This window comes from Pongo abelii, chromosome X (genome assembly GCF_028885655.2).
Source record: "Pongo abelii isolate AG06213 chromosome X, NHGRI_mPonAbe1-v2.0_pri, whole genome shotgun sequence".
NCBI lineage: Eukaryota > Metazoa > Chordata > Mammalia > Primates > Hominidae > Pongo > Pongo abelii.
Window position 1 is genome coordinate 47801980 of NC_072008.2, and position 134319 is coordinate 47936298.

The 134319-nt window shown below is 43.9% G+C and overlaps 2 protein-coding genes and 2 pseudogenes across 11 annotated transcripts; 2 read left to right on the forward strand and 2 right to left on the reverse strand.

The window, feature by feature from the left end:
* Positions 1–16809: 16809 nt before the first annotated feature.
* Positions 16810–19223, reverse strand: LOC134760883 (nucleophosmin-like; annotated as a pseudogene).
* A 4802-nt stretch (positions 19224–24025) lies between these two features.
* ZNF41 (zinc finger protein 41) lies at positions 24026–66718 on the reverse strand. Of its 10 annotated transcripts, NM_001133553.1 has the most exon segments (6): positions 25839–28618; positions 35068–35163; positions 35419–35545; positions 47932–48282; positions 58170–58198; positions 65822–66074. In NM_001133553.1, coding segments are annotated over 4 exon segments (2340 nt in total). In that variant the 5' UTR covers positions 48004–48282; positions 58170–58198; positions 65822–66074; the 3' UTR covers positions 25839–26573.
* Positions 58470–58642, forward strand: LOC112131168 (small nucleolar RNA SNORA51; annotated as a pseudogene).
* LOC129052813 (uncharacterized) lies at positions 66020–90113 on the forward strand. Its single transcript, XM_054544173.1, has 3 exons — positions 66020–66308; positions 66464–66835; positions 86422–90113. The coding sequence occupies exons 1-3, from the start codon at positions 66020–66022 to the stop codon at positions 86619–86621; spliced, it is 861 nt and encodes a 286-aa protein (XP_054400148.1). The 3' UTR covers positions 86622–90113.
* Positions 90114–134319: the final 44206 nt, after the last annotated feature.

Below are 134319 nucleotides of genomic sequence, written 5' to 3' on the forward strand. Positions count from 1 at the left end.
TCTCCCTAATACATGGCATCACAGTTCCAGCCCAGAATCCTTCAGAAGTCCGTGCTGATGTTGGACGATGAATATAGGGTGTCTGCCCCATGGGTGTTTTTTAGCTCACAACATGAAACCCTTATAATAACTTAATGTGCAATATTACTAACAGCCATTTAGTTTCTAGACAGGCAGTGTAGTGTAATGGCTAAGAATATGAATGCTGGAGCCAGATATGCATTCAAGTCCTGCACCTTAATGGTTTCTTAGATATGGGACAAAAAGCACACATAAAGAACACTTAAACTTTGCTAAAAAAAAAAAAAACATAAATAACCCAACTAAAAAATGGGCAAAGGCTGGGCGGAGTGGTTTATGCCTGTAATCCCAGCACTTTGGGAGGCCAAGGTGGGTGGATCACTTGAGGTCAGGAGTTCGAGACCAGACTGGCCAACATGGTGAAACCCCGTCTCTATTAAAAATACAAAAATTAGACAGGCGTGATGGCGTGGACCTATAATCCCAGCTACTCGGGAGGCTGAGGCAGGAGAATCTATTGAACCCAGGAGACAGAGGTTGCAGTGAGCTGAGATCATGCCACTGCACTCCAGCCTGGCTGACAGAGCGAGACTCCATCTCAAATAAATAAATAAAAAATGGACAAAGGACTCGAATAGACATTTCTCCACGGATGATAAACAAATGCCCAATAAGCATATGAAAAACTGCTCAATGTAATTAGCTATCAGGGAAATGGAAATCGAAACCACAATAACACTACACACCATAGGATGGTTAGAATCTGAAAGACAGATAACAACAAGTGTTGGAGAGGATGTGGACAAATTGGAACTTCTACATTGCTGGTAGGATGTAAAATAGTGCAGCTGTTTTGTAAAATAGCTTGACAATTTCTGAAAATGTTAAAAATAAATGTACCATGTGATCCAGCAATTCCATTCTTAGGTATCTATGTGGGAGAAACGCCAACATATGTCCACACAAAAACCTGAACACAGATGTTCACAGCAGTGCTATTCCTACTTGCCAAAAAGTGGAAACAACCCAAATGTCCATCAACTGATGAAATGATACACAAAATGTGGTATGTTCATAAAATGAAATATTAATCAGTAATAAAAAGAAACGAGGTGCTGATACATTCTGCCAATGTGGGTGAATTTTGAAAACATGCTAAATGAAGAAGTCAGTTGGGAAAGACCACATAGTGTATAATTCCATTTATATGAAATGTCCAGAGTAGGCAAAACTGGGGAAACAAAAAATAGATTAGTGGTTGTCTAGAACTCGGGTAGGGGTAGGTGGTAGAAATGTAGTGACTACTCACAGGTACTGGGTTTCTCTTGGGGGTGATGAAAATATTCTAAAATTCTATTGTGATGGTTGCACAACTCTGAATGTACTAAAGCTAATTTAATTGTGATGTTAAATGGATGAATTGTATTGTACGTGTGTGAATTACATCTCAATAAAGTTTAAAAAATAGGAAATTATAAAAATAAAGATTTGAACTAGGTCAGTATTTTTTAAAGTTGAGTCTTTGTAATATTATCTTAAAAAAAATTTATTTGTTTACTTTTATTTTTAATTTTTGGCATGAAGTCTTGCTCTGTCGCTCAGGCTGGAGTGCAGTGGCGCGATCTCGGCCCACTGCAACCTCCTCCTCCTGGGTTCAAGTGATTCTGTCTCAGCCTCCCTAGTACCTGGGATTACAGGCACGCACCACCACTCCTTGCTAATTTTTGTATTTTTTTAGTAGAGACGGGGTTTCGCCATGTTGGCTAGGCTGGTCTCCAACTCCTGACCTCAGTTGATCCAACTGCCTTGGCCTCCCAAAGTGCTGGGATTACAGGTGTGAGCCACCACACCCCACCTCATTAAGAAAAAAATTTAGGGCGTGGTGGCTCATGCCTGTAATCCCAGCACTTTGGGAGGCCAAGGTGGGCGGATCACGAGGTCAAGAGATCGAGACCATCCTGGCTAACATGGTGCAACCCCGTCTCTACTAAAAGTACATAATTAGCCGGGTGAAACTCCATCTCAAAAAAATTAAAAAAATACAATAATTAGCCAGGCATGGTGGTGGCATATGCCTGTAATCCCAGGTACTCAAGAGGCTGAGGCAGGAGAATTGCTTGAACCTGGGAGGCGGAGGTTGCAGTGAGCCGAGATCGCACCACTGTACTCCAGCCTGGTGACAGAGCAAGACTCCGTCTCAAAAAAAAAAAAAAAAAAAAAGAAAAGAAAAAATTTAATTAGTGCCTGCATAAAACTTTAGGGAAAAACATTTCTGTTTCTGCCTTGTCTTAGCTATGTGTCCCTGGGGAAATCGTATTTAACCTCTCTATGCCTCAGTTTCTGCATCTGTAAAATGGGGATAAAAATAATGCCTAAATCTGAGGGACAATGAAGTCATAAATGTACAGTGCTTAGAATAATGCTAGGCACATATCCAGCTCTCTGTAAGTATTAGTTATATTGTAGTAGCAATGGCAAATATAATTTAATTTATAACTTAGTGATACATTTTAGTAATGGCAACTTACGATATTTGTAGCAATAATTTTATTCACACTGACAACTTTAACTCAATGATTTTGACAATCTCTCCCAAAGATGTCACAAATATAATATGTTCATTTGTAATGTTTGCTTTTTTTAAATTTTTTTAATTATTTTTATTTATTTATTTTAATTTTATTATTATTATACTTTAAGTTTTAGGGTACATGTGCACAATGTGCAGGTTTGTTACATATGTATACATGTGCCATGCTGGTGTGCTGCACCCATTAACTCTTCATTTAGCATTAGATGTATCTCCTAATGCTATCCCTCCCCCCCTCCCACCCCACAACAGTCCCCGGAGTGTGATGTTCCCCTTTCTGTGTCCATGTGTTCTCATTGTTCAATTCCCACCTATGAGTGAGAACGTGCAGTGTTTGGTTTTTTGTCCTTGTGATAGTTTGCTGAGAATGATGGTTTCCAGTTTTATCCATGTCCCTACAAAGGACATGAACTCATCATTTTTTTTTGAGACAGAGTCTGGCTCTGTCGTCCAGGCTGGAGTGCAGTAGCGCGATCTTGGCTCACTGCAACCTTCACCTCCTGAGTAGCTGGGATCACAGGCATACACCACCATGCCCGGCTAATTATTGTATTTTTTTTTTTTATTTTTTGAGATGGAGTTTTGCTCTTGTTGCCTAGGCTGGAGTGCAATGGCGCAATCTCGGCTCACCGCAACTCAGCCTCCTGGGTTCAAGTGATTCTCCTGCCTCAGCCTCCCGAATAGCTGGGATTACAGGCATGCACCACCATGCCTGGCTAATTTTGTATTTTTAGTAGAGACGGGGTTTCTCCATGTTGGTCAGGCTGGTCTCGAACTCCTGACCTCAGGTGACCCGCCCACCTCAGCCTCCCAAAGTGTTGGGATTACAGGCGTGAGCCACCACGCCTGGCCTAATTTTTGTATTTTTAGTAGAGATGGGGTTTTGCCATGTTGTCCAGGTTGGTGTCGGACTCCTGGCCTCAAGTGATCTGCCCGCCTTGGCCTCCCAAAATTCTGGGATTACAGGCGTGAGCCACCGGGCCCGGCCTGTAATGTTTTCATTCTTATTATGATGCTTGTACACTAATTTTTAGTATGAACATCTCCCCACTGACAAGTGGTGACATTTCAAAGACTTCTGAGCACAGTTATTCTCCCGATGATAATGTGCCTGTTTTCACATTCTAAAGTATTGGGGGTTAGGACTTCAATGCATCTTTTGGGGAGACACAATTCAACCCGTAACAGTTCCTCACTATGCAGTCCTCACTTGATAAATCTCCAGGTTTAAAAATCTCTACTGGGCTGGGCACAGTCTAATCCCACCACTTTGGGAGGCTAAGGTGGGAGGATTGCTTGAGGTGAGGAGTTGGAAACCAGCCTGGGCAATAGGGAGATCCCCATCTCTACAAAAAGTAAATAAATAAAGATCTGTACTATTGCCAACTATTGCCAAGATGATAACTTGCAAATCCCTAAGCCCTTGGTAAACAATTCTCTTAAAGAGCCCCCTCTCCTCAGTGTGACATATGTCCTCTTTTACAAATACCCAACTGGCAAATACTAACTGTATTAGTTTTCTTTATCTTTTCTTCTTCTTTTCTTTTCTTCCTTTCTTTATCTCTTTCTTTCTTTCTCTCTTTCCTTCTTTCTTTCTTTCTCTTTCTTTCTTTCCCTTTCTTTCTTTCCTTCCTTCTTTTCTTTTTTTTTTTTTTGAGACAGAGTCTCATTCTGTCACCCAGGCTGGAGTGCGGTGGCACAATCTCAGCTCACTGCCACCTCTGCCTCCCAAGTTCAAGCGATTCTCATGTCTCAGCCTCCCGAGTAGCTGGGATTACAGGTGCACGCCACCACTCCTGGCTAATTTTTGTATTTTTAGTGGATACGGGGTTTTGCCATGTTGACCAGGCTGGTCTCAAACTCCTGGCCTCAAGTGATCTGCCCTCCTTGGCCTCCCAAAGTGCTAGGATTACAGGCATAAGCCACCTTGCCTGACCAACTGTATTAGTTTTCTATTGATGTATAACAAATTACCACAAATTTAGCAGCTTAAAACAATACCCATTTATTATCTCACAGTTCTGTAGGTCAGAAGTCCTGGCAGGTTGTATCGGGTTCTCTCCCTCATGGTCTCACAAGGCCAAGGTCAAAGTATTTGCTATGCTGGACTCTTATCTGGAGGTTCTCAGAAAGGACCCACTTTTAACCTTGTTCAGGTTATTGGCAGACTTCAGCTCCTTGCAGTATGTAGGACTGATGTCCCCATTTCCTCGCTGGCTGTTTTCTGCTCCTACAGGCTGACTGAATTTCTCACCATGTGGGCGTCTTCATCTTCAAAGCCAGCTAGGACATGTCAAATGTTTCTCATGTTTCCAGTCTCTCTGATTTCCTCTTCTGCCACCAGCAGGAGAAAATTCTGCTTTTATGATGGGCTAATGTGCTTAGATTAGGCTCATCTGAATAATCTCCCTATTTTAAGGTCAACTGATCAACAACCTTAGTTATATCTGCAAGATCCCTTTTTTATATAATGTAATATAACCACAAGTGAGATCTCATCATATTCACAGATTCTACCTACAATCAAGGAGTTTATACAGGGGTGAAGGATATGGGGGCACATTCTTAGAATTCTGCCTACTGTGGCCACTTCTGAGCCTTTCCTTTTCATGAATATCCCACCGACATATCCCCATTGATGACCCCCTGACTGGCAAATCTCCCCTTTCAGAGATATCTACCCATTGGCAAATCTTTCATTCATGAACCTGTTGCGGAAAAAAAATCACCCCATTCAAAAACATCTATCAAAATATCCCATTCATGATCCCTCCTAACAAATCTCCCCATTTAGAAATAAACACATTGACATATTGCTCATAGATGACTTCCACTGAAAACTGTTGTTAATAAACGCCCATTGGCATATTTCTTATTTGTAATTTCTTTTTCTTTCTCTCTCTCTCTCTCTACCCCCCCTCTCCCTCCCTCCCCCCCCTCCCCTTCTTCCCTTCCTTTGAGATGCAGTCTCAGTCTGTCACACAGGCTGGAGTGCAGAGGCGTAATCACAGCTCACTGCAGCCTTGACCTCCCGAACTCAAGTGATCCTCCCGCCTCAGCCTCCCAAGTAGAAAACAGGACACAATTGAGAATAACCTATCAATCAATAAACTGACCCAGAGCTGACACAAATGTTAAAATTAGCAGACAAGGATATTAAAAGTTATTGTAACTATTGCATATGCTCACAAAGTTAGTAGAGACATGGGAAATGTTTGTAAAAGACCCAAATCAACTTTATAAGACTTCTACTTCTGGGAAAATGAGGTAGATGCATTTTTCCCCATTCCTCCCACTAACTACAACTAAAAATCCTGGATTGATGTTTCTAAAACAAACATAAGAAGATTCTGGGCTGAGCGCAGTGGCTCATGCCTGTAATCCCTGCACTTTGGGAGGCTGAGGCAGGTGGATCACCTGGGGTCAGGAGTTCGAGACCAGCCTGGCCAACATGGCAAAACCCCGTCTCTACTAAATATACAAAAATTAGCCAGGCGTGGTGGCAGGTGCCTGTAATCCCAGATACTTAGCAGGTTGAGACAGGGAGAATCGCTTGAACCCAGGTGGTGGAGGTTGCAGTGAGCCAAGATCATACCACTGCACTCCAGCTTGGGCAATGGAGCGAGACTCCATCTCAAAAAGAATAAAGTAAAATAAAAATAAAAGTGTGGCATTTCCCCCTACCTGGCTCCTGCTCTGCCTCTGTGTTGCACCTGCTCCCCCTTCACCTTCCGGCATGATTGTAAGTTTCCTGAGGCCTCCCCAGAAGCTGAGCAGATGCCAGCACCATGCTTCCTGTACAGCTTGCAGAACTGTGAGCCAATTAAACTTCTTTTCTTTTTTTTTTAGACAGGGTCTTGCTCTGTCACCCAGGCTGGAGTGCTGTGGTATGGGCACAGCTTACTCCAGCCTCAATCTCTTGGGCTCAAGGAATCCTCCTGCCTCAGCCTCTCAAGTAGCTGGGATTACAGGCATGCACCAGCACGACCTGGCTAATGTTTGTGTTTTTTTGTAGAGACAGGGTTTTGTCATGTTGCCCAGGCTTGTCTCGAACTCCTGAGCTCAAGCAATCTGCCAGCCTTGGCCTCCCAAAGTGCTGGGATTACAGGCATGAGCCACCATGCCCAGCTTAAACTTCTTTTCTTTATAAATTACCCAGTCTCAGGTGTTTCCTTATAGCGATGCAAGAATGGCCTAACACACAGACTCTTGGGGGTGGTCTCTTCCTCTTCTTTTTTTTTTTTTGAGACGGAGTTTCGCTCTTGTTGCCCAGGCTGGAGTGCAATGGCACAATCTCGGCTCACTGCAACCTCCACTCCCTAGGTTCAAGCGATTCTCCTGCGTCAGCCTCCTGAGTAGCTGGGACTACAGGTATGTGCCACCACATCCAGCTAATTCTGTATTATTATTATTATTATTATTATTATTATTTTTGAGATGGAGTCTTGCTCTCTTGCCCAGGCTGGAGTGCAGTGGCATGACCTCAGCTCACTGCAACCTCTGCTTCCTGGGTTCAAGCAATTCTCTGCCTCAGCCTCCCGAGTAGCTGGGATTACAGGCACCTGCCACCATGCCCAGCTAATTTTTGTGGTTTTAGTACAGACGGGGTTTCACCATCTTGGCCAGGCTGGTCTTAAACTCCTGACCTCATGATCCACCCACCTCGGCCTCCCAAAGTGCTGGGATTACAGGCATGAGCCACCGCACCTGGTGCTAATTTTGTATTTTTAGTGGAGACTGGGTTTCACCATGTTTGTCAGGCTGGTCTCGAACTCCTGACCTCAAGTGATCCACCCACCTTGGTCTCCCAAAGTGTTGGGATTACAGGCGTGAGACACTGCACCTGGCCTTCCTCTTCTATCTTTTAAAAAAAAATATATATGTGTATGTATATATGCATGTATATGTATATGTATATATGCATGCATATGTATATATGTATATAGACATGCATATATGTATATATGTATATAGACATGCATATATGTATATATGTATATAGACATGCATATGTATATACATATATAGACATGCATATGTATATACGTATATAGACATGCATATGTATATACGTATATAGACATGCATATGTATATACGTATATAGACATGCATATGTATATACGTATATAGACATACATATATGTATATACGTATATAGACATACATATATGTATATACGTATATAGACATGCATATGTATATATGTATATATACATGCATATAGGTATATATACATGCATATAGATATATACATGCATATATGTATATATGTATGTAGACATGCATATATGTACATAGACATGCATATGTATATATGTACATAGACATGCATATGTATATATGTATATAGACATGCATATGTATATATGTGTATATATACGTATATGTGTATACGTATATATATACACATATATACGTATATACATATATGTGTATATACGTATATATGTATATATGTATGTACGTATATACGTATATATACCTATATGTATATACGTAGATACGTATATATACGTATAGATGTACATATACATCTATACGTATATAGGTATATATGTATATATGTATGTATACACATATATATATGTTTAATTAACTGAATGCTTGCCACAATCTTCCTCTTATAAGGACATCAGTCCTATTGGATTAGGGCCCCACCCTTTTAACCTAATTTAACCCTAATTATCTCCTTAAAGACCCTATCTATTTCAGTCACATTGAGGGTTAGGGCTTCAACATATGAATTTGGGAGGGCACAATTCAGTCTGTATCAACAACCCTCGGCTGGGTGTGATGGCTCACGCCTGTAATCGCAGAACTTTGGGAGGCCAAGGCAGGTGGATTGCTTGATGTCAGGAGCTGAAGACTAGCATGGCCAACAGGGTGAAACCCCATCTCTACTAAAAATACAAAAATTAGCCAATCGTGGTGGCACATGCCTGTACCCCCAGCTACTTGGGAGGCTGAGAAGGGAGAATCGCTTGAACCCGGGAGGCAGAGTTTGCAGTAAGCCAGTATCATGCTGTTGCACTCCAGCCTGGGTGACAGAGCCAAACTCCGTCTCAAAAACAAAACAAAACAAAACAAAACAACACAAAACAAAACAACAACAAAAAAAACAAAGGAAAAACACAAACAAAAAAACTGGGGGCAATAAAGGTATGAAGGGCTAACATACACGCCTTCACAATTGTGTGCTCACCATCAAAATGAGGAGGGCTAAGGGAGGGTCTCCACCAGATGGATTCATTCACTTTATAGAAGGATCTGGGGAAGAGGAAGTCAGAGTGGATGCTGGTACAACATACAGTTTCCTCCCACACCACCTCATCTTTCTGTTTTTCCCTACCTGACGCAGTAGTCTCAGGACCAGAACTGCAACTGTAGCTTCCAGAAGCAGGGATGAGCCCTAAGCAAGAAACTTTAACTATACTTTTACATGTTTATGTCAGAATTCCTAAGGGCTTGATATAGTTTGAATATTTGTCCCTGCCCAAATCTGTTTTTTGTTTTGTTTTGTTTTGTTTTGTTTTTCAGTAGAGACGGGGTTTCGCTATGTTGGCCAGGCTGGTCTGGAACTCTTGGGCTTCAGTGATCCACCCGCCTCGGCCTCCCAAAGTGCTGGGATTACAGGCATGAGCCACCACACCAGGCCTCAAATCTCATGTTGAAATGTAATTGCCGGTATTGGAGGTGGGGCCTGGTGGGGGGTGTTTGGACCATGGAGGTGGATTCCTTGTGGCTTGGTGCTGTCCTCACCATAGTGAGTGAGTTCCCCTGAGACTTGGTTGGTAAGTGTGTGGCACCTCCCCCTGCCATGCTGTCTCTTGCTCTCCTGCTCCCACCAGATGAGACACCTGCTCCTGCTTTGCCTTCCGCCATGATTGGAAGCTTCCTGAGGCCTCCCCAGAAGCTGAGCAGACATCAACACCATGCTTCCTGTAAAGCCTGTAGAACTAGACCGGGCGCGGTGGCACACATCTGTAATTCCAGTACTTTGGGAAGCCAAGGTTGGGCAGATTCCCTGAGCTCAGGAGTTCGCAACCAGCCTGGACAACATGGTGAGATCCCATCTGTATTAAAAATACAAAAGAATAGCCAGGTGTGGTGGTGTGCGTCTGGGTCCCAGGTATTTGAGAAGCTGAGGTGGGAGGATCGCTTGAACCCAGGGATTGGAGGTTGCAGTGAGCCGAGATTTCACCACTGCCCTCCAGCCTGGGTGACAGAGTGAGACCTTGTGTCAAAACAAAACAAAAGCCCGCAGAATTGTGAGCCAATTAAACCTCCCTTCTTTATAAATTACCCAGTCTCATGTATTTCTTTATAGCAATGCAAGAGCAGCCTAACACAGGGCCTAACATGATAGACTACGCCTTCACCTCATCTGGCAAATTAGGGTCGACAGTGAATGCATGCAGCTGTGTTACCTAGTGATTGAGGTAGCCCACTGGTTCCACATCTATGTAACTATACCCTGCATGGATGGGGGTAGACCAAGGCGGAAGCATTTGCTAGACTGGTATTGCTATTGATAATCTAGACTAGCACAGAGGCTGAACCTAATGTCCCTTCCAAAGGTGGAAAAGTTGGGTCAAATTCAACCATAAATGGAGAGAAAGAGGAATGATACCTGAGAGTAAAAGAATGAAGAAATGTGTTGTGCAATAAGGAAAAGTCATTACACTGATGCCCTGAAAGAGGCCGAGAACAAGAGGTGACTTTATTTATTGGCTCAATTATATCAGATATCTGAAAGAATGAAGTGGCCAGGCATGGTGGCTCAAGCCTGTACTCCCAGCACTTTGGGAGGCTGAGGCGGGAGGATCACTTGAGGTCAGGAGTTCAAGACCAGCCTGGGAAACCTGGCAAAACCCCATCACTTACAAAAATTACGAAAATTAGCCAAGCATGGTGGTGCATGCCTGTAGTCCCAGTTACTCAGGAGGCTGAGGTGGGAGGATTGCTTGAGCCCAGGAGGTCGAGGCTGCAGTGAGCTGAGATTGAGTCCACTGCACTCCAGCCTGGGCAACAGAGCAAAACTCCATCTCAAAAAAGAAAAAAAAAAAGGCCTGGTGCGGTGGCTTACGCCTGTAATCCCAGCACTTTGGGAGGCCGAGGTGGGCGGATCACGAGGTCAGGAGATCAAGATCATCCTGGTTAACACAGTGAAACCCCGTCTCTACTAAAAATACAAAAAATTAGCTGGGCGTGGTGGTGGACACCTGCAGTCCCAGCTACTTGGGAGGCTGAGGCAGGAGAATGGCGTGAACCCAGGAGGCGGAGCTTGCAGTGAGCCGAGATTGAGCCACTGCACTCCAGCCTGGGCGACAGAGCAAGACTCCGTCTCAAAAAAAAAAAAAAGAAAAGAAAAGAAAGAAAAAAGAATGAAACCATAATGAAACCGTATGTTGCGAAAACTAACCTCAACATTTAGAACCTAACAAGGTCGATGCCTGTAAACCTCAGTGGCATTGCTCTGGGAGATGAACTGGACCAATTGTTAACAGAACTCCAGTAATGTGCCAGTATCTTTTGACTCTTACTCTGCAGGTTACATTTACTACCATAGCATGATATAATGTAACACTGGCATTGTTGCTAAGATTATAATATCTATATTGATGGTCAAACATATTGGTAAATTGAGTTAAAGCCTTTTCAAGATATAATACTAATAGAAAATGACTGCCTTGTGGAAAAACTGGTTTTGGCTAACCATCAGCTAATTTCTATGCTAAATAGTTTTTTTTTTTTTTTTTTTTTTTTTTTTTTCCAAAGAGAGTCTTGCTCTGTCGCACAGCCTGGAGTGCAACGGCATGATCTCGGCTCACTGTAACCTCCACCTTCCAGGTTCAAGCGATTCTCAAACCTCAGGCTCCCAAGTAGCTGGGATTACAGGCGCATGCCACCATGTCCGGCTAATTTTGTGTTTTAGTAGAATTTCACCATGTTGGCCAGGCTGGTCTCAAACTCCTGATCTCGGGTAATCTGCCCGCCTCGGCCTCCCAAAGTGCTGAGATTACAGGCGTGAGCCACCACACGCAGCCTGCTAAATAGTTTTGTGCAAGTTTACGTAAGATACAAATGGAGATCAAAGAGGAAGAATAATCAAATTAGTTCAAAAAGCCGGGCTTGGTGGCTCACACCTGTAATCCCAGCACTTTGGAAGGCTGAGGTGGGCAGATTGCTTGAATCCAAGAGTTTGAGGCCAGCCTGGGCAACATGGCACAACCCTGTCTCTACTAAAAATACAAAGAATTAGCTGGGTGTGGTAGCATGCACCTGTAGTCCCAGCTACTCTGGAGGCTGAAATGGGAGGATTACTTGAGCCCAGGAGACGGAGGTTGCAGTGAGCCATGGCTGCACCACTGCACTCCAGCCTGGGTGACAGAGACTCTGTCTCAAAAAAAAAAAAAAAAGAAATTAAAAAAAAACAAAAACAAAAAATAAAATTAGTACAAAAATATGAAGATGTATATAATGGCTTGATAGGATGAATTAGTTTTTTACTATTATTATATGTCATATAAATGCTATACTAAAAGTAGATGCCCAGACAAATACGATCATTTTGCTGTGAATGAGTCTTGGCCAAAGGCCAGGGGTCACCTGTGTATTAAGGAATTTAACTTTATCCGAAGAGAGGTCTGGCCTTTGCCATCAGATTCCAGTTGGTAATCTCTAAGCCCTTGGACTGTTGTGTTTGATAGGAGTCTGTCTGTTTGTTTGCTTGGGGGTCTTGGGCCAGATTGAAGCAATGTGATTTAGGGTAGGGGATTTAGCCCAGCCAGATAATAGCTATGTGATTTAGGGTAGGGGCTTGATCTTCTGAGGGCTGGAAACTGAAATCAACCATGTGGACAGTCAATTTTTCCTACATGATTGAGCCATGGACACCAAGGCTTGGGTGAGTTTCCCTGATTGGTAACACTCCATGCTATTGTCACACAACAATGCTGGGACGGTATTGCTGTTCTGATTCCGTGGAAGAGGACAGCTGGAGGCTCTGCATTTATTACCTTCTTGGACTCTGCCCTGTGTGTTTCACCACTTGGCTGATTTTAATCTGTATCTTTTCACTGTAATAAAATGAAACCATGGGTATAACGGCTTTCAGTGAGTTCTGTGAGTCCTTCTAGTGAATCATTTTTTTTTTGTTTTAGAGAGAGAGTCTCCCCTCTGTCGCTCAGGCGGGAGTGCAGTGGCACAATCTCAGCTCATCGCACCTCCGCCTCCTGGGCTCAAGCAATTCTTGTGCCCCAGCCTCCCGAGTAGCTGGGATTACAGGCGCCTGCCACCACGCCAGCTAATTTTTGTATTTTTAGTAGAGATGGAGTTTCACCATGTTGGCCAGGCTGGTCTCGAACTCCTGACCTCAGGTGATTCACCTGCCTCGGCCTCCCAAAGTGCTGGGATTACAGGCATGAGCCACCGGCCTAGCCTCTATTGAACTGTTGAATCTGAGGGTCTTGTAGACCTTTGAGTTTGCAACTGGTGTCAGAAGTGGATACAGTCTGGTATGGTGATTATTCCCTCTAACTTTTGCACAAGATAAACATACAAACATCCATTTATTGTCCATAGACTAGCAATTAACAATAAGAAATTGAACTTAAAAATGAATACCACACAATAAAGTGGAAATAGAACAATACCAAGTAAAACAGCATAAAAATATGAAATATTTAGGGGATAATTTGTCAAAATATGTGAAAGATCTGTACACTGAAAAATACAAAATATTACTGAGAGAAATTAAAGAAATGGAGAGGGGGCTGGGCACAGTGGCTCTCACCTGTAAGCCCAGTGCTTTGGAAGGCTGAGGTGGGAGGACTGCTTGAGGCCAGGATTTTGAGACCAGCCTGGGCAATATAGCGAGATGTCTGTCTCCACAAAAAATAATTTTTAAAAAATTAGCCAGGTGTAGTGGCACACGCCTGTAGTCCCAGCTACTCTCAAGGCTGAGGCAGGAGAATTGCTTGAGCCCAGGAGTTGGAGGCTGCAGTGAGCTATGATCATGCCACTGTACTCCAGCCTGAATGACAGAGTGAAACTGTCTCAAAAACAAACAAACAAACAAACAAACCAAAAAACCAAAAACCAGAAAGAGAAAAGAAAGACATGGAGAGGTATCCTGATTTATGAGTCAGAAAACTCAATATTGGCCAGGTGCAGTAGCTCACGCCTGTAATCCCAGCACTTTGGGAGGCCGAGGTGGGTGGATCACCTGAGGTCAGGAGTTCGAAACCAGCCTGGCCAACGTAGTGAAACCCCATCTCTACTAAAAATTAAAAAAAAAATTAGCTGGATATGGTCATGCGCGCCTGTAATCCCAGCTACTCGGGAGGCCGAGGCATGAGAATTGCTCCATCCCGGGAGGCAGAGGTTGCAGTGAGCCGAGATCGCACCATTGCACTCCAGGCTGGGCAACAAGAGTGAAACTCTCTCAAAAAAATAAAACAAGCAAACAAAAAAACAAAATAAAAAAAAGAAAACTCAATATTGTTAAGATTTCAATTCTGGTCAGGTGCGGTGGCCTGTAATCCTAGCATTTTGGAAGGCCGAGGTGGGTGAATCACTTGAACCCAGGAGTTTGAGACCAACCTGGGCAACATGGCGAAACCCCATCTCTACAAAAAATACAAAAGTTAGCTGGGCATGGTGGTTCACGCCTATAATCCCAGCTACTCAGGAGGCTGCGGTGGGAAGATCCTCTGAGCACGGGGAGGTTGAGGCTGCAGTGAGCTGAGATCAAGTCACTGCACTCCAGCCTGGGCGACAGAGCGAGACCCTGTCTCAAAAACAAAAAAAGATTTCAAATCTCTCCAATTGATCTATGGATTCAAACCAATCCCAATAAAAATCACAACAGCCTTTTTTTTTTTTTTTTTTTTTTTGCAGAATTGGATAAACTTATTTTACAATTCATATGGAAATGTAAAGGACCTACAACAGCCAACACAGCTGCCAACACAGCTCTGACTATTAAATTTACCTACTTGTGCAACCGTCACTACATTCAAGTTCTAAAACGTTTATATAGTCCCAATAAGATCCCTTGTGTTATTATTATTATTATTTTTTTTGAGACAGGGTCTTGGTCTCTCACCCAGGCTGGAGTGCAGTGGCACAATCATGATTCACTGCAGCCTCAACCTCCTGGGCTCCAGCAATCCTCCCACCTCAGCCTCCCGAGTAGCCGGGACAGCAGCCGTGTATGTATCACTATGCCCAGCTAATTAAAAAAAATTTTTTTTTTATAGAGACAGGGTCTTGCTTTGTTCCCAGTCTGGTCTTGAAGACCTGGGCTCCAGTAATCCTCCCACCTCAGCCTCCCAAAACGCTGAGATTTTAGGCGTTAACTACTGTGCCTGGCACCTTGTGCTAATTTACAGTTAATATCCATTAATTGTAATTCCTACCTTCAGACAACCAGTAATCTATAGCTCTCTATAGATTTTTTTTTCTTAGACAGTCTTGCTCTGTCACCCAGGCTGGAGTGCAGTGGCACGATCTCGGCTCACTGCAATCTCCACCTCCCGGGTTGAAGCAATTCTCCTGCCTCAGCCTCCTGAGTAGCTGGGATTACAGGCACACACCACCATGCCAGGCTAATTTTTGTATTTTTAGTTGCTTAGTATGTTTTTGAGGATCATCCCTGTTGTATTTCTCAACATTTTATTCCTTTTTCCTGGTAAATGTACCACATTTTGTTTATCCATTTGCCAGTTGACAGGCTTTTGGATTGTCTCCTTTTAGCTAGTTTGAATAATGCTGTTCCGAAGATTCAAGTGCAAGTGTTTGTGTGAACATTTGTCACATTTCCTTTGGATAGATACCTCGGAGTAGCACTGCTGGGTTGTATACATGGTAAATTTTTGATCAACTTTCTTTGCTTTTTGAGACAGAGTCTCGCTCTGTCACCCAGGCTGGAGTGCAGTGGCATGATCTTGGCTCACTGCAACCTCTGCCTCCTGGGCTCAAGCAATTCTCATGCCTCAGCCTCCCAAGTAGCTGGGATTACAGGCACCTGCCACCACGCTCAGCTAATTTTTGTATTTTTTAGTAGAGATGGGGTTTCAGCATGTTGGTCAGGCTGGTGTTGAACTCCTGACCTCAGGTGATCCACCCGCCTTGGCCTCCCAAAGTGCTGGGATTACAGGTGTGAGCCACTGGGCCCGGTCAAATTTTCGATCAATTTTCTAAGAAGCTGCCAAACTTTTCCAAAGTGGCTATTACATTTTACATTCACAGCAGAAATGTATGAAGGTTTCTTATTCTCCACATCCTTGCCAACATTTCTTATAACTGACTTTTTAATTAAAGCTACTTTAGTGTATGTCAAGTGGTACCTCATTGTGGTTTTAATTGGCATTTCCCTAATGACTTATGATGGTATGCATCTTTTCATGTGTTACAGGTTGTTTTTGTTGTTTTGAAACGAGGCCTTGCTCTGTCACCCGGGCTGGAGTGCGGTGGCTCCATCACAGCTCACTGCAGCGTCGATCTGGGCTCAGGGGATCCTTTTGCCTCAGCCTTCCAAGTAGCTGGGACTACAGGCTTGTGCCATCGAGCTCAGCTAATTTTTAAATTAGTTTGTGTAGAGCCAGGGTCTTGCTTTGTTGCCCAGACTGGTCTCGAACTCCTGGGCTTGAGCAATCCTCCTGTGTCAGCCTCCCAAAGTATCATGTGTTTATTTGCATATTTTCTTTGGTGAAATGTCTTTTCAATATTTTTGTCCATTTAAAAACATTTTGGAATTTTCTTAATTTTTTTTTGTTTTAACAATAAAAGTAATACAAACCATTGTGACAAAAAGGGGGATTTAAATAGTATAGAAATTGGCCAAGCGCAGTGGCTCACGTCTGTAATTCCGGCACTTTGGGAGGCTGAGGCAGATGGATCATCTGAGGTCAGGAGTTCGAGACCAGCCTGGCCAACATGGTGAAACCCCGTCTCTACTAAAAATACCAAAATTAGCTGGGCCTTGTCATGCATGCCTGTAATCCCAGCTACTTGGGAGGCTGAAGCAGGAGAATCGCTTGAACCCAGGAGGCGGAGGTTGCAGTAAGCCGAGATAACACCACTGCACTCCAACCTGGGTGACAGAGCGAGACTCCGTCTCAAAATAAATAAATAAATAAATAAATAAAAATAAAACAGTATAAAAATATATAAAGAGAAGCACTTCCTTCCTCAGTGCACTTGCATACTCTTCCCATTAACAGTCTGCCATGACCTTCCAGACCTTTCACTGTGCATTTATAGAAACAAACATCAAAAACTGTGTTTGCTGTGTGTTTTTACATAAATGAGGTCTTGCTGTGCATACTATTTTGTAATTTGGTTTTTCCTCCTGGCAATGTTTCTTCATTAGTGTTACCGTGCGCCCCTGCCGTATGGATGTTCCCCAGTTTTTCAACCAATACCCAAATTATGCATTCAGGATGTTTCCGGTTCTTTTCTACTACACACTAAACACTTTATTTTCGTATTCTTCTGGTATAAGGTATGCCACGCCATTCTCATCTTCTAGTGACCAAGGAGGAGTCTCGGCTCAGAGAGGACTAGGACAGACCAGGGTCGCTCAGCAGGACCCTAGCAGGCAGGAACCTGACCCAGCCAGAGACATGCCTGCTTGGAACTGAGCGGGTGGCGAGGCAGGCAGGGGCCCGCAGGAGCATCTGCCTGGGACTGAGTGGGCGTGAGGGGTGCGGGGGCAACCTGGCACTTCCCTACCCTATGCAATCCCTTTGGCTTTAGCATGGGGACACCGACACCTACACCCAAGCTTTTTTGCCCATTTTTAAACTGGGTTGTTTGTCTTCTTTTTGAATTCTTTTAATTAGAGATGAGGTCTCCCTAATGTTGCCCAGGCTGGTCTCGATCTCCTGGGCTCAAGTGATTCTCCTGCCTTGGCCTCCCAAAGTGCTGGGATTACAGCGTGAGCCACGGTGCCCAGGCTGAGTTGTGTTCTTTATAGATTCTGGATACAAGTCCTTTATCAGATACATGATTTGCCAGTGTTTTCTCCCAGTCTCCATTTTTTTTTTTTTTTTTTTTGAGACAAGGTCTCACTCTGTCATCCAGGCTGGAGTACACTGGTGTGATCATAGCTCAATGCAGCCTTGAACTCCTGGGCTCGAGCGATCCTCCCGTCTTGGCTTCCCAGAGTGCTGGGATTACAGGTGTGAGCCACCGCACCTGGCCACATTTTTGCTTTAATGTCTTCTATAGAACTAGGTCCTTTCAATGTTGTAGGAGGTTTTTTCCTGTTTTTGAAAGGATTCTTGACTTCTGATCTTGGTGTTGATGATAGTGAGTCATTTTCATCTCGTTTGATTTTTGTGTATTTTTGGCTGGAGTGCCTCGTATAGATTTCTCCACTGGGGCTTTTTCTTCAGTTTCCTCATTATGTTCACCATCTTCATCATCTCCCTCATCATATTCATCTTCATCAGTAGCAAGTTTTGGTTTTTTTATGTGGAAACTTGCTGCTGCTTCCAGGGGCAGATTGCTTTCCAGATAGACTTAGGGATTTGGCATCCTCTTCTTCATCTGACTCCTCCACAGCTGCCAAGTGCTACTAATATGCATAGGCCCTAAACCACACTTCAATTGTAAGACAATAGCCAGTGTTATTTCCAAGCCCCCAAGAGAAGCTTTTGGCTGTACAAACATTTGCAAAGTTGCCAGTGTTACTTTTTTGTTTTTTTTTTAGAGACAGTCTTGCTCTGCCGCTCAGACTGGAGTGCAGTGGCGCGACCTTGGCTCACTGCAGTGGCGTGACCTTGGCTGTCTATAACCTCTGACTCCCAGGTTCAAGCGATTCTCCCGCCTCAGCCTCCCGAGTAGCTGGGATTACAGTCACCCGCCACTACGCCTGGCTAATTTTTGTATTATTAGTAGAGATGGGTTTCACCATGTTGGCCAGGCTGGTCTCGAACTCCTCACCTCAGGTGATCCATCCGCCTCGGCCTTCCAAAGTGCTGGGATTACAGGCGTGAGCCATTGCGCCTGGCCAACCGGTGTTACTTTTAACTGGACTGCTTTCATATCCATTGCCTCTGCTTCAGCAACGTGCGATTCACCCTTTGCACCCGCCCCTAAACTGTCCTTTCTGAAAGATAACTGGTGCTCATTTTCATCATTATCCACTTTAAAGTGATCAATCTTTGTCTGCCTTTAGTTTGCAACCAAAAAGATACTTCTGGGAGCTCAGGGGGCTCATATCCATGTCCACTGAATCTTCCATGGGGTGGTGGCATGCACTTAGATGGGAGGAAAGGTGGATGGAGCTAAATGACTACTGTTCCAGAGAACAGCTACACAGAATCACATCGGTGCAAGCTACTTTGATTCAATTTTGAAGGCTGGCCGGGTGCACACACCTGTAATCCCAAGCACTTTGGGAGGCTGAGGCAGGTGGATTGCTTGAGCTCAGGAATTCAGACCAGCCTGGACAACATGGTGAAACCCTGTCTCTACAAAACATACAAAAATCAGCTGAGTGTGGTTGCATGTGCCTGTGGTCCCAGCTACTTGGGAGGCTGAGGTGGATTACTTGAACCCAGGAGGTTGAGGCTGCAGTAAGCCTAGTGATCATCCCACTGCACTCCAGCCTGAGTGACAGGAGGAGATCCTGTCTCAAAAAAAAAAAAAAAAAAATTCAAACAGCCTTGAATCACTGGAGTAAACCCCACTTGGTCACGATGTATAATTCTTGATAGGTTGCTAAATTTAATTTGCTATATAGTTTTCTCGTGATGTGTTTGTTTGGCTTACATCTCAGAGGTCTCTTAGGTTTCAATACTGGCTTCATAGGGTTGGAGAGTGTTCATGCCTCCTCTATCTTCTGAAAGATTTTGTAGAGTGTTGGTATTATTTCTCCTGTAAATGTTTAATAAAATTAATCAGTTAAACTATCTGGCTTTGGGCTTTTCTTGTGTGAACAGATTTTAACTTACTTATTACAACTCTTTTCATATTTTCTTTCTTTCTGTCTTTTTTTTAATTTTCAGAGATGGAGTCTCGCTCTGTTGCTAGGCTGGTGTGCAGTGGCGAGATCTCGGCTCACTGCAACCTCCGCCTCCCGGGTTCAAGCAATTCTCCTGCCTCAACCCCCGAGTAGTGGGGATTACAGGCGCCCGCCGCCATGCCCAGCTAATTTTTGTATTTTTAGTAGAGACGGGGTTTCACCATGTTGGCCAGGATGGTTTCAATCTCCTGTCCTCGTGATCTGCCCACTTCAGCCTCCCGAAGTACTGGGATTACAGGCATGAGCCACCGTGCCTGGCTCTATTCATATTTTCTATGACTTCTTGAGTCAGTTTGGATAATTGGTGCACTTTTACAAATTTGTCCATTTTGTCCAAGTTGTCTAATTTATTAGCATAAAGTTTTCATAGAAGTATCTTGTCATCCTTTTCCTTTCTGTGGGGTCAGTGGTCTTGCCTCCTAATTTTGGTGATATGTCTTCTCTCTTCTTGGTCCATCTAAATATTTGTCAATTGTGTTGATCTTTTCAAAGAATCAACTTTTGGTTTCACAAATTTTCTTTATTGTTTTTTAAATTTATCCATTGCAATGATTTCCATCCAAATCTTTATCATTTTCTTACCTCTGCTTGCTTTAAGTGTAGATTGCTACATTTCTACATTTTTAAGGTGGGAGCTTAGATTATTGGTTTGAAATCTTTCTCCATTTTTCTTTTCTTTCTATTTGAGATGGAGTTTCGCTCTGTCACCCAGGCTGGAGTGCAGTGGCATAATCTCAGCTCACTGCAACTTCCGCCTCCCGGGCTCTAGCGATCCTCCCGCTTCAGCATCCCAAGTAGCTGGGACTACAGGCACGTGCCACCACACCTGGCTAATTTTTGTAGAGACGGGGTTTTGCCATTCTTGCCAGGCTTATCTCGAACTCCTGAGCAATCTGCCCGCCTTGACCTCCCAAAGTGCTGGGATTACAGGCATGAGCTACCGTGCCACCCTCTCCTTTTCTAATACAGGCATTTAAAGCTATACATTTCCCTTTAAGCACTGCTTTAGTCGCATCCCATAAATTGTGGTATGTTGTGTTTTCATTTTCATGCAGTACTTTCTAATTTCCCATTCATGGCTTATTTAGAAGTGTGTTAATTTCTGGCCAGGCCCGGTGGTTGCCTGTAATCCCAGCTACTTGGGAGGCCAAGGCAGGTGGATCACCTGAGATCAGGAGTTTGAGACCAGCCTGGGCAACATGGTGAAACCTCGTCTCTAATAAAAATACAAAAATAAGCTAGGTGTGGTGGCAGGTGCCTGTAATCCCAGTCACTCAGGAGGCTGGGCAGGAGAATTGCTTGAGCCCAGGTGGCAGAGGTTGCAGTGAGCCGGGATCATGCCACTGCACTCCAGCCTCACCAACAGAGCAACACTCTGTCTCAAAAACAAAACACAAAACAAAACAAAACAAAACAAAAAAGAAATGTGTTAATTTCTAAATATTTGTGGGTTTCTCCAATTTCCTTCTCTTGTGGATTTCTAGTTGTTATAGTCAGAAAACATATTTCGTAGAATTTAAGCCCTTTAAAATGTTTTGAAACATGTTTTATGGTCTAGCATAGATCTATCCTGGAGTGTGTTCCATATGTATTTGAAAATAATGTGTATTCTGCTGTTGTTGAGTGCAGTGCTCTATTGATGTCAATTAGGTCACATCAGGTTTATAGTGTTGTTCAAGTCTTCCATATCCTTGATGATTTTATTTCTAGTTGTTCTATTAATTCCTGAGAATGGGTTATTGAATTCTCCAACTGCTATGTCTGAATTGTCTATTTTTCCCTTTGTTTCTGTCAGTTTTTTGCTCCGTGTGTTTCGAGGCTCCTTTGTTAGATATATATATATATAGTTTTATAAATATATATTATTAAATATATATTTTTAATAAAATATACATTGATATACAATTTTATAAATGTATATAAAATTAAAAAAATATTTTTCTGATGAATTGACCATAGTATCATTATAAAATGACCCTTTCGTGTTTAGTAACATTTTCCAACTAAATTTCTATTTTGCCAGAAATCAGTATAGCCACTCCAGCTCATTTATGTTACTCTTTGCATGTTAGATATTTTTCCATCATTTTACTTTTAGTGTATTTGTAACTTTGAATCTAAAGTGTGGCTTTTATAGGTAGCATATGGTCGGATCCTGTCTTCATCCTAATCTGACAGTCTCTGCCTTTTGATTGGGGAATTTAGTCCATTTATTTCTAATATAATTATTGATATGGATAGATTTACATCTGCCATTTTGAGATTTGTTTTCCTCAGCTCTCATATCTTTTTTGTTCTTTCTCTCTCTCTCTTTTTTTTTGGTTAACTAGATATTTTATTTTTTTTTATTTTTTATTTTTGAGACAGTGTCTTGCTCTGTAGCCCAGGCTAGAGTGCAGTGACACTATCATGGCTTACTGCAGTCTCCAATTCCTGGGCTCAAGTGATCCTTTTGCTTCAGCCTCCTGATTAGCTGGGACCACAGGCATGTACCACCACACGTGGCTATTTAATATATAAAGACACCAAGTCTTTAACTATTAAATGCAACATGTGGACATCCTCAGAGACAGTTTCTAGTAGACTGGTATTTTTTTTTTTCCCGTGTATGGACCAGAATTCTCCGTGTGTGCAGTTTGTTTGTTTTGCATGTCTCATAATTGTTAAAAAGTTGACACTGTAGATAATATATATTTTAGTAATTCTGGATTATGACCCCACCCTCCACAGTTATTATTGTTGCTGTTGTTTTTTGTTTGTTTAGGGACTCGTGGGGACTAATTCTGTAGAGTTTTTCATCCCTCAGTGTGCAGTTACTGATGTTTCTGCTTAGTTTTTTTTTTTTTTGAGATGGAGTTTCACTCTTGTTGCCCAGGCTAGAGTGCAGTGGTGTGATTTCAGCTCACTGCAACCTCCACCTCCCAAGTTCAGGCGATTCTCCTGCCTCAGCCTCCCAAGTAGCTAGAATTACAGGCATGCGCCACCACACCTGGCTAATTTTGTATTTTTAGTAGAGATGGGGTTTTACCATGTTGGCCAGGCTGGTCTTGAACTCCTGACCTCAGGTGATCCACCTGCCTCAGCCTCCCAAAGTGCTGGGATTACAGGTGTGAGCTGCCACACCTGGCTGTTTAGTTTTTAAATAATTCTTTCCGTTTTTATACCTGGTTTCCTTGGGGTCACCTGTGGGTCTGCATAGCTTATTTTTATCCAATGATTGCTTAGAAGTTGTGATTATACACCTCAAACCAGTATGGCTTCCGCTAAGGGGATAAATGTGTGAGTTTGAGTACACATATTAAGTTCGGTCTGCTTGTAAATCTGTGCTGTCATTCATTTAGGCTTGTATAGGGTCTCACATTTATCCAGGTACCTGATATTTTGTGGTCATGTACACAGCCTTCCACATCCTCATGCATATGTGTGGGCTTATCAGTTCCCACTACTGCTGTCTTATTTTCCATATCCCTTTAATTTTTTGTCTGGTCTGCTGTTCACTCAAACAATGTTGCAGCCTCAGGCAGCTGTGAGGTTGGCCTTCCCCAATTACTTGCTACCAACATTGCTGTTGTTTTTGACAATACCCCTAGGCATGGAGCTTTTCTCTGGAGCTCAGAGTCAGGTCAGCTCCCTCCATTTACAGTGAGGCTTCCATTCCTCATGGCTACCATGCCCACAGAGCTGTGGATGGGAGCAGCTCCAAGTCTAAATGCCATAGATCCCACTATTCTTATCAAGGTTTGGTAGTTTTTGACCATTTAAAAAAAGATTTTGGGGGAGGGGTTTTGATGAGCTCCTCACCCTACCATTCCAGAAGCTCCACCTCTGGACAAGTGATTGTTTTTTCTTTTTTAAGAGACTGGGTCTCACTCTGTCACCCAGGCTGGAGTGCAGTGGTGTGGATCATAGCTCCCTGCAGCCTCTAGCTCCTGGGCTCAAGCAATCCTCCCACCCCAGCCTTCTGAGTAACTGGGACTATAGGCATGCACCACTACACCTGGCTAATGTAAAAAAAAAATTTTTTAGAGACAGGATCTTGCCATGTTGCCCAAGCTGGTCTTGAACTCCTGGCCTCAAGTGATCCCCCCACATCAGCCTTGCAAAACACTGGGATTACAGGGCATGAGCCACCATGTCTGGCCTGGACAAGTGACTTTTGACAAAAGTCAAAATATTGAGAAAGGGTAGTATTTTTAAACAAATGGTGTGGAAACATTTGAATATCCATAAGCAAAAACAAAACAAAACAAAACAAAACAAAAACATAAAAGAACTTGGATCCACATTTCACACCATATAACTCAAAATACATGCTAGATCTAGATGTAAAACTTAAACCTTTAGAAGAAAACACAGGAAAAAATCATTGTAATCTTTGGTTAGGCAAGGATTTCTTAGATACAGCACTCAAAGCACAATCCAGAAGTGAATAAATGGAAAGAACGGACTTCATCAAAATAAGCAGTTCTGTTCTTCAAAAGACACTCTTAAGACAATGAAAAGACAATCCAGAGACTGGGAGAAAACCTTTGCAAGGATAATGGACTGATAGTGAAGTTACACCCAGAATATATTTTTAAAAACTCTCAGTGCTCAACAATAAAAAAAAACAAATAACCCAACTGATAATGGGCAAAAGATTTAAACAGACACTTCATCAAAGATTCTCAATAAAAGATGATCAATATTATTAATCATTAGGGCAATGTAAATTAATATCACAATATCACTTCACATGTACTAGGATAGCTATAATAAAAAAGACTGATAATAATAAGAGTTGGTAAGGATGTGGAGAAACCAGAACCCTCATACACTGATAGAATGTAAAATGGTGCAGTCATGTGAGGAACAGGCCTAGGTCTCAGGTCTCAGCCATCACTCATCTATCCTGGGGAGATACTACAATGGTTTGAAGGACAAGAAAATAAAACCGAAAACTAAAACTGACATATCACTATATGCCCACCACTAATGGCTATAGTAAAAAAGATGGAAAATGCCAAATGTTGGCAAGCATGTGGAGCACTAGAACTCGCATACTGGGTTGGTGGGAGTGTACACTGGTACAACCACTTGAAAACTGGTTTTATAACATATAGCTGAACATATGGATACACTTAGGTACATACCTAACAGGAATACATACAGATGTTCACCAATACACAGCAGCACAATTCCTAATAGCCCAAGCTGCAAACAACCCAAATGTCTACAAACAGTAGAATGGATAAATTATATTGCAGCATATTCACAGAATGGGATACAACATGACAATGAGAATGAATTATCTACAACTATATGCAACATATGGATGACCCTCACATACATAATGTGAATGACAGAAGACAGATGCTAAAGAGTATATGGCTCAATTATATGATATATAATTGACTCAATTTATATAAAATACAAAACAGGCAAAATGAATCTATGCTGTGAGAAGCCAGGATAGTGTATACCCTTGGGGGCTTGCCTGGAAGGGAAAGTGGGGAAGGCTTCTGGGGTGCTGGTCATGTTCTGTTTCTTGATCTGAGTATGTTCAGTTTTTGAGAATGCACTGAGCTGTATGTTTATGATATATGCATTTTCTGTATACATTATAGTTTAATAAAAAGATTTTAAAATAAAATAAAAATACGATTACATGCTAGAAAGAAAGTTCCTTTTTATGAGTATTGTAAAAAATGTTTAAGGGAAAATGAGAACGTGTTTATATATCAGTGTTAAAAAAGAGCAGTGCTCTTTCTTGAGAAGTCTTCCAGTTATTCAACTATGATAAACTGTAATTATGTCTTAGAATAACTAATTGCAACGCAACATGACTTTATCACATAGCAGTCTACACAAAACTACCCTTAAAGTGCATGTAGGAAATGAATATACCTTAACCAAATAGGAAGAAAAACAAAATATTAGGAAGTGAAACTCAATTTTTCAACCATTCTTTTTCAGGAAATCCCAAGGAAAGCAGGGGTGTTGGTGGGTTAGCCTGAAAATCTAGAGTGCCATGGATCAGTTCCATTGTCGTAGGGTCAGTTACTGAGGGGATCAGGAATCTATGGCCTGCAGCTTATGCAAATGGCAGCTTTGGGGACATAGGTTAGAAGGCATGCATACTTCTTATAGGGTATGACTCACCTGCTCTCCCAGCAGGGAATTAATAATGAGACCACTACTACCTTTATATGTTTGTATCATTCAATGACTATATTTCTGTAACATAGGCTAGAGCTAGGCCTAATTTCTCAATTCATAAAGTTATACCTTTAAATTTAAAAATTCTGTTGCACTTAAAATAGATATACCATGAGGACTTCCTAAGGGAAGAGGAAAGAAAAAACAGTTTTTCATGGGAATCTTTTCTGTGTCTTAAGTGCCAATGATCACAAAAACAGATATCTGCATTCCCAAGTAGGTTTTCTGCCTTGATGTCAGTGCCCTGCCAGTGTTTGGACAATGAAAACTCTTCTCCTCAACCCAGAAATTTGAAAAAGTTTTTCCCAGTAGTGAGTACTTTTATGTCCCAGGATACGCTGAACTAATCAGTACTGAATTTAAAAAGTTCTTTATCCAAAAAGTGAAGCATAAGAGATGACAATCATCTCCTCAGGTCTTAATTCTACTATTTCCAGGAGCTCAAGAGGTCTGTATGAATCATGTCACCAAACATGACTTTCACTCAAATGCTTTCTCTAAAGGCTCTTCCTATGCATAGAATTGCATATACACTGTGGTGATGCAGGAACTTGTCTTTCCAGTGGACTGAAGGATACTTGGCTCTGTTTGCCTTCAGTTCACTCAAGCCTCAGTCTCTCATACCCATTTCCCCCTGCACAACGATTGCAGCAACAGGCCTTCCTCCTCCCTACTATTAGATACCTGATGCATACCCAGTTGTGATTTCCAGGTGAAGACTTTCTCAGTCACTGGCTTTATAGCGTTTTTCTCCACTATGCGTTTTCTGGTGTTTAATGAGATTCGATCTGTCAGTAAAGGCCTTCTGACATTCTGTACAAGCATAAGGTTTCTTTCCTGTATGAATTATCTGATGCATACTTAGTGTGGCTTTCTGGATGAAAGCTTTCCCACATTTACTACATTCATAGTGTCTTTCTCCAGTATGAGACTTCTGATGTATATTAAGGCGTGACTTCCAGGTGAAGGTTTTCCCGCAGTCACCGCATTCATAGGGTTTCTCCCTAGTGTGGATTTTCTGATGCGTTATGAGATTTGATCGGTCAGTGAAGGCCTTTCCACATTCAGCACATATATTGGGCTTCTCACCTGTGTGGATTTTCTGATGCACACGGAGTTGTGACTTCTTAGTGAAGCATTTCCCACAGTCGCTGCATTCATAGGGCTTCTCTCCAGTATGGATTCTATGATGTGCAATGAAGTGCGATTTCTGGATAAAGGCCTTCCCGCATTCAGGACAAACGTAGGGTTTCTCTCCTGTATGGATTCTCTGATGCACGCTTAGTGTTGATTTCTGGATGAAGGCTTTCCCGCAATCCTTGCATTCATAGTGTCTCTCTCCAATATGAGATTTCTGATGTATTTTGAGGCGTGACTTCCATATGAAGGCTTTTCCACAGCCGTTGCACTTATAGGGTTTCTCTCCAGTGTGAGTTTTCTGGTGTTTAATGAGATTTGACTGGTCAGTAAAAGCCTTTCCACATTCAGCACACATATAGGGTTTTTCCCCAGTATGAGTTTTCTGATGTGTGGTGAGGTTTGTCCTGTGAGTGAAGACCTTTCCACATTCTGTACATATATAGGGTTTCTCTCCGGTGTGAATTCTTTGATGCACATGGAGTTGTGACTTCTTAGTGAAGGATTTCCCGCAGTCACTGCATTCATACGGCTTTTCTCCAGTATGAATTCTCTGATGTGTGTTGAAATGTGATTTCTGGATGAAGGCCTTCCCACAGTCAGTGCATACATAAGGTTTCTCTCCCGTGTGGATTCTCTGATGCATCCTGAGTGCTGATTTTCTTGTGAAAGCCTTCCCACATTCATTGCATTCATAGTGTTTCTCTCCGGTATGAGTTTTTTGATGTATACTGAGGTCTGAGTTCTGGGAGAAGCCTTTTCCACATTCACTGCATTCATAAGGTTTTTCTCCTGTATGAATTCTCAGATGTCTAAAGAGGTCTGATCTCTGGAAAAAGGCTTTTCCACATTCACTGCATTTGTAGGGTTTCTGCCCGGTATGAATTTTTTGATGTGTAATGAGGTTTGATTTGAGGGTAAAGACTTTCCCACATTGAGTACACAGATAGGGTTTTTCTCCTGTATAAACACTCAGATGTACATCAACCTGGGGTTTCTGGGGGAAGACTTTGTTGCTTTTGTCACATTCACGGGACTTTTCTCCAACATGAATTCTCTGATGCTCAAACAGATGTGACTTCTGAGTGAAGCCCATTACACATTCAGTACACACATAAAGCTTCTTCTCAGGATGAATTTTCTGATGGTGGGTGGGAGCTTGTTTGTGGCTGAGATGTTTTTCATAGTGATCACGTTCACAGGAATTTGCTCCTGTCTTAGCATTCTCATTCTTAGTAGAGGAAGGGCTATGGGGGAAATTGTTACCATTTCCAAAAATCTTGCCAAGGTTCTTTGTTGCACTGTTTCTATTATGACTATGTGAGTTTAAAGTATGCTTCAAAATTGTGTCACAGTTATGGAGTCTTTTAATTGAAGGAACAAGCTTGGTAGTCACATGAATTATTTTTTCAATGTTTTTATGTTCATAGCCCCTCTCCTTAATCAATACTTTCACATGACTTAAAAGGTTATTCTGGTTTTCCTGACATTGCTCTAGCTGGTCATTATCTTGCCACAGTTCTTCTAAAATAGAACACAATGAATCTTCTCCTATGGATTGATCAAATCTCTCACAGTGGAAGAAAATTCCTCCAGGAATTCCCTGTTGCTGCATTTTCCCAATAGCCTCACCTAAAAAGAAAAAGAAAGAAATGAAAACGACACAAAGAACAATTAGCAGAGGCTAGAGGGGACATGTAGCTCAGACAGGATGAACACAGATAAATGGAAGAGCCCATAGGACAATATAGTAGTAATAATGTAGCAACACAACATTCTTATAGAACACTTAATAAATGCAAAACAACTGTATACCATTTATGATGCACAGAGACTGTTACAAGTGCTTTACATGAAACAGCTCATTTAATCCTCACTAAACCCTATGAGGTAGCTACGATTATCATTTGTTTTACAATTGAGAAAACAGAGGCACAGAGAAGTCATGCAACTTGCTGAATATCAAATAGCTAAATAAGTGGGAGAGATGGGATTTGAACCCTGGGAGTCCAGCTCCACTATGTAAGAGGCCTGGATTGTGAGTAGAGTAACCAGAAGAAACTGCAGCCTGTGAGGGGGAAGCCTGGCATGGAAGAAATATTTCAGAATTTATGTTCTTAATACATATCAGCTCCACCACTTTACTAAGCTCTCTGCTTCTTCTTGCTTTTCCCTCTATACCATTATGAGTGGAGCCCTTCAAATTTAATATTAATTTGCACATTAAATCTATATGCCTCAAACACCAATTCCTTTATATCTATAGGAAAACTAGTTGCAACATGCATCCTGACATAGACAAACAGTAAATAGACATCTGCACTCCAACTTTATAACCAGCTACAAGTTTCTTTCTTTCTTTTTTTTTTTGAAATGGAGTCTTGCTCTGTCACCCAGGCTGGAGTGCGGTGGTGCGATCTCGGCTCACTGCAACCTCTGCCTCCCGGGTTCAAGCGGTTCTCCTGCTTCAGCCTCCCGAGTAGCTGGGATTACAGGCATCACCACCATGCCCAGCTAATTTTTGTATTTTTACTAGAGACGGGGTTTCACCATGTTGACCAGGCTGGTCTTGAACTCCTGACCTCAAGTGATCTGCCCACCTCGGGCTCCCAAAGTGCTGGGATTACAGGTGTGAGCCACTGTGCCGGCCCCACCTGCAGTTTCTATTGGTTCCAGGAATACATGCTTATAACAAGGTGTGTAAAAGAGGAAAGGGAAAGCTATCTGTGGCAGAATCTGCAGGCCCTCCCCTGAGATCTATTCTCCCCTTCTTTCACAGGAATAGAATGTAGCTGGGCCTTACATCCACTGGCCTCACTGTGTTCTCACCAGTGGAATATGAGCAGAAGTGATATATACTACTTGCAGGCCAGCCTTAAGACAGTGGGCAAATGTCCTCTATTTCCTCTTCCCTCTTCCCACTGGACTCCACAGTGACCCATCATTAACTAGGCAGGTGACAACAATGCCCCAGGAGATGCCAGAGGAGTGACTTAGAACATGGTCCCTGAATGACCCGTCAGGATTAGAGTTGACTTGTTGAACTGGACCCATTCACCTCAGAATTATCATGTAGGGGAAGACATACATCTATATTTAGCCTCTTGTTTTGTTCCTCTGTGCATATCCAAAATGTATTGTCTTTCTAAATATTAGCTCTAATTTTGGTATACCTCTAGGGAGCTTATGTTTGCTATGAATTTGTAAAGCAGACACTGTACCATTCATATTGATACTCAGTTTGGCACAGTTTTATAACAGAAAGGACAAATACACAAAGGGTGAAAGTGTTAACATTTCATGCAGTCATCTTCCCTTTCCAAATATAATGTATGTTCCTTTCAATTCCTCTGAGCAGACACTTGAAAATTTCATCTGAAAGAGGAAAAATCTCCTCCTCTGCCTATATCCCCAAATTCAATAAATTCATTTACTAAATATTTTCTACATGCTCCACTTCAGAAAACTAAAGAATAAATGTGCTGGTTATCAATGTTTTGCCTCTCAGTTCCAAATTCACCCTTCCTTGCCTGCTCAACAAAAACGGATCTGGCCCCAGTTACCCTGATGTGATTATTACACATTGTATGCTGTATCAAAATATCCCATGCAGGCTGGGTGCGGTGGCTCATGTCTGTAATCCTAGCACTTTGGGAGGCCGCGGTGGGTGGATCACTTGAGGCCAGGAGTTTGAGACATGGCAAAACCCTGTCTCTACTAAAGATACAAAAATTAGCTGGGCATGGTGGCATGTGCCTGTAATCCCAGCACTTTGGGAGGCCAAGGCAGGCGGATCACCTGAGGTCAGGAGTTAGAGACCAGCCTGGCCAACATGGCAAAACCCCGTCTCTACTAAAAATACAAAAATTAGCCAGGCATGGTGGCATGCACCTGTAATCCCAGCCACTCGGGAGGCTGAGGCAGGAGAATCGCTTGAATCCGGGAGGTGGAGGTTGCAGTGAGCCAAGATTGCACCACTGCACTCCAGCCTAGGTGACAGAGCGAGACTTTGTCTCAAAAATAAAAAACTCCAAAACTCCCAAATATCCCATGTACCCCATAAATATATATACCTATGTACCCATAAAAATTAAAAATTTAAAAAGTGGATCTTGATCTCTTTAAATATTTTTTTCTTCTGCCAGCTGGCACGATGTTAAACTTTGTCAGTGTAAGATGCTAGAGAGACACTGCAGGATGAGGAGGGTTTGCTTCCTGGTTCTAGGGGGCTCACTCAGCAGGCTCATCCAGCAGGGGCAAGCTGTCTAGCACCAGGCTCATGTAGTGTGGGAATCTTTGCTAACATCTGGCTCCTGACGCACATGTAGTGTCTCCAGTACCCAGGTCTCGCGGTCTTCTCTAGAGCTCGGCTCCTGCAGTGTGGGTGACTTCTCCAGCATCCAGCTCCTGCATCTCATATGGCTTCCCAAGCACCTAGTTCCTGCAGGCCCCCACAGTGCTGTACAGTCAGCAGCACCCAACAACCCCCAGATTACTCTCAGACGATTTGTAGTGGAATAGCTCCAGTGAGTCACCTCCACATCAACAGCTTTCCCTGGAATCCTAGAGGGCAGGTTTCCAGCAAGTTCCACCAGTAAAGGCACCACAGCAAGTATTCTACCTGCCTCGAGCCATGGTTGTGCCCTCCCTACAAGGTCTGAATTTCATCCCTGGGAAGTAGGGAGCCTCTTCCTTGGATGCTCGCTCACAACCCTAGAAGAACCTGCTGTGCTTTCTATCTGCTATTCCTTTATTCTTCAGAGTTTCTTTTTTTGCTAGCAAATCCCTCATTATTCCAGTCCCATGGCTCACTGCAACCTCCTCCTCCTGGGTTCAAGTGATTCTCCTGCTTCAGCCACCCGAGTAACTGGGATTACAGGCGTAGGCCACCACGCCCAGCTAATTTTTGTATTTTTAGTAGAGATGGGGTTTCACCATGTTGGCCAGGCTGGTCTTGAACCCTTGATCTCAGGTGATCCACCTGTCTTGTCCTCCCAAAGTGCTGGGATTATAGGTGTGAGCCACCATGCCCGGCTGCAAAGAATCTTTATGTTAACCATTCTCTGTTCACATTAGTCTGTGGTTTCTCCCTCGGTAAGACTCTGAGTTATACTATAAGAAATAGGCTCTTCATGTATACATATTTCAAAACATCATGTTGTACATGATAAATACATACAATTCTTATTTGTCAAATTAATAGATTTTTCTATAAAAAGAAAGAGGCTCTTTTTTCTTAAATTCTTTTTTTGAAATAGAGATGGAATCTTGTTGTGTTGCCCAGGCTGGTCTTGAACTCCTGGCCTCAAGTGATCCTCCCGCCTCGGCCTCCCAAAGTTTACAGACATGAGCTACCACATTCAGCCTGAAACAGGCTCTTAATTCTGGAGACTTTCTAAAAACATAGAGGTAAAAGCCTCAGTTACCCTATATGCTAAAATCCTGTGATTTTCTCAGAATTCTTGTGGGATGGAGGACGAGAAAAAGGAAAGAGCCACACAGGCTGGAATAATTAAGAGCCATTTTGTGAGACAGGTGAGAACTGATCACAAGCTGGAAAATGTCTCATCTGAATAGACAGAGCACAGAATAAACAGTCAGATTCAGGGAGGACTATCAGATATGGTCAACATTAAGAAAATATTAAAAATGGAGTTGAGCAGAGGTTACAGAAAATATACAGATACGAGTTGAATTGGAAATATGTGACCATGTTGTTTATCTCTTTGAAAGAAGAGTTTAATTGTCATATACTAGGTAATGGAGAACAATTGTAGGTTTGTTTCATAATGCTCATGACAAGAGAAATAGAATGTTTTAGGTAAAGATATCTGTCATTAGCATTTAATATGAACTAGTAAAAACAATGGAATCAGCAAATCAAATCAGGAATAGAATAATTACAATTCAGGCAGCAGAAAATATGGAGCTGGCTGGGTGCGGTGGGTCACACCTATAATCCCAGCACTTTGGGAGGCTGAGGCAGGCAGATCACTTGAGGTCAGGAGATCGAGACCAGCCTGGCCAACGTGGCAAAACCCCATCTCTACTAAATATACAAGAATTAGCAGGGTATGGTGGTGCACATCTGTAATCCCAGCTACTCAGGAGGCTGAGGCAGGAGAATCGCTTGAACCCAGGAGGCATAGGCTGCAGTAAGCCGATATGGCACCACTGCATTCCAGCCTGGGTGGCAGAGTGAGACTCTGTCTCAAAAAACAAAAAAGGAAAAGGAAAAGACTGAACAGGAGAAAAGGTCCCTAGGGAAACCTTGCTTATGGGGAAAATGAGGAAGAGAAGGCTGAAAAAGGGGCAAATAATAAATGGGATGCAGATCAGTAAGAAACAGACAATTGAGGAGGCACAATTGAAACCAGGGCAATGTTATGAACAAGGTAATTCATAGGAGGGAAGCTCAAAGAGGTATCAGGTAAATCATGAAATGTCCAAATTAAAAATGAGATACCCTACTGTTGCATCACAAGGTTAAAAAAAAAAAGAGAGAGAGATACCCCTTTATACCCACTATTGACCAAAAAATGAGAAATACTGGTACTACTAATTGTTAGCAGAAACACTGGGGAAGCCAGAACACTTGTACAGTGCAGCTAATCTGAGAATAATATGGTGGTACTCAGTCCTATTCTGGATGAGATACTCCATGATTAGGCGCAAATCCTCTCTTCTCTACACATCCCTGAGAAATTCTCATACCCTGTAAGGAAACATTTATGTAGAAGTTGATTGCAGAATTGTTTGTATTAGATGGGACTTGGACACAATGCTCAGCGTCCATGACTAGGTGAGCGGTTAAGTATGATGTGGTGCTGGGGACATTGTGAAATACTATGTAGCAATTTGAAGAACAAAGCCAGACAAACACACTAAAATATGGAGAGACCATAGGAATGAGTGAAAAAAAGGAACAGAATTGAGAAACATAGTACGATATGTTTTATATATAATAAAAATACATACTCATAAATCAATACTTCAGGCTTTAAGAGAATATCACACAATTTCAAGGTTCAAACACATTAGATCAGCTGCCCATGGGAGGAGGCATAAAGAATGGATATGGAGAATTGGAATAAAAGAAAAGACCTGGCCAGGCGCGGTGGTTCATGCCTGTAATCCCAGCACTTTGGGAGGCTGAGGCGGGCAGATCACCTGAGGTTGGGAGTTCGAGACCAGCCTGACCAACATGACCAACATGGAGAAACCCCATCTCTACTAAAAATACAAAATTAGCTGGGTGTGGTGGCGCATGCCTGTAATCCCAGCTTCTAGGGAGGCTGAGGCAGGAGAATCGCTTGAACCTGGGAGGCGGAAGTTGCGGTGAGACGAGATCGCACCATTGCACTCCAGCCTGGGCAACAAGAGCGAAACTCCGTCTCAAAAAAAAAAAAAAATAAGTAAAAATAAAAATAAAATAAAAATAAAAATTAAAATTAAAAAAAAAACACCTGTAATCCCAGCAAAGGCCTGTAATCCCAGCATTCTGGGAGGCCGAGTCAGGCAGATCAGTTGAGCCCAGGAGTTCGAGTCCAGCCTGGCCAACATGGTGAAATCACGTCTCTACAAAAAATACAAAAATTAGCTGGGCATGGTGGCGTGTGCATGTAGTCCCCCCTACTTGGGAGGCTGAGGTGGGAGGATCGCTTGAACCTGGGAAGTGGAGGTTGCATTGAGCCAAGATCATGTCACTGCACTCCAGCCTGGGCCACAGAAATTTTAAAACACTTGGATGTACAAGAAAAGACTAAGATCGGGGGCAGGGGTAGAGTAGGAAGAATAAAAAGGTCCTAGATAAGACAGAGTGGTATGTGACACAGAGTACAGAGACTAGAGACAGCTCTCTTGCCAAAAGGCCAATCAAAGAAGACAATAATGTGGCAAGGGTCACACATGGAAATGGCATTTAGGTATTTGAGGGCTATTGTCAACTATCTCCAATTGACTCCAAAAGTTTAGAACTTTCAAGATGGGTTATCTTCAGAGTGTTTCAAAGGCATCAGGCTTTCCTAGGGAAAGTGACACTGACTTCCATGTCCCCATCTGTCTGGGTCATGCTCACTCACCTGAACAGCTCTGATGTGGGGCTTTCCCCTCCAGCGTCCATGGCCCCTCTCCTTGCTCCAACTTGAAGGCGGCCTCTGACTTGGGAACTTGGTACCCTGTTAACAGGACATGATACACGATTGGGTCCAGCTGATTGGGTTTCAGGGGCCTTTCAGTGACACTTTCTCTTAGCTTTTCAGAAAAGTAAACATATTTCATTGGGAACAGAGTAATAATCACAGAGGTGAAAAGGAACTGAATCCCAGACAAATCCAGGATGACACCATCACATAGGTTAGGTGTTGGGCAGCACTCAGCAGCCGAGAATGGAAATACCCTCATTAGCAGATGCATAGGGCGGCCGTGCTTACCCACTGAGAGCAGGTGGCTGTAGTTCTCTAGTGTCACATCCCAGTACAGGCGTCTCTGGGCAGGGTCCAAGTGCTGCCACTCCTCCCTGCTGAAGTCCACAGTCACGTCCTCAAATGACACTGAAGCCTGTAACGACACAATCCTGTTCAAGGCAGCATGGTCAGCACTGGGGGATGGAAGAAGGTAGATAGCAAGTTGTTTTTAATGCTTTTTACCATAATGTACCATGTAGGGTTTTCACTAAGTACTTAGTTTTGTATTTTATTTTGTGAGAGCAAAAAAACTTATTAAAGTATCTTGACATTTGTTGTGTACTACATTAATTCATTTATTCATTCATTCTCTTCAAAATGAGGATTTTAAATGGGCTCTCTGTAAGTCTTCCAGCTAACTTAAAAACAAGATACTGGCTGATTATGTGTCAGATGATGTGCTAGGCAATGGTGATAAATAAAGAGTTGAGTAAAATATAAGGCAACTTAAAGACTTGGATAAGCAACAGAAGACACAAAGGGAGCTTTAGGAATTTGGAAGAAAAGTATAGGAGGTATAAGGTTAGATTTCATAGAGACAGTGGGGCGAGAGTTATCTAGAAGGGAGAAGCATGAGCAACAGTGTGGAGAAAGGAAAATAGAAAAATACATGGTGGATTCTGGGAACTGCAAGTAGTACCATATAAAGGAAAGGAGTCTGTGTAGTATATTGAGAAGGTGGCTATGAGGAAAATCCAGTAGAGATATACTAGCATCAGAAAAAGGAACAAGCCTTTTTTTCTAACAGAGAATGGACTGCAATTTATATGCAGGAAAAGACATGATTGTAATTGCGTGACTTCAAACAGTATTCAACATACATCAGGCTGGGCATGGTGGCTCACTCCTGTAATCTCAGCCTTTTGGGAGGCTGAGGTGGGTGGATCACCTGAGGTCAGGAGTTCGAGACCAGCCTGACCAATATGGTAAAGCCCTGTCTCTACTAAAAATACAAAAGTTAGCTGGGCGTGGTAGCGCACGCCCGTAATCCCAGCTACTTGAGAGGCTGAGACAGGAGAATTGCTTGAACCCAGGAGGCGGAGGTTGCAGTGAGTCGAGATTGTATCACTGCACTTCAGCCTGGGTGATACAGAGTGAGACTCCGTCTAAAAAAAAAAAGGATTGATCATGAGGAATGTTTGAAATGGGTGAGTCCAGATCAGTCTGGAGATGCACTACAGAGTTTATGTGAGAGAATAAGACAATCTGGACTTAAGGCAGTGGTTGTCATGGGCAAGTAAAAGAAGGTGTTGGCCAGGCGCGGTGGCTCACGCCTGTAATCCCAGCACTTTGGGAGGCTGAGGAAGGCAGATCACCTGAGGTCAGGAGTTTGAGACAAGCCTGGCCAACATGGCAAAAACCCCGTCTCTACCAAAAATACAAAAATTAGCTGGGCATGGCGGGCGTCTGTAATCCCAGCTACTCGGGAGGCTGAGGCAGGAGAATTGCTTGAACTCAGGAGGTGGAGGTTGCAGTGAGCTGAGATCACGCCACTGCACTCCAGCCTGAGCGACAGAATGAGACTCCATCTCAAAAACAAACAAACAAACAAAAAAAAAACATGCTGTGTTTTAAAGAGTCTGAATTATGGGAGTGAGAAAAAGAAAGAATTCTAGGGCAATTCTCAGTTATCGGTTTTGTACAACCATGCAGACTGTGGTGTTATATACTGAGAGGGGCTAGTAGATTAGGAAGGGAGTGGGGAAGAGAATGAAACATAATGTTACATTTTGTCCATGTTGAAATAAAGGTGGTAAAACATTCAAGGAGTTACACAATAAGTTTTTGGGCTATTATAGAGGTAAGATTTGGGAGTTCTCATATAGAGCTGGGAAACGGATGAGACGAACCAGAAAGGGTACACAGATAGAGACGATACAGAAACCATCTCTTACAGACCATCTCTAAACCAAGTGTATTTAAGTCAGAAATCAGTAAGAAGACGAAACTTTTCAGAAATCATCATTTTAAAGTTTAAAAATACAGTTCAAGATAACTGATCGTCTAAGAAGATACACTAAATATCAATGTAATCAGTACATGTAAGAATTTATTGGATTAAGAAATGGTAACTAAAGTGGAAATTAGGGTCTTCAGTGCTCATATTACAAAAGAATAAAGTCCAAAATTCCATGCATTAAGCATCGAAATAAAGACATTATAAAAATAACAACAGAGTAAAGCCCAAGAGAAAAAATCCTTAAAAAGCAGAAATCAATACATTCAATGCCATCCCAATTGAAATCACAACAGGATTTTTGTAAAATCTGACAAACCAATTCTAAAATTTCTGTGGAAGTGCAAATGGCCAGGAATAGCCAAGGCATTTAAAAAAAATTATTTTGTATCTTGTTTTCAGAGACATGGTCTCGCTGTGTCACCCAGGCTAGGGTGCAGTGGCGCAACCACAGCCCACTGCAGCCTCAACCACAGGCATACGTCACCACTCGCTGCTTCGTTTTTGTTGTTTTTTTTTTTTGTATTTTGTAGAGACAGGGGTCTCCCTATGTTGCCTAGGCTGGTCTAGAACTCCTGGCCTCGAGTGATCCACCTGCCTCAGCCTCCTAAAGCACTGGGATTGCAGGTGTGAGCCACTGTGCCTGGCCTGCCAAGATGCTCTTGAATAGTTAAAGCAATGTGGGAGGACATGCTTTACAAGACCTCAAGACTTACAAAGCAATGGAAATTTAAGACATTGTTGTCCTGGTGCTAGGATAGACAAATAATCCATTGCAACAGAATGTAGAGTACAGGCCGGGTGCAGTGGATCACGCCTGTAATCCCAGCACTTTGGGAGGCTGAGGCAGGTGGATCACTTGAGGTCAGGAGTTCGTGACCAGCCTGGCCAACATGGAGAAATCTCATCTCTTCTAAAAATACAAAAATTACATGGGCATGGTGGCACGTGACTGTAGTCTCAGCTACTTGGGAGGCTGAAGCAGGAGGATCACTAGAACCCGGAAGGCGGAGGCTGCAGTGAGCCGAGACCAGGCCACTGCACTCCAGCTTGGACAACAGAGTGAGACTCAGTCTCAAAAAAAAAAAAAAATAGAGTACAGAAACAGACCCACATATACATTCACCTGATTTATGCCAAAGGTGTCCAGGCAGACAGTGAGGAAAAATATTTTCAACAAATGTTGCCAGGGCCTGGGCGTGGAGGCTCACACCTGTAACCCCAGCACTTTGGGAGGCTGAGGCAGGTGGATCACTTGAGCTCAGGAATTTGAGACCAGCCTGGACAACATGGCAAAACCCCATCTCTACAAAAAACGCAAAATATTAGCCAGGCATGGTTGCGTGTGCCTGTAGTCCCAGCTACTCAGGAGGCTGAGGTGGGAGAATCACCTGAACCCGGGAAGCTGAGGCTGCAGTGAGCCATGACTGTGCCACCGCACTCCAGCCTGGGTGACAGAGCAAGACCCTATCTAAAAAAAAAAAAAAAGAAAGAAAGAAAGAAAAGAAGACAAGGTTGTGTATAGAAAAAATAAAGTAAAATCTGAGCTCTATTTCGCATCACATGCCAAAACAATAACAAATCGTTTGAACCTGGGAGGCGGAGGTTGCAGTAAGCTGAGATCACACCACTGCACTCCAGCCTGGGTGACAAAAGCGAGACTCCATCTCAAAAAAAAAAAAAAAAAAAATTCAATTCCAAGGCCAGGTGCAGTGGCTCATGCCTGTAATCCCAGCACTTTGGGAGGCCAAGGCAGGAGGATTGCTTGAGTCCAGGTTTAAAACCAGCCTGGGCAATATGGTGAGATTCCGTCTCTACAAAAAAATAAAATATATAGCACACATATAAAAATTAGCTGAGTGGGGTGGCAAGCGCCTGCAGTCTCAGATACTCAGGAGGCTAGACTGGAAGATCTCTTGAGCCTGGAAGGTGGAGGCTGCAGTGAACCATGTTTGTGTCACTGTACTCCAGTCTGGGTGACAGAGTGAGATCCCATTTCAAAAGTATATATAAATTCCAGATGTATTATAGACTTAAATGTGAAAGGCAAAAACTATAAAGCCTTTAGAAGATAATACAGATGGCTATCTTCATGACCTTGAATTAGGAAAATAGTTCTCAAACATGAACCATGAAAACTGATAAGTCTTTCTACAACAAAACTTAGAACTACTATTCATTTAAAACACAGCATTAAAAGAGAACAAAGGGAAAGCCAGAGTAGAAGATATTGCCAACATACATTATCAACAAAGGCTCAGCTAGAAGATGTAGAGAACTTGTACAAACCAATAAGAAAAAAAGAGACCACCTAGTAGAAAAATGGGTAAAGCATTCATTTTACAAAAGAGGAAATCCAAGGCTTTAATAAACATAAAAAAAGGTTTAACCTTCTTAGTAGCCAGGGAATACAAATTAAAACCACAATGGATACCATTACACAACCCCTAGAAAGTCTTAAATGAAAAAGACTGATAATACCAAGTGTTGAAGAGAATATGGTGCAAGAACTCTCATACTGCTGATGGAGGAGGTGGGAATTGCTACAACTGTGCTGGAAAGTATTTTGGCCCTAACTGGTAATGTTGAAGACATGCAGGCAATATGACACAGTGAGTCCACTTATGGAAATATATATGCCCACGTGGACTATGTGCATATGTACAACAGGAGATGCATTCAATAATATTTATAGTGGCATTATTCAAAATATGTATAATATTTCATGATAAAAGGTTTAAAAACAGTGATTTAAAAACAGTGATTCAAAAAAATCAGTATTCAATATATGGACAGTATCAACTGTCTTCGTAAAAAAAATATTAAGGATATTTTCTTTTCTTTTTTTTTTTGAGACAGGATCTTAACTCTGTTGCCCAGGCTGGAGTGCAGTAGCTTGATCTTGGCTCACTGCAACCTCCACCTCCCGGGTTCAAGTGATCCTTCTGCCTCAGCCCCCCTAGTAGCTGGGATTACAGGCACCCACCATCGCGCTTAACCAATTTTTGTATTTTTAGTAGAGACAGGGTTTCACCATGTTAGCCAGGCTGGTCTTGAACTCCTGACCTCAGGTGATCCACCCGGCTCGGCCTCCCAAAGTGCTGGGATTACAGGCATGAGCCACCGTGCCTGGCCAGGATATTTTCTTTTTTTCCTTTGTTTTTTTGAGACAGAATCTCACTCTGTCGTCCAGGCTGGAGTGCAGTGGTGCAATCTTGGCTCACTGCAACCTCTGCCTCTGGGGTTCAAGCAATTCTAGTGCCTCAGCCTCCTGAGTAGCTGGGATTATAGACGCCTGCCACAGTGCCTGGCTCATTTTGTATTTTTAGTAGAGATGGGGTTTCACCATGTTGGTCAGGCTCATCTAGAATTCCTGGCCTCAAGTGATCTGCCCACCCGGCCTCCCAAAGTTCTGGGATTACAGGTGTGAGCCACTGTGCCTGGCCTCTTTTTTTACTTTTTTGAGATAGGATCTTGCTCTGTTGCCCAGGCTGGAATGCAGTGGTGCAATCACGGCTCACTGCAGCCTCAAACTCCTGGACTCAAGGGATCCTTCACGCCTCAGCCTCCTTAGTAGCTGAGACTACAGGTGCACACCACCATGCCCAGCTAATTTTTAAATTTTATTTTTACTTTTTTGTAGAGATGGTGGTGCAGGAGGGTGTCTCACAGTGTTGCCCAGGCTGGCCTCAAACTCCTGGGCTCAAGCAACCCTTTCACCTCCTAAGTAGTTGGGATTACAGGCATGAGCCACAGCACCCAGCTGTAAAAACTTTTATTATATGCACTGGGAGCTGGTAGACAAAAAAACCACCCTCACCTGTCTCTCCCTCCCTGGAAGTCATGACGGTCACAATAACAATGCCACATTCACATGCACAAACACCATGCCAAGCATTGCAAGCATTGACAGATGCAAGAGAAATACAGACAAGGTACACTGCCCAGAGATGTCCCTGTTTGGTCTCTTCCCCCACCAAAATAGAAGCTTTGGACTCCACCATGGCTGGGAAGGAATGTGTAGGGTGGTGAAAGAGGGCTCTGGAGAGATTTGGGTAGAAAGCTGATAACACAGACATGCCCAGATTCCAGCCTTACCTACCACATATGAAAAGGTGTCATTTTTCTGGGCAGTATCTACCATGGAGAATGGTGTGTGTCCCTACCACCACAAGGACTCCTACAAGGACTTCCTCATCCTAGGTAACGGCCCCCATCCCAGTCCCTCATGGCTCTCCAGCTAGTCACACAGCAATGTCTCCATTCAGGGTCATCTCAGTCCCAGCACATTCTGCACCCTCACCCCTGGGGGTATACTCTGCTGCCAGGACTGGCTGCCAACTGCCCGCCAACTGCCCATTCTGTCCCTGATCCCTTAGCCACCTGCTCTGTCCCGCCCTGCAGCTGGCTGGGGGCTCAGGCCTCCTGCTTCAGGGCTGCTCTTACTCCTGCCTCGGCACACTTCTGTCACCTCCTGGTGTGATCTTGCCCTTCCACTCTGCCCCAGGCCTAGCAGAAGGGCTTCCAGGGCACGTAGGAGCATGGCTGGAAGTGAGCCTGGGGCGAGGGACCCAGCTGCTCTGCAGGTTTCCCCTGGGCTGGAGGTGCCTTGGTCTTTGCAGGATAATTTTCTGGGTGGCCTTGGACCAACCCAGTTGTCCCCTCTTTCTTGCTTGCAGTTCTCAAGAATAACTGTAGAATGTGCTAGAAATGGAACATCCTGAGCTGTGGAGGGACTGGCCCAAACAGGGGAGAGAGCCAGGGGCTCTCCTGCGAACAGGATGTCCAGTGCTTTAGCCCCACATGTTGGGTGTGCATTGGGGTGTCCTAGGGTATAAAACCCAAGGCGGGCTGCTTTCTGGGATCCCTCAGCTGTGGTGCAAGTGGGGCATGCGCAGATGAGACTCCAGCTGCACCGAGCAGCTTTCCTAAGCCTTGGGGGACCAGCTTGCAATGAATCATAGGCTTCTGCTGTCCCTGGCTGCTTACCTGTAAGTAATAAGCCTGCTCCATGTAACTTGTATGCATAGGTGTTTCTGTCTCATGGGACGTAGACAAGCTGGTAGCTAGTACGCAGAGACCCTGCTTCGGTCTTTGTGAAAAAACATGAAGGATATTTTCTTTTTTTTACTTTTTTGAGACAGGGTCTTGCTCTGTTGCCCAGGCTGGAGGGCAGTGGTGCAATCATGGCTCACTGCAGCCTCAAACTCCCGGGCTCAAGGGATCCTTCCGGCCTCAGCCTCCGGAATAGCTGAGACTACAGGTGCACCCCACCATGCCCAGCTAATTTTTAAATTTTTAAATTGTATTTTTACTTTTATTCCTCCCTGTCCATCTGAGTGTTTCCTGTTCCCCGGGACTGTTCTCTGTGGCCCTGCAACTGCTCTTCCCTCCCTCTGGCTTTCCCCACTTCCCTTGCTGCTTCCTGTACAGCTGTTTGCTGCCTGCCCAGATCTGTCCCTGCTCCCTCTGTTGGTCCTTGTTCCCTCTGACTTTTCCTTGGTCCCTCTGTTTCCTATTCCCTCTAAATGTCTCTTGTTCCTTCCGAGTACCCCCGTTCTTTTATCGCTTTCTTTGACTCTACCTGGATCGCTCTAACTATTCATGCCTCCTGTTTCCTGTTCTGACTGCCCTGTGCTCCCTTTGTTGTCCCTCCAGCTGATCCTTGTTCTGTGGCACCATTCTGATTGTGTGCTAGTCTACCTGACTGTTCCCTGGTCCCTAAGGGCCTTTCTTGGCTCACACAGACTGACTGCTGTTAGATTCTGCTGACTAATCTCTAGTCTCCTGATTCTTCTCTGTCCTTGGACAGTTCCTTGAGTACATTTCTTTCTTTCCATTCTTTCCTTCCTTTTCTTCCTCCCTTCCTGTTTCTGAGACAGGGCGTCACTCTGCCACCCAGGCTGGAGTGCAGTGGCACAATCACGGCTCACTGCAGCCTCCACCTCCCAGGCTCAGATGATCCTCCCACCTCAGTACCACCCTACCCAGATGATTTTTTTTTGTATGTGTATATATATATATATATATATCACACATATATATACACACACACATATATGTGTATATACACACACACACACACACACATATATATATATATTTATTTATTTTGTAGACATGGGGTTTCACCATGTTGCCCAGGCTGGTCTTGAACTCCTGGCCTCAAACAATCCTCCCGCTTTGGCCTCCCAACGTGTTGGGATTACAGGTGTGAACCACCGTGCCTGGCCATTGAATACATTTCTACTATGCTCTCCCGTGATGTTCATGCATCTGGTCTGTGGACCACACTTTGAGTAGTACCTAACTAGCTAGCTTACGCCCTTACCCACTAAAGTGCACTATTGCGTGTTCTATGCCACAGCTGGATTCTGTACTTCCACTGCCTCCATTACTCACATTACATCTAACTATTGGCTAGTTCCTCTGATTGCTTCCCGGGTAGGGTGACCAAGTGTCCCAGTTTGCCCAGGAATGTTCCTGTTTTAGCACTGGAAGTCCCATGTCCCCTCAGTCACAGGCAAACCAGGATGGTCCTGGGAACTCTGGCTGTTTCCCAGACTCTCCAACTGTGCCTTCACCCCAGTAACTACTGCATGGGCCCTTGGGCTGTTAACTCGCTTCAGTTATACCATTCTTTCTGGCTCTCCTCTAGTCTCTCTAGCTGGCCACTGGTCAATCAGCCTGCTACCCCACACTGGATACATGTTTAATGCTCACTTGACCTGTTCCCTAGTTCCTCTGGTTACTTCCCGGGGCCTCTGGTGGACCCTCAGCCCCAAGCACATTTTGGCTGCTCCCTCTGGCTGCCCCCCAGCCTCAGTGACTGTTTCTTGCTCCAGGTGTTCCACAGTACTCTAGGCCATTCTGCAGCTTCAGAGGCTCTTCTCTCATCTTTCCACCTGTTCCATGGGCTCTGTCCCTTCCCTGATCCCTCTGCCCATTCTACAGCCTCAGCAATTGTCTCCTGGTTCCTCTGGCTGCAATCCATTCTCTGGGTCATATTTCCCATTTCTTGTTCCCTGGTATCGCTGTCTTTTGCCTATGCCCTCAAGCTCTCTTCTAAACCAAGGAACTGCTTCCTGGTTCCTCGGGAAGTTGCTTGTCCCTCAGGCTCATACCCAGTTCCTTGGATATGTTTGCCTTTTCCATTTTATCTGATTCTTCTGCTTCCTCACCCTTCTGGATACTGACTGCTCCGTCTGGCTGCTATTTGGTTCCTCTATTTCCTGGTACCTCCTCCTATTTCATGATCCTTCTCACTGTTCTTTAACCCTCGGCTCTTCCCTGCTCCTCAGTGATCACCACTTCTCCAGCCTCAGAAACTGTTTCTTGGTCTCTGGCTCCAGCGTCTGACTCATGTCCTGTTTGTTTCATTATTCTTCCACCTATACCCTGGACCCCTTGGCTATTCTTCATCTCTAGTAAGTGCACCATGGTCCCTGTTCCTTATTCCCTTGTGGCTCCTCCCAGCCCTCTTTACCTTACTGATCCCTCTGCTTCTTCTCCATCTTCAGCCACTGTTTCTTGGTACAACTGGCTGCTCCTCAAACCCTGGGGATATTTTTATTGGTTCCTAGGTATCTCTGCCTATACTCTGCTCCCTGATGTTTAATGAAAAAACCAAGAACCTAACCAATAAATAAGTCAATAAATAATATTCCCCCCAGGGTCTCGGTCATTTCCATCTCTTGAGGTGGGTCAGAGATCTGTGGTTGGGAAAGAAGAGATGAATGGAGAAATGTGCCTTGCAGAGCCCAGAATCATTCGTCTAGAAATCCCCCCTATTGGCTGGGCAAGAGGCCATGTGCAGGAGTGGGGAGGACCACATTGTCATGGCCCTAACCTGTGGGTCCGTGACTGACATGATTGAGCAGAGCTTAGACAAGGTGGAAGTGTACTACTGTCAAGCATTGATTCCCTTGCTATTTAATGCCCCTATACCTTTGACTCAAAAACATAATTTCAATGACTTGGCAGAAAGATGTATTTATTTATTTACTTATTTATTTATTTTGAGACGGAGTCTCACTCTGTCACCCAGGCTGGAGTGCAGTGGTGTGATCTCGGCTCACTGTAGCCTCAACCTCCTGGGCTCAAATGATTCTCTGACCTCAGCCTCCCAGGTAGCTGCGACTACAGGTGCACACCACCACACCTGGCTAATTTTTGTATTTTTGTTGAGATAGGGTCTTACTATGTTGCCTAGGCTGGTCTCAAACTCCTGAGCTCAAGCGATCTGCCCGCCTTGGCCTCCCAAAGTGCTGGGATTACAGGCATGAGCCACCATGCCCAGCTGGCAGAAAGATTTAAATGTAGGAATTTTATCATAGCAGTTTTAATCACAATAGAAAACCTGAAATACCCTAAATGCACATTATTAGTGGACTGGTTGTGGGGGGATGGGGAGACATTGGTCAAAGTATACGAAGTTTTGTTAGAGGGAATAAGTTTTTGAGATCTATTGCAGTTTGGTGGCTATAGTTAATAATGATGTAATGTTATTTCAAAATTGCAAAGAGAGCAGATTTTAAATGTTCACATTACCAAAGAAATAAGTCTTTGAGGTAATGGATATGTTAATTAGGTTGATTTAAATATTCTACAATGTATACAAATATCAAAACATCACATTGTACCCCATAAATATACATAATTATTATTCGTCAATTAAAAATAAAATATGCAGGGCATGGTGGTGACTCACGCCTGTAATTCCAGCACTCGGGGAGGCCAAGGCAGGAAGATCACTTGACCCCAGGAGTTTGAGACCAGCTGGGTGTGGTCCCATGTGCCTGTAGTCCCAGCTACTTGGGAGGCTAAGGTGGGAGGATTGCCTGAGCCCAGGAGGTTGAGGCTGCAGTAAGCTGAGATTGCGCCACTGCACTCTAGCCTGGGCAACAGAGGGAGACTGCCTCAGAGAAAAAACATTAAAATAAATAAGTAAAATTAAAAAAAATAGTGAACTGGCTAAATTATGGACATCATAAGTGTATGAAGAAAAATACTTGCTGCTTAGCAAATTATGTTAAACTGCCCAGTTAAAAATGAGGTAACCAAAGAGTATGATTCTGTTTTAAAACTTTAGCTATATATGTGTATGTGTATAGTATGTATGCCTACTCTGGCCCCACACATATACTCACACACATGCACACATGCACATACAAAGGAAAAAACAACTGAAAGGAAATACAGCTAAATGTTAACACTGGTTAACTTTGGGTAATGTTGGAACGACAAGTAATTTTTTAGTTTCTTCTATTTGCTAACCTATACTTTCTAATATTTTATTATGAAGTTATAAAATGACCAAAAAAATAATATTTAAAAGTTTAATATTATCCTAATGACTGCATGACCCTGAGTCCCTGAGATAATGAACCCTTCCAGAGCCAACAGCATCCACAGGTAGGTCTGAAAGGAGGGAGCTGTCGGGCAGGGTCTGGCTTGCTCGTGGTCCTCCTCGGCTTACAGAATCTCAATGGGAACTCTGATCTGAAAGGGAGCTCTGAGAGGGAAACCTGATCTCAGCTGTGGTGCGGTGAGGGTGGAAGACACAGTCAGGAGACCTGGCTCCAGTCTAGTGTTGTCACCGCCAACCTGAGAGGCCTGGGTGAGTCATGTGTCTTCTGGGGCATTTTATTCATCTTTTTTTTTTTTGAGTCTCACTCAGGCTGGAACGCAGTGGCATGATCTCAGCTCACTGCAACCTCCACCTCCCAGGTTCAAGCGATTCTCCTGCCTCAGCCTCCCAAGTAGCTGGGATTACAGGCATGCGCCACCACGCTCAGCTAACTTTGTATTTTTAGTAGAGACGGGGGTTCGCCATGTTGGTCAGGCTGGTCTTGAACTCCTGACCTCAAGCAATCCACCCACCTCAGCCTCCCAAAGGTGCTGGGATTACAGGCATGAGCCACTGTGCCAGGCCATTTTATTCATCTTTGAAAGAAGGGACAGCCAGGAGGGCCCCAGAGACTGTGGTGGCCCTACTACCCTACCAGTCTCTAAGTTCCAAAGAAAAAGGATTTTTCTTTACCTAAATCAGGATAGAGGAGAAATCACCAGATCCCCAGAGACCTGGGAGAAGGGGGCACTGGTGGGGATCAGCTGACATCTGTAAAGAGCCGATGGAGAGGGAAGGGTTGGTGCTGGGGTGGGGGATGGAGTCTCCCTGGCTATGGATAGTGGCTGCTTCTACCTGGACCTCACCCTCATTTGCCCTGCAGGGAGCTGCCCCCACTCCCTAGGCTGTAGGGCTCACCTTCCACATCCTCCCTCTCCTCTAGTGTAATCAGCCACATTACACTGTCCACTGAAACACACCGGGCTTTGGATGTGGCCGCATCAGCCAAGTGGTGCTCACTCTCAGCAAGAGGACCCTGATCTGTCTCCAGGGCGGCAGTCCGGAATCTGCCACTTCCTCTGACTCACCTCCTTCTGCCCCGAGGCCCTGGGGACAGGTCAGGGTATCTCCTCACTGAATGAATTCTTGCCTCTGGGGTCCTTTCCCTCCTCACCTCACATGAGCTGCCACGTCCCTCTGCAGCCAGGGCCGGGGACCATGGGGGAGAGTCCCCATTAGCTGCCATGTTCACGCTGGGCCTCAGCCCTCAGGCTCTCCTGCTGACAACCCCACTCTTCCCCAAGCTGGAAGCTGAGCTGGCATCTGTGGACTCAACCGGAGCTGCTGGGGCGAGGCAAGCAGGGGTCAGAAGGAAGATCCTGCAGTTTCCACTAAGAAGCCTGGCCCCCGGACTCTGCAGAGGCTCCAAGAAACCCTGGAAAGACAGTGTCCACATGGTCATCACTCCGCATTCATCCACAAATGTTTTCTGGTGGCGCCCAGGGGCCGCTCACTGTGCTGGATGCTGCGGAAGAGAAAAGTTTGGTAAAACCCACACCAAGCATTAAAGCAAAACATGGGGAAAATTCACAAGATCTGGTGTAAAATGAATGAGGGTTTGTATTTAAGCTCTTCTATGTTCTAGCTAGAATTTGGGGAAGTCATTTTATGTGAAGTTTCTTCATCTTATAACAGGATGAAAATACCTATCTCATAGGGTTGTTAGAATTAAATGAAATGATGCTTCTAGGCACACCTACTTGATACCTGGAACATGCTCAACTCATATTAAATAGTGCTATTATTACAAGATGCAAGGCATGTTTTATTAGGTGCCCCATTTAATTTTCACACTCATCCTGTGGACTAGGCATTACTATTATTACGAATCCCATTTACCATCAGATAGAGCTGTTCAGAAATATTAAGAAATTTGCCCCAGGATCACTCAGATGAGGGGGAAGGACAAGGATTCAAACCCAGGTATGCCTGGTTCCAAAGCATACTTTCTTAAATACTGAGCCATTTGGTACTCTATACATGGCAGAATCACAATAAACACTGTGGTTCCTGCTACCTTCAAAGTGCTCTGGCTGAGGGGTGACCATGCCACTTGAGCATAAACTGAGCTTCTGTGTAATTCAGTGTACATTCTATGCAAAGGATAGAGCCCATCCTCTTCTGTCAAAGATGAAAACTCATACTTATCCCTTTCCATCAGGCCCTGAAAACCTGCAGGTCTGCACAGGCTCCCAAATCCCTATAGCCCACACTGTTGACAAAAAACTGTGTCCCAAATGGTGTCATCAATTGGTTTCCACAGGCTCCTCAAATTATCACCAACCCAGGCAGCACACCATCAATAGGATCAATGACTCCCATAAAACCCTCAGTAATAGAAGTTCTAGTCCATGACAAAGCAACTCACACAGTACTATAATAACCAATGTCCATAGGTCCCAATCCAGGACTGCCACAGGACCCCCAAAACTGACTTGTAATCCCTGAGAATCCCAGACTTGCAATCATTCACCACCTTAGCACCCCAATCAATAAGCTCTCATGGACTGAATCGATGACCTCAGATACTGACATTTCCAACACTTCCAGGCAGAACCAACACGCCATTTACAAGGAAAAGGGATCACAATGGCACTAGATTTATTTGCAACAACAGAAGCCATGTTAGAAGAAAACTCTACAAATTATTGAGACAGGACTGAGATCCAAGAATTCTAAACCTGCCCTAGCTAGATACCATTCTTTTGTCAGAGCAAAAGAAAGACAATTTTAGATATAAAAGCATTTCTAGCATTTTATGCCAATATTCCAATCTCAGGAGAACACTCAAGGGAATAGTCTAAACAATGGTAAATGGAATAGAAACAGAAACGTCAAAATAGGAAAGCAGTTTTGAGAAAGGATTCTTGCAATTGATATATAATTATATCTGGATAAAGAAAAACAATGGGCATTTGTAGTAAATAAGGCTGTTACTATTAACTATGTGGAAATTTAAAAATTCCCTGGCCAGGTGCCGTGGCTCACGCCTGTAATTCCAGCACTTTGGGAGGCCAAGGAGAGCGGATCACCAAGTCAGGAGATCAAGACCATCCTGGCTAACACTGTGAAACACTAAAAATATAAAAAATTAGCCGGGCGTGGTGGCACGCACCTGTAGTCCCACCTACTCGGGAGGCTGAGGCAGGAGAATCGCTTGAACCCGGGAGGCGGAGGTTGCAGTGAGCCGAGATTGCGCCACTGCACTCCAGCCTGGGTGACAGAGAGAGACTGTCTCAAAAAAACACAAACAAACAAACAAACAAATTCCCTGGAAAATTTACTGAGTGAAATGAGGAGAAGGCAAATTACAAATTTCCATGGGCAGATATTGGTACCATATTATTTGGATTTAGTAATATAGAAAATATACACAATCATATTTGTAAGGAAGGTAAAGGCAACTACTAGCAGAAATTGATTAAAAAATAATTAAAATTCCAAACAATCAAAATTCAAAAGTAATAAAAACCTGAAAGGAGATTAAGAGAAACATGACCGAGGCCGGGCGCAGTGGCTCACACCCGTAATCCCGGCAGTTTGGGAGGCCGAGGCAGGCAAATCACGAGGTCAGGAGTTCAAGACCATCCTGGCCAACATGGTGAAACCCCGTCTCTACCAAAATTACAAAAATTAGCTGCGTGTGGTGGTGTGTGCCTGTAATCCCAGCTACTCAGGAGGTTGAGGCAGGGTAATTGCTTGAACCCGGGAGGTGGAGGTTGCAGTGAGCTGAGATTGTGCCACTGCACTCCAGCCTGGGTGACAGAGCGAGACTCCGTCTCAAAAAAAAAGAGAAACACGACCGGCCGGGCGCAGTGGCTCACACTTGTAATCCCAGCACTTTGGGAGGCTGAGGCAGGCAGATCACCTGAGGTCAGGAGTTTGACACCAGCCTGGTCAACATGGTGAAACCCTATCTCTACTACAAATACAAAAATTAGCCAGGTGTGGTGGCAGGCGCCTGTAATCCCAGCTACTCGGGAGGCTAAGGCATGAGAATCGCTTGAACCCAGGAAGCGGAGGTTGCAGTGAGTTGAGATTGTGCCACTGCACTCCAGCCTGGGGGGACACAGTGAGACTCTGTTTCAAAAAAAAAAAAAAAAAATAGCAAACAAAAAATAACAGGAGAAAAAAAGGAAAAAAAATAATAGGAGGCATAAAATCAAGTATGTTATAATGCAAAGAAATTGAAATGAGTTGAATTCTGCTATAAAAGACAAAGATTTATGGGACTGGGCTAAAAAACAAAATATAGTTGCAACATATCTAAAACAAAATGATGAAGATGTAAAATGAAGCATTTGATAGAAACACACCATATTGTTGATCATTCTTTCCTTTATGGTTGGCTTGTTAGGAAACCTTCACCTACCTCAGGGTCATGTAAAAGTTTTATCATTTTAGCTTTCACATTTAGGTCCACAGTCCATCTGGGAAGGATTTTAGCGTGTGGTATGTGTTAGAGTCAAGATTCATTTCTTTCATATGGAAGCAAGACGATCCAGCACCATTTATTGAAAAGCCTACCCATGGCCGGGCACAGTGGCTCATGTCTGTAATCCCAACACTTTGGGAGACTGAGGTGGGCAGATCACCTGAGCTCAGGAGTTCGAGGTCAGCCTGGCCAATATGGTAAAACCCTATCTCTACGGAAAATACAAAAATTAGCCAGGCGTAGTGGCAGACGCCTGTAATTGTAGCTACTCGGGAGGCTGAGGCAGGAGAATCGCTTGAACCCAGGAGGCGGGGGTTACAGTGAGCTGAGATCTCACCACTGCACTCCAGCCTGGGGGGATAGAGTGAGAATCTGTCTCCAAAAAAGAAAAAAAAAAAAAAAGAAAAGACTATCCTTTCTCCACTGCTCTGTAGTGTCTCCTTGTGAATCATACATGTGGGGACCATTCCTGAACTCTGTATTTCCATTGGTTTATTTGTCTACTCTGGGACCAGTGTTATAGTCTTAATTAATGTGCTTTATATTAAGTCCTGATAAAGGATACCTAGATTGGACTACATTAAAATTAAGGACTTCTGTTCATCAGAAGATAAAATTAAAAATGTAAAGGCAAATCCTACAGTGGCAGAAGGTAATTGTAATACCTATATTTGACAAATGATTAATATCTCAAATATATCAAGAATGTCTAGAAATCACTAAGAGCCACAGAAAAAGGGCAAAAGGAACAGGCATTTCACAAAGAAAATATCCAAACAGCAAATAAGTTTATAAAAAGATGCTCGACTTCACCAGTTGGCAAGGAAATAGAAGTTAAACTACAATAAGATAATCCTCCACATAATCCTCCATATCTACAATAAGATAATCCCACCAGAAATTGCCAAAATGAAAAAGATGGGAAATAAACAAGAGTGGGCAAGGATGTGGAGCAGCCAAAACTCATAGATTGCTTGTTAGGATCATAAACTAGTACATACACTTTGAAAAACTGTTTGGTAGTATCTATTAATGATGAATACATGCAACATCCTATGACCCTGCTATTTGACTCCAGTTCTCTCTCACTCAAGAGAAATGCAAATATTTGTTTACTAAAAGAGATGATAATGTTCATGGTAGCTTTATTCAAAACTAAAAATTATGTAAATGCCCATCAACATCAGAATGGGTAGACAAGTTGTGTTATATTTATACAAGGAAATACTACACAGCAATGAGAAAGAATAAATTGCCATACTCAACACGCATGAGTCTCATCCCATGAACACTCTGTTGAACTAAAGAAACCAGACTCAAAAGAGCAATGAAGCCATGCCATATGATTATGTTTATATACATTTCAAAGAAAACACGGCTTCTTTTTTTTTTTTTTTTTTTTTGAGACAGAATCTCGCTCTGTCTCCAGCCTGGTGTGCAGTGGTGAGATCTCGGCTCACTGCAACCTCTACCTCCAGGGTTCAAGCGATTCTCCTGCCTCAGCCTCCCAAGTAGCTGGGACTACAGGCGTGTGCCACCATGCCCAGCTAATGTTTGCATTTTTAGTAGAGATGGGGTTTCACCATGTTGGGCAGGATGGTCTCAATCTCCTGACCTCATGATCTGACTGCCTCAGCCTCCCAAAGAAACATGGCTTCTTTAAAACTTTTTTTTTTTTTTTTTGAGATGGCGTCTTGCTCTGTCGCCTAGGCTGGAGTGCAGTGGCACGATCTTGGCTCACTGCAACATCTGCCTCCCGAGTTCAAGCAATTCTCCTGTCTCAGCCTCCTGAGTAGCTGGGATTATAGGCGTCCGCCACCATGCCTGGCTAATTTTTACATTTTTAGTAGAGACGGGGTTTCATCATATTGGTCAGGCTGGTCTCGAACTCCTGACCTCGTGATCCATCTGCCTCAGCCCCCCAAAGTGCTGAGATTACAGGCATAAGCCACTGCGCCTGGCCTACAAAAAAATTTTTTTTTTAGAGACAGGGTCCTGCTCTGTCACCCAGCCGGGAGTGCAGTGGCATGATCATAGCTCACTGCAGCCTCAAACTCCTGAGCTCAAGTAATCATCCTGCCTCAGCCTCCTAAGTCGCTGGGACTACAGGTGCATGCCACCACACCCAGCTAAAAAACATGACTTATTGAGAGCTAGTAACATTTCTTCATCTAGGTGGTGGCTATGCAGGTTTGTCTGGTCTGTTAAAAAATCATCAAGCTAAATATGCACAATGTGTGTACTTTTCTGTATTATGTTATATTTCAATGAGGATTTAAAACTATACAATTTACTAGGCAAATACCAAGAAAATGAAAGGAGGTCTGAAAATAGAATTATTGTGGGGGAAATTAAGGTCCAAAGCATTCAACAGATTAACAAAAAAGGGGAATATCTTTTAATAATAAAAGAAACAATAAAGAAGTACTAACTGGCATAAACCTTCAGGATCATTCAACGCATACAAATAAAACCAGCACAAATGCATTAAACCACATGAAGTCTTAAAAATCATAATTGTTTTTGTATTATATTTAACAAGTGTTGCTATTAAGGTTATGCCAGTTTTTAAAAGGAACTCAGGAAATTTATTTTTATGTGTTAAAATGGCATAGATATTATCTTCTTTAAAGTTCAGCTACAAACACATTTAGAACTGGTGCCTTTTAAAAATGGTACATTTTAACTATTTTCCTTTCTTTGAATTTTGGTCTTTACCAAATGTTGGAGAGGATGCAGATAAACTAGATCTCTAACATATTGCCAGCAGGAGTGTAAAGTGGTACAGCCACTCTGGAAAATAGTTTGGCAGCTTCTTTAAAAACTAAAATACTTATCACTTGATCCAGCAATTGCACTTCTGGGCATTCATCCCAGAGAAAGGAAATCTTACGTGTATACAAAAACCTGTACAAGATTGTTCATTACAGCTTGATATGTAATAGCCTCAGACCGGAAACAAGCAAAATGGCCCTCAATAGGTGAATGGCTAAACAAACTGTAGTAAATCTATAATATGGAATACTACTCAGCAACAAAAAGAAGTGAATTATTGTTCTAGCAACAGTTTGGATGGTTTTCAAGGACATTATGCTGAGTGAAAAAACCAACCTCAAAAGATCACACACATTGGGCCAGGCGCGGTGGCTCACGCCTGTAATCCCAGCACTTTGGGAGGCCAAGGTGTGAGGATCACCTGAGATCAGGAGTTTGAGACCAGCCTGGCCAACATGGTGAAACCCCATCTCTACTAAAAATACAAAAATTAGCTGGGCATGGTGGCAGGCGCCTGTAATCCCAGCTACTCAGGACGCTGAGGCGGGAGAACCGCTTGAATCCAGGAGGAGGTTGCAGTGAGCCAAGATTGTGCCACTGCACTCCAGCCTGGGTGACAGAGTGAAACTCCATCTCAAAAAAAAAAAAAAAACAAAAATCACAGACTGTATGGTTCCATTTATATAACATTCTCAAAATGGCAAAACTAGAGAAATGAGAAACAGATGGTTGGTTGCCAGGGGTTAGGGATGGCGGTGGGAGTAAAGACTATAAAAGGTCTGGTTACAGTGGTTTGTGCCTGCAATCCCAGCACTTAGGGAGGCCAAGGTGGGTGGATCGCTTGAGGCCAGGAGTTTGAGACCAGCCTGGTGGTCTCAAACATGGTGAAACCCCCATCTCCAGAAAAAATTTAGAAAGTAGCCAGGCATGGTGGCATACGCCTGTAGTCTCAGCTACTCAGGAGGCCAAGGCGGGAGGATTACTTGAACCCAAGAGTCCGAGGCTGCAGTGAGTGATGATGGCCCTACTGTACTTCAGCCTGAGCAACACAGTGAGAACCTGTCTAAAAAAAAAAAAAAAGAGTAGGCCGGGCGCGGTGGCTCATGCCTGTAATCCCAGCACTTTGAGAGGTCAAGGCGGGTGGATCACGAGGTCAGGAGATTGAGACCATCCTGGCTAACACGGTGAAACCCTGTCTCTACTAAAAATACAAAAATTTAGCCGGGTGTGGTGGTGGCAGGTACCTGTAGTCCCAGCTACTCGGGAGGCTGAGGCAGGAGAACGGCGTGAACCCGGGAGGTGGAGCTTGCAGTGAGCCGAGATCGCGCCACTGCACTCCAGCCTGGGCGACAGAGCGAGACTCCGTCTCACAGAAAAAAAAAAAAAAAAAAAAAAGACTATAAAGGAGTAGTAGTTCTGTATCTTGATTGTGGTGGCTGTTACATGAATCTATGCACACGACAAAACGACATAGAACTATGCACACCCTAGGCCGGGTGCAGTGACTCACACCTGTAATCCCAGCACTTTGGGAGGCCGAAGTAGGTGGATCATGAGGTCAGGAGTTCGAGACCAGCCTGGCCAACACGGTGAAACCCCGTCTCTACTAAAAATACAAAAATTAGCTGGGCGTGGTGGCACGTGCTTGTAATTCCAGCTATTTGGGAGGCCGAGGCAGGAGAATTGCTTGAATCCGGGAGGCAGAGGTTGCAGTGAGCGGAGGTTGCAGTGAGCAGAGATTGTGCCATTGCACAATGGGTAACAGAGCAAGACTCTGTCTCAAAAACAAACAAACAAAAAACCACAAAAAACAAAAAAGAACTACGCACACACCTTGTACCAATGTCAAATTCTACATTTTTATATTGTATTGTGATTTTATAAGATGTAATCATTGGAGAAAACTGGGTGAGTGTATACAGGGCTCTGTGCTATGTTTGCAACTTCCTATGAATTTATAACTATTTCAAAATAAAAAGTTCAAGAAAAATCATAATTATGCCAGGAGATTTTGTTGTATCTCTTCTATGATATAATGGATCAAGTAAACAAACAAAAAACAAGTAAAGCAGATTTGAGAAATATAATCAACAAGCTAGGCTTAAGACACATAACTTAACTTTACCCAATGAATATACTCTCTTCTCTTAGACCCATGGCATAGTTTACAGAAATTTTGAAAAATTATGTAACTTGGACTCAAAGAAAAAATCTTGATACATTTAAAAATTAGAGTTTTGGCAGGCTATATTGACTATAATCCTGTAAAATCATAAATAGATAATAAAAAGATAAACTACCAAATCCAGATTTCAATTAAGAAATATTCTCTAAACATATACGGATTGAAGATGGCATTTGATAACAAAATTTTAGACTTCATAACAAATTTGGAGACATAGCTAAAGCTATATTTAAAGAATATTTTATCTTTGGCTAGAGTTGCAGAGGAAAAAGAGAATATTTTGGCCTAATTATTTTTAATGTTTAAAAATAAAAGCTAAAGGTAAATGAACTAGCTGTTCAATCCAAGAAATTAAAAAAAAAAAAAAAAAAAGGCCAGGTGCGGCAGCTCACGCCTGTAATCCCAGCACTTTGGGAGGCTGAGGTGGATGGATCACCTGAGGTCAGGAGTTCCAGACCAGCTTGGCCAACATGGTGAAACCCCATCTCTACTAAAAATACAAAAATTAGCCAGGTATGGTGGCACACACCTGTAATCTCAGTTACTCGGGCGGCTAAGGTGGAAGAATTGCCTGAAACTGGGAGGCAGAGGTTGAGGTGAGCCGAGATCGCACCACTGCATTCCAGCCTGGGCAGCAGAGCGAGACTCCATCTCAAAAAACAAACAAACAAACAAACAAGCAAACAGACAACAACAACAAAAATTAGCTGGATTGCTTGAGCCCAGGAGGTGCAGGCTGCAGTGAGCCGAGATCGCACCACTGCACTCCAGCCTGGATGACAGAGGGAGACCTTGTCTCAAAAAAAGGAAAAAAAAAGTCAGGGCACAGTAGCTCACGCCTGTAATCCCAGCACTTTGGGAGGCCAAGGCGGGCGGATCACGACGTCAGAAGTTCGAGACCAGTCTGGCCAACATAGTGAAACCCCGTCTCTACTAAAAATACAAAAAATTAGCTGAGTGTGGTGGCGTGTACCTGTAATCCCAGCTACTCGGGAGGCTGAAAAAAAAAAGAAATTAAAAGAAGACAACAAAATATTCATGAGAACCCTGATCAAGGTAAAAGAGAAAGGAAAAAATATATATATATATATATGTATATATACATCCACACACATCACAAGCATGCACACAGTTTTAGGAGTGAAAAAAGAAGCTATTGCCACAGGTATGGAAATGATCAAGGTAAATTAATGAAGCATTATGCACAGATGCACAAAAATATAACATCCCTAGCAAACATACACTACCAAAATTAATCCCCCCCACCAGAAATCTGTAGAGCAATAATCAGAGAAAATAAAAGTTAAAATTTGCCATTTTAGGCAATCATTAAAAAGTCAGGAAACAACAGGTGCTGGAGAGGATGTGGAGAAATAGGAACACTTTTACACTGTTGGTGGGACTGTAAACTAGTTCAACCCTTGTGGAAGTCAGTGTGGCGATTCCTCAGGGATCTAGAACTAGAAATTCCATTTGACCCAGCCATCCCATTACTGGGTATATACCCAAAGGACTATAAATCATGCTGCTATAAAGACACATGCACACGTATGTTTATTGCAGCATTATTCACAATAGCAAAGACTTGGAACCAACCCAAATGTCCAACAATGATAGACTGGATTAAGAAAATGTGGCCCATATACACCATGGAATACTATGCAGCCATAAAAAATGATGAGTTCATGTCCTTTGTAGGGACATGAATGAAATTGGAAATCATCATTCTCAGTAAACTATCACAAGAACAAAAAACCAAACACCGCATATTCTCACTCATAGGTGGGAATTGAACAATGAGAACACATGGACACAGGAAGGGGAACATCACACTCTGGGGACTGTTGTGGGGTGGGGGGAGGGGGGAGGGATAGCATTGGGAGATATACCTAATGCTAAATGACGAGTTAATGGGTGCAGCACACCAGCATGGCACATGTATACATATGTAACTTACCTGCACGTTGCGCACATGTACCATAGAGCCTAAAGTATAATAATAATAATAGTAATAATAATAAAAAAAGAAAAAAAAAATTTGCCATTTTAAAAAAGGTATCAATTCTAAATGTGTATATAGTTGAACTTAAGAGAATGTCTATGCTATTTTAACACATAAAAAATGGAAATCTCCTGATTTCCTTTTAATAACTGGCATAACCTTAATACCAACACTTGTTAAATATAGTAAAAACAAGAAAACTATAAGCAAATTTTTTATAGTGGCAAAAATTCTAAATAAAATATTACTAACTCAGGCCTCCTGGTGCTTACCACAGGCTATGTTCTTACACTGACTGTATAGAAAAAGAAGTGGGCCTGCCTTCTCTGTTCTTATACTAACTGTATAGAAAGAGAAGAGCTCCTACCCTGTATACACCTCTGCCCAGGCCCTAGTCCTGGTCTGAATTGTGAATGGGGGGGACATGGAGTTGAGGAAAAAGAAAAAAATACATTACTAACTCAAATCCGACAATGACTCATAAGAAAAATTGCCCTTGACCAACAGAATTATCCCAGGAAGGCAAGGATGGATCCACATTATATATCAATATCATTCATTACAACAACCAGTTTAGGAAAATAACACCATTAGGCTATTACATCAAAAAGGCATCTGACATAATTCAAGAGCCATTCCTAAGAAAAATACAAATCAAGACAGGAACATATGAAAACTATAAGGACACCATCAGGAAAGTGAAAAGACACAGAGGCTGGGCACGGTGGCTCACATCTGTAATACCAGTACTTTGGGAGGTTGAGGCAGGCGGATCACTTGAGGCCAGGAGTTCGAGACCAGCCTGGCTGAAATGGCGAAACCCTGTCTCTACTAAAAATACAAAAATTAGCTGGGTGTGGTGATGCGCACCCGTAATCCCAGCTACTTGGGAGACTGAGGCACGAGAACTGCTTGAACCCGGGAGGCAGAGATTGCAGTGAGCCGAGATGGCACCACTGTGCTCCAGCCTAGGCAACAGAGCGAGACTCTGTCTCAGAAAAAAAACAGAAAACAACAACAACAACAACAACAACAAAAAACACCCACAGAATGAGAGGAAATACATGCAAATCACATATGTGACAAGGGACTTCTATCAAGATTATCTAAAGAACTCTTACAACTTGATAATACAAAGACAATTCAATTTAAAAATAGGCCAAGGATTTGAATAGATATTTCTTCAAAGAAGATATACAGATGGGCAATAAGTACAGGAAAAGATGCTCAACATCAGTGGCCACTAGAGAAATGGAAATCAAAACCACAAGATACCACTTCACCCCTACTAGGAAGGCTAGAATTAAAAAGACAATAAGTATTAGCAAGGATGTGATAAACTGGAACCCTCATACATTGCTGCTGGGATATAAAGTGATGCAGCCGTTTTGGAAAATGGTTTGGCAATTCTTCAAAATGTTAAACATAGAAGGCTGGGCGCAGTGGCTCATGCCTGTAATCCTAGCACTTTGGGAGGCTGAGGCGGGTGGATCGCTTGAGGTCAGGAGTTCAAGACCAGCCTGGCCAACATGGTGAAACCTTGTCTCTAATAAAAGTACAAAAATTAGCTGGGCATGGTGGTGGGTGCCTGTAATCCTAGCTACTTGGGAGACTGAGGCAGAAGAATCGCTTGAACCCGAGAGGTGGAGCTTGCAGTAAGTGGAGTTAGCGCCACTGCACTCCAGCCTGGGTGACAGAGTGAGACTCCGTCTCAAAAAAAAAAAAAAAAAAAGTTAAACAAATGGGTATGCCATGTGATCCAGTGAAGGAGTTAAAAATATACCACTCTGGCTGGGTGTGGTGGCTCAAGCCTGTAATCCCAGCATTTTGGAAGGCCGAGGCGGGTGGATCACCTGAGGTCGGGAGTTCAAGACCAGCCTGACCAACATAGAGAAACCCCATCTCTACTAAAAATACAAAATTAGCCAGGCATAGTGGTGCATGCCTGTAATCCCAGCTACTCGGGAGGCTGAGGCAGGAGAATTGCTTGAATCCGGGAGGCAGAGGTTGTGGTGAGGCAAGATCGCACCATTGCACTTCAGCCTGGGCAATAAGAGCGAAACTCCACCTAAAAAAAAAAAAATACACACACACACACACACACAACACACACACCACTCTGGAATACTGGCTATTTTGATTTACAGGCACTTGAAAAGCAGCAGGTGCAGAAAGATCATACTGACCTTCCCTCTGTTTCCTAAAAGTGGGAGATGAAATTCCCATGTGAAAGATGCCCTCCCTCTACCAGAAGGAATGCCACATTCTTTTTTTGTTTTTGTTTTTGAAACAAAGTCTTGCTCTGTTGCCCAGGCTGGAGTGCAGTGGCACAATCTCGGCTCACTGCAGCCTCCACTTCCCGGGTTCAAGTGATTCTCCTGCCTCAGCCTCCTGAGTAGCTGGGACTACAGGCGCACGCCACCATGCCCAGCTAATTTTTGTATTATTAGTAGAGATGGGGTTTCACCATGTTGGCCAGGCTGGTCTCGATCTCCTGACCTCACGATCCGCACGCCTCGGCCTCCCAAAGTGTTGGGATTACAGGCGTGAGCCACAGCACCCGGCTTTTTTTTGGAGACTGAGTCTCGCTCTGTCACCCAGGCTGGAGTGCAGTGGCACGATCTCTGCTCACTGCAACCTCTGCCTCCCGGGCTCAAGCGATTCTCCTGCCTCAGCCTCCCAAGTAGCTGGGATTACTGGCGCCCGCCGCCACACCCAGCTAGTTTTTGTATTTTTAATAGAGATGGTGTTTCACCACGATGGCCAGGCTGGTCTCAAACTCCTGACCTCAGGTGATCCACCCACCTCGGCCTCCCAAAGTGCTGGGATTATAGGTGTGAGCCACCGCGCCCAGCTGGAATGCCACATTCTTACTATCAAGGCCAGGAAATTGAGAGCAAGAGAATTGTGTACAGATCTTATGAAAAATAACTTTTTTTCTTGGAGAAATAAGCCAAAAAAAATTTTAAAAACTCTTATGTTTTAAGCCTCCCCACATAACTGAGTTGCTTTTTCACAACTTAAGTATTCTTTGTCCAATCCAGTATATGAGTGATTGACTCTAACTACTACTTTGGGTCTTCATTTCTTTATGAAGGCTCCTGTGCCACATAAAACTTGTATTAAATAAATCTGTACACTTTTCTCTGTTGATCTGTCGTATGTCAATTTAACTTTCAGACCCAGACAAAAAGAAATCCTAAAAGAGAAGAGGTAAATTTCTACCTCACTCCTTATACCAGTCATTCCACTCCTGGGTATCCACCCAAGAGAAATGAAAACATATGTCCATACAAAAACTTGTACGCAAATGCTCATAGCAGCATTATTCATAATAGCTAAAACGTGGAAACAACCCAAATGTCCATTGACTGATGAATGGATAAACAAAATGTGGTGTATCCATACAATGAAATATCCTTCAGGAATAAAAAGACATGAAGTACTTCTAAAATAAACTGATAGAAACAGATAGTAGAATGGTGGTTGCCAGGGGCTGAGAGGAGGGGGTAATAAGAAGTTGCTATTCAACGGGTATAAAATTTCAGGTATACAGGAGGGAAGTTCTAGAGATTGGCTGTACATTGCACCTATAGTTAACAGTACTGTATTGTGCACTTAAAAATTTAAGAGAACACGCCACATGCGGTGGCTCACACCTGTAATCCCAGCACTTTGGGAGGCCGAGGCAGGTAGATTACCTGAGGTCAGGAGTTCGAGACCAGCCTGACCAATATGTTGAAATCCTGTCTCTACTAAAAATACAAAAAATTAGCCAGGTGTGGTGGCACGCACCTATAGTCCCAGCTATGCGGGAGGCTGAGGCAGGAGAATTGCTTGAACCTGGGAGGTGGAGGTTGCAGTGAGCCGAGATCATGCCACTGCACTCCAGCCTGGGTGACAGAGCGGGACTCTGTCTCAAAAAAACAAAACAAAACAAAACAAACAAACAAACAAAATTTAAGAGGGTAGCTTTCATGTTAAGTGTTCATACCACAACAAACAAAATAATAAAAGGAATAAGGTCCTAATACATATTATAAGATGGATGAGCTTTGGAAACATTAGGCTAAGTTAAAGAAAACAATCATGGCCGGACACAGTGGATCATGCCTGTAGTCCCAGTACTTTGGGAGGCCGAGGTGGGTGGATCACCTGAGGTCAGGAGTTCAAGACCAGCCTGGCCAATGTCTCTACTAAAAATACAAAAGCTAGCCAGGCGTGGTGGCAGGCGCCTGTAATCCCAGCTACTTGGGAGGCTGAGGCAGGGAGAATTGCTTGAACCTGCGAGGCGGCAGCTGCAGTGAACTGAGATCCGGCCACTGCACTCCAGCCTGGGTGACAGACTGAGACTCTGTCTAAAATAAATAAATAAGACAATCATAAAAGACCACATGTTTTATGATTCCATTTATATAAAATGTCTAGAATAGACCAATCTATAGAGACAGGAAGTAAATTAGTGGTTGCCTGTGGCTAGGGTGAGGGTTGGGAATGAGGAATGATTGCTAATGGGTACGATGTTTCCTTTTGGGATGATAAAATACTCTAAAATTAGATTGTGATGATGGTTGCACAATTCAGTGAATATGCTAAGAACTGCTGAACTGTAAGCTTTAAATGGGTGAATTTTATGGTAGATGAATGATACAATAAAGCTGCTAGAAAAAAAAAATCATAGCTAGTAAGTGCCAAGCAGGGTTGCAAAGTCAATATCTGGCAAGGGGTAGGTATTCAATAAATGTTTATTGACTAGATTAATGAATAAACACCTTTCACATTCAAATAAAAAATGTCCAAGTTATTGTCATTAACATTAGCAACAAGATAGCAAATACCCTCTATTAAATGTCACTCAACATTGTTCTGAAAGCTCTAACTAGTGCAACAGAAGATGAGGTGATCAGAATAAATATTTGAAAGGAAGAGACAGTATCATTTTTAATTGGATGGAATATGACAGCTAGGAAAAGTAAGAGACTGTAAAAAGCAACTAGATTCATATGAGAATTTGGTAATTGGATTGAATACGAAATAAAATTATAAAAATAGATTTTCCCTATGGAAATAGAAAAAAATATGCTATTCACAATGATGATAAAAACAAAGGTAAAATATCCAAGAATGAACTGTTAAAAAAAAAAAAGGTGTTGGACCCATAAGAAAACTATCAAAAATTATAGTTTTAGTGGTTATTTTTGAAACTAGATAAAATAATTTTAACATTTACATGGAAGAATAACACTGGGTGCGGTGGCTCATGCCTGTAATCCCAGCACTTTGGGAGGCCGAGGCAGGCAGATCACGAGGTCAGGAGTTTGAGACCAGTCTGGCCAATATGGTAAAACCTCGTCTCTACTAAAAATACAAAAATTGGCTGGGCAGGGTGGCACGCGCCTATAGTCCCAGCTACTTGGGAGGCTGAGGCAGGAGAATTGCCTGAACCCGGGAGGTGGAGGTCGCAGTGAGCCAAGATTGCGCCACTGCACTCCAGCCTAGATGACAGCAGAGCAAGACTCCGTCTCAAAAAAAAAAAAAAAAAAGAAGAATAGACGCACAAGAAAATTAATTAAAGCAACCAAAAAGAAAGCAAGGGGGACTAGTTCTACATGATATTAAAACTATTTCTAAAGTCAATATGATTTTTTAAAAAGGAGTAATACATATATCAGAAGAACTAAACAGAGTTGAGAAATAAAACAATACACATTTGGGAACTTATGTGACAAAAGTGACATTTAATTGAATTAGAAAAGGGTATTCATTTAACGACTGGTGCTGGCAAATTAGCTATCCAAATGGAATATACGAACTGATTCCATCTCATACCATAAACCAAAATAAATTCCAGTTAGATTAAAATTTAACTTTAAAAAATTGAAACAATAAATATATTAAAAATAAATTTAAGGCGTATTTGTTTGAACATGAAATGAGGAAGTCACTAGGCAAGACAAGACACTCAGAACCTGTAAAGGAAAAAGGCAGATATATCTTAATAGATGATTTTTTAAAAATCAAATGTGAAGACATCTTTCAGAAGTCAAAATATAGAGATAGATGAAATATAGTTACAATACAGGTTAATATTCACAAATTAGTAAGAAAGACAAACCACCTAAAGGAAAAAAAGGGCAAAGGATATGAAAAAGTTTAAATATATATTTCAATGGCCAATAAGAATGAAATAATGTTCAGCCACTAGTTGTCAGGAAAATGCACATCAAGGCAAACTAGATATCCTTGTGTTTGGCCCTCAGAATGGGGTAAATTTAAAAAAAAAATCCAATGTGGAACAGGATTTTGGAAGAAGCCTTTTTATATGTTGCTGGTGGGAGTTCCAATTTTACAAAAGCTTTGGAAAGTAGTTTGGTGGTATGTATTGAACTTAAAAGCATCATTCCTGCACGTAATGATCACTCAGGTGACAGCCTCTAACCACAATTTAGAAATCAATAACAAAAAAGGGAAGATGAGGTGGGAGGACTACTTGAGGACTGCTTGAGGCCAAGGAGTTCAAGACCAGCCTGGGCAACATAGCAAGACCCCAATCTCTACAAAAAATTTAAAAATTAGCTGGGCAAACCTGCCTGTAGTCCTAGCAACTTGGGAGGCTGAGGTGGGAGGGTCACTTGAGCCTAGGAGGTTGAGGCTGCAATGAGCCATGATGGTTTCACTGCACTCCAGCCTAGGCAACAGAGAGAGATTCTTGTATCTTTAAAACAAAAATCAGCCTGGGCAACATAGTGAGACCCCGTGTCTACACAAAATAAAAAATTAGTGGGTGTGGCAGCACATGTCTATAGTTCCAGCTACTTGGGAGGCTAAGTTGGGAGGATCGACTGAGCACAGGAGGTTGAGGCTGCAGTGAGCCATGATCGTGCCACTGCACTCCATCTCTGGGCGACAGAGTGAGACCCTGTCTCAAAACAAAATAAAACCGAACAGCAGCAACAACAACAAAACATGTGACACGGAGCTAAAGTGTTCTTAGAGAAAAATTTATAAACTGAATGTTTATATTATAAAATAAAATGACTGGATAGTAAGAGATAAGCATTAAATTCAGGACTTCAAAAATGAGAACAAAAGAAAAAAACAGAAAAGAAATAACGAAGTTAAGGGCAGATATTAATGACAGAGAAACAAAGATACAGGAGGACCAACAAAGTCAAAAGTAGGTTTTTGAAATAACCTCATCTCAGACCTAAAGACCACCTATCACTGACCCCAGGAAGCTGCATATCTGATTCCACGGCCCCCCATCATTAGTCCCAAATAAACGCATCACTCACCCAGCAGAAACCTTGGTCACTCACCCAATAAACCCCACCCCACACCTCACAGACCTCCAGTAGTCACCCTGCACAGCCCCTTCTCACCCCCACGGACTTCTCATCACTCATCTCACATATACCTTATCACTCACCCTAGAGACCCTGTATCACTCACTCCACAGACCCCCTTATCATTCACTCCGGTGTCCCCAACACTCATCCCACAGGCTACCCATCAACTTTCTCTAGTGATCCATCACTCACCCACAAACCCCAATCACTCATTCTGCACCTCCCTATAAATGACCCCAGAGAAGCCTCCTTACTCACCCTACTGAGCATCATCGAGTACAAAATCCATGTCATAACATCCCCATAATTATCTCAATGCTTGATCCATGTCATAACATCTTCACATTTATCTCAATGCTTAAGTGGCCCTAAGTCCGTCTGTTAAACTCACTCCCAGAGCCTTAAGTCCCGAAAACTGCTTCGAGGAACCCCGGCGCTTCTGGGCTTGACCTGCACATGCTTAGTGTCAGCTCCGAAGCGGCCGCTCGCCCACAATTACACCTGGTGCCCTTACACCGCGCCGGTGCGTGCGTGCCCGTGCGCGTGCGCGTGCGCGTCGAAGGAGAGGCGGGTTTTCCAATTTCCTTCAGTGACTGTCAGGCAAGGAACATGGCTGTCCCCTGGGAGTGTCTCTACGGGAGCCGCCATCTTGGAAGGGCGGTCATTTCTGCCGCGGAGCCCGCGGTCCCCTACTCGATATACCCCTGTGGGATTTTCCAGTGGCCGAGGCACTGGGCCATGGAATGTACCACCAGGCTTCTCCCCTCCGCCGCAGCCTCTAGGAATCAGTCACCTCCGACGCCCCGGCGGGCGAGGCGCTTTGCCTCTTCCGCCCTCAGGGTGCCCTCGGCCTCAGGCCGTCCCCACCGGGGAGCCTCCGTCTCTTTAAATATCGCCCAGCCCCCACCTCCAGGAGCAGGTCGCGAGACGCCCCCGCCCCCGCCCCCGCCCCCGCCCCCGCCCCCGCCGCCGCACTGCTCTGTGGGAGGCGGCGACCCCTCTCCTGCGGCGGCCGGGACCCCGCGCCCGCCCCGTCTGGAGCCCACCTGGCGGCCCCACTGGCTACAGCTCCGACCTGGGCCCCGGCCGGCTGCGGGAAACGCTGGCGTCTCGGCTGTCACCGAACCTGTGCAGTTGCCGCGGGGGGAGTCGTGCGTGTCAGATTTAGGCCAGGAAGCGGAAGTCACCGGCAGCGAGAGTTTAACCTCTGTGGGCGCAGAGAGTTGCGGGGATTCAGCGCCCGGGACCGTGGATCTGTGCAGGGAGTCATAGGTGTGTGTGACATCAGTGGTGGAGCATTTTGGCTCGTTTTCACAATTCAGTCATTATCCTTTCTGCTTTCCTCCTGGAAGCATTAAGGTTGAAGTTTTCTTCTAAAGATCCAAGTTTTGATTTGTTGTATTAGCTCGGATTTGTTTGATTTTTGTTTGTGTTCGGTTTCAAGTGCTGATTTGTAACTCTTCCCCCCCCCCCCACACACGCCTTTTGACCCCTGAATTATTTAAAAGTCCATTGTCGGAGTGGCAAACATCCTCCGAGACTCCAAGGGCAAGGCCATGGGCGCTTTATTCCGGCTGCTGCTCCAGGAACGTGGGAAAGCAGTGGAGTTTTATTCTAGGGGAAGGAAACAAAGGCGGCCGAGTGCCAGCTGCACGTTTGGTGGGATTTGGTCATCAGGGGTGGACATGCTGCCCAATGTAGCTGTGGGCAGTTTAACCCGGCTTGGTCCGTCGCGTCCTGTTCTAGGAATCGATTATTCAAAGAAGGAATTTAGAGGGACTGCAGAAAATGTTACAGGTCTTAACACCATTTTGCATTTCCGCAAACGAACAAGAAGTTAATCCCTGTGTTAGCGATTTCTAAGCCCATTTGCCTTGTGGCCCAAGAACGTTGAGCTTGAAATTTGATGAAACTTGCCTTAAGGCTCAAGTACGAGGCCAGCTTTCAAAAATGGTTTTGTGCCTTGATTGGATTTATCGTACTCTACGGCTCTATTGGTTCAAGCTTATGCGTTGGGCCTTTTAAAATGTGTGTTTCCTGATAATTCCTGCCTAGTTGTTGGATTTATCGTACTCTACGGCTCTGTTGGTTCAAGCTTATGCGTTGGGCCTTTTAAAATGTGTGTTTCCTGATAATTCCCTTCAGCTTGTCAACTGGGGGTGATGTGGGGGGGAGAAAGAGAGAGAGGAGAGAGAGAGACTGTACTTGCAGGTTTTCCTTGTGCTATTCAATGTTTTGCTTCCTATGTTTTGAAGTTTTATTATTAACTGCAGGTATCGGTGTTTCATTACTGAATAGATATAGCCAAATTCCTTCCCCCAAAAGATTATAAAGTTTCCTAGTCCTACCAGCAAAATCATTAAGTTCATTAAGGCAAATCCCCTCTAGCGCTGGATGTTGATGCTGTCTTTAATTTTGTGTTTTTCTGACTATTTGTGCAATTGAGGATTGTTTTGGTCTATTGGCCATTTGGCTTTTCTCTTTTGCAAATGTTCATATCCTTTGTCCAGTTTTCTTTGGGATGATTTTTCCTTTTCTTATCAATTTGTAAACAGTGTACAAATTGCATTGTACATTAGGGATATTAACAGTCTGTCAGTTACACTGTACATTAGGGATATTACATTAGAGATATTAACATCTTTGTCCATTAAGGGTATTAACCATCTGTCAGTTACATTGCAGTATTTTTTCCCAAACTCTTTTTGTCTTTTGCATTTTATGTTTTTTTAAATGTGCAATTAGAAAAATTTTATGTGGGCTGGGCACAGTAATCCCAGCACCCATCTCTACTAAAAAAAAAAAAAAAAAAAAAAAAAAAATAGCCAGGCTTGGTGTTGGGCGCTTGTAATCCCAGCTACTCGGGAGGTTGAGGCAGGAGAATCGCTTGAACTTGGGAAGTGGAGATTGCAGTGAGCTGAGCTTGGGCCACTGCACTCTAGCCTGGGTGATAGAGCAAGACTTCATCTCAAAAAAAAAGAAAGAAAAATTTTATGTGTAATATGTAACTAGTGAAACGTAGCCTCTGATCAGATATGTCTAAACTTTCTTTTATGGCTTTTGTATATCCCATCTTGCCTAGTTTCCATTCCCTATTCCAGATAGAAAGATAATCTTAACATGTATTTCAGTGTTTTTATTGCTTTAATTTTTTCTACTTTAATCTAGTTGGAATTTACTCTGGTATATGGTATGAAATCAAGATCAAGCTTGAACAAGAAGCCTGTGTCACACTTTTTTCTGTGTCAAATAAAAAGAGACTTTAATTAGAAAGACAGACTATTGCAAAAGGGAGAATGCTCCCATCTCAGAAACCTGAGAGCATTTTGAAACCAAACAGAAAAAGGCTTTTCTTGTAGAGAGTAAGGAGGCAGGCAGAGATAAGCAGAATCTGTGGAAAGGAAGCTGCACAAACAAGGGGGAATGGCCAGTGGGGTCTGCCAGGAAATTGTCCCACAGTGATGCGCCCATTCCCAGGAGAAGCTGAGAAGCAGGGTCCGTTGGGAGGGGAGGAATTTCGACTTTTTTTGATGCTTGCCCAGGCTTCGGGGCAAGCAGAGTTAGGAGCTTGTAGGAAAGAAGCCTGGTTCAAGTTTGGCTAAAGAGCATTTTATTCCGATTGATCAGTGGAGACAAGCAGTTAGGCTTGTCATCTATGAGGCAAAGAATGGGAATTTGGAGAGTGGGTGTCTGGCCTTCTCATAGGTAAACAGGGGACATCCGTGACTTCTAAGTCATATGGGGAAGGATGGTTCTTTGCAGTAAGCCATTTTCCCTTTAGAGTAAGGGGATTTCTTGACCTGCACTGCTCACTAGGAGAGGTAAAATTCAGTATTGCCAGTTGGCACCATTTATGAAACACACCACCTTGTAACCACTGAATTAAATATTGCTTCTGTCATATAAGGTCACAAATATACTTAGCTTGACCTGAACTCTATTTTGTGTCTGTAATCTATTTGATTTCAAGGGATTTTTGTTCTTGCAAATTTATTTTCTAGGAATTCTCTGAAGTTTAAAATCATTTAATCAAGTTTCAAAATGAATGCTACCAACCCGTCCCCCAGCCCCTGCAAAAAAAACAAAAACACAACAAAACTAAATTGTTGTGACTGGGCGAGGTGGCTCATGCCTATAATCCCAGCATTTTGGGAGCCCAAGGTGGGCAAATAACTTGAGGCCAGGAGTTGGAGACCAGCCTGGCCAACATGGCGAAACCCTGTCTTTACTAAAAAATAAAAAAATTAGCCACCTGTGGTGGCAGGCACCTGTAATCCCAGCTACTTGGGAGGCTGAGGCAGGAGAATTGCTTGAACCCAGGAGGTGGAGGTTGCAATGAGTAGAGATCACGCCACTGCACTCCAGCCTGGGCAACAGAGTGAGACTGTCTCAAAAAAAAAAAAAAAACAAAAACAAAAAACAAAACCCTCAACTATTGCTGGGTGAGGTGGCTCACACCTGTAATCCCAGCACTTTAGGAGGCCCAGGCAGGCAGATCACTTGAGGTCAGGAGTTTAAGACCAGCCTGGCCAACATGGTGAAACCCCATCTCTAATAATAATACAAAAATTGGCACAGTGATGCACGCCTGTAATCCCAGCTACTCGGGAGGCTAAGGCAGGAGAATTGCTTGAACCCGGGAGGCAGAGGTTGCAATGAGCTAAGATCGTGCCACTGCACTCCAGCCTGGGTGACAGAGCAAGACTCTGTCTCAAAAAAAAAAAAAAAAAAAAACTATTATGATTTTGATTGGAATTATATTTACATTAATATAATAGTTGGGGAGATTTAACGTTTTTATTACATTAAGCCTTTCTTTGTATCTAGGGATTTTATGTGTCTGATTACGTCTTATATGCTGCAATGATATTTATAATTTTTCTTCTTATAAATCCATCATCTTTTTATCTTTTTTGGTTAAATTTATTTTTCGCATATTTATATTTTTGTTGTCGTTAAGACTTATTTTTGCTAGTCCCATCTGCTTACTGCTAGTATAGGAATAACATATTTTTATAATTTTCTCTTTTATTTTTATTTTTTGAGACAGGATCTTGCCTTGAAGGTCACTGGCATGATCACAGCTCACTGTAGCCTCAACCTTCCAGGCTCAAATGATCCTCCTTCCTCAGCCTCCCAAGTAGCTGGGACTACAGGTGTGCACTACCAGACCCAGCTAATTTTAAAATTTTTCTGTAGAGATAGGTTCTCCCTATGTTGCCCAGGCTGGTGTCAAACTCCTGGACTCAAGTGATCCTCCCACATCAGCCTCCCAAATGGCTGGGACTACAGGTGATAATTTTATCTTGTATCCAACTCCTTATCAAGACTATCTACCTATTCTGGTAGCTTCTTATTACAGTTTTTTCCTAGGTTTTCTAATTGTACAGTCGTATCAGATATAGATAATATTTCCTATCTGACATTTGATATGATTATTTCTTCTTTTTTCTCTGTATTAGCTGTCTAATAAGGTAGCCTCTAAGCTCATTGGCTATTTATTTATTTTTTTATTATTATTTTTTGAGACAAGGTCTCACTCTGTCACCTAGGCTGGAGTGTAGTGGCACGATCTCTACTCACTGCAGCCTCTACGTCCCAGGCTCAGGTGATCCCCTCACCTCAGCCCCCCAAGTAGCTGGGACTATAGGCGTGTACCACCACGTCCAGCTAATTTTTGTATTTGTAGAGACTCGATTTCACCATGTTGCCCAGACTGATCTCAGACTCTTGACCTCAATGGATCCACCTGCCTTGGCCTCCCAAAGCGCTGGGATTACAGGCATGAGCCACCACACCTGGCCTGCTGTTTAAATTTAAGTTAAATAAAACTTAAAATTCGGTTTCTCGGTTGTCTGGCCACATTTCAAGTGCTCAGTACCCACATATGGCTAGTGGCTACTGTATTGGATGATGCTAAATATAAAAACATTTCCATCATTGCAGAATGATGGACAATGCTGTATTGGACAGTGCTGAAATAGAGCCTTAGTTGTATTGGACAATGCTGAGATAAAGCCTTCAAAATAATGTTGAGTAATAGATGTGATAGAAAACACCCCTATCTTGTTGCTGGTGTTCATGGAAATGATTTAACCATTTTACCATTTAGTATAAAGTTTTCTGGCAAATTTTGGAAAATAGTGTTGTCCATTTTAAGTAGTTTTCTTTTTTTTTTTTTTTTTTTTGAGACAGAGTCTCGCTCTGTTGCCCAGGCTGGAGTACAGTGGTGCCATCTCAGCTCACTGCAGCCTCCACCTCCTGGGTTCAAGTGATTCTCATGCCTCAGCCTCCTGAGTAGCTGGGACTACAGATATACATCACCATGCCAGGCTAATTTTTATTTTTATAGAGATGAGGTCCCAGTCTGGTCTCAAACTCCTGGCTTCAAATGATCTTCCCACCTTGGCCTCTCAAAGTCCTGGGATTACAGGCGTGAGCCACCCTGCCCCTCCAGTCTCTTTATTTTATTATTATTGTTATTTTTAGACTGAGTCTCACTCTATTGCCCAGGCTAGAGTGCAGTGGCGTGATCTCAGCTCACTACAACCTCCGCCTCCTGGGTTCAAGTGATTCTCCTGCCTCCGCCTCCTGAGTAGCTGGGATTACACGTGCCTGCCACCATGCCCGGCTTATTTTTGTATTTTTAATAGAGACAGGGTTTCACCATGTTGGCCAGGCTAGTCTCGAACTCCTGACCTCAGGTGATTCACCTGCCTCGGCCTCCCAGAATGCTGGGATTACAGGCATGAGCCACCACACCCCACCCCAGTCTCTTTATTTTAAATGTGCTTCTAGGCTGGGCATGGTGGCTCATGCCTGTAATCCCAGCACTTTGGGAGGCCGAGGTGGGCGGATCACCTGAGGTCGGGAGTTCGAGACCAGCCTGACCAACATAGAGAAACCCTGTCTCTACTAAAAATACAAAATTAGCTGGGCGTGGTGGCAGATGCCTGTAATCCCAGCTATTTGGGAGGCTGAGGCAGGAGAATTGCTTGAACCCAGGAGGCGGAGGTTGCAGTGAGTCGAGATCACGCCATTGCACTCCAGCCCGGGCAACAAGAACAAAACTCAATCTCAAAAAAAAAAAAAAAAAAGTGCTTCTAGTAAATAACACATAACTTTTGTTTTATAACCCAATGTTACAGTCCCTCTCTTTTATGGGAGAACCCAGTCCATTCAGTTTATCAGTGATATGCCTGTTTTTGTGTGTTCCATCGGACTTTGTTTCCTTTTTTCGATTTTGTTACTGTTTCCACCTTTTCAATTTCCTTACATTTGTTGGCTCTCTCAAGCTTCTGTTTATTCCCCTTCTCCCTCCCTTAGTAATTTGGAAGTTCTACTCTGCTTGTCAATTCTTCTGATGATTATCTTTCCATTCCTTATAAGCATAATTCACATTTTCTTTATTGGTAGATTAAGCACACACATGGGCGCACATACACACACACACACACACGCACACACACACACAGATGTGTTACTGGCCTTTACTCCTAATTTCTCAGGAGAATGAACCATTTAGAATGTTTTTACCTCTTCATTCTGCCCTCACCCAAAATTTCTGTTCTTTTCTGAGATCTTTTTTTTTTTTTTTTAATTAGAAGAGACGCTGGAAGCCTGATGGCAGCAGCGTAGTTTTCACTCTCTTGTTATGCCAGCATACAGACAGAGCAACCAGATGACAAAATCAAAACCCATGGATAATATTTACGGTGAGGCCAGTAGACACAGTGTCCCTAGTGTGGCAGATTTTCTGCAGATAGGGCTGCCAGCTGTATTTCCAACCCTGTATGTGTTTGCCACCCACCCATCAAGACATGGAGCCTATTTTTTCATCCTTTGTGTCTGGGCTGGCCTTGTGTTCCATTTGACCAATAAGGTATGGTAGAAATGGCATTCTGGGACTTCTGAGCCCAGCCTTAAAAGACATTGAACTTTTGCTTTAGTGAGAGGGGAATCTAGATACCCTGTAAAGAGGTCTGTGCTGTCCTTCTGAAGACAGAGGTCCTGGAAGATGAGACACTTTTTAAAAATAGGTCATGCAGCGTTGTGACAGCCATCCGGCTAGCTCAGTCGGTAGAGCATGAGACTCTTAAATATAGGCCATGTACATAACTGAGGCCCCAGCTGGCAGCTAGCACTGAGGTCCCAGTCATATGATGAAATTATCTTGCATCCTCCAGTACCATTCCAGCTTCTCCAGGCATCATATAGAGAAGAAACAAGTCTGGGCGTGGTGGTTCACACCTGTAATCCCAGCACTTTGGTAGGCTGAAGTGGGCAGATCATCTGAAGCAGTGAAGCAAGGAGTTGAGACCAGCCTGGGTAGCAAAGCAAGACCTCATCTCTACTAAAATATATTAGTCAGGCACAGTGGCACATGCTGGTAGTCCCAGCTACTCGGGAGGCTGAGGCGGAAGGATTGCTGTGCCCAGGATTTTGAGGCTACAGCGAGCTGTGATTACACTACTACACTCCAATGGTCAACAGAACAAGATCCCACCTCTTAAAAAAAAAGAAGAAGAAGAAGAAACGAGCCATCCCCACTGAGCCATGCCCAGATTCGTGAGCAATAAAATAGTTATCAACCCACTAAGTTTTGGTGTGGTTTATTTACACAGCAATAGATAGCTGAAATATCCATGAATATCAAAATACACATGAGTAAGGACAAGTCACCAACAGCCACAACAACTTCATGGTACAATTATCTGTATAGGAAAAAGCAGGGGGAAGTAAGCAGCATTTGCCAGACCTGAGAACACAATACCAAAACAGCCAATGGGCATGGCAGACCAACTTGAATTCAGCAGCTGAAACTGGGAGGAATTTTGCAAAATTCAGCAACGAGTGTGAGGGATCTGCAGAAAGGTTGGAAGGGGTTGGAGCAGACTATAATAATTCCTAGGAACTCTTTTTTCTTTTCTTTCCTTCTTTTCTTTTTTTTTGGGACTGGGTCTTGCTCTGTCACCCAGGCTGGAGTGCAGTGCCATGATCTTGGCTCACCTAAGCCTCAACCTCCCAGGCTCAAGCAATCCTCTCCCTGCAGCCTCCCGAATAGCTGAGACTACAGGCACATGCCATCACACTGAGCTCATTTCTTAAATTTTTAGTGGAGACAAGGTCTAGCTATGTTGCCCAGGCTGGTCTTGAACTCCTGAGCTCAAGTGGTCCTCCTGCCTCAGCTTCCCAAAATGCCAGGATTACAGGTGTGAGCCACCATGCCCAGCCTTCTATGAACTTTTAAGACGGACTGTGCTTGGGGGTTCCCAGGACCAATCTCAGGTTCACTGATTGACTATGAAGGACTCAGAATTCAGCAATGGAAAAGGGTACATAGGGCAGAGTCCAGGGGAAACAAGGATCAAGCTTTGGGTTCTCCCTTCTTGGTGGAGTCATAGGGCCACTGCTTAATTCTCCTAGCCAGATGTGGGGTAACATACATGAAGTATTACCAACCGTGGACTCTCACTTGAGCCTCGGTGTCTGTGGTTTTTATTTGGAGTCAGTTTCAGGCATGGCCAACTACCTGTGTGGTTGACCTTACTCAGTCCTTCCAAGGTTCACGCTGATACTGCACAGCTCAAGACTCACCAAAAATCACAGCTATCTGGCATGGCTCATGCACTCAAGTAAACAAAGATTTCTTAACAGGCAGTATATTCCAAGGGTTTAGAGCAGTGGTCCCCAACCTTTTTGGCACCAGGGACCAGTTTTGTGGAAGACAATCTTTCCATGGACATGGAGCGGGGGGGGATGGTTTCGGGATGAAACTGTTCCATCTCAGATCACCAGGCATTAGATTCTCATAAGGAGTGTGCAACCTAGATCCCTTGCATGCGCAGTTCACAATAGTTTGTGTTCCTATGAGAATCTAATGCTGCCACTGATCTGACAGGAGGTGGAGCTCAAGCAGTATCACTCCCTTGCCTGCTGCTCACCTCCTGCTGTGTGGCCCAGTTCCTAACAGGCCTTGGACTCATACTGGTCTGTGGACTGGCAGTTGGGGACCCCTGACTTACAGGTTATATCCCAGGAGCTGGGGCAAGGGCCAAACCTTTCCTTGGAGTGCACAAGGTTTAAACAACCCAGACCTCCTAAGTTAATTCTTTACTGTATGATGATATACCAGGGCTCTCTTCTAGGACAGCAGAGCACACTAAGATACTGCTGGGAGTGAAACAAAAATTGAGTAGGATAGAGAAATAGTAAATGTAATTTTTTTTGTTTTGTTTTTTTCTGAGATGGTCTTGCTCTGTTGTCCAGGCTGGAGTGCAGTGGTGTGATCATAGCTCACTGCAGCCTCATCCTCCCCAGGCTCAAGTGATACTCCCACCTCAGCTTCCTGAGTAGCTGAGACTACGGGTGCATGCCATCACAGCTGGCTAATTTTCTGTATTTTTTTGTAGAGATGGGGTTTCACTGTGTTGCCCAGGCTGGTCTCAAACTCCTGGGCTCAAACAGTCCACCCACCTCGGCCTTTGAAATTGCTGGGATTATAGACATTTGCCACTGTACCCAGCCTCTCATGTTTGTTTTGTTTTGTTTTTATTATTATTTAATTGACAAAGAAAAATTGTATATATTTATGGTATTAATAGAAGTAGAGGGAAAAAAACAGTCTTTCTTTCTTTCTTTTTTTTTTTTTTTTTTTTTTTTGAGATGGGGTCTTGCTCTGTCTCCCAGGCTGGAGTGCAGTGGCGTGATCTTGGCTCACTACAACCTCCACCTCCCGGGTTCAAGTGATTCTCCTGCCTCAGCCTCCTGAGTAGCTGGGATTACAGGCATCTGCCATCATGCTCGGCTAATTTTTGTATTTTTGTAGAGATGGGGTTTTACCATGTTGGCCAGACTGGTCTTGAACTCTTGACCTTGGGTGATCTGCCCACCTCGGCCTCCCAAAGTGCTGGGATTACAGGCATGAACCACCACGCCTGGCCAAAACAGTGTTTCTCTTACCCAAACACAGCCAACACAACACTTCTGACATTAGATTCTCCAGTGGATGCCACCTGGGTATCCTCCAATTCAATTCTGACGCTACCTGAAAATACTGCCATTAGAGGGCTCAATACCACAAGACTGCCCCCACTGCAGATGCCAATTGTAAGTCCCAGGTTGTGACCTACACGTCTGACCAACCAGCTATAAATCAATGACCCCCTCTTTAGGTTCAATTAATTTGCTAGAGCAGCTCCTAGAATTTAGGGAAATATTACTTACATTTACCTATTTATTATCAAGGATATTACAAAGGATGCAGATGAATAGCAGATGGAAGAGATGCATAGAGTGAGGAATGGGGAAAGGGGTGCAGAGCTTCCATGCCCTCTCTAGTCATGCCACCCTCTAGGAATCTCACTGTGTTCAACTATCTGGAAGCTCATCCAAAGCCAGTTCTTTTGGGCTTTTATGGAAACTTCATTATGTAGGCATGATTGGTTATATAATTGGCCATTGGTGATCAAGTCAACATTTTGCCCTTCTCCCCTCCCCAGAGTTTATGGTGAGTCTGCAAGTCTCAATCCTATAATCATGCCTTGGTCTTTCTGGTGACCATCCACCATCCTGAGGCTATCTGGGGGCCACCAGTCATCATCATCTCATTAGTGTAAAAAGTCACTCATCACTCTGGAGATTCCAAGGCTTTTAGGAACTCTGTGCCAGGAAATGGGGAATGTATTAGACTGTTCTTGTACTGCTATAAATAAATACCTGAGACTGGGTGATTTATAAAGAAAAGAGGTTTAATTGGCTCACAGTTCCACAGGCTGTACAGGAAGCATAGCGGCTTCTGCTTCTGGGGAGGCCTCAGGAAACTTACAACCATGTCAGAAGGCAAAGGGGAAGCAGGCATGTCTTACATGGCCAGCGCATGAGGGAGAGAGGGTGGAGGTTCCACACACTTTTAAACAACCAGATCTTTTGAGAACTTAGCACCAAGGGGATGGTGCTAAGCCATTCATAAGAAACTGTCTCCATGATCCAGTCACCTTCCACCAGGGCCCTCTTCCAATATTGAGGATTACAATTCAACATGATATCTGGGCAGGGACACAGATCCAAACCATATCAGGTGATGAAGACCAAATATATATATATCTTATTATAAATCATAATATCATGGGTGCACAACATGATGTTATGAAATATGTATACATTGTAGAATGGCCAAATCAAGCTGATTAACATATATATAACCTCAAATATTTATTTGTTGTGAGAGCACTTAAAATCTACTGTCAGCAGTTTTCATGTATACAATACATTGTATATTAGTCTGTTTTCATGCTGCTATAAAGAACTGCCTGAGACTGGGTAGTTTATAAAGGAAAGAGGTTTAATTGACTCACAGTTCTGCATGGCTGGGGAGGCCTCAGGAAACTTACAATCATGGCAGAAGGTGAAGGGGAAGCAAGGCACCTTCTTCACAAGGCGGTAGAGAGAAGAAGTGCTGAGCAAAGGGGGAAGAACCCATAATAAAACCATCAGCTCTTGTGAGAACTCACTCACTATCATGAGAACAGCATGGAGGAAACTGCATGTGATTCAATTACTTCCACTTGGTCTCTCCCTTGACACACAGGGATTATGGGGATTACAATTCAAGATGAGATTTATGTGGGAGCACAAAGCTTAACCATATCAATTGTTATTAACTATAGTCACCATGTTGTACAATAGATCTCTTGAACTTGTGTATTCATTTCCTTTGGCTACTGTAACAAAATACCTTAAACTTGGTGGCTTGAAACAACAGAAGTTTATTTTCTCACAGTTATAAAGGCCAGAAGTCTGAAATCAATATCACTGGGCCAAAATCAAGTATCAGCAGGGCTCTGCTCCCACCAGAGGCTGCCAGGATTCCTTGGCTTATGGCCACATCACTCCAGCCTCCGCTTCTGTAGTCACATTGTCTTCTCTTTTGTGCCATCTCCTTCTACCTCTCTCTAATAGGAACACTTATGATTGCATTTAGGGCTCATCTAGATAATTCAGGTGATCTCCTCATGGCAAGTTCCTTAACTTAATCACATCTGCAAAGTCCTTTTTTTGGCCAAATAATATAGCCAAATATGCCAAATTATGGCCAAATAATATATCTTTTAGGGAGTCATTATTCAACCTACACAATCCACTCTGTGGTTCCCAAACATTGATGTTCATCCCACATACAAAATACATTCACCCTATCCCAACACCCTCAAAAGTGTCAACTCATTACAGCATCAGCTCAAGTTCAAAATCTTAGCTAAATATCATCAGCTCAGAAGTCTCAAATCTCATCATGTAAATCAGGTTTCAGTGAGACTCTATGGCAACCCAGGGGACTATTCCCCTTCATTTGTGGACCTTGTGAAACAAGAAAATGAGTTATCTATTCCCAAAATACAAGCATGGGACAGGCATCGGATAACAGTTACAGACATTCTCATTCTAAAAGGGAGAAAAATTGAAGGAATTAAGAAGTCATAGTTACCAAGCCACTTTGAAACCCAGCAGGGGAGATTCCATTAGGGTTCAAGGCCTTGAAATAATCCTCTGTAGTTCATGAATTGACACTATGGGCCCAAAACTCCATCCTTTTTATTGAAGGGTAGCTCAGCTTTGAAGCTTAGTAGTTTTATTGCCTGCAGAATTTTTGGAATCTGGAAGCCTTCCTTCATTTCATTCCATCTCTGTCTCTCAGTATAAGCTGGCAATGTTTCTGCTAGCATAACATTCTTTGAAAACCTTGTGGATCTCCTGTATATATCACAGGGATTCACACCATCAGGCAAGAGGGCCACAGGCTTTTCCTCGTTAATCTCATTTCTACTCCTGGCTTCTGCTGTGAAGATTGAGGGGATCCATGAATTACATGCCTAATCTCTGTGGTAGTAGCAAAAGGTTACCCAGCCATACCTTTGTTCTCTCCAGAGCATGCTTTCCTAAAAGCAAATGTCCTAATTTTAGTAGCTTTGGCAACGTGGATAGGCTAAGAATTTCCCATATTATCAACTCCTGATTCTTTCTTCTTTTCGTTTTTCTTTTTCTTTTTCTTTTTTTCTTTTTCTTTTTCTTTTTTTTTTTTTTTGAGACGGAGTCTCGCTCTGTCACCCAGGCTGGAGTGCAGTGGCGCAATCTTGGCTCACTGCAATCTCTGCCTCCAGGGTTCACGCAATTCTCAGCCTCCCGAGTAACTGGAATTACAGGTGCGTGCCACCACACCTGGCTAATTTTTATATCTTTATTAGAAATGGGGTTTTGCCATGATGGCCAGGCTGGTCTTGAACTCCTGACCTCAAGTGATTCTCCCTCCTTGGCCACCCAAAGTGTCGGGATTACAGGCGGGAGCCACCGTGCCTGGCCCTGATTCATTTTTGCTTAGCAGTTCTTCCCTCAGTTTATCACTTTCCTCTCATCACATTTTACCATAAGCAGCAAGAAAAAACCAGGCTGCACTTCAACACTTTGCTTGGAAATCCCCTTAGCTAAATATGCAAGTTCACTGCTTATAAGTCTGCTTTTAACATAACTGTAGGACACAATTAACTTAATTGCTAAGTTTTCTGTCACTTTATAATGAGGATCACCTTTCCTATAGTTTCCAATAAGATTTTCCTTCTTAGCCCTCACCAGCAGCACTTTTAATGGTCATATTTATACTAACATGCTTATGATGATACATGTCTTCTCTAAGATGATATAGACTTTCTCTACCATCTTCTTTACTTCTTCTGAGTCCTCAACCAGCAGTGCTTTCAACATCCATATTTCTACCAACAGGGTGTTTTGGGTAATCTAGGAGTTTTCTATAATGTTTCTCAACATTCTTCCAGCCTCTACCTATTATCTAATTACTCTATTCCAAAGCCACTTCCACATTTTTGGGTATTTTTTACAGCAACACCCCACTTTTGCTACCAAACGTTTCCTATTGCTAGTGTAACAAATTACCACAAACTTGGTGACTTAAAACAACAGAAATTTATTTGTTCACAATTCTAGAGGCTAGAAATCTAAAATCAGTATGGCTGGGCCAAGATCAAAGTGTTGGCAAGGTCGTACTCTCTTCATTCCTTGGCTCTTCCAGCTGCTGGTGGCCGCTGGCATTCCTTGGCTTGTGACCACAACACTCGAATCTATGCCTCTGTATTCATATTTTCTTCTCCTATTTGTGTCATCTTCCTCTGCCTCCCTCTTATAATGACACCTGTGATTGCATTTAGGGCCTATGTTAATAATCTAGAATAATCTCTCCATCTCAAAATCTTCAACTTAATCACACCCCAAAAGTCCTTTTATCATATAGTAACATACACAGGTTCCAGAGATTTCTCTTGGGGAGTCATTATTCGGCCTACCTCAATAAGGGAAGAGACTGTCTAAATAAAAGTGGGGAAACAGAGCCAAGAATCTCAGAAACAAGCTTCCATAATTTTTAGCACTATGCAAAAACAACAGAAGAGGGAGCTCTGACATTTGAAAAGCTACCCTGAACCCCCACCTCCTTCTGAAAGTTCAGGAAATTCGATATAAAGAAGAGCAATGGAAATATACAGAGGACAAATCCCATACAATATTGCTGTAAGAATAAAAGAATAAGGGGTAGAATACCATTCTTGGACACAATGAAAGAATGCCAAAAACACATGCTCACAGAACGGATCAAAATTATAGCCAACTATTTTGAACAAGCTAAACAACATTAAGAAAATGATGCAAGACAATGAAAGAATAACATAAATAAGAACTAGAAAAACTCATGATAGATCTCAGAAAATATTTGGAAATAAAAGAAAAAATCTTTCAGAATAGAAAATTAAACTGCAAGGAACACAGAGCAAATAAACATAACACGTGATGGCTTAAAAGAAATAGAAGGTGGAAAGGATGAATATATTTTTTAAAAAGCAAAAGAATAGTATTTGAGGACAAATGGCAAATATCAAAGTTATAAAAAGAAGATCCAATTCATATACCCTAGGAGTTCTTGAAGAAAACAAGGGCAAAAGGATGAAAACAAATACTAAAAACTATAATTCAAGAAAACTTCCTGGAATTAAAAAAGAATTGAAACTACATACTGAAAGAGCACATCAGACTTCCTTTTGCTTCTGGCCAAGATGGAGTTACAGAAACCAGATTTACTCTTCCACTTGAAACAACTACAAAAATGATAAAATATATGAAACAATGGGGCTGGCCGTGGTGGCACATGCCTGTAATCTCAGCACTTTGGGAGGCCAAGGCGGGCAGATCACTTGAGGCCAGAAGTTTGAGACCAGCCTGGCACATGGCAAAACCCCATCTCCGCTAAAAATACAAAAAATAGCCGGGCAAGGTGGTACACACCTGTAGTCCCAGCTACTCGGGAGGCTGAGGCATAAGAACTCCTTGAACCCAGGAAGCGGAGGTTGCAGTGAGCCGAGGTTGCAGTGAGCCGAGATTGCACCACTGCATTCCAGCCTGGGTGACAGAGTGAGAGCCTGTCTCGAAAAAAAGAATTAAAAAAGAAAAGAAAAGAATGCAGGTCTGAAAAATATCTCAAGCACCAATCTTAGGTTTTACAATAGTGATGTTATCAAAAGGAGCAATTGCAGAGGTTAGGAATTTTGTGACCTCCGGCCACATGACTTCTAAACCAGAATTTCTACTCTTGTGGCTAATTTGTTGGTTTTACAAAGGGTGTTTGGTCCCCAGGCAAAAAGGGGGTTTGTTTTGGGAAAGGGCTGTTACCATCTTTGTTTCGAAGTTGAACTATAAACTAAGGCTGGGCACAGTGGCTCATGTCTGTAATCCCAGCACTTTAGGGGTTGAGGTGGGTGGATCACTTGAGGTCAGGGGTTTGAGACCAGCCTGGCCAACATGGTGAAACCCCGTCTCTACCAAAAAATTAAAAAATTAGACAGGCATGTTGGCACACGCCTGTAATCCCAACTACTCGGGAGGCTGAGGCGGGAGAATTGCTTGAACCCGGGAGGCAGAGGTTGCAGTGAGCCAAGATCGCACCATTGCACTCCAGCCTGGGTGACAGAGTGAGACCCTGTCTCAAAAAAAAAAAAAAAATATATATATATATATATATATACAAACTAAATTTTTCCTATAGTTAGCTTGGCCTATGCCCGGGAATGAACAAGGGCAGTTTGGAGGTTAAGGGCAAGATGGGGTCGGTTAGGTCAGATCTCTTTCACTGTCATATTTTTTTCAGTTATAATTTTTGCAAGGGCATTTCAGTATTGTTATTCAGAGACTGGATAACGTGGGTGCCTAGAAAGGGATTAACAGAGCAGGCCTGAGACTGTTATGCTGAGAAAAGCTTGTTCTCAAGGTTTGCCCTTGGCTGGTGTCTGGGAACTTGGATTTCTGGAGGGTTCCCACTTTTCCCTAACTGATAAGGGTGTCTCACTGTGTCTGTGTTGTGCTGACAGTCTGGTTTATGCTGGCCATCTGCCTCTCTTCTAGGAGTCTGAAATATTAGTGCGTGCTAGGCAGAGGGCACCTAGTGCCTAACTCCCAATAAAAACTTTTGACACTGAGTCTCTAATGGGCTTTTCTGGGCAGAAACATGACACGCTTGTTGCTGCATTTTTGATGCTGGGGGAGGGTGCACTATGTGGGAGCCTTCCTGGGAGGGAAGAAGAGGGAAGAGGGATGAGTAAATCATGCCTGGGTCGCTATGGAGTTACCTATGGTGTAAAACAGCAGCTGACCTGCTTGCTATCTCTTATGAGAGGTAGAAGTTACCCGTGGCATTTGAAAATGATAAATCCAGTCATAAACAGTTGGCTTGCTGGATCTCCTGGCTGCTTTTGGCCATGCTGGCTAAAGATAGGAAGAAGTGCAGCTCAAAGGATGACTTTGGTTTTTGTTCTCTCCTCCAACTGGGAGGAAAAAGGACCCAGACATTCCCCTCAGTGAGCTTCCTATGCACTAAAGACAGGCCGGGTGCAGTGGCTCACGCCTGTAATCCCAGCATTTTGGGAGGCCAAGGTGGGCAGATTGCTTGAGGTCACAAGTTTGAGAACAGCTTGGCCACCATGGTGAAATCCCGTCTCTACTAAAAATACAAAAATTAGCTGGGTGCGGTGGCATGCACCTGTAGTCTCAGCTACTCAGGAGGCTGAGGCAGGATAATGGCTTGAACCCAGGAGGTGGAGGTTGCAGTGAGCTGAGATCATGCCACTGCACTCCAGCCTGGGCGACAGAGCGAGATTCTGTCTCAACAAAACAAAACAAAATAAAACCAACGAAAAGACAATAACAGTTCATTGGAGTTGCTCTCTCTTCTAGGTGGGAGGGGGAAGGGTCAGAAAATTTCTGAAGGCAGGTTTTGGGTGAATCAAGAATGTTCAAAGTTTGCATTGCTCGCTCCTCCAAGTGGAAGAAAAATAGTTAAATCAGTTCCCAGGGCTGGAGCAAGGCTTTAGATAAACCAGAAGGGGAGAAACAGTAAAAAACATTCCCCCCAAACAAGAAAACCACTCTAGCCTTTTCTACAGCTTAGTAGCTGCCTCTGCAACTCAAAGCCCTCCTTACACTGCAACCTTCATCTCCCAGCTGTAATGTTAACCTTGTAAATGCTGTGTGGAAACTAAAGCAACTCCATCTTGGATGCTAATCCATGATGTTGACTTCAGATTAACTCCAGTGCCAGGAAGGCTTCTCAGATTTCCAGTCTAGCTATCTTTCCTTGTGTAAGAGCACATACTTACCATAAATCCTGCCCGTAGGTCAAAATAACCTCAATGTGATCGTTCTTCAATTCTACACATCACTTCTGAATCACCCCTTCCCTATGGTATATAAGCCCTGAGTCTGGGGGGTGATGGCACAGGGATCCACTTTGTCCTCTTACCGCTGCCTGAGACGCAGACATGGCTTCTGTTTGCAAGTCCCTATTAAATGTTTCCTTCTAAGAAATTGGATATGTCAGCCTCTTTCTTTGGCCTCTCAGCTTCCTGGGACTTTGGGGGTAGTTTTGTATAGACCTGCTCACTGTGGAACATGCTGATTTTACAGCTAGGGGTTTGGGGAAAACAGAGGGGAATGTTTATTCAAAGGCTTTGTATTTTGTGGCTGTCGCATCTGGGTGTATGATAAAATTTGATGTAAAATGTTATCTGCTTTATTTGATCAACGTTAGACAGATCATCCTAATAGGGAAAGCTGCAAAGAAAAAAAAAACAGTGTTCGTGGAATCAGAGCTCCCTTGCTTTTTGCTGCCTGTGGGTGGATTGCAATTTAAACTCTTTGAGGATTGGAAACAGAACAAGTCTCCATAACCACTGATTTTTGCCCACTGGAGCCTCTGGAAAAAGGGAGAGAACATAAAAAGAGAGGCAATCTCCGAGTAGAAACATGCTTTGGGAGTTTTCAAAAACAGCTTTTAGTTTGCTAATGTGCTCTTGCTGCCATGAACTGCCTGACCCATAGAGGCTAATGGTTTTCAGCTTGCTGTGCATATATTTGAGTAGGTCTATTTGGCCTCTAAAATGAACAAGATAAAAAGGAGTTTTAGAAAAGTCTTGTTTGTCACTTGGGCTTGGTACACAGCTGTCTGGCTCTTCCTTGTATCAGCTTTGCTGCTACTGAAGGAAAGCCAGGGGCTTTTTAAAAATCCCAGATTCATAGATCCTAATTGCCTGTGCCTGCCTCTGAGCTGAAACTTGATGCTGTCTTCTGCAGCTGTTTCAGCCTTGCGGTGAGCTGTGCAGAACTGAAGGCTCATCTCAAAGAACAGGACTCAGATTCTGAATTGTTGCCCATTTAAGACAGCCTCTGTGGGGCTATAAATGACAAAAATACAGACGCTGACCGGACTGTCTGGGTCACATAAAAATGCCAACAGGAAAGAGTGTGTTCTCATGAGACCATCTAAAATTGGGTGGCTGAGTGGCTCTAGATTTCTGATACAGAGACTAATCGCATTCCTAACTTGTGATTTCTCTTGAAAGCTTCAGGTCGGGGAAGGACACATAACAGAGAATGTGACCCCTTCACCTACTTCACAGATTGGACTGGTGCCCCTCTTTGAGATGTCTCATTGCTGTTGACTTGTTGCATCATTCAGCTTTCAGGATTAGATGCAGTTTGTGCCAATGGACTGATAGCCTGACTCTATTTCCCTCACCTTTCTTTTCTTTCTTTCTTTTTTTTAGACAGGGTCTCACTCTGTCACCCAGGATGGAGTGCAGTGGCACGATCATGGCTCACTGCAGCCTCGACCTCCCGGGCTCAGGTGATCCTCCTACCTCAGCCTCCCGAGTAGCTGGGACTACAGGCTCGTGCCACCCAGATAATTTTTTTTTTTTTAAGAGATGGGGTTTCGCCATGTTTCCCAGGCTGGTCTCTAACTCCTGAGCTCAAGCAGTCCGCCCACCTTGGCCTCCCAAAGTGCTGGAATTACAGGCGTGAGCCACTGAGCCCAGCCTACTACCCTCACCTTTCTCCTAGTGCACACATCTTAGTAAAACAGTTTGATTATTCAGTGTAGCTGTCCCCAGCAAGAGATTGATTTTTTTTTCCTAGGCTGCTCACTGGGTAAATGATGAGGAGGAAAGGAATGGGAAGTTAATGGAAACCTATTTTGAAAAAATTGGAAAGTTCAGGATTCTTCCTGACCAATTTCTGGACATGATATGTCTTTCTGGTTAAATTGCATAAAAATATTTTCCTGGAAAAATGTTTCTTTCCTTCTAGCATATAACCCTTCCAGACAAATGGTCTGGATGAGAGTAAAATGATTGGGAAATATGAAGTCATGATTACTGAATGAGACTCACTGATTTTTTAACAATGGAGAAAAAAGAAAAGCCCATGGAGGTGCCAGGGTATAGAGAGTGTATTAATGATCTTTGTTTTTTCAGAACTGCTCCTGGCAGCTTTCCCCTCTTTCTGTAGAAGAATGCCCCATGTTTCATTTCCAAGCTGCTGTGAGTGCTTTGAATGTAAATTGGCTGCTGAGCCTCTGATCACCCCTGACAGCACTGACTATGACACAGCAGGGGTGGCACCTGCTCCTGTGCTTTGCCGGCGGAACACCTGCAGATGCCATCCACACGCATGAGAGGGATGAACTGATGTCATGGATAAGCAAAACTGAGGGAACCTGACTACCTCTGGGCAGTCCCGCTGAAACCAAGGACCAAACTGAATTATTTGGATTAGACTCAGTGGGAGTTTTCCCCATGGGAGGCCACACTGGGAACCCTGTTAACCTGCCCTGGCTGGCTAATGTATGCCCTGCTTGGGGTACCTGAACAATTGTAAACTCTTGGTTTCCAGGGCTATCACCTGTTCCCTCTGGGATTGTACTTGCATGTGCACCCTAACTGTCCTGACTCTGCCTCAGCCTGGAAGACATTGACATCAGCTTCAGTTTACTGGCCAGAGTGGTGCTGAGTCTGAATTGATGTGGCAGGCTGGGCAAAAAGGGGTTAATACAGAAATTTAAGGAAGAAGCCCCCTGACTTTCAAAGATGAACTTTTGTGGTTAATGGATGTTTTTTTTGCTTTGTGTGTGTATTTTGAGACAGTGTCTCACTCTGTTGCCCAGGCTTTAGTGTAGTGGTGTGATCAGCTCACTGCAGCTTCAAACTCCTGGGCTCAAGTGATCCTCCCACCTCAGCCTCCCAAGTAGCTGGGACTACAGGCGCATGCCACCATGCCCAGCTAAATTAAAAAAAAATTTTTTTTGTGTAGAGATGGGGGGTGTATTAGGGTTCCCTTAGAGGGACGGAACTAATAGGATATATGTATATATTTATAGGCTGTCTTCAAGCTGAGGAACAAGGAAAGCCAGTCTCAATCCCAAAACTGAAGAACTTGGAGTCCGATGTTCAAGGGAAGGAAGCATCCAGCACAGGAGAAAGATGGAGGCTAGGAGGCTAGGCCCATGTTGTTCTTTTCTCATTTTTCTGCCTGCTTCATATTCGATGGAAGCTGATTAGATTGTGCCCACCAGATTAAGGGTGGATCTGCCTTTTCCAGCCCACTGACTCAAATGTTAATCTGTTTTGGGCAACACCCACACAGACACACCCAGGATTAATATTTTGTATCCCTCAATCCAATCAAGTTGACAACTCAGTATTAACCATCACAGGGGGTCTCACTATGTTGGCCAGGCTGCCCTCCAACCCTTGGGCTCAAGCAATACTGCTGCCTTGGCCTCCCAGAGTGCTGGGATTACAGGTGTGAGCCATTGTGCCCCACCTGGAATTTGTTTTAACTGGCTAAATCCAGGACCCCTGGAGGGTATAAGTGAGGTTAAATCTGCAGGGTGGTCTCACCTGGCTGCATGGGGTCCTACTGATAATTTTGCTGTGAAGATGCCAGGGCCAAGGGGTGGACTAAGCAGAAGGGGGTTAACATAGCAGTCCTGCAACTACTATCCTTTGAAAGTCCTGCTTACAAGCTTGGCCCTTGGCTGGCAACTGGCAACTTGGATTTCGGGAGTATTCCCAGAATTCCTTAACAGATAAGGATGGCTTACTGTTCCCAACCTGTTCATGCAAACAGTGGTTTCTGCTGATCACTGGCTTTCATTCTGGGAGCCTGGAATTTTCGTAAGCACTAGGTAGAGGGTGCCTAGTGACCAGCCGCCAATGAAACCTTTGGGCACCAAACCTCTAATGGGCTTCCCTGGGGAGAAACATTATACATGTGTTCCTGGATTTTTGTTGCTAGAAGGATAGCTCTGTGCAAGCCTCCTGGGAGGGGGAGACAGCATGAGGAGGCCTGTGTACAGCATCCTTCACACTCTGCCTCTGTCTTTTTACCTTGATGATTCTGTTACATATCCTTTTGCTGTCATAAACCTTAGCTGTGAGGACAATTATATGCTATGCTCAGTGCTATGAGTTCTTCCAGCAAGTCACTGAACGTGGGGGTTGGCCCTGGGACCCCCCAACAGAATGGGATAAAGTAAATTAATAATTATGAGATATTCCAATTCTATCATCCCTGCGTCTTTGAGAACCTGTAATTTTGTTGTGAGAGAAATGGAATGCAGGCCAGGTGTGGTGGCTCATGCCTATAATCCCTGTACTTTAGGAGGCTGAGGCGGGTGGATCACCTGAGGTCAGGAGTTTGAGACCAGCCGGGCCAACATGATGAAACCCCGTCTCTACTAAAAATACAAAAAATTAGTCAGGCATGGTGGCGGCCGCCTGTGATCCCAGCTACTCAGGAGGCTGAGGCAGGAGAATTGCTTGAGCCTGGGAGGCGGAGGTTACAGTTAGCTGAGATCACGCCACTGCACTCCAGCCTGAATGACAGAGTGAGACTCCGTCTCAAAAAAAAAAAAAAAAAAAAAAGAAAGAAAGAAATGGAATACAGATACAATATAAAAGAGAGCTTAAGGAAAAAAAACCCCTATATTCCTGAATTTGAGTTGGGCATATCAATATGATCTCACAAGAGTTTATTTTTAAAAAGAATGTGACACACACACACACACACACACACACTTCATAGCTCTGTCTGCTGAAGAGGCCTACAAACAACAACCAACACAGCAGTAATGAGCAACTCTGGAACCCAAATTGTGGCCTTGACATTCCATTTCCCATGAAAAGGAATCAGTACCAGATCTGGCACTGGAAATGTACAAGATAATCCTGGAATCTTGTCATAAGAGCAGATAGTGAGAAAGCTGTTAATATCTATTAGGGTCAAGTCAAAAGGATGTGGGAGCCAACTCCAGGAGTCTCTCACGGGCCGCAGATGAGATAATTTGAGCTTCAAGAAGTTAATAAATGCAATTTGACTGAAACCTGCCTAATATGCTTAAATTCATGAGTTCACAATGATCTTTTTAAAAATAGTTACCTTTGGGGAATGATAGGGAACCAAATCATTTTCTTGAAAACTGATAAACGGACAAAGAATAAAGCATTTATGTTGCCTTTCCTAAATAAGCTGTAGTATCAGTAACCAAATGATAAATGAACAAAAGCATCTCTATAAAATTGTTGCAATTAATAAATGAAAAAGAATTGTTGGTTGGAATTTGTATATCACCATTTTGCAACCACCAATAAATTTCATGGATCTTCTAGGCATTGAAGCATCTCAGCTGCTAACATCATAAGAGTGACAACCAGACATTCTGTGCCCCCTGATGAGAGCACATGTAGTCTTGCTAAAGGAATTAAGCTTGAACCAGATCTGGTCCCTGCATTGACCTGCCAATTTGCAGGAAACATGGAGTACAGAGAAATATATTGCCATGCGCATGCAATCACCCAAATCCAGGCTGTGAAAAATCCAGATTTGAGTGAGGACCTTGAAAGTAAAGGAGACTTAAAAAATGAATCATTTTTTTTTTCATGAGCAAGACTAACATATAATGTTTGAGGATGTACACTTGGGTGATATAATTATAAAGAAATGCAAGGAAGTAATTACTATAAAGTCAAGGTCAAGGTTGGTGAGTTGAAATTGGATGGGGCTTCTGGGTTGGCTGGCAAAGTTCTTTCTTGAATTTGGTGGTTGTTACAAAGCTGTTTGCCTTGTAAGAACCAGTTAAGCTACACTTTGATGTTACACGGCTATATGTAGCTATATTTTATTTTACTTTAATAAAAATAAAGTCCTGAGCTGTTACTGTTTTTTTCCTTATGGTAGAAAATATTTATTTCAAATGCCCAGTCATGGCTGGGCGCGGTGGCTCACGCCTGTAATCCCAGCACTTTGGGAGGCCGAGGCGGGAGGATCATTTGAGGTCAGGAGTCTGAGACCAGCCTGGTCAACATGGTGAAAGCCTGTCTCTACTAAAAATACAAAAATTGGCTGGGCGTGGTGGTGGGTGCCTGTAATCCCAGCTACTCAGGAGACTGAGGCAGGAGAATTGCTTGAGCCTGGGAGGCAGAGGTTGTGGTGAGCAGAGATCGCACCATTGCGCTCCAGCCTGGGCAACAAAGCAAGACTCCGTCTCAAAAAACAACAACAACGACAAACCCAAATGCCCAGTCATCATCCATTTAGATTCAATTTTATGCATATGTTGCAAGAGTCACTGTTTGATATTATTTTATTACTAGTTTGAGATTTCTCTTCTAAAGTGAGAGAACTTTGTTGATTATTTGCCTTAAGTCTAGAACATTACTGGTAACTTCTCTATACAGTATTCTTTGTCGAAAAATATCTTTGCATTGACTGATAAGAATTTTCATACTTATTTTTAAGATGAAGTGAAAATGAAGCAACTTTTTAATATTCTCATGCCTAAAAAGAGTAAGAGCTGGAGTTGAAACTGTCATTAATTCTACCCAGAATGTCATTTGTATTTCCAGTATTCCATCATGACTAAAATCTAGAGTTAATTCTCACTGAACTTTGTATACTGTATTGTATGTAGCATAGTGGCCTATATCAAATTTACCAGGCAAATATATCTTTTAAACATTTTAATTGTGGTAAAATATACATAACATAGAATTTACCATCTTAACCATTTTTAAGTATACAGTTAAGTAGTATTAAGTATGTTCACATTGTTGTGCAACCAATCTCCAGAACTTTTTCATCTTGCAAAACTGAAACTCTGTACCCCTTAAACAACAACTATTCATTTCCCCTCCCCAGCCCCTGGTAACCACCATTCTACTTTCTGTCTCCATAAATTTGACTACTTTAGGTACTTCGTATAAGCAGAATCATACAGTAGTTGTCTTTCTGTGACTGGCTTATTTCTTTTAGCATAATGTCCTAAAGGTTCATCCCAGTACAATTTTTATTTTATTTATTTATTTTATTTTTTTGAAACGCAGTCTCACTCTGTCACCCAGGCTGGAGTGCAATGGCAGGATCTTGGCTCACTGCAACCTCTGCCTCCCCGGTTCAAGCCATTCTGCCTCAGCCTCCCAAGTAGTTAGGATTACAGGCATCCGCCACCATACCCGGCTAATTTTTGTATTTTTAGTAGAGATGGGGTTTCACCATGTTGGCCAGGCTAGTCTCGAACTCTTGACCTCAAGTGATCCGCCTGCCTTGGCTTCCCAAAGTGCTGGGATTACTGGTGTAAGCCACCTCGCCTGGTCACAATTTTCTTTTTTTTAGAGATAGTCTCACTATGTTTCCCAGGCTAGTCTCCAACTCCTGGCCTCAAGTGATCCTCCTGCCTCAGTCTCCCAAGTCATCGGAATTACAGGCATGAGCCACCATGCTTGGCCACAAATAATTTTATGGGGCCACTTTACCAAGTTCTTCCCTTCTGGGAGGGAAAGAGGCCCCACCTTCCTGGAACCACAGCTCCACAGACGGCAGAGGAGGGTTCCCCTCCCTCAGAGTTGTGGCTCCTATGAGGTGCCATTTGGCCACTGCCACGGCTACCATGAGATTGCTTAGGCGCCTGGACACAGGAGACAAGAGAAAATAAAATAGTGGAGGATTTTCATACTGTCTCTGAGCCCTAGGAGTTCTGTTTCCTATTTCTCAAGCCAGAGCTATAGGGCTTCCCTAGATCTCTGTCTGCACCATAGTGCTCACTTCTGGGCTTCAATCTGCCTTAAGTTCAGGCTGGAGAATACTGGAGGGGGAAAAAAGATGAATACTACATTTCAGTGCTACTGCAAATGTTGATCTTCCTCAGTCCTCCTGCTATTTACTTTTCTGAGCCCTGAAATAGCTGGTTCTGGTATTTTGTCCAGATTCTACAGCTGAATGAAATCTGTGAAGTCTGTCTGCCCTGCAAGGTACAGTTGCTGATGTCTCTGCTCAGTTATTTTTTCTTGTTTTGTATCCTTAAGGCTGGCTTTCTAGGGGTTATCCCCTGTCTTTACAGCTTGGTGTTCAACCGAAGATTGATCAGAAGTTGTGTTCAATCATGTCAAGCCATCTTTGACTTGCTTTGCCCCTGGGGAGCACATTCAAACCTCAGGCCTTTTACAAGCCCAACCTGGCTTTTACTTTCTGACAGGCTTGCTCATGTCTCCTCTGTGCATCCACAGGCTCAGTTGGTCACGGATATGGGGGTGGTTTGGGTCTGCTCTGATCCCTGCTACCCATGTGCATGGTCTCCAGTCTGCCCAAGATAGAGGGAGACTTTGTCAAGTCCCCCATGGATTGCTTACATTCCAGATCTCCATGTTCAGTTCCCAGCAGATCAGTCCATTGCTTGCCCCAAAAAGGCTGTAAGGTGAATCTAAGGGTGCTGCTGGCCCTCTCCATTTTCTTGCTGTGGAGACAGTTACTTAAAATGACCATGCTCCAAATCCTGTTAGCCATCTCCAGCAGCGGCAGTGAAGCCTGTTGTTTTCATGGCCTCCCTTGTCCTGGTTGAACCATGGCACTGACAAAGCTGGAGGAAGTATAGGAGCCACACTGGGAAAAAGCCCACCATAGACTGCACTGTTCTGAGCCAAAGTTGAGTCGTTTTGATGAATAAAACACCTCTCAGCTTGTACTTATGTGTTCAGCTGAATTCCAGAATACTGAAAGGGTTACTTTTGACACTTTTCCCCAGCTTTTAGAGTTGCTTTCCAGGGAGAGGACTTGCCAACCTCCTTACTCCCTCATGCCAGGAGCACAATCTGCCTTATGTTTTTTCTTTTCTTTTTATTAAAAAAAATTTGGTTTGGGGTGGGGTCTCACTATGTTGCCCAGGCTGGACTGGGCTCAAGCGATCCACCTGCCTCAGCCTCCTAAAGTGCTGGGATTACAGGCATGAGCCACCGCACCCAGCCATGCCTTCTATTTTATACAAGCAAAAAGAATAGAAGAAAGCAGCTTACCTGCCACCAGCCCCAAACCTCACTTTAAAATCAAGTCAGTCCACATAGCCAAGGATGCTTGTCTTTTCACAGACATCCTCAAAATGAAACATCTGCTGCCTGCTAACAGCATGATGAAGACTCCAAACTTTCCCATCAAACACACGCTCTCCTGGAATACACCACTCCACCGTTATCTTCCTCTATATTCCAGAACTGAATTCTCATGACCTTTAACCTCCAGTCACTTCCCCAAATTGGAATGTGTAGGGCAGCAGTGAACTGCATACCCAGACCTAACCTGCTTACGAAAACGTCTCCCACTTTTTCATTTTCAACCTCTCCATTACAAGTATTCCCATCCTGAAGCTTGGATATAGCTCTATTTCATTCATATATCCAATCTGAGATCCTCTTTCATTATTAGGTGAGTTAAATCATTTATATTCAGTGTGAGCTTTTGGCCTTCTCTCTAAAGCAGTGAGTCTTTTTTTTTTTTATGGGACGAAGTCTCGCTCTGTTGCTCAGGCTGGAGTACAGTGGGGCGCGGTCTTGGCTCACTGCAACCTCCACCTCCTGGGTTCAAGTGATTCTCCTGCAGCAGCCTCCCAAGTAGCTGGGATTACAGGCATGCACCGCCACACCTGGCTAATTTTTGTATTTTTAGTAGAGACGGGGTTTCACCATGTTGGCCAGGCTGGTCTCCAACTCCTTACCTCAGGTGATCTGCCCGCCTCAGTCTCCCAAAGTGCTGAGATTACAGGTGTGAGCCACCATGCCAGGTTGAGCCGTGAATCAGTGAGTCTTAACAGGGGCGGTCTTGCCCCCCAAGGGACATTCAGGAATATCTGCAGACGTTTGTTTTGATTTTCCCAATGAGGGAGTGGTGGTGCTACCAGCATCTAGTTCGTAGAAGCCAGAGATGCTGCTAAACATCCTACAATGCACAGTCTGCTCCACCCACCATGAAGGAGTTGTTATAGATGTTCAAGAGTCATATATTCTATTTCTTAATAATTATCTCCTAGAGATGCAATCGTTGACATTTCTGGGCTGTGAATCACTGGTCCAGTACACACACTATAAATCACCTCCATAGAACACTCTGTTTTCTGACTTCCAAAAGTTCCTAATCACTGCTTCACATGCTTAGCAACACTGACCCCAGGATCTGGTGTTGATTAACAACACTGATCCATAATCACTTCCATCTACTGTCCCCCAGAAACTCACTTGCTTCGTCCCCAAACCCCTTAATTACAAACACTTAATCACTAAGAGGCATAGATTTCATAAGACTAAGGCCCCACCCAGACCACATGGAACAAAAGCTACCCCACAGGCACTAGTCATATGGCCTCTAACCACTGACCCCTAGAGCACCCATATCCCAGAAGCCCACCAGTCACTATCCTGTAGCTTGGAAATTGTCACTCCCATTCTCACAAGAAAAAGAGCTGAACAAACGGAAACACAACAACTCTTCCCAGATTTGTCAGAGAATTGAGGGCACAAGGCAAACTGATGCCCTGAAAAAGTGGAAAGACAGCAATACAGAGAATCACAGCTTACCAGGAGCAGGCATGAGTAGGAAAAGGTAAACCAAGAGATCAACTGTTGGAGTCTGAGCTGCTCTCAACTACTGGACATGAAGTTCCTCTGACCCCTCATCCCTGCCAAAACATGGCATGATCAGCTCTCCAATTTATGGCAGGTGTAATCTGGCAGGTGTAAATAAGTTGATTACATCATGTTTCCTTTTTTTTTTTTTTTTTTTGAGACGGAGTCTTGCTCTGTTGCCCAGGCTGCAGTGCAATGGCGTGATCTTGGCTCACTGCAACCTCCACCTCCCGGGTTCAAGGGATTCTTCTGCCTCAGTCTCCCAAGTAGCTGGGATTACAGGCACCCACCACCATGCCCGGCTAATTTTTATATTTTTAGTAGAGACAGGGTTTCACCATGTTGGCCAGGCTGGTCTCAAACTCCTGACCTCAGGTGATCTGCCCACCTCTGCCTCCCAAAGTCCTGGGATTACAGGCATGAGCCACTGCACCCGGCCACTAAGATGTTTCTTAGCATCTCTCTGTGAACTGCATGTCACATGCTTTGCCTATTTTTCTATTGAAGTTCCTAGCTTTTTGCTGTGGCAGCTGATTTGCAGGAGTTCCTTGTATATACTAGATATTGTTCTTGGTTGGTATTAGACACTTAAAAGATCTCCTAATTTTTCGTATATCAATTAACTTTATCATTTCCTTAACTGAGCAGAAATCCTACTGTGATGTAGTGATCTGTATCATATTTTTGCCTTATACATTGTGTATTTGTAATTTTCTTTAAGAAGTCCTTCTTCGCCACACCTAAGCAGGGCTTTAAAAAATATGTTTGGTTTGAATGTGTGCAGTATACATTAAAGACATGTATAGGAGCTCAACACCCTATAGTGCAACCCTATAGGGTGACCCCAATAAAGTCACTTTCGTTTGATGACAACAGTAAATTCCTCCCTTGTGGAGAGACTGTTAGGCTTGTAGCATGGCATATGCTCACAGTAGAGGCACAGTGGAGGTTGGTTCTGCTGTGAGAAAAGAGACATCATCACCCCTCTAGACCCATCCTCAGGTTGGATGATACACTCAGGAATGGGGGTTCATCTAGGAGCTACTCAGTTTCCCCAGATCCTTACCTAAATTGCAATGAGTCTGATTTCCTGTGGCCCTGAAGACAGGGCCAGAGCAACTTCTCTGTACTGAGCTCCCCAGACCTAAGACCACACCATTCCCTGCCCCACAAACACCAGCAGTCTCTTTGCTCAACCTGCTGTAGGGCTATCTTCCCCACCTGATATCATGCTCACGCTCAATAACGATTCCTTTAAATATCCTATATAGAAGACAAAAGTGTATTTTTTCCCCATTAGGACAGATCAATAATATACAACATTGACAAGGGTGTCAGAAAATACTCCCTCTCACTCTTGCAAGAAATGAGATTGGTAAAAATATTCAGGAGGGAAATGTATCAAGAACCATCCTCCATCCTTTTTTTTTTTTTTTTTTTTTTTCAGGAATGTGGCTGGTCTCGAACTCCCAGGCTCAAGCCTACCAAAGTGCTAGGATTATAGGCCTGAGCCACTGCACCCAGCCAAGACCCACCCATTTAAATAGCTGCATATTATCCCATCATGGCACATGAAGTCTGCACCATGATTCACTGAATCATTCCCCTATTGAATTTTCCCCCTATTTACTATTTCAAAGAGCTGCACTAAATATCCTTGGACATATATCTTCATTTACTTTCTCCAATAATTCTAATGATAAAACGTAATATCCAGTCATTGCAAATAATTAGAATACAAAAACATAATTTATAATTCAACCTCCCAGACTTCATCATTGTTAATGTTTTTGTGTGTATCTTTCCAGTGATGCCTAAACTCGCCAACATTATTCTAAAAATCTCTGGTATTATTTTGAAACCTACCCTAAAAAGTGTTTATTATTTTTATTATAAATATTTTCAAACTTATATAAAAGAAGAAATATTAGTAAAATAGGCTCTCATGTATTTATCGCTTAGCTTCAATAAAAAAAGAATATAAAAAAATAATAATTATCAATATATATCTAAAATAGTTTTATCCGTACTTCAATTCCCCCAATGAAATATTCAAAAGTAAGACCCAGATATCATATCATTTTTTCTTTTTTCTTTTTTACTGTGCTCAAAACTACATAAGATAAAATTTACTATCTTAGCCATTTTTAAGTGTACAGTTCAGTAACGTTTATTATGTTCACACTGTTGTGTGACAGATCTGTATTTTTTTCTTCTTGCAAATCTAAAACTACACCCATTAAACAACTCTCCTTTCCCCTCCTCTCAGCCCCTGGTAATCACCATTCTACTTTCTGCTTCTATGAGTTTGACTACTTTAGATACCTTATATAGGTGACATCATAATCATACAGTGTTTAGCTTTTTTTTTTTTTTGAGATGGAATTTTGCTCTTGTCGCCCAGGTTGGAGTGCAATGGTGTGATCTCGGCTCACTGCAACCTCTGCCTCCTGGGTTCAAATGATTCTCCTGCCTCAGCCTCCCAAGTAGCAGAGACTACAGGCACACGCCACCAGCCTGGCTAATTTTTGTATTTTTTTAGAGACGGAGTTTCACCATGTTGGCCAGGCTGGTCTCGAACTCCTGACCTTAGGTGATCCGCCTGCCTCCCGCGCCCAGTCCAGTGTTTATCTTTTTGTGACTGATTTATTTCACTTAGCATAATGTCCTCAAGGTTGATCCATGTTGTAGCATGCATCAGAATAGCTTCCTTTTTAAGGCTGAAGAATATTCCATTGTATGGATAAACCATTTTTTATTGATCTATTCATCCATTGATGGACATTGCTTCCATCTCATGGCTATTGTCGATAATGCTGCTAGAAGGCTGGGTGCAGTGGCTCATGCCTGTAATCCTAGCAGTTTGGGAGACCAAGGCGGGAGGATTGCTTGAGGCCAGGACTTTGAGACCTGCCTGGGCAACATAGCGAGACTCAGTCTCTATGAAAAATGAAAGAATTAGTCAAGCGCAGTGGTGCATGCCTGTGGTCCCAGCTACTAGGGAAGCTGAGGTTGGAGGATTGCTTGAGCCTGGGAGTTTGAGACTGCAATGAGCCATGATCACGCTATTGTACTTCAGCCTGGGAAAAAAAAAACTGCGGCTATGAACATGGGTGTGCAAATATCTCTTCAAGACTCGGCTTTCAATTTTTTTGATATATGCTCAGAGGTGAAATTGATGAATTATATTGTAGCTCTATTTTTATTTTTTTGAGGAAGCTCCAAACTGTTTCCTATCAGTTGCACAATTTTACAGTCCCACCAAAAGTGCACCAGAGTTCCAATTTCTCCAGATTCTCACCAACACTTGTTATTTTCTGTGCCTTGTCTCCTGCCCCTCTGCAAGTAACAGGAAGTACTAGAGACAGAGGCCCAGCCATTGACTAGCACCTTAGCCAGGCCCTGACTCATGCCTCCATTTATTCCAGTCACAGTGACAAGAAAGGAGAAAGGACACATCAGGTGTGGAGAACCCAGGAAGAGAGGTCCTGACTGGGGAGGACAGTGAGGGGAATGGAATTGGGGGAGCTTCCGTTTCTCACCTCCACTCTCTCAGTTTCACTGTGAGACAGAATAAAACCCTGTCTTAAAAACAAAACAAAACAAAACAAAAACAAACAAACAAACAAACAAAAAACAGGGGGGGACGGGCATGATGGCTCATGCCTGTAATCCCAGAACTTTGGGAGGCCTAGCTGGAAGGATCACTTGAGCCTAGGAGTTCAAAGCCAGCCTGGGTAACATAATGAGACCCTGTCTCTACAAAGAATTAAAAAAATTATCTGAGTGTGGTAGCGTGCACCTGTGGTCCCAGCTACTCAGGAGGCTGAGGTGAGAGGATCGCTTGAGCCCAGGAGGTCAATGCTGCAGTGAGCTGTGATTGCGCCACTGCACTCCATCCTGAGCAACAGAGCAAGGCCTTGTCTCAAATAAATAAATAAATAAATAAAAATTAAAACAGCTCAAATAAACTGAGACAGAGGTTGAAAAAGGTTACAATGGGTAGGGGTTGGAGGGGAGATGAAGGTCTGAGGATACAAAATAGCAGATACCTACCATGAACAAGTCCGGAGGCTAATGTACAACATGAGGACTAAAGTTGATACAATTGTATTAGGGATTTTTGCTAAATAAGTGGATTTCAGCTGCTCTCCTCACAGAAAGTAACTGTGAGATGATAGATACTACGCTAATCTGCTTCGCTATAGTAATCATTGTACTATCTACATGTATCTAGTCATGTATGTATCCCATGACATTATGTTGCAAACCTCAATTATACACAATAGCGTTTATTTAAAAATAAAATAAAAATAGGCTGGGCGCTGTGGCTCATGCCTGTAATCCCACCACTTTGGGAGGTTGAGGTGGGCAGAGCACTTGAGGCCAGGAGTTCGAGACCAGCCTGGCCAACATGGTGAAACCCCGTCTCTACTAAAAATACAAAAATTAGCTGGGCGTGGTGGCGGGCGCCTGTAATCCCAGCTACTCGGGAGGCTGAGGCAGGAGAATCGCTTGAGCCCGGAAAGCAGAGGTTACAGTGAACCAAGATGGTGCCACTGCACTCCAGCCTGGGTGACAAAGTGAGACTCTGTTTCAAAAATAAATAAATAAAAATAAAAATAAAATATACACTTAATTTCAAAGTGTGTAATATACTTTGTAGTCACTTCCAGGCACTGCCTAGGCTAAAAGTCACTTCCACTTGGTTATATTGGACCCAGGATGGTGAGGAATTTGCATTCAGCCCTGACCACGTGCTCCCCACATGGGTGCAGGAGGACAAATTTGTCAGGCAGCACCACTGGATGAAGACTTGGCATCTTCCGGCCCAATGTGGAGACAACTTTGTCTTCATCCTTCTAACTGACTAGGGTAGGAAGAGTGATTTACAGCTCTGGCTACCATAGGCCTGAGACATATCTCATAACAGAGGTTCTGGGAGAGCCGCCTTTTCCCCCTAGAACCCACCTCCCTGCCTGGCCTGGGGACTGTGGGGACCTGGGCTCCCTGGGGGATGGGGCAGAAATGGCAGTAAAATAAACGGAGGGAGTAGAGGTGAGAAATAGAAGCTCCCCCCATTTGATTCCCCTCACTCTCCTCCCCAGTCAGGACCTCTCTTCCTGTGTTCTCTGCACCTGATGTGTCCCTTCTCTTCCAGCTTGTCAATGTGACCGGAATAAATGGAGGGATGAGTCAGGGCCTGGCATTGATCAAGGAGCTGGGAGGGAGGGTCTGGGCCTCTGTCTCTAGTACTTCCTGTTATTGGCAGCAAGGCGGGAGATAAGTCAGACCCCTGCATTCAGCTGCTAGACAGGTGGCTGAGAGGAAGTCACTGAAGGGACCAAGAGGTGACATTTGTCATTTTCTCTCCTGCCTCCAAGCTTTCTTTGGCTCACATTTCCACCCTATGTCCTAGGCTGCCCTGACATTCAGCCTTGCTGCCCCAGTCCCCTCCAGGACTTGTATCCCCACCCATCCATTGTACAGCAAATTCTGCTGCAGAATATATTAGGATGTGAAACCCCATGTGTTCTTGATCTTCGATCTCTAATTGCCATGGTTAAGATAGAAATGACATTCTTGAGGCTCATCTATTTGAGAGAAAGAATCTAATCTACAGCTGACTGTGGCTCTGCCCTTCCCCATCTCTATTTCTTGATCATTGTTAAGATAATGTAGAATTTGGGATTCATATAGTTATCAATATACTGTTTTATATAATAATCTTTTGGTTCAGCCTGGGCAACATGGTGAAACTCCATCTCCACGAACAAATATAAAAATTAGCTGGGTGCAGTGGTGTCTGTCTATAGTCCCAGCTACTCAAGAGGCTGAGGTGGGAGGATCACTTGAGCCCCGGAGGCAGAGGTTGTGGTGAGCCAAGCTCACACCACTGCACCCTAGCCTGGGTGACAGAGGGAGAGACCCTGTCTAAAAATAACAACAACAGCAACAATAATCCTTTGGTCATATGTTGACCTAAGGTTACAGTTTTATAACTGGATGGATATATATATATATATATATATATATATATAGAGAGAGAGAGAGAGAGAGAGAGAGAGAGAGACAGGGTCTCACTCTTTTGCCCAGGTTGGAGTGCAGTGGCGAGATCTCGGCTCACTGCAACATCCGCCTCCTGGGTTCAAGCGATTCTCCTGCCTCAACCTACCGAGTAGCTGGGACTACAGGCCTGCGCCACCATGCCCAGCTAATTTTTGTATTTTTAGTAGAGATGGGGTTTCCTCATGTTGGCCAGGCTGGTTTCGAACTCCTGGCCTCAAGTGATCTGCCCGCCTTGGCCTCCTGAAGTGCTGGGATTACAGGCATGAGCCACTGCTCCTGGCCTCATAATTATGTTTAACCTGCTTCATTTTTCACTGCCAGGCTCAGCAGTGTCCAATAGAAATATAACGTGAGCCACCTATGTAATTTTAAATTTTCCTGAAACCACTTTATAAAAAGTAAAAAGAAACAAGTGAAATTAATTTTAATCATATATTTTATTTAACTCAATAGATCCTAAATTGCATCATTTCAGCATGTAATCAATATAAAAATATTAATGAAATATTTTACAATCTGACCCAACAAGCTGGTAGATCTGACATGAAAACGTGTCTACCCATTAGGATGGCTATAATTAAAAAAAAAAAAAAAAAAAAAAACAGAAAATAACAAGTGTTGGTGAGAACATAGAGAAATTGGAACCCTGGTGCACTGCACTGTTGGTGTGATTGTAAAATGGTGCAACTGATATGAAATAGTTTAGAGGTTCCTCAAAAATTTAAAACTAGAGCCACCATATAATCCAACAATTTCATTTCTGAGTATACATCAAAAGAATTGTGCCTGGCATGGTGGCTCATGCCTGTAATCCCAGTGCCCTGAAAGGCTGAGGCGGTGGGTGGATCGCTTGAGCCCAGGAATTCAAGACCAGCCTAGGCAACATGGTGAAACCCTGTCTCTACCAAAAAAAAATTAAAAAGTTTGGCAGGAGTGGTGGTATGTGCCTGTAGTCCCAGCTACTTGAGAGGCTAAAGCAGGAGGATCTCTCTTTTTTTTTTTTTTTTTTTGAGACAGTCTCACTGTTGCCCAGGCTGGAGTGAAGTGGCACGCTCTCGGCTCACTGCAACCTCCGCCTCTTGAGTTGAAGTGATTCTTGTGCCTCAGCCTCCCTAGTAGCTGGGATTACAGGCGTGCGCCACACACCTGGCTAATTTTTATATTTTTAGTAGAGACGGGGTTTTACCATGTTGGCCAGGCTGGTCTCAAACTCCCAACCTGAGGTGATCCGCCCACCTCAGCCTCCCAAAGTGCTAGGATTATAGGCATGAGCCACCATGCCCTGCCTTGGGAGGATCTCTTGAGCTCAGGAGATTGAGGTTGCAGTGAGCCAAGATTTTGTTATTGCACTCCAGCCTGGGCAACAGTAAAACCCTGTCTCAAAAAAAAAAAAAAAAAAAAAAAGAAGAAGAAAAAGAATTGAAAGCAGGGTCTTGAAGAGATATTTGCACACCCGTGCTCATAGCGTTATTTTTATTTGAGACAGGGTCTTGTTCTATTGCCCAGGCTGGAGTGCAGCAGCGCAATCTTGGCTCACTGCTACCTTGGCCTTCTGGGCTTAAGGGATCCTTCCACCTCAGCCTCTTGAGTAGCTGGGACCACAGCCACACACCACCACATCAGACTAATTTTTAAATTTTTTGTAGAGACAAAAAGTCTTACTATGTTGCCCAGGCTGGTCTCGAACTCCTGGGTTCAAGTGATCCTCCCACCTAGACCTCCCAAAGTGTTGGGATTACTGGTACGAGCCACTGTGCCTGGCCCTCCCCCACTTTTTTACGAGACAGTGTCTCATTCTGTCTCAAAGTGAGACTGAGGGAATAGAGGTGAGAAATGGAAGCTCCCCCCATTTGATTCCCCTCACTCTTCTCCCCAGTTAGGACCTCTTTTCCTGTATTTTCTGCACCTGACGTGTCCTTTCTCTTTCATCTTGTCACTGTGACTGGAATAAATGGAGGGATGAGTCAGGGCCTGGCATTGATCAAGGAGCTAGAAGAGAGAGCTGGGCCTCTGTCTCTAGAACTTCCTGTTACTGGCAGAGGGGCAGGAGACAAGTCATAGAAAACAACTTTCCCAAAATAAAGTGTTGACGAGAATATGGAGAAATTGGAACTCTGGTGCACTGTTGGTGGGATTGTAAAATGGTGCAACCAGGCTGGCGCAGTGGGTCATGCCTGTAATCCCAGTACTTTGGGAGGCTGAGGTGGGTGGATCATTTGAGGTTAGGAGCTTGAGACCAGCCTGATCAACATGGTGAAACCCCATCTCTACTAAAAATACAAAAAACTAGCCAGGCATGGTGATGGGTGCCTGTAATCCCAACTACTCGGGAGGCTGAGGCAGGAGAATCACTTGAACCTGGGAGGCAGAGGTTGCAGTGAGCGAAGATTGTGCTACTGCACTCCAGCCTGGGCGACAGAGCCAGACTCCATCTCAAAAAAAAAAAAATAAATAAAAAATAAAATAAAATGTGCAACCAATAGGAAATAGTTTAGAGTTTCCTCAAAAAATTAAAAATAGAACTACCATATAACTCAGCCATTTTACTTCTGAGTATATATAAAAAAGAATTGAAAGCAGGGCCTTGAAGTGATATTTGCACACCCACGTTCAGAGCAGCATTATTTTTTTCTCAAGCTGGAATGCAATGGTGTGATCATAGCTCACTGCAGCCTCAAACTCTCAGGCTCAAGTGATCTTCTTGCCTTGGCCTCCCAAGGTGTGGGGATTACAGGTGTGAGCCACTGTACCCAGCCTGAGCTCTTTTAAAAATATTCTACATATAAGTGAAGTCATGAAATATTTTTCTGCCTGTGTCTTAAGCAAAGCTATCCTTCAAAAATGAAGGAGAAATTAAAGTTTTTCCCCAACAAGAAAAAGCTGACGGAATTTATCTCCACTAGACCAGACTTAAATGTGGATTTCTAAACCTTGCTAGTCAGTTTGCCAATATTTTAACTTATACCTGTAGCATTTTAATGTCTATTTTATTCCATAAAGATGTATTGGGTACCAGATGTGTGCTTGACACATGGTTACCTGTGGGTCTTTTTATTTCAATTCCATCTTTTACACCAAAAGCTTCTAGGCCTGCCTCCACTATCCAGGTGCCCTGCACTCTCCATTAGGGTGCTGGGGCCAGGGCTCAGATGCCTAGATTCTCCTGAGAACCATCAGCCAGGGAAGAGGAGTTGGGAATGGAAAGCTGCCTTGTTTGTCCGGTACATATGCATATGTAGTTACTGGGTAATTGTAGTTACTGGGAAATTAAATCAGGCCAACATGTGCATGTTTCTAATGTGGGGATAGATTTCTTCAATTCATTAGATCAATTGAGAGATTCTTAACTGTTTTGAACAGACAAATGTTGACAGGAGTTTATTTCCAGAGGCATATGGAGTAAGATTTTAGGTCTGTGGTGTATATCAGGGTGGGGATTGTTAAGGAAAAGGGATATCTGGGTATTAGGGGAAGGGGAGCACAGATATGTAGGACAGACCCACAGGCCTGGGTGACATCTGGACACCGCCTTACCAAGGAGCCCCCGTGCCCTCCTCAAGCCCTGCCCAGCTCCTTTTCCTGCCTGGCCACAGCCTGGGATGTACCTGGCTTCCCTTTATCTATAAAAAGGAAAGGCTTCAATTGATTTTAATATGAATTTATGCACATTCTACAAAGGCATTACCACACCTGCAGAAAACCATTGTTCATACTTGGAGGGAGTTTTGATGATCATTCCTGTTCTGTGTATAGTTCACATTTTTACATGGAGATTTCTGTGTGTGTATCCTGCATTTTTCGCTTTAATAGTGTATGAAAATAATTTCCCATGATGTTACATAGTATTGATAAACAATTTTTCAAATGGTTCCATAATATTTTTAAAGAGACTGTCTACCTGGGTTTCTTTAATTTCATATTCCCTGCGGCTTCAGATGTTTCCTTTTTTAAGGATAATGCTTGGTAAGTATCTTTACACGCGTACGCGCACACACACATCCATCTCTCATCCATCAATCTGTTAAGAGAAGAGGAGGATGGAGAAGTTGGAGGAGGTGAGGGAAGAGGAAAGGAGGAGGGCTGCTCCTTCATGTCGTGAGCGCTGCGGGTGGTTGCGGAGCCTGGGTGAACACGACCGTGACCGCGGCTGCGAAGGCGGGCCCCGCCCTCTGACTGCGGACTACGCGGCGGCGCCTGTGCCGCAGTGGCTCTGGGCCTTGGCCTCTGGCGGTCTCTGGCGCCCCCTCCCGTTCGCATCGTGAACTGGGCCGAGCCCGCTGCCCGCCGTTCCTCGCTCCTGTCTGTGCCTCCTCCTCCGTTTTGCTTCCCTGCAGCTTTTGCCCCGCCCCCCTTCCCCTGCCTCCCCCGGCCCTCCGCGTGTTAATTTAGGGGCCCCAACCCGGGGAACCCCTCGCAGAGCCAGCTGCTGTCGTTAGGCCCGGGTAAGTGAGCAGGACGAGAGGGCACGCCTGGCGACGGAGACCCTCCCAGCGCTGCGGCGGGAGAGGGGGCTCAGCTCGAGTCGCCACCCGGACTCGCCGGACCCAGAGCTCCTCTTTGGGGTTCCCGGTCTCCCGCTCCCCGTGCTCCTGGGAAGAGGTGCTGGAAACGACCGAATCTGGGTGCAATCGGGGTGGCGCACAACCGCGCCCCTCCAGTCCCCTCCTGCGGGCAGAGGAAGTGGGACTCGAGGGCCAGAGGTCTCGGACCTCCTGATCCAGGGACCTGCCATTCCCTGGCCCAGGATCCCGGGAATGCCCGAGCATGGCACCTCGACGTGGCAGGAAAACTGTTCAGGAGGCGGCAGAGGAGCTTGTGGGGGACGGGAGGCAGCCACCTCCGCGCGTCCTTCGAACCCTTTGCTTGGGCTGCCGGGCATCAATACCCCAACACACCCAGCACCCCCTCTTCAGAATAACCTCAAAACCCAACCGGGCTCCTGGCCACAGGGCCTTCTCTTAGTCCAACCACCAGGCTGAGTGAATCCTCGTGGGGCCAGGAGGGTCCTCAGTGACCCTCCACAAACCCAGTATCAAGTCACCCCAAGTGGGATCCAATTAGCATCCTGTCTCACCCAGAATCGCCACTTACCACACCTCTACCTGCCTCTGTTTGCTTGGACCCCGCCGTTTCTCCTGCAGTCCCAGACTAAGGAAGGACTGGACGGCCCGACCCAAGCCTCCCACGAATGATTTTAAGGAAGGAGATGCCCCTCAGCAGCCAGACATGAGGATTGATTCCAGGACTCACCCAGCTGCTGCCCCAGAGACCCCACAGAATTCCCAAGCAGAGCCAGTTCCCTGGGAGGGCTGCATGGAGGAGGAGGAGACCTGCAAACACTGGAGCCCAGGGGTTTCTACTGATTCATTCACAAAGCTTAGATCTCAGATCTTGGACATATGACTGAACTTCACAAAGTCTCAGGATCCACACACATTTTCCATTTATTCTTCTTATTTTATTTTATTTTCTAGACGGAGTCTTGCTCTGTCACCCAGGTTGGAGTGCAGTGGTGTGATCTCGGCTCACTGCAACCTCCACCTCCCAGGTTCCAGCAATTATTCTGCCTCAGCCTCCTGAGTAGCTGAGTAGCCAGGCGCCTGCCGCCACACCTGGCTAATTTTTTGTATTTTAGTAGAGACGGAGTTTCACCGTGTTGCCCAGGCTGGTCTCAAACTCCTGAGCTCAGGCAATCCACCTGCCTCAGCCTCCCAAAATGCTAGGATTACAGACGTGAGCCACCGGCCCAGCCTCCATTTATTCTTCTATCCACACATCCGCCAAGTACAGTCATCCCTCAGTATCCAGGAGGAATTGGTTCCAGGACCCCCACGGATACCAAAACCCATGGATACTCACGCCCCAGATATTAAATGGTGTAGTGGTTGCATGTAATGTACACACATCCTTTTGTACACTTTAAACCATCTCTAGATAACTCATAATACCTCATACTATGTAAATAGTTGTTATACTGTATTATTTTATTTGTATTATTTTTATTTTATTTTTTTCTGAATATTTTCTATCTTTGGTTGGTTGAATCTGAGGATGCAAAACCAGGCATAGGGTGGACTGGATGTTGGACCTGGTATTTGGGATGAAAGGGGAGTGAGAGGGCGTTCAGGGCAGGAAAGAAAGAAGCTAGCATTACAGCCAAGTGCAGTCAGGGACCTTCGGAGGCCTGCCAACAGCAGATGCGGAAAAGCTGGGAGCGCTGGGGTGAGTTGCTCAACTCCACCTGAGGGGCAGAAGGGGGCCAGGAACTCTGCTGCCAATAAGTCACCTTAGAATTAGGCTGTGGGGCTGGGTGCTGTGGTTCACACCTGTAATCCCAGCACTTTGGGAGGCTGAGGCGGGCAGATCACTTGAGTTCAGGAGTTCGAGACCAGCCTGGTCAACATGGTGAAACCCCGTGTCCACTAAAAATACAAAATTAGCTGGGTGTGGTAGTGGGCACCTGTAATCCCAGCTACTAGGGAGACTGAGGCAGGAGAATTGCTTGAACCAAGGAGGCGGAGGTTGCAGTGAGCTGAGATTGTGCCACTGCACTCCAGCCTGGGTGACAGACTGATACTCTATCTCAAAAAAAAAAAAAAAAAAAAGAAAAAAAAAAAAAAAGAAAAAAGAATTAAGCTGTGGGAGGTGAGAAGGGAGTTGCCAAGTAGACGAAGAAGGCTGCCTGGGAGCAGGGGAGGTGGGTGGGGGGCAGTAGCTGGATCACAGAGGACAACAGGAGGAGCGGAGGAAATGTTTGGTCAGACTGGTGTTTGGGAAGGTTGGCCACTGGCAGTGTGTGTGCAAGGGGGGACCTCAGGGAGCGAAGGTGGGTTAAGGGGGAGCTCAGACTGGTGTGGAGCCCTAACATGGACATCTATGATCTTTCTGCCTTTAGAGGGCTGGTTTTCACCAAGTTTCCACACTCACTGCAACCCAATGACAATGTTTAAATATTCTGGGTGAGTCATTTGTTAGGATTTCTGCAAAAGTATTTGATTCGATCCATTTGTGAATCAAGTTGGTCCTTCCTCCCTCCCCCCTCCCTCCCTCCTTCCCTTCCTCCCTCCCTCCTTCCTTCCTTCCTTTTCCTTCCTTCCTTCCTTCCTTCCTTCCTTCCTTCCTTCTTCTGTCTTGATTTGTTGCTCAGGCTGGAGTGCAGTGATACAATCAGAGCTCACTGCAGCCTGGAACTCCTGGACTCAAGCAATCCTCCTAGCTCAGCATCCTGAATAGCTAGGATTACAGGTGTGTGCCACCATGCCCGGCTAATTTTTTTATTTTTTGTAGAGATGGGATCTTGCTATGCTGCTCAGGATGGTCTTTTTTTTTGAGACAGTCTTGCTCTGTTGCCCAGGCTGGAGTGCAGTGGCACAACCATGGTTCACGGCAGCCTGAACTTCCTAGGCTTAAGTGATCCTCCCATCTCAGCCTCTTGAGTAGCTGAGACTACAGGCATTCACCACCATGCCTGACTAATTTTTTATTTTTTGTAAAATAAAAAATAAGATGGGGTCTCGCCATGTTGCCCAGGCTAGTCTCGAACTCCTGGACTCAAGCAATCCTCCTGCCTCAGCCTCCCAAAGTGTTGGGATTGCAGGCATGAGCCACCGTGCTTGGCCACCAGACTGGTCTTGAACTCCTGACTTCAAGTAGTCCTCCTGCCTCGGGATTGCAGGTGCAAGCCCCTGTGCCAGGCTAAGTTGGTGCTCTTTCTTTATGGATTGTTATTCCCCCAGGAGAGGCTGATAGCTACCCAGAGTTTTGCCTGTCAGTTTCGAGGTCTCATCTCAGTGACCCACAATCTCTCCAGCTTCCCAGCACTGCTGAGTGGAAAGTGTCTTCCTGTCTTTTCCCCTGCCCTGGGCCCAGGCAGCATCCAGGTAACTGTGGGGCTGAGGCTGGAGCAGGCCAGGCCCATGGAGCAGGTTGGCACCTCGAGAGTTTCTGCTTTTCCTCAGAATCTGAGGTACTTCTTGGTAATGAGGTAGAGCCCAACCTCCTTAAAAGTGACATTGTTCCCACACATGTTTAACTGATCTTGAAGGTGGCAACAAGGGGCAGAGGAGGAAGGACTAGCAGCACCAAAGGCCCTCAAAGCTTCCCTCATGGCCTTTGGTCCAACTGTCAGGTGCCATGCTTGCCAGTGCAGTTTGCTACCATTTGTGTGTTTGAATACAGTTAAAAATGCTGTAACTTTGTCTATAAAGACAAATAGACAAAACCAAGATCTGGAAGCAAGGAAAACAGTTAGGAAATGAAAATTATAATCCAGGTGAGAGGGGATGAAGACTTGAAGCAAGGCAGGAAGCGTGGGGAGGCAGATGCCACATACTCTTTTGCAAGCTTCTTGTGAACATCGAATTCAATAAGCTGCAGAAAAGCAGCTGGCATGGTGCCTAGCATACAGTAGGCATCAAATAAGTGCTGGGTTGCCACCTACCCCTTCCTTGAGGCAAGTTCTGTCAGAAAGCAGGCCCAGGGGTGTTCTCTGCAGAGAGAAGCCAGGATGAAGGCCTCGTTCCAGCTCCTTGGAGACCTGTGGGTCTGACCCCACACACCTGGCAGAAGTGCCTCCATTTTAACTGCCTTGGGCCTTCTTGACCACAGTGTGAGCGACATAAGTGCTCCATCCTTGTCTTCTCTCCTTGGTTCTTCCCTACTCACCACCACCCCAACCAACAAGAAAGGAAGAGAAAGGTCCCACCCCACATATATTGCCTGTCCCAGTGTTTGATAGGGAAGGAGGCGGTAACACTCAGTGTGACCCCCGCGCAAAGACGGTCCCCCCACACCCTGAGTTGGTGCCACACCATCAGCTCTGCAGCGGGCACTTTCAGCTCCTGCTGCTCCTTTGCCACCAGGTCTGGGGTTTCACTGTTTTGGGACTCAGTCCCCATGCCTGTCTTGTGAGGCTCTGGAATCACAGGAAAGAAACAGCGGGCTTCTCTGTGCTGGAGGTCCCCATGTCACAGTGGCCCAAGGCCAGGCCACGACATGAACACTCATGCTGCAGCTAAGAGTAAAGGCTCATCATTTCATCTGGAAACATTGACCTGTTTCTCCATTTTCCCCTTTAACTATATGGCCACAGCAGGATTCCTGGGCATAAGGGCATAACCCTCCTTGAGGTTTTGCTTTCCAAGTGAGTTGTTTTATTCTAAAAATCCTACATTATACTCTATTTTAGCATTGAGTATCATTATTTCCTTTCTTTTTATTGAGACAGGGTCTCAGCCTGTCACCCAGGCTAGAGCACAGTGGTGCAATCTTGGCTCACTGCAGCCTCAGCCTCCCCCAGCTCAAGTGATCCTCCTACCTCAGCCTCCTGAGTAGCTGGGAATAGAAGCGCCACCATGCCTGGCTAATTTTTTGTTTTTTGTTTGTTGGTTGGTTTTTGGTAGAGATGGGGCTTCGCCATATTGCTCAGGCTGGTCCCAAACTCCTGGGCTCAAGCGATCCTCCCACCTCAGCCTCCCAAAGTATTGGGATTATAGGCATGAGCCACCACACCTGGCCAAGTATCATTATTTCTAAAAGAGACTAGCATTGAGGCCAGATTCAGTGGCTCATACCTGTAATCCCATCACTCTGAGAGGCTGAGGTGGGAGGATTGCTTGAGCCTGGCATTCAAGACTGGCCTGGGCAACATAGGGAGACTTCATATCTAGAAAAAAAATTATATATATAATCTTAGCTGGGCATGATGGTGCATGCCTATGGGCCCAGCTACTGGGGAGGCTGAGGGCTGAGGTGGGAGGATAGCTTTAGCCCAGGAGTTTGAGGCTTCAGTGAACTATGATTGCACCACTGCACTCCAGCCTGGGCTACAGAGCAACCTGTCTCTACAACAAATAAATTTTCAAAAAGTTGCATTGAAGGAATAAGAATGAACCAATTGAAGGAAACACAGAGGAATTTTACAAACAGAGAGACCAGCAGGAATCAAGACCCAGGGACATGAACCAGCACCGGGTGGTGAAGAGACCATAAGCAGACCAGTAAAAAGGCTGAAATGGGAGGGGGCTTGAAAGATGGGACAGTTAGGACGGACCAGGAAAGGAACAACTTTGACTCCACTTGAAGGTGCATGGGCCACTTTTTGGAGGTGAGGAAGAACCACTGAGTGGGTTTTAGCAGGAGAACAGGGGAATATTTCTCTTTGGATCTGATTTCCCTGGCTGCAGTGTTGAGTGAGTGGGAGACAAGCCAGCAGAGAAGGATGGATTAATCTGCTCAGGCTGCCATAACAACCTACCACAAACTGGGGCTTCCATGACAAAAATGTACTGTCTCACAGTTCTAGAGGCTGCAAGTCTGAGATCAAGGTGTTGGCAGGGTTGGTTCCTTCTGGGGACTGTGAGGGAGAAGCTGTTCCAGGCCTCTCCTCCAGCTGCTGGTGGTTGCTGTCGATCTTCGGCCTTCTGTGGCCTATAAAAGCATCACCCCATCTCTGCCTTCATCTTCGCATGGCATTCTCCCTGTGTCTGTGTCTCTGAGTCCAGAGTTCCCCTTTTTATGGCCAGGTGTGGTGGCTCACACCTGTAATCCCAGCACTTTGGGAGGCTGAGGTGGGCAGATCACTCAAGGTCAGGAGTTTGAGAGCAGCCTGGCCAATATGGAGAAACCCCATCTCTACTAAAAATACAAAAAGTAGCCGGGCATGGTGGCACATGCCTGTAATCCCAGCTACTCAGGAGGCTGAGGCAGGAGAATCGCTTGAACCCAGGAGGCAGAGGTTGCAGTGAGCTGAGATCATGCCACTGCACTCCAGCCTGGATGACAGAGCCAGACTGTCACCAAACAAAAAGGCAAAAAACAAAAAAACAAAGTTCCCCTTTTTACAAGGACACCACTCAGATTGGTTTAGGGCCCACACACCACTGACCTCATTTTAACTTGATTACCTCTGTAAAGACCTTATCTCCAAATAAGGTCACATTCTGAGGCACTGGGTATTAGGACTTCAGCATGTGAATTTGGCGGGGGGAGGGACACAATTCAACCCACAACAAAGGGGGAGAATAGATTAGGAGCGTATGACTTGAACTACAGCCACAAAAGACAGACAAAATAGAGGGCCTAGGCCAGGCGCGGTGGCTCACGTCTGTACTCCCAGCACTTTGGGAGGCCTAGGTGGGCGGATCACTTGAGCCCAGGAGTTCCAGACCAGCTAGGCCAACATGGTGAAACCCTGTCTCTACTTAAAATATAAAAATTAGTCAGGCGTGGTGGCATGTGCCTGTAATCCCAGCTACTTGGGAGGCTGAGGTGGAAGAATCACTTGAACCTGGGAGGCGGAGGTTGCAGTGAGCCAAGATCTTGCCACTGCACTCCAGCCTAGGCAACAGAGTGAGACTCTGTCCAAAAAAAAAAAAAAAAAAAAAAAAAAAAGAGGGACTAGAACAGAATCATTTGAGGATGTAAAATCCACAAGTCTTGATATTTCATGAAATGTAGGGGAAGGAGAGTTCAACTTCTAGGTTTGGAGTACTTGCATTTCAGAGTTATTTAAGTGTTAGGACCAGAGGAGGAAAATGAGAGAGGAAGGTAGAGGGGACTGGACTATAAGGTGACAGATCATTCTAGATATATCGAGCTTGAAATATCTGTGGGACATTCCTATAGGTGAAACAGGAGAGAGATCAGAACCCTAAGACATGTTCGGTAGTGAGAAGCGTGTAGATAGAAGTTTAAAATAATGAGCAAGCACCGGACACAGTGGCTCACACCTCTAATTCCAGCACTTTGGGAGGCCAAGGCAGGTGGATCGCTTGAGCCTAGGAGTTTGAGACCAGCCTGGGCAACATGGTAAAACCCTGTCTCTACAAAAATAACAAAAATTTAGCTGGGCATGGTGGTGCATGCCTGTGGTCCCAGCTACTTGGAAGGCTGAGGTGAGAGGATCACCTGAGCCCGGGAGGTCAAGGCTGCAGTGAGCCAAGATCATGCCACTGCACTTCAGCCTGGGTGACAGAGTGAGACCCTGTCTCATAAATAAAATAAAATAAAATAAGGTAATGAGCAAGGAGGTAATTGCCCAATGAAAGCACGCAGAGAGAAGGCAGAGGGTCAAGAACCAAAGGCCAGGGAACCCTCAGGTATCAGGGCTGTGCTTAGTATCAGAAGTTTACTTAAAAATTCCAAGCCAGGCACAGTGGCTCATGCCTGTAATCCCAGCACTTTGGGAGGCTGAGGTGGGCGGGTCATTTGAGGTCAGGAGTTCGAGACTAGCCTGGCCAACATGGTGAAACCCCATCTCTGCTAGAAATACAAAAATTAGTTGGGCATGGTGGGATGTGCCTGTAATCCCAGCTACTTGGGAGGCTGAGGTGGGAGAATTGCTTGAACCCAGGAGGTGGAGGTTGCAGTGAGCTGAGATTTCGCCATTGCACTTCAGCCTGGGCAACAAGAGTGAAACTCCATCTCAAAAAAAAAAAAAAAAAAAAAAAAGGCCGGGCACGGCAGTGGCTCATGCCTGTAATCTCAGCACTTTGGGAGGCCAAGGTGAGTGGATCATGAGGTCAGGAGTTCAAGACCAGCCTGGCCAAGATGGTGAAACCCGTCTCTACTAAAACTACAAAAATTAGCCAGGCATGGTGGCAGGCGCCTATAATCCCAGCTACTTGGGAGGCTGAGGCAGGAGAGTCACTTGAACCCAGGCGGCAGAGGTTGCAGTGAGCCAAGATGATGCCACTGCATTCCAACCTGGGTGGCAGAGTAAGACTCTATCTTAAAAAAAAAAAATTCTAAAGAGGAGCCAACTTTCCATAGGAATGTTAGATCTGTGAGAACACGAATGCTGTCTGATTTGTTCACTGCTAAGTACTCAACTACCTAGAATAGTGCCTGGCTATTCTATTACAGAGTATAACTATTACAGAGTAATAGTTCTATGATAATAATAATTGTAATTATTATTATTATTTAAGAGGGCGGTCTCGCTGTCACCCACGCTGGAATGCAGTGATGCAATCACGGCTCACTGCAGCCTCCAACTCCTAGGTTCAAGCAATCCTCCAGCCTCAGTCTCCCAAGTAGCTAGGACTACAAGTATGCACCACCACGCCAGGCTAATTTTTAAATTTTTTGTAGAAATGGGGTTCCGCCATGTTGCCCAGGCTGGTCTTGAACTCTTGAGTTCAAGTGATCCTCCCACCTTGGCCTCCTAAAGTGCTGGGATTACAGGCCTGAGCCACTGCACCTGGCCAATTCCATAATTATTTGATGAATAAAATGAATTATTTGATCAATAATTATGATCAAATAATTCCATAATTATTTGATGAATAAAATGAATAAAACTACTGAGAGAGAGGTGTATGAAAAATCAGGAGTTCAGTGTCCTAGGAGCCATGAAAGTGATATCACCTCTATCATGCCTCACTTCAAAAATATCATTTTATGTTACTGATTTTAGTGACTTTAAAATTAGCTACTCCTAAAAGTTTTTTTTTAAACTTGCTTTGTAACATCATCATAAAAACTTCAGCAAAAAGCCCGGGCAACATAGTTAAACCCTGTCTCCACAAAAAGTTTTGAAAAATTAGCTGGGCATGGTGGTGTGCACCTATAGTCCCAGCTACTTGGGAGGCCAAGATGGGAGGATCACTTGAACCCAGGAGTTTGAGGCTGCAGTGAGCTATGATTGCACCATTGTGCTCCAGCCAGGATGACAGAATTAGACTCTGTCTCTACTAAAGAAAAAATAAAATAAAAGCCGGACATGGTGGCATGTGCCTGTAGTCCCAGCTAGGCAGGAGGATTGCTTGAACCTAGGAGTTGGAGGCTGCAGTGAGCAATGATCCCACCACTGCACTCCAGCCTAGGCAACAGGGAGAGACCCTGTTTCAAAAAAAAGACAAAAAAAATTCAACAAAAAATATTTGTGCATGGTGTTGGAATAGATATTATTAACATATTAGATACTGTTCTTCAAATGCAGTCTTACATGTTAATCCACAAAAATGATCAGATAAATAAAATTACTATATACTGCTTTACATGAATTGTTCATAGCAGCTTTATTTGTAATAGATGAAAACGGGAAATGATCCAAATGTCCATCAACAAGTGGATGGATAAACTGTGGAACAGCCATACAATGAAATACTACTAAGCAATAAAAAAGAATGAATATTGACACACACAATGACATTGATGAATCTCAAAATAGTAATGCTGCATGAAAGAAACCACACAAGAAAGTGCACATACTGTATGATTCCATTGATACAGAATTCTAGAAAGCGCCAGTGAATCTATGGTGACAGAAAGCAGATTGGTGGCTGCCTGGCAGACGGCGGGGACAGAAAGGGGCAGAATGGATTACACAGAAGCAAGGAAACTTTTGGAGGTGAAGGATATGCTCGGTATCTTTTCTTTTTTTCTTTTTGAGATGGAGTTTTGTTCTTGTTGTCCAGGCTGGAGTGCATTGGCGCGATCTTGGCTCACTGCAACCTCCGCCTCCCAGGTTCAAGCAATTCTCCTGCCTCAGCCTCCCAAGTAGCTGGGATTACAGGCATGTGCCACCACACCCGGCTAATTTTGTATTTTTAGTAGAGATGGGGTTTCACCATGTTGGCCAGGCTGGTCTTGAACTCCCGACCTCAGGTTATCCGCCCGCTTTGGCCTCCCAAAGTGCTAGGATTACAGGCATGAGCCACCGCGCCCGGCCATGTTCACTATCTTGACTATGGTGATGGTTTCACTGATGTGTACATCAAACTTATCAAACAGTAACCTTTAAATATATATAGTTTATCATATGTCAAGTATACCCCAATAAAGATGATTTTTAAAATGCATTTACCCAGCAAAAGATGCAGGCAAAATACATTTCAGAAAATATAGTCAGAGCAAGCTTATTACCAACAGACTATCACTAAACTAACTTCTAAATGGTGTACTTGAGGCAGAGTGATAGTAATACCACAAGAAAGGTTGGAGACGAAAGGAAGATGAAGACCAAGAAATTGACAAGCATGTGGGTAACCATTATCACCTATTCTGTCCAATATTTTACTGGAGGTCTTAACCAGGGCAGGAAGAAAAAAGGGGGATATAATAGGTGTAAGGATAGGAAAAAAGGAAAAAATGCTGTGATTTTCAGAAGTTATGATTGTCTATACAGAAAACCGAAGACTCTACAGAGAAAGTTTCAGAAATAAGAGACTTCAGCAAAGTTGCTGTAATACAGACTAGATATCTCAAAATCCATTGCATTCCTATACACTAGAAATAAACATTTAGAAAATATAGTTGAGGTTGGGAACAGTGGCACACGCCTGTAATCCTAGCAGTTTGGGAGGCCAAGGCAGGAGGATTGCTTGAGCACAGGAGTTCCAGACCAGCCTGGGCAACATGGTGAAACCCCATCTCTACAAAAAGATACAAAAATTAGCTGGGTATGGTGGCACACACCTGTGGTCCCAGCTTTGGAGGTCAAAGCAGGAGAATTGCCTGCACCCAGGAGTTGGAGGCTGCAGTGAGCTGTGATCATGCCACTGTGCTCCAGCCTGGGCGACAGAGTCAGACCCTGCCTCAAAAAGAAAAAAAAGATCAGTGGTTGTTAGGGGCTGGCGGGAGGGAGGGATTAATAAACAGAGCATGGAGGATTTCTAGGGCAGTGGAACTCTTCTGTATGATACTATAATGGTGGAAACATGCATTATACATTTGTCCAAACCAAACCCAAACCACAGTAATCAAGACAGTGTGGTATTGGAGAAGGGATAGACACATAGACCAATGGAACAGAATAGAGAACCCAGAAATAGACCCATACCAATGTGCCCAACTGATTTTTTAATTTTTATTTTTAATTAATTTATTTTTTGTTAGACACAGGGTCTCACTCTGTCACCTAGGCTGGAGTGCAGTGGCATGATCACAACTCACTGTAGCCTTGACCTCCTGGACTCAGATGATCCTCCCACCTCACCCTCCCAAGTAGCTGGGACTACAGGCGTTCAGCAGCACACCTGGCTATTTTTTTTAAATTTTTGGTAGAGATGGGGTCTTGCTATGTTGTCCAGGTTACCAACTGAGTCTCACTCTGTCGCCCAGCCTGGAGTGCAGTGACATGATCACGGCTCACTGCAGCCTCGACCTCCAGGACTCAGGTGATCCTCCCACCTCAGCCTCCCAAGTTGCTGGTACTACATTCACACACCACCGTGCCTGGCTAATTTTTGTATTTATTGTAGAGACAGGGTTTTGCCATGTTGCCCGGGCTGGGCTGCCAGCTGATTCTTGACAAAGGTGCAAAAGCGATTCAGTGGAACAAATAATGCTGGAGCCATAGGACATCCAATAGCAAAAACAAACAAACAAACAAAAACCAAAAAAGGAACCTGGACCTAAATCATACTTAGTACAAAAATTAACTCCAAATGGATGGATCATTGACTTAAATGTGAAGTGTAAAACTATAATGCTTCTAGGGAAAAACCTAGGATTATATATTTGGGATTAAGGCTAGGCAAAAAGAATTTAGAAGACAAAAACCAGAATTCATAAACGGGAAATTTGATCATTAGAAACTTTTGCTCTATGAAAAGACAAGCTATAGGCTGAGAGAAAATATTTGTAAATGACATATTCGACAAAAGGCTAGTATCTACAATATAAAAAGAACTCTCAAAAATCAACAGTAAAGAAGCAAACAATCCCTTTAGAAAATTGGCAAAAGATGTGAAGAGACATTTCACTGAACGGGATGTACAGATGGCAAATATCCACATGAAAAGATGTTCAATATCACTCGCCATTAAGAAAATGCAAATTAGGCCAGGTGTGGTGGCTCACGCCTTTAATCCCAGCACTTTGGGAGGCTGACGTGGGCAGATCACCTGAGCTCAGGAGTTCGAGACCAGCCTGGCCAACATAGTGAAACCCTGTTTTTTTCCTACTAAAAATAGAAAAATTAGCCTGGCGTGGTGGTGCACACCTGTAGTCCCAGCTACTGGGGAAGCTGGGGCAGGAGAATTGCTTGAGCCCAACAGGCAGAGGTTGTAGTGAGCCGAGTTCGCGCCACTGCACTCCAGCCTGGGCAAAAAAGTGAGACCCCATCTCAAAAAAAAAAAAAAAAAAAGAAAAAGAAAAAGAAAAAGAAAAGAAAATGCAAATTAAAACCACAATCAGCTATCAGTCATGAATATCAGAATGGCTAAAATTAAAAAAAAAAAACTGACAATACGAGATGGTGGCCAGGATGCAGAGAAACCGGATCACTCATGCATGGCAGGTGGGAATGTAAAATGATCCAGACAGTCTGGTAGTTTCTTACAAACTAAACATGCAATTACCATATAGCCTAGCAATTGCACTCTTGGGCAGTTATCCTAGAGAAATGAAAACCCATATTCACATAAAAACTTGTACATTAATGTTCATAGCAGCTATGTTAGAAATAATGAAAGACTGGAAACAACTCAGACATTCTTCAATAGGTGGATGGTTAAACAAACCATGGTACATCCATACTGTGGAATACTATTCAGCAAGAAAAAGGAATAAGATGGGCTGGGCGCAGTGGCTCATGCCTGTTATCTCAGCACTTTGGGAGGCTGAGGTGGGTGGATCACTTGAGCCCAGGAGTTCGAGACCAGCCTGGGCAACATGGCAAAACCCCATCTCTACAAAAAATACAAAAATTACCCTGGTGTGGTGGTTTGCACCTGTAGTCCCAGCTATCTGGGAGGTTGATTGAGGTGGGAGGATCACTTGAGCCCGGGAGGGGGAGGTTGCAGTGAGCTGTGATCGCGCCACTACACTCCAACCTGAGTGACAGAGTGAGACCCTGTTTCAAAAAAAGAAAAAAAAAGGTACAAGATGTTGATACATGCAGCAACTTGGATGAATCTCTAGGGAACTATGCTGAGTGAAAAAAGTCAAATCCAACAGGTCACATATTGTATAATTCAAGTTCTATAACAGTCGTGAAATGACAACATTCTAGAGATAGAGAACAGATTAGTGTCAGGGATTAGGAACCTGGAGGGGATACACGGCAGGCACAAGTGTAGCAGGCGTGGTTGTGAAAGGGCAGCAGGAGACATCCCGGGGTTGTGTCAATGGCTACATCCTGGTTGTGATATTGTGCTGTTGTTCTGGAAGGTGTCACCATTGGAGGAAACTGGGTGAAGGGCACATAGGATCTCTGTATTATTCTTGCAATTGCATGGGAACTGACACTGATCTCAAAATCAAAGTTTAATTTTTAAAAATGTGCAGCTCACCTAGGATGATTGTATAACTGGTTTAGACCATGGCTACATAGAATTAACCAGAGAGTGGTGAGAACAAGGTGGGGCAGGAAGGAATCTTCTGGACACAGAAGAGAACAAGCAAGAACGTGGTGGTGGGAGCCACGCTGCCTGGGTTAGAATCTTGGCTCTGGCCCACACTCGTGCTGTGTCCCTGGCTAAGTTACTGCCTTCCTCCAAGCCTCAGTCTCCTTATCTGTGAAATGTAGGTGAGTTCATATGTGGAATCGCTTAGGGCAGCATCTGATACAGAGCTAGCACTCAAGGGTTTGTTATTCTTTCTATCATTTCACCTAGGAAGGGTGTGCTCAACTGGAAATGCTAGGTGGACTTACAGTAACACCGTAAAATCCATTGTGTGAATGTTTAGCTCATGAGAATTTCACTCTTCATGCTCTGGGGTAACTAACATATATTCTACATACTCACTTGTATGACTATTCAGATCTGCTGCAGTACTTCATTCTTCTCCATTGCTATCCCAATTTATGTGATGAAAAGAATATAAATTTTTTAAAATAAAAAATAACCTATAACTCATAGAATAAAATAGGGAACCATGAGTCCATACTGATATAAATAAATGAATACATTGAAAATTTGATGAGGAACAGAATGTTTACAAGATCTCAAAGTGCCTTTCCGCAAACTACTGATTTTTTAAAATAATTTATTTTATTTAATCCATTATATCCAAAATGTTATCATTTCAACATGTAATCAATATAAAAAGTTGAGATAAGGCTGGGCGCAGTGGCTCACATGTGTAATCCCAGCACTTTGGGAGGCCGAGGCGGGCGGATCACCTGAGGTCAGGAGTTCGAGACCGGCCTGACCAACATGGTGAAATCCTGTCTCTACTAAAACTACAATAAAAAACCGGCCAGGCGCTGTGGCTCATGCCTGTAATCCCAGCACTTTGGGAGGCCAAGGCGGGCGGATCATGAGGTTAAGAGATCAAGACCATCCTGGCCAACATGGTGAAACCCCGTCTCTATTAAAAGTATAAAAATTAGCTGGGCGTGGTGGCGGGCACCTGTAGTCTCAGCTATTCGGGAGGCTGAGGCAGGAGAATCGCTTGAACCCGGGAGGCGGAGGTTGCAGTGAGCTGAGATCACGCCATTGCACTCCAGCCTGGGCATCTTAAAAAAAAAGGGCAAATATTTATTTTTACTTATTTACTTACAAATTTTTCTTCAGAGATGGGGTGATATAGTTTGAATATATGTCCTTGCCAAAGCTATGTTGAATTGTAATCCCCAATGTTTGAGGTGGGGCCTGGTGGGAGGTGATTGGGTCATGGGGGCGGATCCTTCATGGCTTGGTGCTGTCCTCATGATAGTGAGTGGGTTCACTTCACAAGATATTTGGTTGTTTAAAGTGTGTGGCACCTCCCCACCCTTTGCTCTCGCTCTGCCATGTGAGATACCTGTTCCCACTTCGGCTTCCGCCATGAGTAAAAGCTCCTTGAGGCCTCCCCAGGCTCCTTCCTGTACAGTCCTGTGCAAAACTGTGAGCCAATTAAGCCTCTTTTCTTTATAAATTACTCAGTCTCAGGTATTTCTTTATAGCAATGCAAGACTGACCTAATTCACGGACAGGGTCTCCCTCTGTCGCCCCGGCTGGCGTAGTGGCTCGATCTCGGCTCATTGCAACCTCTGCCTCCCAGGTTCAAGCAATCCTCCTACCTCAGCCTCTGGAGTAGCTGAGATTACAGGTGCTAGCCACCATGCCCAGTTAAGTGCAATATTTAAAGGGTTCTGAAATTTTTCTTCCTTTGAAAGCTTTCACTAACTGAGAACTTCAAAGTGCTATTTTCCTGAGAAATTCAAATAACTTTCAATTATTTCTAGGGTACCCTAGCAGTTACTTGGGGAAATAAAAAAGAAAATTCAATATCTATCTTACTCCTCATGCCAAAATAAATTTCATCTGGATAGAAGCTTTAAATGTAAAACAAAAATAAAAAATAAAAAATAAAACCAATCAACAAACTAGGGAGTATTACGTTAAAACAAGGGGAAATATATATATATATATATATATATTTGGAAACGGAGTCTCGCTCTGTCACCCAGGCTGGAGTGCAGTGGCTCAAGCTCGGCTCACTGCAACTTTGGCCTCTTGAGTTCAAGCAATTCTCCTGCCTCAGCCTCCCAAGTAGCTGGGACTACAGGTGCCCACCACCACGCCTGGCTAATTTTTTTTTTTTTTTGTATTTTTAGTAGAGATGGGGTTTCACCATATTGCCCAGGATGGTCTCAAACTCCTGAGCTCAGGCAATCCACCTGCCTCGGCCTCCCAAAGTGCCAAGATTACAGGCATGAGCCACCGCGCCCGGCCAGGGAAAATATTTTTATAATTGACAAATTAGAAGTCATGAAAAAAAATGAATGAATTAGGCCCCCCAAAATTTTAATTCTTTGCATGTGCTTTGGAACATTTTGCTGATCTTATACCAAGATAATTTTTTTAAGGAAAATGAGATCAGTGAGTACTTATTGCTCTGCAAGCTATTTTTATTCACTTGGCAGTAAAATGATGGCATCTTTCCAAGTGAGTGCATTTGTTTTAATGGATGTATTAGTATCTCATTATATAAAAGTCTATATTTAGATATTACCCTCTTCTCTTTTGTTAATATCTTAACTAACTAGGTTATATGAGGAGCAAAGAATGAGCCTACACCCAGCACCTAAACCAATGGTTTCATGACATTTTCTGCTCCAACATGTGGCTAGAGACAAGTGATTCTGAGAAGAAAACTGCCGAATCACAGAACAATTTTACACTACTCCAGGTGGATAGGAAGTTTAATATTTTTTTTAAAAAAAACAGGCTGGGTGTGGTGGCTCATGCCTGTATCCCAGCACTTTGGGAGACCGAGGACAGAAGATGACTTGAGCCCAGGAGTTTGGGACCAGCCTGGGCAACATAGGGAGATCCTCGTCTTTACAAAGATAATAAAAAATATTAGCCAGGCGTGGTGGTGCACGCCTGTAGTCCCAGCTACTGGTGGGGGAGCTGAGGTGGTGGTGGGGCTGCAGTTGGTGGGGGGGATGTTGAGGTGAGAGGATGGCTTGAGCCCATGAGTTCAAGGCTGCAGTGAGCTATGATAGCGCCACTGCACTCCAGTCTAGGTGACAGAGCGAGATCTTATCCCAAAATAATAATAATAATAATAAAAACAAATAAAAAACAAAAGTTCATTTAGATTTTGAAGATAATAAACTTTTGAATATTTAAAATTACACAGTTTTGCTTTCCAGAGTGATGATAAAAGTGTACCATTTGAGTCATTAACTCTTTTTTTTTTTTTTTTAAGAGGGTCTCACTCTGTCTAGCAGGATGCAGTGCAGTGGCACGATCTCAGCTCACTGAAACCTCCGCCTCCAGGGTTCAAGCGATTCTCTTACCTCTCAACCTCCCGAGTAGCTGGTATGACTGGTGTGCACCACCACCCACCTCAGCCTCACAGAGTGCTGGGATTACAGGCATGAGCCACTGCGCCCGGCCCATTTTAGTCATTAACTTTTAAAAATTAACTTCACACATCAGTACATCTCAGATGTTTATAATGAAAAGGAGGGTGGACGTGTGTGTGGGGGGGTGAGCTTTCTAATTTGACCACCTCAATATTGTATCTGCCAAGCAGTTTCCAACTTATATCAAGTCAAATGAGTACTTAGTTGTTTTCTTTAGTTCTTAGAATATTTCCCCTACATTCTCCATGGCTCGGTTCTTTCTAGAAAATTCCCTGGATGGAATTTTCCACATAGCCCAGCAGAGGGCCCTGTATTCTGAGCCACAGTCAGGCATACACAGAAGACACTGCAGACACCAATCAGCAAATCAGGAACGAGAATTCCTCTCCTCCCACACTCCAGCCAAAGGGCTCTCAGGTTCCAATTGCAGCCGGTCAGCTAACAACTGACGGTGTCTGCACTTCCTTTTAGTCTAGGCGGCGGCAGAAATGGTTTCTAAGAATACCCAGTGGCTCTGGAAAACATTTCCATCATGTGAATGAGCCTGCACGTATTTTATATTACAGCTATTATTCCCCTCAGATTCCTATTCTCATTTTAAAATGTATTTAAAATATATAGAGACATAAAGGCTTCAGAAGAAAATGCATTAAAAAGGAATATATCACAATGGTAAACTATGATTATTACTAAAGAGATTATGGCTTATTTCACTCCATTCTTTAATTTCCCAGATTTTACACCATTATCGTGTTTCTTTTATTTTGAATATTCTCTTTTCAGAAAAAGAAAATATAGTTTGAAAAAGCGGCTGGGTGCGGTGGCTCATGCCTTTAATCCCAGCACTTTGGGAGGCCGAGGTGGTTGGATTATTTGAGGTCAGGAGTTCGGGACCAGCCTGGCCAACATGGTGAAACCCTCTCTCTATAAAAATACAAAACTTAGCTGGGCGTGGTGTCGGGCGCCTGTAATCCCAGCTACTTGGGAGGCTGAGGAATGAAAATTGCTTGAACCCAGGAGGCGGTGGTTGCAGTGAGCCGAGATCGCGCCACTGCACTCCAGCCTGGGCGATAGAGGGAGACTCTGTCTCAAAACAAACAAACAAACAACAACAAAAAAGCAAGCGACAGGAAGTAAATATATGTCTATCAAAAAGATTAACAACACTTGGAGCAATTTTTTAAAATCTGTATTAAAAGAATTTTTAGAACATAAGTGGATGCTTATGTGTAAAATAATATACAAGAAAGTAATTTATTTAGCCTATATATAACTGATCATTTTAACCCTTGTAGCCAAAAAGTAGAAGCACCCACTTATGTGCAGAGGGTACAGATATCCTTTCCAGAAAGAAATGAAAAACACTGCACCATGAAGTGCTGTTATTTTTATCTTGATTTCAAGGAACAGGAGAAGACCCTGTCTGATGACTTTCTGTCATTAAAGTATATTTTGAATGAAAGGATCATTTACCCATTTATACCACAAATATTTAGAGATTCAGATACTTTTCATACCATGAACTCCCCAACCCTCCGAAGAAAAAGGGACCTCATCTAGATCACAAGCCCCTCTTCTTAGGAAACTGGAACTGTTACTATCACTCCAACCCCAGCTGTCACTTGGCTAAGCCCCACTCATTCTTTAGTCCTCCAACTATTCTTCAGGGAGACCTCATCTCCTTGGACCTTAACTGGCCTCTGCCCTCTGGGCATTGCCTTCCTCAGTACCCGTGGATGGGCCCAGTCATCAAACCCATTGCAGACACAGAGGGCTTCTCTAAACTGTGAGTACAAAGAAGGGCCAGGAAACCCTTGAGCCAAACCTGCTGACATGGAAGTCCTATGTACATATATGTAGACATACAGAATAAGTATGTTTGTAGGCATTCTTTAGTTCCAAGATAGGGGATTTCTTCTCTTTTCCACCATATTTTATTTTGCATTTTAAAATGCTTATTTTGTGCCGGGTGCTGTGGCTCACGCCTGTAATCCCAGCACTTTGGGAGGCTGAGGCGGGTGGATCACTTGAGGTCAGGAGTTTGAGACCAGCCTGGCCAACATGGTGAAACCCCGTCTCTACTAAAAATACAAAAATTAGCCAGGCGTGGTGGCAGGCGCCTGTAGTCCCAGCTACTCGGGAGGCTGAGGCACAAGGATCTGTTAAACCCAGATGGCGGAGGTTGCAGTGAGCCAAGATCGCACCACTGCACTCCAGCCTGAGCGACAGAGTGAGACTTTGTCTCAAAAAAAAAAAAAATAAAATAAAATAAAATAACGCTGGGCGCGGTGGCTCACGCCTATAATCCCAGCACTTTGGGAGGCTGAGGTGGGTGGATCACGAGGTCAGGAGGTCAAGACCACCCTGGCTAATATGGTGAAACCCCATCTCTACTAAAAATACAAAAATTAGCCAGGCGTGGTGGTGTGTGCCTGTAATCCTAGCTACTTTGGAAGCTGAGACAGGAGAATTGCTTGAACCCAGGAGGTGGAGGTTTCGGTGAGCCAAGATTGAGCCATTGCACTCCAGCCTGGGTGACAAAGCAAGACTCTGCCTCTAAATAAATAAATAAATAAATAATAAAATAAAATAAAATGCTTATTTTGAAATAATTTCAAACAGAAAACTTGTAAGAATAGAACAAAGAACCGTATATCCTCTATCCAGATTCCTCACTTGCTAAAATTTTACCCTGTATGCTTTTGTTTAGAGATAGTCTCCCCGTGTCATCCAGACTGGGGTGCAGGGGTGTGATCACAGCTCACCGCGCCTCAACCTCCTGGGCTCAAGAGATCTCACCTCAGGTTCTCAAGTAGCTGGGACCACAGGCGGGCAACCACCACACCCAGCTAATTTTTAATTTTTTTGTAGAGACGGGATCTCGCTCTGTTGTGCAGGCTGGTCTTGAACTCCTGGGCTCAAGCAATCCTTCCATCTTGGCCTCCCAAATTGCTGGGATTACGGGTGTGAGCCATTGCACTTGGCTGCTAGTTTTCTCAATCAAAAGTGGTCTAGGTAACCTGTAAATAAAGGATTAAAAATTTAAGATGTTCTAAAATAAAAAGAAGAAATTAGCTATTAAGCCATGAAAAGACTCAGGTGATATTTAAATGAATATTGTTAAGTGAAAGAAGCCAGTTTAAAAGGTTACATACTGTGATTCCAAGTATATGACATTTCTGGAAAAGGTGAAACTAATGAGGGAATAAAAGATCAGTGGTTGGCTGGGCATGATGGCTCATGCCTGTAATCCCAGCATTTTGGGAAGCTGAGGCGAGAGGATCACTTGAGGCCAAGACTTCAAGACCAGCCTGGGCAACATAGTGAGACTCCATCTCTATAATAAATAAATAAATAAATAAATAAATAAATAAACAAATAATTGGTGGTTGCTTGGGGTTCCAGGGAAGGGATGGAAATTTTTAGTTTTATTAATAATTTGTAAATATTAATATATGTGGTGTGTGGCTTCTATTTGGATTCTTACTTCAGGACCTGCTAGGTGTGGGCTTAGAATATTGCATAGATGGGCCGGGCGCTGTGGTTCACGCCTGTAATTCCAGCACTTTGGGAGGCCGAGGTGGACAGATCATGAGGTCAGGAGTTCAAGACCAGCCTGGCCAACATAGTGAAACCCCATCTCTACAAATACAAAATAATACAAATATAAAAATACAAAAAAAATTAGCTGGGCATGGTGCTGGGCGCCTGTAGTCCCAGCTACTTGGGAGGCTGAGGCAGGAGAATCACTTGAACCCAGGAGTCGGAGGCTGCAGTGAGCCAAGATCACGCTACTGCACTCCAGCCTGGGCAACAGAGCGAGACTCTGTCTCAAAAAAAAAAAAAACATTGTATAGATGTTCTTCTTAAAGAAAAGCAAATTTGGAAGAACTTGTTCCACCAGATGTCAGAGCACATATAACTTAACACAGCGTGGTACTGCTGCAGGGATAGACAAGCAGATAAATGAAGCTGGATGGAAAGCACAGCAGCATGCCCAGCATGGACCCTTGGTCTATGATCAAGGTGTTATTACAGAGCAATGGGGAAGGGCAGACCTTTCAAAACAGTGGTTCTGAGCTGGGTGAGGTGGCTCATGCCTGGAATCCCAGTGCTTTGGGAGGCTGGGGCGGGAGGATTGTTTGAGGCCAGGAGCTCAAGACCAGCCTTGGCAACATGGTGAAACCCTGTCTCTACAAACAATAAGAAAATTACCTGGATGTGGTGGCGTGTACCTGTAGTCCCAGCTACTCAGGATGCTGAGGTGGGAGGGTCACTTGAGCCCAGTTGTTCAAGGTTATAGTGAGCTATGACCGCACTACTGCACTCCAGCCTGGGTGACAGAGTGAGACCCTGTCTAAAAAAAAAAAAAAAAAAAAAAAAATCTGAGCCCAATTGCATATCTATAGGGAAAAATAAATAAATAAAATTGGTTCCCTATTGCACACTATCCACCAAACATCAACTCACAGGATATTATAGATCTGAACATGAAAGGCAGAACTAGGCCCAGTATGGTGGCTCATGCCTGTAATCCCGGCACTTAGGGAGGCTGAGATGGGGGGATCATTTGAGCTCAGGAGTTCAAGACCAGCCTGGGCAACATAGTGAGACCTCATCTCTACTGAAAATTTAAAAATCAGCTGGGCCTAGTGGCATGCACCTGTAGTCCCAGCTACTCGGGAGGCTGAGGCACCAGAATCACTTGAACCTGTAAGGCAGAGGTTGCAGTGAACCATAGCCGCACCACTGCACTCCAGCCTGGATGACAGAGTGAGACAGTGTCTCAAAAAAAAAAAAAAAAAGAGAAAGAAAGAAAGGCAGAACTAACTGTAAAGCCTTTAGTAAATAATGGAGTTTTGTAAATCAATATAAAAAGAAGAAACGAAATGGAAAAGAATAACTATCAGCAACTCACAATGAAGGAAGTTCAGATGACATCTAAACGTGTGAAAAAGGGCACTGTCTCACTAGAAACAAGGAAATTGCACATTAAAACCACAATAAGATTGTCAAACATGGCCAGGCACAGTGGCTCACGCCCGTAATCCTAGCACTTTGGGAGGCTGAGGCCGGCGGATCACGAGGTCAGGAGATTGAGACCATCCTGGCCAACATGGTAAAACCCTGTCTCTACTAAAAATACAAAAATTAGCTGGGCGTGGTGGTGGGTGCCTGTAATCCCAGCTACTCGGGAGGCTGAGGCAGGAGAATAGCTTGAACCAGGGAGTAAGAGGTTGCAGTGAGCCAAGATTGCACCACTGCACTCCAGCTTGGTGACAGAGCCAGACTCCGTCTCAAAAAAAAAAAAAGATTGTCAAACATGTAAAAGTCTAATGGAACTGTCAGTACGTGTATTGTCATTGGAAACAGCTTGGCGATATCTATTAACTTTGAGGATACACACTCTCTGTCAGCCAGAGATGCAAACACATGTCCACAGAGCCTAAGGAGGCATCTCTTTACTATGTGGGTCATGCCAGTGCAGGATTTCTCTAAATATTTTAATTGGTGCACAGATCTTAAACCCCAGTCATTTGACCCATGGGAACCCATTTCTAACATCCACAAGCTAATAACAAGCAGTAATGTTGCAAATGAAAAGACATTTAAAATGCTCATTTTACAAATTATCAAAGCCTCCAGTGTTGCATGGTAGATAAACAACTATTAGTAGCCTTCCACAGTGAGATCTTTCTTTTTTTATTTTTTGAGACTGAGTCTCACTCTGTCACCCAGGCTGGAGTGCAGTGGCACGATCTCGGCTCACTGCAACCTCCGCCTCCCGGGTTCAAGTTATTCTCTGCCTCAGCCTCCCGAGTAGCTGGGATTACAAGCATGGGCCACCACACCCGGCTAATTTTTGTATTTTTAGTAGAGACAGGGTTTCACCACGTTGGCCAGGCTGGTCTCGAACTCCTGGCTTCAAGTGATCCACCCGCCTGGGCCTCCAAAAGTGCTGGGATTACAGGCATGAGCCACTGCGCCCAGCCCACAGTGAGACCTTTCTAATCAAATGTCAGCTCACTGTCCATGGTTAGGAACTCCCAATTAGAATGACTTGTTGTCCTCAGGTGTCAATTAAGACCAACCTACCTGAGGTAGACACTCTGATGTGCCTCCTGGATCCCACTTCAAGCAGGGGCTTGTTTTCCCAGCACTGGTAGTGCTGTGAGCAGATAGCTCTCAACTGCCAGCCCCTTCAGGAGTGGCCTCCGCTGCGGAAAGCCTCCTTGTGCAAGGGCATACCCTTCCCAGGGCAGTCCACATCCATAATTGATCAATGAAGGGAAACGAAGTCCTGGTTATCTTCAGCCAGCTCGATAAATCTCTGATGGACCAACCTAGCTCCAGAACTTTCCTGCAGGATCATCCAAGGCTGTGCTAGGGACTGTATCATAGCTGTTTGGTCCCTCTGTCCAATCCTACCTCTTCCACTTTCCTTCACATGCATTGATAGCAAATAAACAGTCTGTGCGCTCAACTCCATCTCAGAGCTGGCTGGTTAGAAAAACCAACCTCCCAGCACTTTGGAAGGCCAAGGCGGGCGGATCACTTGAGATCAGGAGTTCGAGACCAGCCTGGCCAACAGGGTGAAACCCCGTCTCTACTAAAAATACAAAAATTAGCCACGTGTGGTGTTGAGTGCCTGTAATCTCAGCTACTCAGGAGGCTGAGGCAGGAGAATCACTTGAACCCAGGAAGCAGAGGTTGCAGTGAGCTGAGATCATGCCACTGCACTCCAGGCTGGGTGACAGAGCGAGACTCCGTCTCAAAAAAAAAAAAAAAAAAAAAAAAAGAGAAACCAACCTGCAATATCTCCTTTTTATCTTGCTGCCTATGCTGTAAGGTTTTAAAGGAAATGATAAACATTGTGACTACCTGATTAGATGGATGAGTCTTTGGCTTCAAGGTACATGGTTTCAGAGCTGGGCGTGATGGCTCATGCCTGAAATCCCAGCGCTTGGGGAAGCTGAGGCGGGAGGATCACTTGAGCCCAGGAATTTGAGACCAGCCTGAGTAACATAGTGAGACCCCGTCGGTACAGAAAATTAAAAAATTAGCTGGGCCTGGTTGTGCACGCCTGTAGTCCCAGCTACTGAGACTCCAGAGGCTGAGTTGGGAGGATCCCTTGAGCCCAGCAGTTTGAGGCTTCAGTGAACTGTGATCATGCCACTACACTCCAGCCTGGGTGACAGAGCAAGATCTTGTCTCAAAAAGCACATGGTTTCAACAAACTTATGTGTATAATATAAAGTTAATATTATATATCTAGATTACACCTCAAGTTGCAAACTTTCAGCCTACTGTGAAATGTGTGCATTTTGAATGAAGATACAAATGGAAAAAATTATTTAACTCAGCTTGGTTTTCTATTAGTTTGTACAAATACAAAGTCACTCAGACTGTTGGATAAAACATGAAAACCTGCCCTATAGTTGTAAATATATATATATATTGCTCTAGAAATTGAGAATTGTATCTGAATTAGAACCTCATATTAAGAGCCAGGCATGGGCCGGGCACGGTGGCTCACGCCTGTAATCCCAGCACTTTGGGAGGCCAAGGCAGGTGGATCACCTGACGTCAGGAGTTCGAGACCAGCCTGGCCAATATGGTGAAACCCTGTCTCTACTAAAATACGAAAAAATTAGCCTGGCATGGTGGTGCATGCCTGCAGTCCCAGCTACTTGGGAGGCTAAGGCATGAGAATCGCTTGAGCCTGGGAGGTGGAGGTTGCAGTGAGCCGAGATTGTGCCACTGCACTCCAGCCTGGGTGACAGAGTGAGACTCCGTCTCAAAAAAAAAAGAAAAAAGAAAAAAAAAAGAGCCAGGCACAGTGGCACACTCCTATAATCCCAGCTACGTGGGAGGCTGAAACAGGAGGATCCCTTGAGTTCAAGAGTTAGGGACCAGCCTGGGCAACATAATGAGACCCTTTTCTCAATTAAAAAAAGAATAATAATAATAAGAAAAATCCCAAACCTCATATTGAGGATAAAAATGGTTTTCATCATCTTAGCCTTTCTTGTTTCTTACAGTTTTGTATAACATAAATTTTAAATTAATCTGAACAGAAACATTCGATATCAGAGTAAAATATTTGCATCTTTTGAAACAGAAGATTTTAGTGCAATATAAATGACTAAATCTCATGGCCAGGCATGGTGGCTCAAGCCTGTAATCCCAGCACTTTGGAGATGCTGAGGTGGGCGGATCATTTGAGGTTAGGAGTTTGAGACCAGCCTGACCAACATGGGGAAACCCTGTCTCTACTAAAAATACAAAAATTAGCTGGGGCGCGCCTGTAGTCCCAGCTACTTAGGAGGCTGAGACAGGAGAATTGCTGGAACCTGGGAGGCAGAGGTTGCAGTGAGCTGAGGTTATGCCACTTCACTCTAGCCTGGGCGACAGAGCAAGATTCTGTCTCAAAAAAACAACAACAAAACAAAAAAAGAGTAAATCTCCATTGAATTTTTTTTTTTTTTTTTTGAGATGGAGTTTCACTCTTGTTGCCCAGGCTGGAGTGTCAATTGTGCAATCTCAGCTCACTGCAACCTCTGCCCTCCTGGGTTCAAGTGATTCTCCTGCTTCAGCCTCCTGAGTAGCTGGGATTACAGGTGTCTGCCACCATGCCCGGCTAATTTTTATATATAATATGTATTTTTAGTAGAGATGGGTTTTCACCATGTTGACTAGGCTGGTCTCGAACTCCTGACCTCAGATGATCCACCTGCCTCGGCCTCCTAAAGTGCTGGGATTACACCACCGCGCCCGGCCGAAATATTTTAATAGTGCCATCAGAGGGCCGCACTTTAGGAAACACTTGATACCGTCAAGCCTTCTAGGTTTAGCAATTACTGGTTTTCAGAGCTTTAAAAACGTTAAGATAGAAAATAACTTGCATCAGGAAAATGAGAAAGTGAAAGAGAAACGTAGGGAGGTAGTCACAATAAAGTATTAGGTGATGATGGGTTAAGACAAGAAGAATCTTAAATGTCTAGGGGCCTAATATTGCCAATATTGCTTTTCAGAATTAGGAAGTGTCATCTCTAGGCCAGGCACGGTGGCTCACGCCTGTAATCCCAACACTTTGGGAGGCCAAGGTGTGTGGATCACCTGAGGTCAGGAGTTTCAGACCAGCCTGGCCAACATGGTGAAATCCCGTCTCTACTGAAAATACAAAAATTAGCTAGGAGTGGTGGCAGGCGCCTGTAGTCCCAGCTACTCGGGAGGCAGAGGCAGGAGAATTGCTTGAACCCAGGAGGTAGAGGTTGCAGTGAGCCGAGATTGTGCCACTGTACTCTAGCCTGGACAACAGAGCCAGACTTCGTCTCAAAAAAAAAAAAAAAAGATGTCATTTCTCACAAGAGCTCCATTTTTTAAACAGGAAGTTTAAGTGAAACTCACCCTTCTGTGGCATTCTCAATAGCTTCAGTACCATGTTTTTAGCATCAATCAAAATCATTCTAATATTATAATACAAATGACATTGTTTCAGGAACAAGATTGGGATAAAAGAGTAAACACAGATTTAGAGGAGCTAGGGTAGGCCTGCTGTGAAAGACAGATCTAGGACCCCTCATTCTGTCCCTACCAAGTTCAGCCTTCTCATCCTTGGGACCAGGGAGGGAGAAAAGAGGATCTTATTTTCCATATCTGCTGAACCTTGACTTTGTCAGCTTTTGCCTGGACTGATCCCAACTTCAGACACCTCACTCTACATTTATGCCACAAGACATCTCTTTTTCCTTCTGTATTGAAAAAGAGTGCTCATGAGATAGAGTAATGTTTAGACTTAGGCCAGGGGCAGTGGCTCATGCCTGTAATCCCAGCACTTTGGGAGGCCGAGGTGGGTGGATCACCTGAGGTCAGGAGTTCAAGATCAGCCTGGCCAACATGGTGAAACCCCGTCTCTACAAAAATACAAAAATTAGCCGGGTGTGGTGGCGGGTGCCTATAATCTCAGCTACTTGGGAGGCTGAGGCAGGAGAATCACTTGAACCTGGGAGGCGGAGGTTGCAGTGAGCCGAGATCGTACCACTGCACTCTAGCCTGGGTGATAAGAGCAAAACTTCATCTCAAAAAAAAAAAAAAAATTTTAGACTTGAAAATTAGGCATCACCTATAAAATGTTAAAGGTTGTCAGGTGAGTGCATTTGCGGATATCAATAACTTGTTGTTTTTTAGTGATTTCCCAAGGAAACGTAAAAGACATTTGAATATTTTCCTTCCATGCCCCTGGCTAACATCATCTTTGATCATGGAGTTATTGAGAACTTGAATCTGAGACAAAAAATGTTGTGTAATCGAGAGGAAAGAAACGTTCCCAGATCAGTTGTTTTGTTTTGTTTTGTTTTGTTTTTGAGACAGGGTCTTGCTCTTTCACCAGGCTGGGGTGCAGCGGCCTGATCATAGCTCACTACAGCCTCAACCTCCCATGCTGAAGCAATCCTCAGGCCTCAGCCTCCCAAGTAGCTAGGACTACAGGTGTGTGCCACCATGCCCAGCTAGTTTTTTTATTTCTTGTAGAGATGGGGTTTCACTTTGTTGCCCAGACTGGTCTTGAACTCCTGGGCTCAAGCAGTCCTCCTAGCTTGGCCTCCCACAGTGCTGGGTTTACAGGTGTGAGCCACCTTAAACAAGATCCCATCCTTGAACAAGAAATATGGTGTATTACTTGCTTGGGCTGCCATGACAAAATACACAGAGACTTGGGGGCTTAAACAATAGACATTTATTTTCTCATAGTTCTGGAGGCAGGTACAGGAAAGGTAGATTTATTCTGAGGCTACTTGTCTGGGTTTGTAGGTGGCTGCTCTCTCACTGTGTGCTCAGGTGACCTCTTCCTTGGGCATGAGAGGGGACGAGATCTTGGTGTCTTTTTTTATGAGGACACCAGTCCCTCAGATCAGCATCCCACTCTTATGACCTCATTAAACCTTAATTGCTTCTTTAGAGGCCCTATCTCCAAATATAGCCACACTAGGGGTTAGAGTTTCCCACATATGAGTTTTGGGACTCAAACATTGAGTCCATAACATGGTTAAGGTGCCTTCATTCTCTACCATAAATAACAAGCTAAATGTACTAGACACACCTGTTCCCCATAAATATATTGGTAATATTTCATTAGATATTAAAGCTGAGGATGAAATTCTATAGCATAGTACTTTTTTTTCCAGAGGGCTCAGAAAATATTCTCTATATGCCTAAAGGTATTTATGTTTCATATAAAAGAGTGACTTGTGCCAGGTGCGGTGGCTCATGCCTGTAATCCCAGCACTTTGGGAAGCTGAGGCAGGCGGATCACGAGGTCAGGAGTTTGAGACCAGCCTGACCAGCATGGTGAAACCCCATCTCTACTAAAAATACCAAAATTAGCCAGGCGTGGTGGCGCTCACCTGTAAACCCAGCTAATCAGGAGGCTGAGACAGGAGAATCGCTTGAACCCGGGAGGCGGAGGTTGCAGTGAGCCGAGATCGCGCCACTGCACTCCAGCCTGGGGGATAGAGCGAGACTCCGTCTCAAAAAAAGAAAAAAATAAATAAAAAAAAGAGGTGACTGACAGAAATATTGTGCTGAAGTATATTGTGTATCTAGACTTT

Excerpts from the sequence above, each read along its gene's own strand:
- ZNF41 (XM_009234755.4), bottom strand. The coding sequence starts at position 48,003 with ATGGCAGCTAATGGGGACTCTCCCCCATGGTCCCCGGCCCTGGCTGCA. Across the intron at positions 35,562-47,845 it reads GGGCCTCGGGGCAGAAGGAG|GATTGTGTCGTTACAGGCTT; the intron begins GTGAGTCAGAGG and ends TGCCTTGAACAG. Across the intron at positions 28,619-35,067 it reads CCCACATCAGAGCTGTTCAG|GTGAGGCTATTGGGAAAATG; the intron begins GTGAGTGAGCAT and ends TTTTCTTTTTAG.
- LOC129052813 (XM_054544173.1), top strand. The coding sequence starts at position 66,020 with ATGCTTAGTGTCAGCTCCGAAGCGGCCGCTCGCCCACAATTACACCTG. Across the intron at positions 66,309-66,463 it reads GAGGCACTGGGCCATGGAAT|CCCCCACCTCCAGGAGCAGG; the intron begins GTACCACCAGGC and ends AATATCGCCCAG. Across the intron at positions 66,836-86,421 it reads ATCTGTGCAGGGAGTCATAG|AACTGCTCCTGGCAGCTTTC; the intron begins GTGTGTGTGACA and ends TTGTTTTTTCAG.